This window comes from Solea solea, chromosome 11 (assembly GCF_958295425.1).
Source record: "Solea solea chromosome 11, fSolSol10.1, whole genome shotgun sequence".
In the NCBI taxonomy this organism is placed as follows: Eukaryota; Metazoa; Chordata; class Actinopteri; order Pleuronectiformes; family Soleidae; genus Solea; species Solea solea.
In genome coordinates this window covers 1,852,442-1,996,620 of record NC_081144.1, presented here as the reverse complement: position 1 = coordinate 1,996,620, position 144,179 = coordinate 1,852,442, and the positions used below count along the sequence as shown (strand labels likewise).

The 144,179-nt window shown below is 41.3% G+C and overlaps 2 protein-coding genes across 2 annotated transcripts; both read left to right on the top strand.

Annotated features, from left to right (window-relative positions):
• Positions 1 to 40,061: 40,061 nt before the first annotated feature.
• Positions 40,062 to 88,032, top strand: plch2a (phospholipase C, eta 2a). The gene is made up of 22 exons (XM_058642302.1): positions 40,062 to 40,687; positions 49,260 to 49,406; positions 53,248 to 53,491; positions 53,707 to 53,836; positions 57,908 to 58,078; positions 59,626 to 59,719; positions 60,699 to 60,902; positions 63,101 to 63,221; positions 65,846 to 66,017; positions 68,853 to 68,960; positions 71,705 to 71,860; positions 72,086 to 72,184; positions 73,255 to 73,355; positions 73,482 to 73,570; positions 74,241 to 74,423; positions 74,662 to 74,769; positions 75,320 to 75,444; positions 75,668 to 75,752; positions 76,620 to 76,766; positions 77,255 to 77,334; positions 80,857 to 81,238; positions 84,510 to 88,032. The coding sequence occupies exons 1-22, from the start codon at positions 40,441 to 40,443 to the stop codon at positions 86,174 to 86,176; spliced, it is 4,860 nt and encodes a 1,619-aa protein (XP_058498285.1). The 5' UTR covers positions 40,062 to 40,440; the 3' UTR covers positions 86,177 to 88,032.
• si:ch211-251b21.1 (uncharacterized protein LOC571720 homolog) lies at positions 52,983 to 97,935 on the top strand. Its single transcript, XM_058642301.1, has 10 exons — positions 52,983 to 52,987; positions 90,527 to 90,596; positions 93,017 to 93,048; positions 93,788 to 93,970; positions 94,546 to 94,769; positions 94,851 to 94,948; positions 95,829 to 96,046; positions 96,788 to 97,007; positions 97,092 to 97,342; positions 97,524 to 97,935. Exons 2-10 carry the CDS (start codon positions 90,533 to 90,535, stop codon positions 97,620 to 97,622), a joined length of 1,389 nt encoding a protein of 462 aa, XP_058498284.1. The 5' UTR covers positions 52,983 to 52,987; positions 90,527 to 90,532; the 3' UTR covers positions 97,623 to 97,935.
• The last annotated feature ends 46,244 nt before the right edge of the window (positions 97,936 to 144,179 follow it).

Below are 144,179 nucleotides of genomic sequence, written 5' to 3'. Positions count from 1 at the left end.
GCCCACAGTGTGTAGAGTAGCTTGATGTCGCAGCAGCACTTTAACTTTCTCACAGACAAATGAGAGCTGAAGATCAACTGTGAAACTCACGCATAAAATAAGGGCAGGAGAAAATAGAACTACTTTTACAGACACTCGCTGTCTGCAGTGAACAGACCCAGATTCAGCTCCGTCACGTGGCAGAAATGGTGACTTTCTTCCTTGGAAAGAAGCAACGGTTTGACCAGAAAGTCACTAGAAAGGTCTGTTGCCAAGTTGGCAACGCTGCACACCCAGAGGAAAATCTTATATAGTTAACATTGTTGATCATATAAGGTATAATTGCATCCATTGTCTCTTTAAAAAGTTAATTGTGCAGCAGATGGAGTAAAACAGTTCAATAGTTCTAGGTAAGTGGATCAATCTCTATGTAATATGGGCAGTTACCACAGCAGGACAGACAGACAGGCAGTTTCAGAACGCTACCTTACACTTCTCAATACATGACTTGATTTTTCTGCAGGAGGAGTCGCAACCAGTTGATGTTTACTCTCCAAAACATGTTTGGTCACAAAACAGATGCAAGAAATGTCACAGGGAATAAGAAAGATTGCTTGTTTTCTTGTCTAAAGGTCAACAGCTGAACTTTACTTTTACGTACAGGCCGACAGTCTGTTGACATCACAGTTTGGTACCGGCTCAGCTCGCCGTGAACCTCGACAGAGCAGGTACCAAATAAGCTGGGACTATCAGGGAGTCGGGTCGAGCCGATTAGTGCTAGAACTGTCGATGTGAAAGCACCAGTCTCCATGAATCCACCAGTAGATTCAGAAAACTGGATATATTTTAATTTAATATTAATCACATATGCAACTGAGGGCCACACGGTGGTTTAGTGGTTAGCACTCTCGCCTTGCAGCGAGAAGACCCGGGTTCGAGGTTGGAACAAGGGCCTTTCTGCATGGAGTTTGCATGTTCTCCCCGTGTGTGCGTGGGTTCAAACATGCAATGTGGGGATTAGGTAAATTGGACACTCTAAATTGACCATAGGAGTGAGTGTGAGAGTGAATGGTTGTTTGTCTCTATCTGTGTGTGGCCCTGCGATGGACTGGCGAACTGTCCAGGGTGTACCTCGCCTATCGCCCGATGTAGCTGAGATTGGCACAGCACCCCCGCGACCCTCTGCTAGAGGATAAAGCGGTAGATGATGACTGACTGACATCTCTTGTCTTCTGTCTGTCTGTCTGTTGCAGAACGTGAAATATCGTTCATAGAGACAAATGTGAGGATTTGTTTGGGAAAGTTGTTTTAGCTAAAACTAGCTGTGAGTAGCATCATCGTCATGACTACCATCAGCCAGTTTGACATTTAAATGACCTTTGACCATGTCATGGCTCTAGAGGGTCTGATGTCATGTCCAAAACACTGTGAGATGAAATATTATTATTATTTTTGAGTGTTTACAATATTTGAGGTGTGATTGTGTTTTGGTGTGTCATGATTTACCCTCGACAATTGTTTGGGAAAGTGTCAGTGAAACAACAGCAGTTGTGTTTCCATTACAGTTTTTCGCCAAATGAAAACAATAATTCTAAAATTTCGATAAAGTACAATTGCTACTTGCAGGTGTTTAAACTGAAGGTTGTTTTGCGTATGTAATTCCCATTTTTCTTGTCAAATGACATCCTCCACTTTACGTATGATAGCCAGAGAGCATTGTGCGTATCCATGGTTTCGGAACAGGAAACCATGGAGTAACAAGAGTAAACGCAGCGACAGCCAGGAAATTCCCCAAAGTACGAGACTAACTGTTAAATTAGCTGTGTTGTGTTTAATGTACGTACATTTATAGACAGAGAAATCAAGCAACAACACAACCCCATGAGATGTACGACACATTCATTAATCCAGTAAACACATTCATAAAGAAATAACCACAGTAACTGCAACAGTAAATTAAGTCACAATGCTGTTAGCAACACATTAGCCTCGGGCTAACGAGTGAGCTAATGAGCAGTGTGGTTAATAGTAAACTGATAGCACATAAGCTAATTTAACAAACAGCAGCATGAAAGAGCATTTCTGGTCCATAGTGGAATAAAGTCTGTACTTATAGTTTGACTGATAACCAAATCAAATCTTTTGTTCCTCGCAGTCAAATGTTGTTTCTATTCATCTGCCGACACTGAGACGTACATGGAACGATATATAAAAGGCGAGTGACACAATTTAAAATGCGTTTAGTCATTTAAAAGGAAAATAACGGTGTACACGCTGTTTAAATCAGTGTGACACTCCCATTGACAAAATAAGACAACATACACAAGCTCAAGTGGGAGATGTTATTTGACATGTTTGACTCGTTGTTATGGAGACAGCTGGAACTCTGCCAAGCCTCCGATGGATGGAAAACTGTGTGTATTTATGTTTATGGTTGTGTTTGTTGATAGGAACTGTGGATATAAAATGTAAGGAGAGGAAATGAACCATAAATCTCAAGGTTCCAGAGCTTAAAAAAATCGACTCTACAGCGTGAGACAGAGTTTAACATAATACTATTGACACTTTGCTGTGAATTGTTTTATAAAGCGAAACTGCAGTTAAAATCTTTTCATTTGTTCAGATTTACCTACTTATGGGTAAAAGAAATCCAAGCAAATACTTTCTCTATTTATACAATAAATGCAGTCTTGTGGGTGTGAATGATGCCAATGTGGACGTGCCTGTAACCTGTAATCTCATGGGTGTTCATCAGGGTTTAGATTTAAGTCAATGACATTATGACATTTTCCTGCTTTATTGTCTCAATCACGACTTTCAGATCTTCTTTTTGTCCATTTTGTTAATGATTGTCCCATTTGAAGTCAGAAGGTTCAGTCATTCCCAGAGACCGAGTCATGATAGATCACAGTCTCTGCCAGATTAATCCACAATTCAGTAGCCAGAAAGTCATTAAAATAAAAAATCCAGCTAAAGAAAAGAAAAGACTATAATTTTCAGTTTGAAAACATGAATATATTATAAAAAAAAAGTGTTAAAAATAGAGTGAGAACAGGGCGTTCTCACCAAGGGTAATCTACAATCTGTGGGAAAAACACTGCACCTTAATCCCACTTGAATAAATACTATTTCAATTTTAAATTTAGATCTTGCTCTTGGTGTTTAATAGGTCTTGTCCCGATATGCATCAGTTTTTTCTGTTTAACATTGTTATGTACGTTTTGGATTATATTCCAGAGTTTTCTCAGAGTATTTTAAACCCCTTATAAACATGTACAACGTTTTTTAAAAAATAGGTTCCTCTCACTGTGTCCTTTTGGCTCCTTGGTTTCCTTTATATAGTGTAATCCCAGGATACGCCTGCCTCATTTTTCATTTAAACAAACACACACATCAGCATAGTTTTAGAAAGCGTTACGTAACCACAGTGACCTGAGAAGAAAACCCTTGAAATCACCTCTTTGGGCTCAGTATATGTAAACCTTTTTGGGACAGACGGACGGACGAAGAGAACACATTCGTTATTTCCTCTAGAGTTACCTTTAGATTAAATCACATGCATGACCGGGGTTCAACACCACGCTCGGTTTGCGAGTGTGTGTTTGTGTGTGTTTGTCCGTAGACTCACACTGATGTAGTGCAACATCGTCGCACATGATCACAGCGAGACAAAACATAAGGTCACCGGAGAATAGGCGGATCCGTTTCACACATCTGTGTCCTTATTAACAAGATATGTACATTTTTTTTTTCCACTTTCAGTCAAATGGTTAACTTGATTGTAAGTCGGCTGGCAGTTACAGTACAATTTCATCAGATTCTTCCCCCCTTCATCTTATTATAGCAGATCTCTGACAGCCTCCAGTCGAGCTGCAGAATTAATGGAGGCAAACTGTCTGTACAGAAGATGGATAACACACTGCTGTAGCAGCAGCAGCAGCAGCAGCAGCGATATGAAGTGAAACACAAGCTGCTTTATGACAGAGTCTGTCAGCCGCTGCACTCTGCCTCCACACCAGACTTTTCCGCATGGAGAACTATTGGATCTAAGAACAGCGGTTCAGGCAGGTCGCCTCCGGAGAAAATGGGTTAGAGGAAGAAGGCAAGGCTGCGCGGCTGCTCTCTATGGTTACGCCCAGTGCATGATGGGAGATAAAGAATTGTGCTCGAGATAAAGACTGAGGGTGAGAGTTTGCAGGAGCGATTGTATCATCTCACAAAGTGTGCATTCATTTTACGGCCCACGGGCCAGTGGGTCCCCAGGATGAATTTGTGAAAATTTCACATTATGATTATAGAATCTAATCATAATGTGAAATATTATATTTTTACCTGTGGCTAAATGTTTTGAGCCTTTGTAAATGGCAAACGCACGCGCACGGGGAGGACATGCAAACTCCATGCAAAAAGATTCTTGTTCCAACCCTGGGCTTTTAGCTGCAAAGGCAACAGCGCTGTATCACTTAAATTATAGCACTCATCCTCAAAAGCCTGAAGCATCATCATTTTAGTACCTACAAATTCAGATTTAGTTCTATTTCTTCAAGATACATCCATGTCTAAAACACTGAGAGATTTTCCTCAGAAAAGCAGCAACAAAATGATAAAAAGACATTTATTTTACAAATAATTGTGGAAAAGCAGCTCAGACTGTTCTGGACTTTTATGTCAAATACAAATATAAGGAATAAGTAATGTGTTTCCACAGCAAGCGTTTATCACACTCACAGTCAGTCATTTTATGATGACAACTGACAGATGGAAGTAAAATAGCAACAAAATGTACTTTTCTGTAAAGATTACAATAATATTGTGACATGAAATGATTTATATTCTTCAGAAGAACCTGATTTCACCATATTATAAAAATATATGGTGACTATTCTCAGTTTCATGTTTGGTCGGCATGAGAGGAAACGTTTGCTTTCTTTAGTTTTCATTGATTTTTTACTGAAGCACATTATTAACACTCATCAGCAGCAGGAAACGAGGCATACAGTCTGGACCGAGCGCAGCAAACCTATGTTGTTGTTGTTGTTGTTGTTGTTGTTGTGCAGCAGAGAGTTAATCACAGACCTGTGACATTATGTTACTCTATATAAACACAAATATGAAGGCAGCACACTGCGTTTATGACGTTAGGTGAAGGAATGAATGTTAATGTCTCTACTGTATGTGATGAGTGATGTCATCAAAGGTCACATGACAAAACAAGTGGTTGCTACTTTCATCACTCAGCTTCAGTCTGTTTGACATTTAATCCATAAACATAAACTTCTTGGAGATAAAGCGGTCACATGATTGATCTGATGTTTACTGCCCTCCAGTGGCTGCAGCAGTCTATTATTTTTGGGGGAATCAGCTGCTGGATGATTTTTTATGGATTGTCCTTTATTTTGACAAAGCAGCTTTTAGGGGAGACGCAGTGTGTGAATGAAGCTGCAGCGCTCCGACAGCTGACACGATACTTTCTTTCCCGAGCATTTAGACGATGATGATTGATCACCTCATCTCAAACCAGCACATGTCTCATTAATCTTCCAGACAGTGTTGCATGACATCTATTCCTTTATGATAATCAGCATGTGTTTGTCCTCTGTACAGAGAGTCTGGGACAGGGTTTGAGTCAGGAGATAGAGACATAGAGAGGTCTGGGGTCAAGTTTGAGGTCAGATTGTTCAGTTTTGTCCAGTTCCCAGCCTTCAAATGGAGGTCTGACGAGAATGTTTGGAGCTGTAAAGAAGACTATACTATAGTTGACCTGGAGAGCACATCCACTGTGTGATAAATCATTTAGTCAAATATGATGATTTTGCACCTGTAAAACAAATAAAAGATGATGCAGTTGTTGTGTCTGCAAAAAACAACTGTGTATTATTCATGTGCAAACCAAGCGATGTACATAACACGTGATGTGAAGTCTCAATAACAACTTACATTTGTAGAAGCAATCCAAAAACAAAGAAAGCATTTTTACTCTCAAGCAGAGTTACATGAGCGTAGAATAGAACTCGCATTACTTTAAAAAAACCATTAAGAGAAAAAATGGGATTCAATTTACGAGTTTCTTAATCTCTAATGTATATCCTACAATCTTGTGTTAAGGGGCAGGCACATTCAAATAACACAAGGCAGTAAAAATGACTGTGTTCATTATTCATGAACACATTGTTTATTTCATGTAAAAAAATTAATGCAAACTGTGCAAATATATAAGACGTGATGAGAAGTCGCAATAACAACTTACATTTGTCTGTAATCCAAAAACAAATCAAGCATTTTCACTTGTAAAAGCAGAGTTATGTGAGTACAGTTGTGAGTAGAATAGAACAATTCCACTATTTAAAAAAAAAACAAAAAACATTAACCCACAATTTACGAGTTCATGTCCTACAATCGTTTGTTAAGTCTGACTATAAAGACATTATTAAAATAGTAAAGATAAAAACACTTGTGGTTCATGACGACAGCGTGTGTTGATTTGTGATTTTTAGAATTACACATGGAGCTCATTTACACCAGCAGCCTCTGTTACTGTAAAACAACAGAGACATCATCAGCTTACAGTCCACATTGTCTTCACGCTTCATATTAACTGTGTACATTGATTAATAAGCCCGGCTTCACCCTGCGGACCGGCTTAACCAGTCGGCAGTCGGCCTAATGACTGATGCTACTCCAGCACCAACCAGTCCAATTAGCTGTTGTGAGTCAGGCAGTAGCTCACCCTGCTGATGGTGCACACTCGTTCCTCTCACTGAGAGGAAAATAATGAGATGTCTCTCAGCAGAGGGTAAAACAAGATAATGGTCGCTCTCCAAAACGGCCAATCACTGGCTGCTTTATTTGCAAAGCACTGCGGTCGGGGTGTGTTATCCTCTTCAGACCGGCTATTTACAGAAGGAGCCATTAGTCAAAGTGTCAGCGTTCAGTGGGCAGAGGATGCATACAGCTGTAAATCACCGCTCCGCTACACCACTACACCACTACACCACTTAACACGGTTTGGACATGTTTAATTTTGCTGCTCTGGCACTCGGCGAGTGAAACAGTCAGTGGGTTAGTTACTGTGGGAGCAGAGGAGCAGAGGAGCAGCCTGGCAACAGCTGAACACAGGCAGGTCTGCACTCCACAGCACATTCTGCAAACTCTCTTCTACTCACAGCTATCGTAGGTTTTAGAAAGACGTGGAATCACAGGTGTTTCTATCAAAAACTAATGATGAAGATGAGCTGGAAAAACCTGTCCAGTGTCCGTCTCCTCAGTGGGTCTGGATGTAGGTCAGTCAGAGGTTTGTGGCTCAGGAGGTTGAGCTGGTCGTGTTCTAACAAGGAGGTCAGAGACCTGCTCCTCTCGTCCAGTGGCCTGTAACCTCTCGTATGAGAGGAGACATTTTTCACCCCTCTCCACCCAAATGTAATTAATCTGGAGCCGCAAAGCCTACATCATGTTTATATATAAATAGAATCACTAAAGTTTGAAGCCCAGCCTGGTTCTGTCTGTGCAGCATGTGTACAGATGCTTCATGGCTGTGACTCATAAAGAAACCATAGAAAACCATAGTTTAAAGTCTGGGTCACATGTTCAGCTCAAACTCTACGGTCCACATATGGTGATGGTACGTTACCATGAACAAAGCCTCAGTTCTCTGCTCACTTCTAACATGTGCCTGTAAAGCACCTGACGCTGAGTGTAAATGCATCCCTCGTGTGTGTTAAGGCAGAATCCCAGCATGAAAGAATGAAATGACGTTAAAAAACAAAGTTAAAATAACATTCATTCCCTGTTCCCTGACAGCTGGGCTTTCACTTCCCTGCATTTATCTGCTTTTTCATTCCGTTTTTCTATTTGATTTTTTTAAATGAGCTTTCTTTGTTGTTGCTGCTCCAATATTACAATTATGGAAAACATTATACTATATGATGACCACAGCATTCATAGAAGTTAATCTAAACTAACACAAAAAACAAGGTCAGAGACGTATTTCTCCTGATGAGGACGTGGAGAGAGTTTCCAATTTGCTCCAAATTCAAACGCAGACATGAAGACAGACACTTCAAAGATTTGAATGGACATGATTATTGTGGTATGGGATTTGAATTATTCTTTTTTTATATGTATTCAATTCAATGAACACATCATGGAGAGCAGAGAAACACAACAGTTCACACGAGAGGCAACAGTGGAGAGGAATTCTCTAACAGAACCAGACTCTAAGATGTGCAGCATCTGCCTCGACCGGTTGGGGTGGAAGGGAAAAAATGGTGGACAGAGGAGAGGTCGGGGACAGAAAAGGGGCGGAGAGAAAGGACACGAGGGAGGTGAGGTAGAGACAGGAGAGCGAGACCAAGAGCAGATATGTATAAATATACAAATACAGTCCATTTGCAGAGAATGGTGCAAAGGTGTTCTCATGCAGAGTTAGAAATATGAGCTGATTAACATTCAACATTGCAAATATAAATACGAAGAAAATGCACCGCAGGCATCATGTCTTTGAGATATTAAGTATGCTACCTGCTGCTGCTGATTCAGCAAAGTGTTGGGATTTTATTTTATTATATATTATTTTATTGCCTAGTTCATGAAAAAGCTGGTACACAGTGCAGTAACATATCTTTTTAGGTCTGTTGGCCGCAGGGTTTGGAGTCTTGGAGCCTGGAGATGCTCCGTCTATCTGAGAAACAGCAAAGCTACTGACACAGATCAACTGAAACTCTATCACATACACAACAAATACAGCGGGGATGAACTCATAACATAACAAAAATGATACAGTCACCGATGCGTCATCGTGAAGCCATCTGCTCCGGCCCAGCTGCCAGTCACTGCAGCTGTCATGTGCACAGACACTTCACTCCCGACAAGAGTCATCCATACATAACGGTGCGAGCCGATGTGAGCGGCTCACGTGTGCTTTACACACTCAACGATGTTAGAGGCCACAGTTACTGTTTAAGATGCTGTCCAAACATGTTAGAGACCGTCAGGTTTGAGGCTCGGCGCTCGTGACATGAATTCACACACACACACACACACTGGTTTCCATGAATTCAGAGGACATTGCATTAACTTACCTTCATTTCCTGGAGACGTTACCGTAATTACTACTGACCTAAATCTCATCCTGACCTCAGGCAAACCTTAAAACATCATTTACATTTATGAGGACTTGCTTTTTCATCATTACAAGGAAGTCAAGTCGCCCATAATCTGATAATCTGTGTAATCCACAGGTGTCAAACTCAAGGCCTGTATTCAACTGTATTATAGATGATATATTTTGTCTTTCTGCTCCTCAATTGACACACTTATCAAGTTACCTCGCCCGTTAAAGACATAAACAAAGAGCCGTTTTGTATTGTGTGTTTAGCCTTTCTGAGGATATTCCATGTGTAAATCGGTTTTGATTTGCTTCTTTATTGAATGTATAAGCTTGGTTTGCTCTGAAATGTCTTATTGTTTGACCTCGACTTGGACAGTTTTTAATTCTAAAACTAGATCACCACTGGGATTGAGTTTGACGCCACAGGTGTAAACAGGTTTAGGTCCCCACAACATAAGGAACACCAGGTGTACACACACACACACACACACACACAAACCAAAGCCCTGAGGTCGTTTTCTATCAAGACTGGTGACTGATTTTCGAGGACATGAGCGCACACCCACAAACATGCAAACATGCAAACACGACCATGATGATGATGATGATGGACTGAAGCATAGGAGAGAGTTACAATGAATAAGAGATCAGTGATAAACAAGGATAAAGAATGGATAACAAATGAATGCCTTAATCATAGTGACTTCCTCCAAATATGATCATTACACTAAAAGTGTAATAATATACATTTTTATTAGACCAGCACCCAAAGCCACAGCTGCCCGAAATGAACAGTGTGTATGTATGTATATATGTGTATATATATATATATATATATATATATATATATATATATATGTACAGTATGTGTGGTATCTTTAAACCCTGTTCACAAACCTGCTATATTGTTGCACACTATCCTGTGATTAATATGGAGGCCTATTGTGCAGCTGCACACTCAGAGTGACCTCATGAGTGACCGGATGAGTTCCCGCTCACCACTGACAACCAAACAACAACAACAACAACAACAACACCGTCATGATCCAAGTTTGAACAGAGGCTGTGAAATATTGAACTCAGGCTGCAGGGGCCACATCTTGCATCATTATTTACACTGAATAATGCATTCACTCAGTCACTTTAACATGTTTTTTTTACACAAAGAATAATAGTGTGCAAGGGTTCCCACTGGTCCTTGAAATCCTTGAAATGTTGTGAATTTGAAAAAAATGGGTCATTGAAAGTGCTTGAATTTTGTGCAGTAAAGAAGTGAAGTAAGGAAATGAAAAGTCCAAGATCTCTGTTTAACCAAAGAAAATGACAAAGACTGACTCTGTCCAAGATCCCACTTGGATGTCAACCATGGTGTGATTTTTTTTTTACACCATAATCTAAACATTTTATTAAGTCAAGTCAAAGAAGCAGAAAAAAAAGAAAGAAAGACAGAAAAGAAAAAATATGAAATACTGTGCGGAAAATGCACATTTTCACCTGTTTATTAAAGTTGTAAGATCCGTTTGTGTTTTGGTAATTTGTTTGGAACACGATGCCACTCTTCCTCCCACTGAGGTAAATCTTATTGTGGTTGCTTATATCTCTTACACCTGAAATTCAATCCCCTGATGTTATTTCCTCAGTGAAATCATTCGTACTTGAACCTGTGACCCTCATTCCAACTCAGTATAAACTGGAAATGCAGGTTTTTTTTCTTTTTGTCCTTTTTCCCCTTTGTTTCAAGCCACCTGGGCACACACACACACACACACACACACACACACGTTAACACACTCACATCTAATAAGAAATCCAAGGATGGTGCAGCTGACCTCTTCATTCATGCAGCTGATGTTATTAACTTCCATTCTCGTCTCTGTCCACACACCAGCAGTGAGCTAAACACGTCAAAAGAGACGTTTCCAGTGCATCTCGTTTTTTTAAACATATTTAAATGTAGAAAAAATGTTTTATTATTAAAAACCAGGTGACTGTGACATTATGCTACATTAGTGTCATGAAACCTCAAATTCAGTGTTTGGACAAGTGCAAATTTAAGTTCAAATTTTGTGTCAGTCGGATGATTTTTTTTACATTTCCATTTCCATTTTCCGATATATAATAGCAAGTATTGAAGTGGAAAATGAAAGGGAGTTTGGAGAGAGTAACAATAACAGTCGTGTGAGGAAATGTCACGTGATGTTGCCGATGTTGCCGGGACATCACGTGACATTTCATTACGCTAACTCCTGTCCTTTAACCCTTAGTGCCGCAGGTGCCCCCGTGGTAATAACACACAACTCCTTATATGGACATCCTGGGAGGGTTTGTGTGTATAGGTCACATATTCAGGCTTTAAAATATGTGTTGTGTTTTTTTTGTCTTCTTATGTGTTTTTAAAGTTATTATTCAATTTATGTCGCATTTTTATTAGTGATATAAAGTAGCAATAATTGTGCAGAAGTCACAACATAGAGCATTTTTCTTTTATGTTTGTCCATAAAAACGGTGAACTATTGAACTATTTACAAATTTCAGAAATTCAATCCGAATTGAATCATTTTGAGTACTTTTTGCTGACGTGTGTTTATATAGTTGGTAGAAATATTTTTTTTTTCATTAAATTGCCTAAGTTGTGCTGAGAAAAGGATATAAGACACTATATTGCACATTCTTATAACCTCTGTATACACTGTACGTTTTAATGGGGTGAAGTGTGTCCACCATCGTCATCATCATCATCATCAGTCCTTGTGGGTTTTCTTTCCTTCCCTCCGGTGAAGCGTGTCTTCACTCGAGAGTCAATCAATCGATCGATATTGTGCTCGGATTCACTTTGTTTCTCTCGTGACCTCGACACCGTGTTTGTGGTTTTCTGAGACGTTGTCACTCAGCTCTCCCACTTTACTGGAGGCCACAGGGGCTGGTCAGTGCGCTATCGATCGCTGCTGTTTCCACAGCCACAGCTCCACGCCGACTTTTACCCAATCCCCTGCTTTTATACCTGCTTCCCTTCCAGATAATGGACAAGGTGGCACAGGCGACCTCGAGGTAACACAAAGCGCCACCGTGAAGCGACGGCGGCTCACATTGATTGTATGTAACCTTTCTGGCTTCCTTCCTTCCTTTCTGCACTTTTTTATCTTCAGTCTTTAAATAATAAAAGTGGCCTCCTGCTGCTGAAACATGAGCCGAACTGAAAGGTCAGAATAAACCATCGCCTTAACATTTGTACAAAATGTTATTGTCAGAAACTAAACTGTCACCGACTTTGGGTGTGTCAAACACATGTGGGTGTGTCAAACACGTGTGGGTGTGTCAAACACGCAGATCACGACCTGTAATCTCACTTTATTACCGAACATAAAATATATATATATAGCAGGTATAGAGATTACATGAGTACGGAAGCCTACGCATGTAAAAAAACAAAAAAACTAACCAGCAAGGATTCTGAGACTAAAGTCAGAATTCTGACTTTAGTCTCAGAATTTAATCTCAGAATTCTCACTCTATTACGGTAAAAAATAAATATATAGTAGATATAGAGATTAAGTGAGTATGAATATTAGCGCCACATGTAAAAAGATTAAAGTCAGAATTCTGATTTTTTTTCTCAGAATTCATGCTGTTTTATATTTTTTACTTTTCATTTTTTATGAAATGTGGCCCTAATACTACTTTTTTGTGATTTGTAGTTGCTTTGAAATCACTGTGGTTGCTTTACTTAGCTTCTTAGCAGTTTTTTTTTTTCTTTTTACTCGGGTCTTGCTTTGCTTCCTGTTTTACTTTGTAGCTTTTGTGTTTTACTTCCTGTCCTTGTGTTTCCCGTGATCGCCTCATTACCCCTCAGTATGGACCAATCCAACAACCAGTTAGTGTGTTCTGACATCTGGCAGAGCCATCACCATGTCTATTACCTGTATTATAAATAGCAATCATGTCATTTTTCAAATTTTAAATGATTATTGATTGTTGATTGTTGAAGATTCAGTATCACCCTATTCTTCTCTGGACACTTCTAGATTATGGTATTGTCCTCATGCATCCATGAAGACCTCAGTCATTCATAGAGTTTGAAGTCACACCTTCAAATTCTTACTTGATCTGGAGAAACAGCTAAAGACTTTCCTCATGAGATAAGGGCTTGAGATATACCAAATTCAAAAGTGTTGAAATATTGCATTAAACGCTTGAGGGAGGTGGGACAGTTGAGGACAGTTGAGGACAGTTGAGGACATGAAGCGATCACATTTTGTGATGCTTCTTGACTTTGTACAAGCAACAGCAACAAATCACCACCATACTGTATAAGATATTGGAGCTCTTTACAGATATCACCAAGTCTTTTTATCCCTCCTTATCTCAGTCAACAAACTCCCACTGCTCGCTTTACAGCTTAAAAATGTGCCTTTAAAATTTGCATTACATTTTCGTGTTTGGCACCTTTAACACAAAAAAATGTGATGTAATAAAACACATGATTTATAGTTGGTGCCATCCTCATGTTAGCCTGTCAACATGCAAATAAATAACATTGTTTCTGCTTCAGACATGTGAGCTGAAGTTGCTGGATACAGGGTTGGACATGTTTTGCTTTTATTCCTCAGCATAATTTTACATAATCCATGTGAGCTACTTATACTGTATGATAGTAAAAAAGTAAAAAGAAGAAAAAAAAAAAAAGCTCCATCCCCCAGCTATACTGTAAAGCCCTTTAACATCCCTGAGGGCCCTAATGCTCAACCCCCCACAGCAACCTGAATACATGCATCCACACTAAAAAAGACCATTACACTGGTCCTGGTGGATTGCTCCCATGCTCTTAGCCGTAGCTCCTCGCTGTGTCAGAGATGGCCTAAAGCCCCCTGTAAGACAGGCGCTCCTGCTACACTATACACTGTGACTGTAGCGCGGCCCAAAGCTCGCTCAGGCAGCAGGAGGTGTCGCACGCTATAATGTATACAGAAGACACCGACAGATAAATGAAGCTTGACTTTTGGCTGAGGCGCAGGTGCAGGTGAAGCTCCTGCAGCGACGCTGGATTATGATTTTGTGTGTGTGTGTGTGTGTGTGTGTGTGTGGAGGCTGAGTGCAGAGCAGTGCTCAGGGCCTTTGAAAATCTATGTACAAAAGAGCGGAGGTTTGTCGTCCCTGCCTCATGAAACATGCATGAGAAGAGACAACGCGCGCCGTGTATTATTCATGCAATCGCTGAAAGTTGCTGAAAATATTATAAATTGTGTTTTTCCGTATTTGATGATGATGTACCACGACTTTAAATATCTCCAGAGCCCCCCCCCCCCCCCCCCCCCCCACACACACACACACACACAGACTAGAAGGCACAGTCAAGCTGCCATTACATTAACACCTACTGTACCCACTGCTGTATGGTTCAGTCAGTGTGGGTCACACTGAACACCAAAGCCAGGAGATCTAAACTGATGCTCCTCCCTCACAAAAGATATTCTGTTCAGTCTTTTCGCGAGGTTTTAAATTATGGAGACTCTCTATATAAATTATTAGCACTCCTGCCTTTGCAGCAAGAAGTCCCGGGTTCACGACCCGGTCGGAACGAGGGTCTATCGTCATGGTATGTCCATGTTCTCCCTGTGTGTGTGTGGGGGGGTTTTCTCCGGGTTCTCTAGTTTCCTTCAGCTGAGGTTGGCACCAGCACCCGCCGCGACCCTCATGTTGTGTGTGTTTGTGTTTGCAGTGATAAACAGGCGATGGTGAAGTTGTTAACAATACAGAAAATGAAAGGAATATCTCTGACAGTTCTTTTCCAAACACCACCAAAGTCTGCAGTGGACACACCGGTGTCCTCAGAGAGTCACCTGCCAAGTTTGTTATGCTGTGCAAGAGAGAAGAAGCTAAAAAAGAAAGGTTTTTGGTCTCTGCATAAAAATATATCACCAGATATGAGATATGAACTTTAGAAAATGTCTGAAAATTGGGTCTGGATATTTTCTGGGGTTTGGCAGGGGGACATGCTGGAGGATACCTCCAACATACTTTAACATTTTCACTCACACAGCTCTTTTTCAACATTTTCAGTGCAGGTCTGGAAGCAGCTTATGTTTTTAAAAGGGTTTATGTGAATTATTTTCTTAAAATCTACATTAGAATTGTATGAAATCATTAAGAAAAAAAATCCCCTGAAACCCACAAACAGCTTTGACGTCTCTGTTTGTGTTTTCCTGGCATTCAGAGAGTTTCTACATTAAGAAAACACATTTCCCAAAATGTTGCTTCAACATAAATAGTAATTCAATCCTAATCCACAACGTGGTCCTCGGCCAGACTTTCCTACGAGTTGGTTGAAGGCAGCTTTCTCTCCCTCCATCCTTGGACCCGTTAAGTTAATTTCCTCTTCCTCCTGTTTTACTCATATATGTGTCTGTCTCTCCCTCTCTCCTCGCCTGCATGGCTGCTCCTCTCCTCCAGAAGCTCCATGCTGAATAAAACATGTGTGCCACATGCTGTGGCTCTTTGCTAGACTCGCAAATCATAGACACCTTGCCTCTTTCGCGCCTTTCACATCCCTCTCTTCCCCTCGCTCTCTTCACACTATATACCTCGGCAGATGCAGCTCAGTCCACATCCTCCTCCTGCTCCTCCTCCTCCTCCTCCTCCTCCCTTTCATTTTCCCCTCCCTCCCTCCTTCATCTCTCTTCTTTTCCACTTCTCCCTCCCTCTTCCATCTAATTGCGCTTGTGCTCCCAGGTGATCGGCATTGAGCTGAGCGCTTCCCCCTCTCCTTCTAGAGCCGTGAGTGGTTGACTGCGCTGAGCGCACTCCCAAAGCTCTCCAGGCAACACCCCCCTCTCCCTCCAGTTTGTACAGTAGAGGCAGAAGAAGAAGAAGGAGAAGTAGTGTGCAAGACCTCACTATTGTCTTTGCTGCCTCCTGCCACATTAGCACACTCAGAGACAGACACAGAGAGGATGGGAGGACAGGAGGACAGAAAAAGACAAGAGAGGAAGCACTGTGCCACGAGGGTAGATTAAAAAGTGGAGAGGATAGGTGAGTTCTCCCAAAAGAGTCGTCTGCCACACCTTGGATGATGAAACCTGAGGGGCGAGGCGTGCCCGTGACCACAGAGAGTCTTCCAGATGGCAGTTAGGGTGAAGCCAGCATCTCCACCCGTGTTTTAGCAGCACATGGAGCTGCCTCTTTTGGGAATACACCAATGGACATATCCAGAAATATTCGCAGCCTGAGTCCAGAGAAAGGTAAGACGATCAAGTGGTGAACATGTATTCTCTCACTTTTGCTTGCATGCGGCTTTGGAGAAGTAGGCCAGCTCAGGATGAGGAGCTCCCCGTGCTCGTCAGAGGAGGAGTGACAGCAGAGCAGCTCCTACCCAACTCATCTTTTCCCTCATTCCTGGTGTAAACAAATCCCACCTGTCAGTGTGTTGTGTTTCTGTTCACTTCATCTGAGTTTTTGTCAGGCCTGCACTGCTGCCTCCACGGGTTTGTCCCTCCCTACACATGTGAATATTCACTGCTCACCATGGTGCCGGCAGATAAATCTTTCAAAGGAGGCTCCTGCTGAAATGTACAGGTGGGGTTGGAATCCAAACGTCCACGTGAAATCAAATGTCCCGGTTTGTTTTTTTTTATACGTTTTAAGGCTCAAGCTGTTCATTTCGAGCACTTTCAAAGACAATAGCAGCCCAACCTGTTGTAAAAGAGAACCCCAGGGAGGCAGCGTGCTAACAAGCTCCTGATAAAGTACCAAGCCAAACTCCCACTTTGGGTCCATCAGCATGGGCGAGAGATGGGGAGCAGTCTGGAGGGGGAAATAAAAAAAGGAAAAGCAGGCAAAATGAAGTCATCTATCTTTGACAACTCCCCATCAGAGCTCACCAGCTCCTCCTCCTCCTCCCCTCCCGCTCTTTCCAGCATTCCCCCAAGCCCCAGTAACCATAGAGCGAGTCATTAGTGTTGGATCACCTCAGCGCAGAGGAGCAGAGCAGTAGGAGACGCAGTGCAGAGCGCTGCCACTATCAGACTTTCATAAAGACTGCACTGCTGTGTGCTGGTGTCAGCTGTTACCCATGGTTCCCCTCAACTCACACGTTTAATGCTGGCATCAGTCTGACCTGCTCCTCCACTCATGAGTGACAAGAATGGATGAACTACTGAGCAAGGAGGAGCATTTATCATTACTCACAACTTTTTAAAAGATAAAACACTGTGAGCTGCTGTCAGTGATGGTGGCTAACTTCCTCAGCAGTCCCCTCCCTCCTCTACACTCTACACGCCAACAAACATCCTCACCTTTGTGGAGTTCTGGCTCCTGATTGTATAAAATGCTTTGAGATACTAGAAAGGTTTCTGTTCGATTTACCGTGAGAGACCCATGCCACAGATTTTGACTTCAGTGTTTCACTGACCACTGACCCATCTCTCAATCAAATGTTTGTTTCTCAAGTATTTGACGCAAAGTTCTCAGCTGTAGGAGAAGGAAGAGTTTCATTGGCAATCGTTGCTTCCTTTTTTGTGCTTAAACCTAACCACATTCATAACCTAGAAATGAAAATGGAAATCACCACGCTAATATTTGCCAAAGGCGTCCACAAACAGTTAAAGTCGGCCTGTGAGAAATCTGTAAAAAATGGAAATGAGAAACTAAAAACACAAGCTCACGCGTGTCTGTCGCTCAGAGGATGGGTTGAGACGTGGAATCTGGAATTTTTACGTGCACATAACTCAGCGTGATGCAAATGTTGGTGCACACGTGCATTTCACTAAAATGCTCTTCTATGGCAGCGCTGTGATGATCCGGGTTTGTAGCTGCAGCATTTCTGGAAACAGCGGGAGGTCAAAATAAACTACACTGTGTGTTTGTGTGTGTTAAACACTGACATTGTCAGGACCACATGTCCTCACAGACCAACACTTGGTCCTTATGAGGCAGAAACTAACTTCTGAGGATGTGGTTAAGTTTAGGGCTATTGTAGTTAGGTTAAGCTTAGGGATAAGGCTTTGTTTAGGAAGTCTAAATTCACTGAAATCAATGCATGTCCTTGAAAGGATAGCTGTGTGAACCTGTGTGTTTCTTTCCGGTTGGTTTAAATGCTTAATGAGTAGAACACATTTGAGGGCAGTATAATCCCCCCACTCCCACTCTGATTTTATGACTAACCCACTCCACAGGTCAGCGTCCCTACAGGAATATTGATCAGTTATATGGCCATCGATCAGCTGCAGGCCACCACCTTTCCTCACTATCATAACCATTGCATTTATTGCTAACTCCCCATAACAGAGAATATAATGCAAACTGAAAAGCGTGTTACACATCACATGGAGGATATTAAGTGTTATATTGTACTGACAGACCACATGGGACGCTGCTGCTGTTTGATGATTGTGCTTTCATGCTGTATGTCAGTGACGAGCTGCCCCACTGTTGGCATGAATATAATTCTCCATTCTCTTTCATAAGGTTCAGGTTTGAAAGATAAAGCCTCTTTTTTTTGACATGAATGATAAAGACTTTTGGACACATCAGAGATATTCTTGCCCAAAGGCCCACGGGCAGAAGTTGAATCACCTGTCACTCTCCAGGAAATCTGTTGCCATTTGATAACAAGAAGTACACTGGGCAGGTTTGGCAGGGAAAGGTGAGAGAAATGTCTCAAACTGATATGACAGGAAACTAACGGCGGGATATTCTCATTCAAATGTAAATATATTCTCAGTTTTCCTGGTCAGTGTATTTGACATTAATGATTTTGGTCAAGCCAATTAACCCTTAGTGCTCACGTGCACCCATGGTAAATTGTCGTGGGAATAACACACAACTCCTTATATTTTGTTGCTTCTTCTTATGTTGTTGAGTCAAAGTTATGATTCATTTTTTATCGCATTTTTAGTCGTGATATAAAGTAGCGATAATTGTGCAGAAGTGACAAACTAGAGTGTTTTTCTCGTTTTTGTTTATAAAAATGAGTCAAGTGAACTTTGAACTGTGACGTTTTTGCAAATTTCACAAAGTTCAATCTGATTTTAAACATTTGTGGTACTTTTTGCTCTGGTGGGTTTACATAGTTGGTGAAAATCCCCTGTATATACTGTACATTTAAACATAGTAATGGAGAAAAAAGCAGCTGAAATGCTCTGTGTTCTAAAGGTTGAACAATAAGACCCTAGACAAGTGAAGGTTTCAAGTGAGCGAGGGAGCATCACTGCTGAGTCCCGGCAAACTAATCAAGTGAAATTATTCTGTATGTTGCTGAAAATGGTTCGAAGCTGTCACTTGGGTCAATTTATTCCCTTTTAACAAAATTCTATCTGAGTCCCTGGTGTGTAACTTGTGTCTCCTCCCCGAGGAATTCAGAGCAATTATCAAAACACCGCTGGCTTCACTACATGACATATGCCTGAGATGGTCTCACACCAGCCTCACCGTCCTGCACTTTAACAAGGACAGAAGGACAGAGGTGACAGAGCTACTCTGTGTTTTTTCTTCTCCTTCTGAAACATTTCCGTGGGCTTTTCTTTACATTTTTAGTTGCTGGCATCTCACTTTATTAGCACAGTGTTGCCCTGATGCTTTCTCCTCTCCACAAATGACTTCCTGCATGTGTGCAGTGCAGGAATGTTGCTGGGTGAGCTCATAGCTCAAATGATAGGGACTTAAGGGAAACTGTCACAAACAAATGCAAACATTTTGTTTTGTCATAAAGCAGACGTGCATGCAAAATGACACATCTATCTATAGATAGGTAGATGTATATACTATATACACAACTATAAGTTCCCAACCTTTAATGATGAGTTAACCCTCTTATGACCATCAAGATAATGAGGCTGCCGATCTTTTTATCTGTGCAGTCAAACTCACCTTTAACAAAGAGAGTAAGAATGAGCCCAATCATCTCTCGCCCCAGAGCATCTCCATTAGCTCATGTTTTTATTGTGAGAGTAAAAGAACGTTGTCTCCCTCTCCGAGTAGATGAGATGAGGCTTTTAGTTTGGCTCACTAACATTAAGGAGCCTGTCTTAATGTGAAGTCCAAATTGCTGAAAGGAACACTGTGCAGAGTGAAGACACACACACACACACACACACACACACACACACTTTGATTGTAGGACAGTCACAGTTTTGCTCACAGCTGTATGAGATTAAAGAGTTGACACTAAACTTGAACGTGTAATGATGGTGTTTATCTAAGCTAGGTAGCTAACTAGTATCTATCTATCTATGTAGCTAACTAGCTTCTATCTATCTATGTAGCTAACTAGCTTCTATCTATCTAAGCTAGGTAGCTAACAAGCATCTAAATATCTATCTATCTAAGCTAGGTAGCTAACTAGTATCTATCTATCTAAGTAGCTAACTAGCTTCTATCTATCTATCTAAGTTAGGTAGCTAACTAGTATCTATCTATATAAGTAGCTAATTAGCTTCTATCTATTTAAGCTAGGAAGGTAACGAGCATCTAAATATCTATCTCTCTAAGCTAGGTAGCTAACAAGCATCTAAATATCTATCTATCTAAGCTAGGTAGCTAACTATTATCTATCTCTCTAAGTAGCTAACTAGCTTCTATCTATCTTAGCTAGGTAGCTAACTAGTATCTGTCTATCTAAGTAGCTAACTAGCTTCTATCTAGCTATCTAAGCTTGGTAGCTAACTAGTATCTATCTATCTAAGTAGCTAACTAGCTTCTATCTATCTAAGCTAGGTAGGTAACAAGCATCTAAATATCTATATATCTAAGCTAGTTAGCTAACAAGCATCTAAATATTTATCTATCTAAGCTAGGTAGCTAACTAGTATCTATCTATCTAAGTAGCTAACTAGTATCTATCTATCTAAGTAGCTAACTAGCTTCTATCTATCTAAGCTAGGTAGCTAACAAGCATCTAAATATTTATCTATCTATCTAAAATCTAACTCTCTCCTGAAACTCCCACACATTTACGCTGCATTAACAATTTTCTAAACCCAGTGTCAGTGTTGGAAAATACGTTTTTGTAAACACATCATATTTCACTGGCATGAGAGGTGATGATAGTCATTCCCTGGTTCACATTAAACCAACAAATGTTACTTTTGCAAGTTTTGTGTATGTACTCAGAGTACGATGTCAATAATACTGTATATATTCCCAAGTAAATGTACTTTCACAATCACACCTGACAATATTTATGGAAATCAGTTTGGGATACGATGAGTTTTCATAAATACATGTTTATCGCTGCATGTGTTAATATTACATTGGTCGTCTATGAGAAACCTTTAAGATCAGCTGTATGATTCATTCATGATGCTCTAATATAGTAAACACACTGCGTAAAAAAATGATAAAGATAATGAATTGTGACAGAGTCTCAGCCATCAGCGCTTTCTGTTCAGAAGTCTTGACACTGACATTCACAAGCCTCTATTGGTTGAACTGTAATTTGACCCGTTTGTGTGTGCAATCACGCATATGTCTCTGTCTGTGTGAGTGTGTGTGTGTGTGTCTACTGCAAATTGCCATTGTGAAAATGTCACATTAGATCTCGGGTCAGAAGGCAAAAGTGCCGGCAGGCAGCTCCCGCAGAGAAGCAGCGGAGCATTTTATTGACAAACTTGTCGTTCGCTGCTCGGTCTTGTTTTCCTCAATGTTGCACATTGATATTCAAGGACAGCTGATGTTTGAGACGTTCTTTTTAAACGCACACAATCAATACCGACTGTTTTTATGGTCCAAAAATAATCCACGAAAAGTGAGAAAAAAAGTGTATCTGTGCGCTGGTCATTTATCAAAGACAAAAACATTTTCTGCAAACCTTGAGAAATGATATTATTTTGTGTACATTGTATTCAGAATAACATTTTTGAATGGCATATACGTGTCATATTAACATTTCTAAAGCAGCTTAGCTCAAAATTAACTATCCATATTTTATGGCTGTTGGTAAATGCAATTCTATCAGTACCTGACAGAACCTACTGGGTCAGGCTGAGTCTGTCTGAGTACATGTGATATTTTTAACGACAGAAGAAGATCTCAGCACCGGTGATGGTGTCTCTCTGTTAGTTTACTTACTTACCTGCATGTGTGAAAAGGTGACGTTTCATCCTGATTACGATTAACACATCTTCTCATAGTAAACCAGATGTTTAACACTTGAGTGCCATTCCCATCCTTGTGAACATTATATTTCATGAACACCATGAGGGAATTCTTTCAAACAAACCACTAACATTGACTTTAATTAAAGGATGAATTACTAACGTTTTGGTGTAAAGGGGTCAAATATTATGGTCATGGTGTAAAGACAGAGAGAGGTAAAATGAAAGCCGTCTGCTCCAGCTTTAATCATCTGCAGATTGTTTTTAGATCTCAGCTCATGGACAAACTTGTCTGTATTTCAAACTTGACGGATGATCTCTCCGTCTCTGAAACCACCGATATTGTCGCGTGTTTTGTTGTTGTTATTCTCTTTTAGACTCTTTCCCTGCCGTTGCTTAAGTAGTGAACCTTTAACTGAAGTTGTAGAGTATTTGTAGTAGAACAGCCAATAGGTGGTGCTCTCTCTCGTTCTGAACTGCCCTGTGATTGGCCAAAGTCCTGTTGAGTGGGGAGGAGTTCTTCAAAGAGCTCAAAAAAGAGATTTTTCATTCAATTCTTTAGTAATTGGATCCTTATTACCTGCCGTTAAGGCTCTTCCACACATATCAATCATAGAGTAAAAAACCCTAAAATTCTTTCTTTCACAGACCACTGTGTCCTCCCTGTCACTCAAGCTTCTCAGGAAACATTGACTTGTCTCCTCCCTCCTGCTCTGGCTCTGCTAATCTGTCGTCTGTTGTGTGTGTGTGTGTGTTTGTGCCCACACCTTTAAAGTCGTAACATCGTATCCATTATTGTGCCAATCCCACAGGTAACGTGTGCGTAAGCATACAGCGCGCCTTCCTCTGTTCAGGCATCTTCACCTAAATCTCTGATCCAGAAAAGAGTATTGAATATCACATTTGAGGCTGCATTCAGGGATTGCTGCAGACAGAATGAGAAGGAAAATTAATCCAGGTGGCAGCAGATGGGTCTCACCTCAGTGAGCAGGCATAGCTGACTTGAATCCTGTGTGGAATGGCTCCGCGAGCCTCTACACACAGTGGCGTTTCATTAGCAGCTGTGTGAGAAGAATGCCCCAGCAGAATATGAGATGTCTTTTGTGGCCTCGTGCGCGGCCCCACTGAAAGGATTATAACCAAGCAACAGCATGAGTTATTAATAAAAGTGGCTCTTTGAGCAGGCCTGGATGAACACCAGGGCAGTGTCCAGAGGTTTTTCTGCTCCGTCTTTTGACCGCAGATGTTGACTAAGAGGAGAATAATCTGAAGAAGCGAGGAGAGCTGAGGATTTGAAAGGTAGCTGCTGTGAAGGTGTGGAAAAACAAGTGTCAATATTGGAAGGATTATGGCAACCAGCCCTCGTTCAGGTAACAGTCAAGTCTTTATTTGAGCGTCTGGGAACAGAATGTCCGCTTGAGTGTCTGTCTCTCTCTGTCTTCTCTCGTTCTTCCTCTTTTCTCAGCTGTTTTCTTTGTGCTGTGAATGTGTGAGGACAAAATCATGCAGTAACAAATGAAATTCATGGATAAAACTGGATGTTTGGCCCCCCGCGTGTCAAAATGAGTGGCGTTTAATGGTGAGAGTGCAGATTAAAACAAACAGAGGACTCCTCAAAGAGCGTTCAAAGCACCAAACAAACTCTCTCGCTGATCTTTAGGTGTCACAAGATGGGGGCCTCTGTAAAGCAAGGCCATGTTAAATGTGTAAATATGTGTACTACACTTTCCTTAATGTGACACACTGGACCTTTAAATCAGTGAGTAACAAATACATTCAAACTGTACCTGAAAAATGGATCTATTGTTATCATGAACAGACAATAACGTGTGTGTGTAGCTGCAAACAGCTCGAGTAAGTGACATCTGATCCCAAGTCTTTCATAGGTGACACCCAGGGCACATCATGCCAGGTGTGAACACATTTTCTTAAAACTGTGCACTTGTCTCTTTTAGAACAGACGTTAAAACCTGGTCTGAGTGGAGCCGTAAAGACACAAAAACCTTTTAGAAGGAGGAGGATATGCTCAGTCTGTGAATCAATACATGGTTCTCCTGACCGTACCCGGGTTGTTATCCTTAAGGCATCAGTTTTCTGGAAACAAAGTGTCTGGATTGTCAAACGTCATCTGTTCAAAGGGAGGTTTCAGCTGCATCTGAAACGCCCTCAGAACCTGAGTGACTGGTCATGTGTGCACAGCTGAAGAAGTCTGCAGGTGAAAACCCTTGATTGTGACGCCTCACACAGCCTCATTCACCTTGTCTCTGTGCTTCTCTCGTATGCCCTTGTAGCCAAATAGCATATACAGTATATACTTGACGCTTTTGAATCACACCAAATTCCCTTCTGTCTGCTTTATTTGACTTTGAATTATAATTATTATAATTTACAGAATAGACCTCATGTTGTATTAAAGAAAACCTGAAACTGAAATTGAGACCATAAACAAGGAACCTTTAGATCCTTGTTTATGGTTTTTATTAAAAAGAGACCCTTTAAAATGTTTGGAAACTATTATAATCTTCATTCATTCATCTTCTATCGCTTTATCCTCCATATGAGGGTTGTGGGGTCGCTGGTGCCAATCCTGGATGACCCTGGACAGGTCGCCAGTCCATCGCATGGACCACACAAATACAAACAACCCATTGTAACTTTGTTAAAACCTTTAGAACATTTCAAAACATTTGTATCAGGTTTCTAATTCCAACTATAAACGATCACCTTCTCCTGAGTCTAGCAGCTACTGCATGAAGCTAAGTTCACACTCATGTCTCAGAGGTGTAGGGTCTCACCGTGTGGGCTTGTATATTTAAACAAAAGTTCCTCAAACTACACCCACCTGACCAACAGTCACCAACATCAGCCGAACATGACATAAAACTAGAAGAAGTGGTTCTCTTAATGGAAAAACTCCTCCAGGAGTTCCTTCAACATCACAGGCTTCTATCATTTCTACTTAACCCTGTAGCTTTGCCTGAGTGTACAGCTGCTGCGCTGCAGGAGGCCTGTAAACGCTGCTCAGTCACCCAGCATGCACCAAAAGGAATGATTAGGGAGTCAGTTTTGAAAAAGGCAGCCTATGGATTATATATTATGATAAGGAACTCTTTTGGTGTGGAACACCGTTCTCCGAGCAGCCCGAGCACACTTCAGCTCCGATTATGTTCCCTGTGTTCAAATTGAGTTCACGTGTACACGGCTGCAAAGTCATTTCGTGCTCATCCAGAAGAAATGTGTTTCTCCGTGTCAAAGCCTTGATGAAGCGACGCCTAACAGCTGTGGTCATGTGATCGGCCTCCGTTCGCGCTGCTGCCGCTTGTGTGGAGTTTTTAACCGCTGGCTGTTGGTTGTTATGCTAATAGATGTAATGAGCGTTACAATGATGATGTGGGGGAGTTGTCTTCTATAGAGCACCGTATTTCCCTAATAACGAGGCTCAGCGAGTGCTGCTGCCCACACTCTCTTAATCTGCTCCAACAAGACACGAATGAGAGATTCTAGAGCCGTGTGGGGGGTGGAAAGCCCCTTTTCCACCTATGGTTCCGCCTATGGTTCCGCCTCGGCACGGAACAGTTTAGGTTGGTTTTCCACTACAAAATAATACCTAGTCAATGTGGGCGGCGTCATCACTATACGGCTGCGTGAAAGTGCCGTGACTTCGTTTTACACACAAACGAGTGACTAGTGACTTGTAAAGCAGTCGTTTTCAGTGTAGCTGAATCATTTAACCTAACCGTGCCATGCTGAGGCGAGACGAGGCGTGGCGTGGCGTGGCGAGGCGAGGCGAGGCGAGGCGAGGCGAGGCGTGGCGAGGCATGGTGAGTCGAGGCGAGGCGAGGCGTGGTGAGTCGAGGCGAGGCGAGGCGTGGTGAGTCGAGCCGGTGGAAGCCATTATGGGTGACGTAGGGAGGAGGGAGGGGAAAGATAGTGGCAACATCAAAGTAACACTTGAGTTTTTGTCGACTTCTCGACTTTATTTTTGTAGAGAAACAGAAGTCAAATACCTGATTTCTTCAGATAAAAAGTCTTTCCAGTCTCCTCTATAAAAATATAATGAGGCCCCACCCCCCGCGAGCCAATGCCACAGCATTTATTTTGCCATTAGGAAAATGCCTTAAGGCAGCATAAAGCAATACTTGCGGGTGAAGAGCTGCAAATTGATTCATGCAGCAGTGAAATGAAATTGTCGAGGCACATCATTAGCCCTGCGAGTGCATGAAAGCTATGATACCACAGGGACACTCCTCACAGATGACTGACTGCTCCTGGCCAGCGTCTGTCCTCCCAGACCAGTCAGCTCTGCAGCAGCCGTCGTTCTAACGTTCTTCTTGTTTATCTTTCTTCACAGTTTACTCATTACTCAGTTTACAATATACCTTGTTTAGGTGCAGGTGAAATGAGCCTGTCTGGCTGCTGAAGATCTCTGGATAGTTCTAGATTTATGTTTGTTGAATTGAATGAAGTCAAACTCTGGTCAGTACCTGTAGACTCTAATATCATATGTTCAATCAATGACACACTTAACCCCAATTTGCTCCTAATGGCTGTGCCATGAGTATCTGAGCGGGTGTGATGGAAAACATGCGGCACTTCGATGTGAGTGAGTGAGTGAGTGCATCTTTAGAACCCTTTAGAACTTTAAGAACCAGCTAAAAACAGAAATACAGGCTCGTGTTCTCTTTACATACAGCTCCCTGCTGTGCCCTCACAAGAATACAGGTTTCAGACACGTTGGTTTCACTTTGTGACCCCAGTGACTACGTCCATTGTCGTGTCCAGAGAGCGGGTGCACTGACCTGGATTAATCTCTTGTGCGGTGATGTTTCCTGGTCCTGGTTCTTGACTCACAAAGTTTGCCTGTAACTTTGCATTCAAATATGTTCACAATGCTTCACACAACAAAAGACACTATTGCAGAGGCAATAAACACAAATGTCCTAACATATCACAGTGTCTCTGATTCAGTTGATTGATTTTAATTTAGAAGTTAGTTTTTGCTCTGACCTGTTTAAGTATTGAAGATGTTTTTGCTTCCTGTTTCTCTCAATGTTTGGCTAATTTGTGCTTTTTGACAGTGATGGATGCTGCTTCATTAGGCAACAACAGAAGATTGTATTGCTCTTTTTTCTTTTGTTTTTTTACAGAAAACGTCAGACTAGATACTTTTGTGTGCTTTCTTTCAGCAAAAAAAAAACAAATAATCGTCACGGGTGAAATGCATCACAGAAAATAATGATAACGTCCAAACTTAGCCGGCCACTTTTCTGGCTCTTACTGAGTTACCATTAGATTCCGTACTGAAAGGCTGAGGCTGGCTGAGCCACCGCAGTTGCTGTTTTTAGATAGATAGATAGATAGACAGACAGACAGACAGACAGACAGACAGACAGATAGATAGACACACAGACAGACAGACAGACAGATAGACAGATTAAAACTAGCTATTAGAAAACACGTGTTTTACACATGCACACCTTAATAGATCAGTGTTTTCAAGTGTTGATGTTTTAAGCACTTCAGAAATGTCTCCCAGAGGACATATGTCCATGTTGGACCAGTCTTTAGGAGTATTCTGCTCTCTCTCTCTCTCTCTCTCTCTCTCCTGAGCCAGTGTTTGGTAAATGCCCTCCCGGGAGGAGAGAGGGCAGTAGATGATTTTTGTTTGGGGGGGTGGGGGTGGGGGGGGTAGCTGTGAAAACAACCCTCTCGAGTGCTTTTTGTGTGTGCTGAGCAGCAGCTGGCAAACCACTCTCGAGTTGCAATAACTCAGCACGCTTTGGATGGCGCAGCGATAAAAAGGACACAAACAGCTCCTTAGTCAAGGTATTGCTCCTGAGGATTGTTCAGTGGTATCTGTGTTTCATCCGTATGCACGTGCAGGAACCTGAAGGCCGAGGCCGTTTCTACACAGTCTCCACTGACGAGGGATAAAATGGGATTATATTGAATCTGAGTGTAGATGGTTGTTTGTCTCTGAATGTCCCGGGTATTTCATGCTTCTCACCATAATATGTCAGCTGGGATTTGCTCAAGCTGCTGCCCTCACAACCAACAAGAGTGAAGCAGTATATAATGAATGAATGAATGAATGAATGAATATACTCTTTAAAAACAAAGAACTCAAAGTAGAGTTGTATAATGCTGCAGAGTGAGATGATTGGCTACTTTCTGTGATGTTTTGAATGTGAATGTGGTCTCAAACTTTTTGGACTCCTATTAAAATATAATCGAAATCCCACTAGGAAAGCCGCTCAACGGCTATTTTTAGTAACTTCCAGCAGCTATTTCAGACCAACAAGCCCATACACACTCCTATCTAAATGAGTGGGAAGGGAGCCATAACTTCACATTTAATGGAAAACATCAGTCAGATCTAATAAAATACTTTCTTCCAAAGTAAAGTTTACTTTGTTTCCACTGGGTTTTCTTCTACTATACTATACTATATATATGTGTGTTGCACACTATGCCAACCACATCTCAATCGACAGTTGTCTTTGGCTCCTCCCACTCCAGCACCTGAACATTACCTTGATGTTAGCATGTCTGTACGCTATGCTTCTCCTGGTTCAGCTGTTGTTGATTGGCTTCTTCGTGGAAAAGATCATTGGTCATTGGCGTTTCAGTCGTCTGTTTCTTCTCTATAATCTTCTTCTGATATAAACTTATATCTGTTTGAAGCTTTCCTTCTAACAGTCATGTAAACTATAAATGGCCTCCATGAGAGCATTTCTCCCTCATCATCGTGTTCTCATTGAGTTGTGTAGTAGTGTGCAGTGATGCCAGCATGGCTGCAATATGCAGTCACAGTGGGTTGTGTGAAATTTGCAGGCATTTAAAATCTCACTGCTGTGATACACCCTGTAGCCAAGTCAGCGTTTGTGAATGGAACTGTTTTTCAGTCTATTTCTCCTTTTAGTGCTTCAACAGTAGGTCTGAAGTGCCTCTGGGCATTTGTTGGGCTTTTTGTTTGCGTTAAAAAAAAACAAAAGAAAAAAGAGTGAATCGAGGCTGCGAACGCTCGTGGAGCAGTTTAATGATGTGTTCAGTGTTTCTGGACCACAGACAGCGTATAATTGGCCTCTGCAACCAGCACGACTTGTGCTCTATCGTTTCATGTCTGGCAGTAGAAAAAAAGCCCATTTGAATACAGCGGTGGTGACAGGTGTCAGACAGAAGCCACAGCTCCAAGAATGAAAGTCAGCGGGAGTAAAGGCAGTCGATTGAAACAGACCCACTTCAAAGGAAAGTCTGTGGCACCGTTAGACTCTTTTGTGCCGTTCCTGGTTCCTTCGCCTGCTTCCTCCTCCTCCCCCTCCTCCCCCTCCTCCTCTCTCTGCTCTGTCGTCAATCGTCTCCTCCTGAGAAAGTGATCTCTGGCTCTAAACAATGTCTCCCCTGACGAATCTCTGGTAAATCTTTTAAATCCTCGTCTCTTTGATGACCTGCTGCTCTCAGGTTTACCACCCACTGGACGCTTCTCTCTCTGCTCCCTCTCTCTCTCCCTTACTTTATGTTTCCTTTCACCTTTCACCTGTACATACACACAATGCTCTTTTTTGGAGTATTGTCATTATTCAACAATGACTTCCTCTATAAATATTGCAAACAAGGAGATAATTGATCTCAATAAAAATTACAATTTCATTGTTTTACTTCACTCAGAAAGTAAAGATTTTGATTTCAATTATATTTTCTGTGCTTGTTTTGGCCAATAAATAACCTACAGCTGTAAGATATTCAATATAAGTGATATAGAACAGATACAAGTGAATATTTTTTACATACTGAATGTAAAACACCTTGTATTTTTTGTTTTTTGCTACTTACTGTTGTTTGTTGTTTATTATGTTGTTTAGACTGTATTACTTATACTTATATAAATATATATATACATATGTCTATATATAAAAATAAATATATTTATATAAATATATATATAAATAAATAAATATATATTTACTGTATATACATACATATATACATAGTATATATGATAAATATAGAGGATTAATAGATGAATGTAATGCATATCAAATAAAGAAGATAGATTTTTGTTTCTAATGAGGTCCAGGTCATGGTGGTTCTGCTGTGAGAAACCGTTTTGGCACATTTCTTCCACACATGGTGGCATGTGGAGATTCTCTACGTGAACATTTCTCTAACTTTGATCTGTGTCACTTCAGTCTAGCAGAACCTTTGTCCCAGATATCCCAGTTTAGATGCCCTGCTTTGGTTTGCTCAAGCTGCATAAATCCATAAATCTCTCAAGTGTGACTTTTTTTTTTTCATAGACACCAAATAGTAGCACTCACAGCTGAGAAATAGTCACATGGTCGTCCATCGCCCAATCATAACGACACTAACGACAGTGCCTAAGTCTTTTGGCACTGTCACTGTTAGTGTGACTTCATGAATGCGAAGGTTGTGTTGTACTCTGTGTGTGTGTGTGTGTGTGTGTGTGTGTGTGTGTGTGTTTTGCATTCAGCAGCACAAGCATTTCCCCAGATTGAGGCGTGAGCTCCTCCGACCTCGTGTGTGTGTGTTTGCATGCACACACACACACACACACACATAAGAAGGTATCACAGGGATTGTGCTGCAGCTAATCTTGTGTATTCACTCCTCGCTCACACACACCAACACACCATCACACAGCACGCTGTGACGGTTGTTGTGTCCCTGCAGAGATTAACGGTGGGACTCGGCTCCCCCCGTGCCACTCTGCCATCTGGCACCTTCAGATGGTTCGGTCGCTCCACACCGGGGTCCTGCTCTTTCATCCATTTCAACCGTTTATGTTTCCCCAGTAGAATAAATATTATTTGCTTCTATTTGAAAAATAGAACCAATATGTCTGTTCTATTTTTGTTAAAGCTGTAAAATAATAGCAAGGATATTGTTTTGTGTGTGTGTGTGTTTGTGTTTGGCCGTGTCTTTTCCCACTCTTCCTCCTTAATGTTCTCGTTCTTTGTTTGGATTTGGCAGAGAAGATGAGAAGTGAAGGAGGAGGGAGGGCGGAGCTTCTTTTTTCTCTTGCTGTTAAAGTGTGGGCAGCAGTAGCACAAGTGTCCCCTCTGGTTTTCTGTATGTTACAAATTTGCTTGTGGAAATCCTGCTTGTGGAGATCCACACTGCAGGACTGTGGGTGGAGCGTGAGCACACACACACACACACACACACATGCACATGAACGTGTGAGAGTGCAACCCTCTGGAGGGTGAATGTGTATGATTTTAATTAACATGTCACATGTCACTCCGGGTCGTTCTGAGTGTACAAAAACGATGCCCACCATCGCTCCCCTCTGTGTAATGAAACAATGCAGCCATTAAAACTGCAATATGTCTCAAAATGAAAGTAATACCCAGCATGCATTGTGTCAATATGTTTGCCGTTCCACTTCAACAACTCCGCTGGAGGGATGAAGCGCATTCTGCTAGAAACACATTCCTCGTTTGATAAAAACCGCGGAGCAGCTGTTTCACGGACGAGCACGAGTGCAGCAGCAGCAACAGCAGCAGCAGCAGGAGCGCAGACGTTTTTCAGAAGAAGTTGGTGAATTTGAAATTAAACTGTGGAGTTATTTGTAGGGAAGTTGCTTTCAAAACAGACACCATCTGTGTGATTTACTGTAATAGGCCAGGGATGCATCAACGGCTTGTCTCCAAAATACATATAGTAGCTGATTTTACAACCTTATACGCGCATCAGTGCAACCTAAGATTCTCCGACTCTGAAGCTCTACTGACCCCAAAACTACCCACCTTAAATCAGGGCCACACGTTTGACGTTGTGGTTAGCACTCTTGCCTTTGCGGCAAGAAGACCCGGGTTCGGGACCCAGTATAAATAAGGGCCTTTCTGCAGGGAGTATTTTTTGGGGGATTGAGGTAAATTGGACACTGTAAATTGACAGTGAGTGTGAGAGTGAATAGTGGTTTGTCTCAACATCTGTCCAGGGTGTGACCCTCGCCTATCGCCCTATGTCAGCTGACAGCGCCCCCTGTGACCCTCATGTAGAGGATAAAGCAGTAAAAGATGGATGGATGGGTTTAAATCATGTCAAATTTCAGCAATATTCTTTGCTCTGAAGGAGGAGTCAAACACACACACACACACACACTGTTTTCTAACATTGTGTGAAGAGGAGAAACTCTGCTTACTTCTCAATATTGGCTCCACAGTTGTGGATTGGTCACAACTCATTCAGGGAAGCAAACACACTTTCTTCTTTTAGCTTTCTTTAAAGAAAAACTCATCTATTTAGACCAGGCTTTTTATTGTTTCTCTTTATTGATTGGTGTATTGTTTTCCAACCGTCCGTTCATCCATCTTCTACCGCTTTAACCTCCACATGAGGGTTGCAGGGGCCACTCTCAGCTGACATAGGTTTGCCAGTCCATTAAAGGGCCACATAAAGACAAACAACCATTCACGCTCACACTCACACCTACGTTAGATTAAGATTGTCCAGATTACTTAATCCCCATATTGCATGTTTTTGGATGTGGGAGGAAACCGGAGAAAACCCACGCACACACGGAAAGAACATGCAAACCCAGGTGTTCTTGCTGCAAAGGCAACTGTGCAGCTCAGTGTTGTATTGTTTTATTTGATTGGATTATCACTTTAATCTTGGTTTATCCTTGTTGTTGTTTTTATTCTTTGTCAAGTGCTTTATTGCTTTATATTTATTTTTTTGAAAGAAGGTAGTATCATTACTAAGGGTGAGTGGCCTGGTTAGACTGAATGAATCATGATTGATTGACCCCTCCCCTGTTGATCTTTGTGTCGACTGCATTACTTTTTCAACACTAACAAATTCCAGATTTGTGTTGAATTTGGGTGCAATTGCAATATGAAATCACATTATGACATGGGTGAACGGTCCACGGTGTGCAGTGTGCATGCACTTTGAATCAGATCCACCGCCTGTGTGATGATGATGATGATGATGATGATGATGACGCCTTTCAGGCAATAAGCGGTAATAATGCTAAGTGCACAGGAGCATTATAAACTGTGCACAGGCCCTAATATGTCCTGTGCCCATGTAGAGGTTGATGTAATATCCTGTCCGTGTTATTTATAGCTACCAAGAGGGAGTTGATTTCTCTCTGTCTCTGTCTTTCCCACTCGCTCTCTCTCTCTCTCTCTCTCTCTCGTGTGCACAAACACACACATACTTGTTCTTGGTGAGAACTCTCGTAGACCAAATGCATCCCTAGACACTTATCATAACCATCACAACTCAATACTTTACCCTAATCCTGAAAAAACACAGTTAAAGTTGCTAGAACTGACCAAAACATCCTCACTTTCTTTATTTTGGTCCTCACAAAGCAAAATACACACACTACATCTTTCTTTTACTGCTTCAGGAATTTGTTTTTTGGTCAAAATTTCCTCAGACTATTGGTGCATGTGTCTCTGGGCAGGCTTCCACTTTGAATCGAATCGGAGTTTGAAGTGAAGTTCCACCCTCATTATATCCAGGACAGTGCTTTCTGGAGTATTCCCTCACAGCAACTGTCGAAAAAGCAAAGCAAAGCAAAGAAAAAGCAGATCTCAGCCCATGTGCTGTATCAAAGGCAGGATTCCCTGCCTGCTTCCATTATTATGTTCCATTATTTCCTCACCCTGCTGACTCTGATATGCAACTCTCCATTATACCAGGTGGGACATCATTAGTTATTTAGCCGCAGGGATCACAAAATCAGACCACATGACAGAACAAGGCAGATAAGTGCAGAGGTAAACAGGGAGGTATCATTAAGTATATAATATATTGTATAATGCACCCGGTATTATTATTATTATATTACCTTATCTTCTTGTCTCTGAGGTTGGTCCATGAAGGCAGGAGCTCTGTCATTTGTAGGAAACAAAGAGCATATACTCTTCCCATCACTGAGTAAATTATTCTCCTGGTGCCCATTAGTCTGAACCTTTGTTCACACATTCAAATACAGATTCTTTTTAGGAGGAGAAGACAAGTGAAAATGACCAGAAATATTTCTTTGCTGGACTCTGATTTCATCCTTTCATACTGAAATGTTGTGTTTTTTTCACAATATTAGAGAAAGTGTGGACAAATAAATACTTTTACAGAAAATTGGGCGGTGACATGACATCACCCACTGTACATGTTTGTAAAGTGCTGTTTTTAAAGCTTCAAATTTACAGTTTGGTCAGCACCATCTTTTTCTTTTTACATAGAAGAGACCTTTCTTTGTCTCTGTAAATAACTCCAAATGCCCCTCGGTAGACTTGTTCCTGGTTTTCCATGGCTGGGCACATATTTGGATAAGAGGGATGGAGTGTGAGGATCGGGTCATACCATCTCACGTCCCTTAAATTTGATTAGTTCAACTATAACCCAGGTCACCTGCTTGGAGGGCAGGGATATAATATTCTCTATACACAACACACATCTTAGTAAAGCTGAATGATTTGGAGAAAATATCTAATTTGACTTGATATATTTTTTAACGCATGATTCAACATAGAATAGATTGCAATTTGCTAATTGCATCTTCTCAAATTGTGAATTTGGAAAATAATTGCTTAGTCCTATACTTATTATCTACATGCAATCATTTCTGACTTAATTTAATATTGTTCATTATGCTCTGTTAATGTTAATGATTCTTCTGTCAGCGAAAGTGACTGTAACTGACTAACTGAAGATATTGTTTGGTCCCGTGAGCGTTAGAGTTTTAACTCTTTATTATCACAGAGGCAATGACAGGCAATGCTGACTACTCACCTATGATTTTGGAGACTTGTAAAAGACACGGCCACACGGTTTAGAAATGGCTGCTTTCTTTTCATGGATGAGAGTTGTCATTATTACTCTGCAAGAGGTCAGGCTCTTCCTTTTGCAGACATACTTCTTTTTTTGTAAATGTCATTCAAATGACAGGCAGCTGACATAGACCTTTTTTCTTTGAGTGATTCCCCCCCCCCCCATTAATATACAGTAGTCTCATAGACTCACAGCAGTGCAGAGCAGAGCAGCAGCGCGGAAACGGCTGAGGAAGTGACATCTGGCACACGTTTCAGTCACTGTTTCATACTTGTTCTGTTGTCTGACAACAGAAAAGGGGAAAACATGGCAATAAGCTTTTGCAGAAAGGGAAGATTAATTGGGAATTGTGCAAATGTGAGCACAGTAAGTATAAGAGAGAGAGCATGTGTATATGTATATATGTGTGTGTGTATATACATATATATATATATAATCATATATATACTTTAGTCTCACATCTACTGTCTCATTGTAGTATTTCAGCACCATGGACAGCGCAGTGCCATCTAAAGCAGCTTTCTATCCCCGAAAGGAAATAACTAAGTAATTAAATGACAAAAAATGCTTGAAACCCCCGGGGAACATATCCACTACATGTCAACAGCAATCAGTCTTAAAGGTCACCTGCGTGTACACTTTAATGGTCAAGTGGCTGCGGCTGACTCCAGATGCTATCACGACTCAACAAAGACAACGCCACGCAATAAAACATTTCTCTGAGGTAAATTAACCATCTGAGCTTTGACCTACTTTCCTCTGGCCCACTTTCACTTAATGGTCATGCACTAACTTTGCTCTGTGGCCTTAGGAATTGATTTATTGTCTTCATTTGCATCAGTGTTTTTACACATTGTATAATTTAAGAGTGTATATGGCAACTAGGGTTGTTTTTATGTAAAAAAAACAACAACACATGCCCCCAAAAGACTATTCTTTTACATTGGTAACATAGTATGTGTGTGCATCTATATTTTGATATTCTATTTCTATTCTGTTGAATGAACGCATGAGTGAATGTATGGAAATTGTATGCCTGCGTATAGGGACAATAAAGGAATCTTTAATCAAACAAACAACAAACCGAACCCATCTGATGTTATTTGACATAAGTTTGACACACATATTACACCAAAAATGTGTTTATTTATAATGGATTTATGGATTTCTATATTGATTAATGTATGCAGTTTGGTTTGTAGAAGTTGGGTGGTTGGGGCCTTTTGGCGTCAGTGTGTTTTTATGAAGTTTTGACTGTGATACTGGGACATAATTGACTTTTGCATAATCAACAGCTGCAGATTATAAAGTATATAAATCATTTATCTTTTGTTTATATATTAACATGCTACTGTTTTAATACATTTTGGACATGCGCCTCGTACTTTGTATATTTTTCCAAAGAATGGTGAAAGAATCGTAGCATGAAAAAATTCATTGTTTTTACAAACTCATGTTCATGCGACAGTATGTGCAGTAGGGCTGGAACGATTAATCATCAACTATTTTGATAATCAATTATTCGGTTTGATGGTTTTCTAAATAATTAAAATTTTATGATAACATTTTCTGAATTCTTTGCTCCATATCACAAAGATTAAAACTGAATGATTTTGGTTTGTGGGCAAAAAGAAGACATTTGAGAGCATGGTCATTTCCAGGTTTGACAAACACTGATCAATATTTTTCAGCATTTTCTGACATTTTACGGACCAAACGATGACTCGTTTAATCGAGAAAATAATCGACAGATTAATCGATTATGAAAATAATCGTTAGTTACAGCCGTAATGAGCAGTAAGATAGCTGATCTCAACAGTATATTTTATTATGTAATACAACACTTCTACGCCCAGTCAGCACATTTCCCACTTTCCAGAAAGTTCGCGAACGCAGCACAGGTGTGTGCACGTGCGATAGCTACCTAAATGATGAGATCCGACAAAATGTCCTCCCGTCGAGTGTGTTTTCCCCCCGGTGCGGATTCTCATGAAAGAAACGGGCCGTTTTCACCGTGTTTTCTTAGTTTCCCAGTGTTTTTAATGAGACGCCGCGTTGCTGAGTTGTTATGCCACAGATTGCGACTTTACACGACTCCGCTCATCTTTGGTATCTCAATGACAAGTCGTCGAAAGTACACATTTACGCCACTTGGACGAAGGTTCGCAAACGGCACAGTAAAGTAAACTTGTTTGAGAGCGGAATATCAAAATGTCTGCCTTGCAAGAAAGTGGGAAAGGCTAAACCCCAGGGCCACGGTGAGTTAGATAACACTCTTATTTTACTCTTCGTTTTTATCTGCTTTCCTTTCTCTTGACTCAGATACGTATCTGCTGCCAAACTCCCTTTAGATTTCGATCCTTTTTCCTCCTTTATGTGTGTGTGACTGAATATGAAGTGACTATTAAAATCATCTGAAATACCAACAATGAGGTCTTCAGATAAATTCGGCTGTAAAAAAATTAGCAAAAGGAAGATTTTTATTGGATTATAAATTCAGATTTTCCGCTACTTGTTTTTCAGTTGGCTTGTGCAGGGGCGTTTCAGGGGGTTTTGAGGGCTCCTTAGGGAAAAAGGGGACCTGGGAGAACCAACGTTGTTAAAATCAAAATCACTCAGAGAATCAATCAGAGTTAAGCTAAAAGAAGAAAAAAGCAAACCAACTTAATGTAATTTAGTTTGTGAAAGTAAGTTACATTAGAAAAAGAAATAACATTTTGATGGAGTCTTGTTGTGGACTGTTTTGTCTTTTATCGAAGCAGAATATTTATTGCAAATTTGGAGTGTTAGGTGTGCCCGTTATGGCTCAAGGATGAATGCATCAACATAAGTATGCTTTAACAGCTCAGTTGTTTAAAAGGGTGAAATGTGGGCTTGAAGTTGATTCAATCCATCCTCGTCTTGAGAATTGGGGAAAAAAAAAATGTTTAGCAGCAAGGCAGGGGGGTCTCACTTGGGAGTTTCTGACCCTGGTTTCCTGGTACTTCTTGTAACCAGAGTTTCAAGGGGCTCTCAGAAAGAAGTAATTTAATCAGCTGTTCTCAGGGGCCCCGACTCAGCTCGGGGGCCTCAGGTAATTGCCTGCTCAGCCTTCGCTGTTTAACTGACCCAGATTCTGGGCTAAGTCTGTGAAGGTCTTAAGCGTATTGGCACACTCCAGACTGCAGTGGTGGGCCATACAGTACTGTGGTTTGCTGACACATGCATGGCCCACGCTGCTCTGCTCTGGATCACTCCTCTTCATTTTTGCTCAGGCAATAATTATAGATAACAAAGTGGGCAGGTGAAGCCAGACTTAACAACATACTAAATAGAAGGTGCTTTACGCCTCAGCAGTGAGCTGAGCACATTTGTGTTTGTAGAGATTCAAGAAAACGGCAGAGTTAAAGGCATCTTTGACAGCAGGGTGAAATAAATTGTAAGTTGAATGATTTGCTGACTCCTCTATGTAGTATAACACAGGTGTATTACTGTATTTGCTGACTCATCATGTACCTAAAATGTGGTTTATGGAGTTTGTGCACCATGTATCACTGCATGGTGCACAAACTGCAGATTATATTCAGATTATATTAAATACGAATATATCTGTTATCGGTTTCGGCCATGAGAAGCAGGAAATAATTGGTTATCGGTTGAAATTTTTCCTATCGTGCATCACTAGTAGGAGCCCTGTTAATTGACTTGTGTTGTAGGGCTGAATTTCCATTCATGTGCACTTCTTCATTATAGACTCCAGGTGACTGGATTTCATACACAGCAGGCTGTGGTGCAGTCACCTCTGTGGTGCTCGGCCTTTGTTCTGGCTTGTCGTCAGATTTTGTCAACTTCTGGATGTGAAACTCTTTCATATTCAGTACCTGGCACCGGTTTGTCACGCTGTCTGGGTGGTGGGTGAGGGGTCTGTTGACACTGCTAGGTGCTCGCACTGCTGCATCTCGCTGTCAGAAGTCAGCCTGAAGCTTGACCCAGTTCAGTCCACAGTTTCACATTGTTTTGTAGGTGGTGTTTGAAGTATGGAGTTTTTTAGCAGCCAGAGCAAAAACGGGGTGAAAGTTTTTCAGGCTTGTGCAAACCAGTATTGTTTAAGGTCACGGTGCTGCAATTGTAATGGCTGAATTATACAAGGTTTCAGGAGTTGCATTAAAGCTGCTTCCAGTGAAATTCAATGAACTTTAATTAAAATCTGGTATTTGCTATCACTAGGGCTGGGTCAATTTGATTCTGTTCTCAAGGTCCCGATTGGATTCATTTCGATCTATTTATTCAACGATATTACAGTTTCCATTGATTATGAATCAGATTTTTGTACAGAAAATGCTGCAAATTGTTCATAATTTGTATCAATCTTACCTGGTGCGTCATTGAATGATTAATATTTAACTAAAAAAAATGACAGACGCCAACACACCTGAAAAGTGTGAAAGTATTTCTGGTTCTACAAACAAATCTGGGGGTTCAGCTGTTAACTGTTATCTACAGTGACTGTGATAGTCTAGTGTGACCTTGATATTCCTGAGATTTGTGAAATTCTCAAGTCAAAATCTGGTATCTGCTGTCATTATCTCAGGAGTAAATCTAGGAGAAACATTTCCAGTATGCTGCAACATTTTCGGAGGCCAGAACTCCACAAACGTCCTCGCTGCTCATGAGGTGTAAAGAAAGTTGGCAAAAAGATGACTGACAGCAGCTTGAAATATGAAAACAAAAGAAGAAAAATGTCATTTTCTAATGTGAGGGAGAGCCTCAGTCAGACGGACAGAGTGCACGGTAATTGATAAAAGGCTTGTTTCATGTGGAGATACGTGATGTCAGTCGACAGGTATGGGGAATGTCAGAGCTCCGTCCATTCATGTCCCCAGAGGCAACACCTTCTGACATGAAACAGACTCGTTAATTGGTCCTGGAGCACAATTTTCTCTGGGTCGTTGCCTCTCACTCCACACATTTAGCAAATCTCCTCTGCCGGGATTAATGCTTCCTAGGGATTTAGGAGATCCGCCCACCCGACCACACGTTGCACACTTCACTTACCATTTGTGCGTTGTGCTTGCATGTCCTTTCTGCTTTCTATCAATGCACCTCCAGTCTGTCTTTCATTAGGAGGCAGCAGTTTTCAGCACTTCCGATAGATGCTAGCTGAGGGGGGAAATGAAGAAATGATGGCACAGCATGAAGACAAATCGTAGCTTTCGGAAACACACTGCAGCTTTTCAGATGGAAGAATATTGAAGAGGCGACGGTGCAATAAGCCGGTTTGCTGGTGAAATAACATCACAAGTTTATTGACCAACTGTTGATACCATTTAGAGACGGAGGTTTTTTTTCTCGTCTGAATCTGCTTTTTCTTCTTGGAAAGAAACCACCAGGAGTAACAAAGATACAGGAGTAAATTACTCACACTAATATTCGCTCTCAAATTAAATTATTCTCCTTGAGGCTTTTTAATGATTCAAAATGAGCACGTATAAAAAGAACAGCTTTTTCCCCATTGGCCCAGTGTCTTCAGCCCTGATGTGTACCAGTGCCACGGCCACCACAGGAGACAAGCCGGGACCTACGGCTAAAGGGGCTTTCTACTCTGAGGGTGACAAGCACAAAGAGAAGAGCCAGCAGCAGGCCTCTTTGGCCCATGTGGTGGAGGAGTTCTTCTGGATAGGCAACAGCATCGTGGCATTCTCCAAATGGAGGCTCGGTTACATGGGTAAGCTCAGTTGGACTCAGTGTTTGTGCGGCAGGTCAACCCTGGTGACCCACAACTTCAGCCCTGATATTGAGACTTGTATGGCTTTGAGGAAAAGACAACGATCATTTTGGGTTAATTCAACTTTAGATAGAAGCTGGGAGGACAGTGAATTTAGCAGGCTGGACGTGTGTTGAAGGTTAGATCATTGATTCACTGGAACAATGCAAGTAAATGAGTAAATCTCAGCCTCTGCTGATGACTTATGAAATTTGATTGCAGTCTTGATTATTAATCATTTAATTGACTTTTGGTTTCTTCAGAATTAATTGATCTTTTATTGATACTTGTCAATGAAGGCTTAAATCTGCAGCTGTTTGTTTTACATTTAAGTCAAGCAATTTAGGTTCTGCCTGATCTGAGAACGCATTATTTCCCACCAGTTCCCTTTTTGTTTTTATTCTCAACCAATTCAACACTGTACATCCCAGAGGAAATTCACATATTCTGTCTCTAAAATTAGCTTTGAGTTTAGTCTTAGAGTACATCTTTACTTTTGACTGAGTCATATAGCAGACATTCTACTTGATCCTTTTGTCAGTTGCCATCAGATAGATGTACTGTATACTTGTCATGATGGTTAGAAGGACTGGGCCAGTACAGACTTTAAATGTATAGTTTGATGGTCCACTGGCCTACTGAATCAGTAAAACTGTTGATGTGTTTGTGAGCGAGAGCCAGCAAAGAGAATATCCTTTAATGCCCTGCATACAGCTCTGCTATGTACTGGAATAAACCCATTTGAAATAGCAAATGTGATGATTAGTGTTAATATTGTGGTGAGCTGCCACAGAGAAAATCAATGTAAGGGAAACAAAGAAAGATTTTCTAATATCATTATGAAAAGAATGTAATGGAAGCAGTCTAACAATTATTGGCAATCACTGTTTATTGTTTTTCTCATGAGCATCTTGGGATGTTTAGATAGTAGTGTTCTCATCCCACACTTCTCTAAGACACTCTGTGTGTTTAACCTTTACCCGTGACCTTGTCACGTTTGATCAGATTTGCCTCTTGAACGTTCTCAGAATGACCATCTGCCTCATAGATTCACCAACATATGGCCGCCAGACAATCCCCCCTGGGCTTAACCTGCTGTCCTGACAGTGGACGTTAGCAAACGGTTCCGACTTGGCCCGCATTGCAAATGTGGCAGCAGGACAGCAGCCAATCAGGTCACTGTGCCATGTCACTGAGGTGACACCCACTGATCTTACCTGGCCTCAGCCTTTACGTTTGTGTTTTAGTGGACATTTGCCCTAGCAAAAATGTCACAACCACGATTTAAAACAGTGTTTCCCAAAATCTTCATTCATCTTTATTCTATGTGACCTATACATGTTTAAAATTAGACAAAATACTGTAAATGCATTTATTCGTCACCTCATGGGCTAACTTTAGCTGCAATATAGTCTTAAACTGTGTGCGTGTGTTTCATTAATAAAGCAGGGGTCTGTTCATGTCCAACCTTTTATTAGTGTTTTTAATCTGATGATATGGTTTCTCTCACATGAAATTTTGCTCAAAGATGCAACTAATAGTGTTGGCACAATGTTGTACATAAACCACTTCAGTTTTTCACATGTACAGTTTCATTAGTGTTACAGTAAATCCCCATGAATAACATTTCAGCTGTGGAGTAGGATTAATCCCTGAGATGTCATGGATGCTCTACAGTCTGTGCAAGGAGGAGCAAATACTGTAGGTGAGCGTTTACACAGAAACATGTTCTTGTTTAGTTGTTGTCACCTAGATAATGCTCCCCGTGTGCTCTCATAAATCAATTGCGCAGATAAGATCTCGGCTTATGTTCAGCCTTTCTTAACATCCAGTTTTCCTCCAAAATGCGACTTCTCCCCGTCAACACACTTTAAATCTGATGTAACCATGGCAACAGCCCCAGACCCCGACTAGTAGAGAGTGTGCTGCCTCTCTGTGCATCGTAATGCTCTTCTTTTGCCTCTTGTCTCTAGAAGGTGTTGTACATGTGTACGCTACTGTTGGGTCTTTGATCTCTGCTTGTATTTTTACCTGTTCAATTCAGCAATGGTTAATCCCCCTGTCTTTGTCCTGGTGTCGTTTGCACCGATTCAACTGCTTAGCTTCCGTAGAGCATCTTTCGAAAAAGCATTGTCTCTTTTCACTTGATTTTTGTTTCCCTCCCTTGCATGTTGCCCAAGTTGATTTGCATTTAAAAACTCAATTAGCAGGGAAGGTAATTGAAACTTTAATTTTGTGGTCTTGTCAAGCTCATGAAAAGTGATTTGTTTGTTTTTGCTCGTGGTTGCACTGTCCGCTGCCTGACGTGCGGCTGTATTGGCGCTGTGCTTCTTTACTTGCCACCGCTTCATCTTGCCTTCACTTTAAATTCTTCCATTAACTACGCAAGCACTTTTGTTGAGGTTCACCCTCTGCTAATCTAAAACTTAAGTGCTGGTTAATGAAGACCAAACTAAATGCAACGTTATCGCAACGTTGCATTTAGTTTTCAATTAACCTGTATCAATACAGTTTAATTGATTAAACCTTTAATGGCAATTAAGCAACTAATGGTTAATCGATAACATCCCTACGAATAAGATATATGGCTTCCCGTGGGGTTTCCTAATCAGTCGGCTACATCACATGAGTAAACACATTCTTGTCTTTGTCGACTGGGGGGGGGGAGTGTACGCAGAGCGTGGCCTCCTTCTTTGCCTCTTCAGCCTTGAGCTTATTGTGTTTAACACACTTACAAACGAGAAAGTGTTCCATGCCTCTGCTCTGCTGAAATCTAAAATGCATGCAAAATGACAAAGAAGGACGACAGCTTACTAATTGTAGACAATCACTTACTTTTCAAATATCAGTAACACAAGCACATGTTAGTTTGAGGGCGAGGCTCTCTGTCTCGGTAGTCAGTTGTGGATGTGGAGAGCAATAGCAGCAGATGTAAATATTGACCAGGTGACTGTAATGGCTGGTTGTGTGTGCACTGCAGCTCATCTTTGACAGGAGGAGGAGGATGAGCCACTTAGATTGCTGTCAGGAGATAGTTTTACAGCTGTGTGCCATCCTGAAACGAGAGGCCTGCTGAGGTCTGCACGGTCCCATTCCTACCCAACTTTGACAGCAGCTCATTTCATGGATTACTGCCCCCTCTTTGGCTGAAGGAGAGCAGATGCTTGGATCTGTTACAGCCAGTGGCATCAGGCTCTGAAATCAGCCAGCAGCGACAGAAATAACCAGTCACTTGAAATCAATAAATGGCTGCTCTGCAGCCGCGTTGCAGTTGTGCCACCGAGTCCGAGCTGTGAAGTCATTAAGGGTCAATTGGTTTTGGATAATCATGTTCTTTTGTTCTCCGAGTTAATTTAAAATAGCGGTGAGAGCCTGGTTTTGTCCACTCTTTTGTGTATGGATTCCTGTGCAAATGCACAGATTGTGATACAATGGAATTTAAAATTTTTGAACCATTGTTACAAAATTGTTGCATTAATACTGACATCAAGACTTTGCATCTGATCAATGCTGATTATAGCTGAGCTGTAAATTACAGGATAGCACTCGATGTACATACATGACCCTATAACAGTTTATTGCCATTGTAACCATACATCAGGTTATTATTTTCTCGTCACGGCTGCCCACCATTATCCCGCTGTCGACTTCTTCTGCAGCTACTTAACTTCCATTCATATCACCCACATAACTGAAATAAGTGCCACCAGGAAGAGACACAGGGGAGACCAAGATATCAGCAGCACAGTTACAGTTAAACATTAAAACTCCTAGGTGTTAGAAGTTGAAGATCAGACTATAATCTGAAGATCAGATTATTCCAGAATTGTTAACGCAGTCTAATTTATATGTTGATTTTGTTGTATAAACCCAGAGAATAGAGCATTAATTTCTGTCACCATTGGTCTATTATCAGAATATCAATTGTAATACTATGTCATTAAAAGACGGGCTTCTTGTAATATTTATGCTTAAATTCATGTTATAATGGGTAAAAAATAAAGCTGTAGTATTGTGACGGTTTTGTTTTAGGGGTGTGTGTCAGAGCACAACATTCATGCATGCATAGTTCTTGATGTCATTGCTGCCAGATAAAGTCAGATGTGATTCACTTTTAATGGTTTCTTTATTATCCAGAGCAAAGAAATTAAGAAAATATTCAGAAGAAGCTTAAACAATCGGACATCTTGTTTTAATCATGAAATCACTTCAAACGGATTAATCGATTATCAAGAATAGTTGTCGATTAATTTTGTAATCGATTAATAATCGATTAATCGTTTCAGTGCACATAAAGGAACAATACATCTCAGATGGCGTAGCATGTTTGTTCTAAATGATGGCATCTTTTATTTTTTCATTTATCTCCTTTATAAAAAAGCATCTGCTTTATAAGCAAAGCCCAACTGACTAACATGCTTTACCGTCACAGAAGCACACACATGGTCGGTACTTCCTCAATGACAACAACACACATTATCCTGAGCATCTGTTAAAACAGTATATAGTGATGAATGTTTTTCCTCTGCCAACCATTTGCCCCTCTCTTTTTCTCTCCTTTCGCTTGAGCACAGTGTGTTTAGCAGGCACTGTACTCTAGTTAGGCTGATGCATTAAGACCTTGTGACAACTTAGGATTTCAGTGTGTAGTGAAACTTCTTTAAAGTATGAGCAGGAAAAAGCGCAGCCATGGAGAGACGAATGGTTTTTGACACTTGAGTTGTTGATGGCGTGCACTTTCTATTTGTCATGGGAATTGGTATGTAATGTCTCTACACTTCATCTTCACAGGTGCAGGTTTGTCACATGCAATTTGATGTCAGTTTATATCCGACCTGTCTGTTCACAGTGTGATCCTGTGCTGGCTGCAAAAGGATAATTGTATTCTCTGTGTGTGTTTTTGTGCTGGATGAGGTAGCAGGAGAGTCGAGGGCCACATCTGTTCTACCGCTTTACCAGACAGCACTGTTCATTGGTTCAGCCATGCTGCATTGGCTGCTTATTCACTGCATTTACTACATGTAACAAGCCTGTAAGCTCAGTGTCAGTGTTTGTCATCACAGTACCTCTGCTTTTTTATGGCCACTATTCAAACACATTTCAGCGCCATAAATGTGAATATGCTGTGGTTTTGGATTATGGGGGAACAAAAAAAAAAATCACAATTATTTGGGTCTAAATAGAAGTTGACTCCTTGACATGAACTTGAAACAAAAACAATTTATTGCACGTTAAAAAGTGGCTTTTGCCTTTTGAATTTACCTTAAAATAACTATAAACCATTGTATATATTTTTACACACACTTAACCCAGGGATTCTACATGCATAATTTTTAGAATAGAAGCCCGTCTTATTTTGTTTTTGTAATCGTTTATTGCCATAATCGTTTATTGAAACACAATATTTGATTAATTGCACATATCTTTGGTTTGTGCATGAAAATGTTGTCATTGTAAGATTTGGGAAACAATGATTTCCCTTTACCTGACATCTCTGTCATTCATGGTGGAAAATAATCAACAGATTAATCAGTAACAAAAGTAATTGTTTGTGGAATCCACCAAATCATGATGTCCCATTCACATCATCTGACTGCCAGACCATTTCAATTCAAACGTTTGCTTCATTTTCATGTCCACATTAGTGTGTGGTCTTCAGTGAATTCCATAATAGAAATGATAATCTCTCAGACAGAATCATGCAACGTACACTTACCCAACTACTGTATCTAGTGTCATTGCCTGCGTCCTGGTACCCATCAGCAAGTGAACTTTGCATAATGTGTGTGTCTTAAACACTGTTTATCTTCTTTCTTTGTAAAGCACATTGAATTCTGAAAGTTCATTGAAAGTTTTGCCTTGCATTGTAAAGCCTTCACCGTTCACCACATTTGAACAATGCTTGCTTTCACCAACGATGCAGAGAACAAATGTTATTGTGTTTTTTGTGGTGTTGTATAATGTTGGCCTAACATTACACTGGTAGCAGTGGGTTTTTGTTTTGTTTTAGAGTTGTGCACTTTGCTGATATGGGTGGGAATTCAATAGCAGAGGTTAGAAGAACAGGAGTGAACTGCATTAACAATGCCCTGGAGGTGCACTGTTTACACTGGGACCACAGCCACATTGAATCAATGCCCACGTAGAGCAATCCATCACCGCTGCTTTACATCGCTTACTTTGAGGTTTTGGTTGTGCTGTATGTTGCGGTCAAAAAGGACAAAATGTGATTCAGGTTATAACTCCCCTCTCTTTTTTTTTTTTTTGCTTGTTATAAATCGGTCTTGCTGAGTTACCACATTCTACTCTACTAACACATACTTGGACTGTCAGTTTTGCTGAAAAGAAGTTTGAATGAATATTACATGACCTGCTTCTTCTTTGAAGACATTTAGATATTTTGCCCCACCCCACGCACAAACGGGATGATCAGATTTGACTACAAATCATAACAAACATTCAAGGCACTTCACATAATGAGGCAGCAATAATAACAATCCTATGATATTATAGAAATAAGAGAGGAGAAGCCCAGCTGTTCACACACTCAGCAAGCGCTTGGCATCAGTGGAGAGAAAATAACTTCCTTTTATTTATATATGCATTTTTGTTTTTGGAAAGTGCCTTTGAGTAACTTTTCAAAGTGCTATAAATAAAATGTTTTTTTTTGTATTATTTATCACTACTCTTACTTTCAGACACACAGGGTTGAACACTTGTTCACAAATGTGAACCTTTTTCCGGCACAAGCTCGGGTGGTTGTGTGATTCTCGTCACTACCACCTGGGTTTTCATCACCACCCATGTTGTATTCATTTCTCCTCAGCACATCCTTTCTCTTATGTTCTGTGCCTAGAGATGGGATTTATGGCTCTTTGAAGGGAGCTGGATCTTTAAGGGGGGCTGTTCAAAAGACTGGTTCACTATTTTGGATCTTTGCATAAAATGTGTCTTAGTGTAAATAAAGGTCTTTTGACTTTTTAATCATGCAACACCTTTTTATTTGTGACACAGCAGGCTACAATGAGCTTCCATGCAATAAACTATACAAAACTAAAAATAAATGAATATAGTAAAACTTGCGATTCCTTATTTTGCATCATTTTGATGTCTTTGTGGCCTGTGGTGGCACACAGCTGGAGACTGCATTAAATTTAAGCAAAAATAATGATTAACATATAGGGTTTAGAATGTGTACACATAGTGACATCCTCTGTTTGTAGACCTTCAGTTCAGGTGAAGAACACAGAGGAGGCATCCTTCTTCCAGGACAGACAGATGCCCTATAGGTTCCCAGAGTTAGACCATAGACCGCGAGTGTATGCACAGGATGTAGCGGCCGCACCCCCACGGTCTCAAAGCAGGGAAGGAAGCTGCATTTTACATGATTTAAAACCAAATTTTTAAACACTTTGTGACTTTTTTAATCACTAAAATCTGGTAATGTGGTTACTAACACATTTTTCCTGTGGGGGTGACAAAGTCATCAGTGATATTTTTATCACTTTACAGGGACTTTAAATGCAGCACGATCACTCAAACAGCAGGCATGTCGAATGTCATTGTGAACCACTGAACTGGCAACCCTATTTAGAAACGTGTGCATGCTGACGTTCTAATTTCCTGCGTGCTGAGGATGTGACAGGCAGCTGATAATTGATAGTATGGCCACATGGGGTGCAGCTGCATGATCCTCGGGGTTTGTCCCTGTTCCTACCAGACCTGACCTGACTGATTGGCAGCACACCATTAGGTTTGTGTGGAGGAAATATTTGATTCTCCACCAGTATATTGCAATACTTTGCAATGTCACTGTTCAGGCCAGCAAGACTAATAAATGGCAAAAAAAGATAATTTTAACAACCTCACAAAAAATCTATCGCTTCACGCATGCAAGCTGTTAATGTTTTTCACATGCATATTTTCATTGTCAGCACACTTTCTAATTGGTTACATATGGGCTGTGGGGATTGTAGATACATATTATTTGCATCATCAATTGATAATTATCTCCATGTTTGGACAGAAATCTGTTAAAAAATTATCATCTTTTTATGTTTTGGAAATCTGAACTTGTTTTCACCCCCAATAGATTAATCAATTTTCACTTGCAGCAGCCTTAACACATTACTCAGTGGAATTCAGGACAATTTGCATCGACTGCAACTGGGTAGAAAAAAACAAATCACTCAAAAACATCAGACTAATCTGTGCAAGTGCCTGTAGTCTCTGGGTGCCCTTTATCACTAAATCGCCACAGTATAATCTCATCTAAAAAGGAGCTCCTGGTTTTGTTGATTTTCCGTGTTGTGCTGTCATAGTTTACAGTGTAGAGTATTTCATTAAAGGGGAATTTGCTCCTCGCTGTCGTCCTCCTCCATCTCACTGTTCTTCTCCTTGAGACAAAGAAAGGCAAAGCCCTGTCGGCAGTGACAGGCATATCCACTGTGTTTGGTCCACTGGTTTCCTTCTTGACAACTTTCCCCGTATTTAATTATTCCTCTCTCTGTTCTTTTTTTTTTTCTGCCTCCAGTGGAGAAATGTATGAGCTCCATGCAGATGGGAACCCAGATGGTGAAGCTACGCGGTGGCTCCAAGGGACTGGTGAGGTTCTTCTTTCTGGACGAACACAAGTCCTGCATTCGCTGGAGACCCTCGCGCAAGAATGAGAAGGCCAAGAGTGAGTGTCCATTTTCTTTCTCATAGTCTCAAGAGAACAGAAATTCAAATCTGTTTGCTTCTGTGGTTCAAAATTCAGACTCATGAAAAGCCTCCATATCATACTTTGTCATGTGACAGGTAAGGGCTCACTGAACGTTCCAGGCACCTGACAAGCATATTTCACCCTGAATCTCCATATGTCATTCGTCCAAAAGGCTCACCTTGTCAGAAAGACAACAGCTGCATCTGTTTTTGTAGTTTATTTCACCATTTCAGATTTTCAGATTTCAGACAAATATTTCATTGTTTAATGCAATTAAAATGGAAAAGGAATATAAATAGTATAATTCACAAAATGATCCTACTATACAGTAGGTTGCCTTCAAAAGCAAAACAAAGAAGTTTAATAAATGTTGTAATGTTGGAGGTACGACACACAGAATCTTTTAATGTCGTATAAATTTTTTTTGTTCAGTTTAAATCCACAATCAATTGGTTTCTTCATCTTCCACTTAGGAGCAAACAATCAATCTTTAATTATCTCACATTTATTACAGCAATCATCAATATGGTGTGATTGAATAGTTTCATTATGATAACCTTTTTGGTCCATCACCAAAATAATAGGCTCTTAAATTATTAAAAGGTAGAGTGTTGATGGAAAGAAGACCAGATGAGTTTATTCCTTATTTACACTGTCTGAACCTGCAGAAACACTATTGTAACATTAGAAGTAAATAACATTTAGAATATCCTGTATTTTTGTTCATATTATTGACAGGATACAACAACAGGAGACTGTTTTGCCACCATCATTCCCTCGTGACCGTCTCTAAGTCGTCCCTGTTTATCTGATAAGTGTTTTTTTTAGTTTAGAAGGATTTCTTTCTTGCCTCCAAACATCCCCTCAGGGCTGAGGTGTTTTGTTATTGAGACAGGGACATTTACTTTCTTCGCGCACCAGCTCCACCAGGCAAACAAAACTGTTTCCCGCAGTGTTTTAGAATAAAAGGATGCTAAGCTACTTATTAGCAGCAGCTCCCAGGATGACTGGTTGTCTCATGGGGGAGCTTAGGGGCTCAGTTTCCTGTTTCTCTCCCTCTCTGCTGTAGCCCTGGATTTAATAAGCTCCTTAAGTCAACTTAATTATTCATCAGATTTAATCTGCGCAAACTGTCTGACACACACACACACACACACACACGCATGCAGTCAAGTGAAAGTGATACACACACTTATCCAGCTGTTCAGAATATTCATCCATCACTTCATTCATCTTCTGTCACTTTTTCCGGGGTTGGGTTGTGGGGGAAGTTGTTTTAAAAGTTTTTTTTTTTGTTTTTTTAATACTGCACATAGAGCTGCCAAACGACAGGCAGTAATTTGCTCAATGCAAACAAGCAGATTTTAGCCACTTAAGAAAAGGCTCACTGAATAAAGTCAATGCCAGACTTATCTTTCCATTAAACATCCTGTTTCAACAGGATAATAAAGCTCACAGAGCAGCGAACAACAATCCATTGAGGAAAATCAGTGATTGTACATCATGGTCCACAGGAATTGATGATCCATTACTGTCTCCATTATTAACTTCAAATGTGCTGTTCTGTGACTTTGGTGTTTGAAATTCCATCCATCTATTATCTACCGCTTTATCCTCCACTGGAGGGAGGCGAACAATTCTTTGTTCTTTATTTACCTTAAGTAGCAGAAGCCTCCTGTCCACAGACAGATTCAGGTTTTATTCTTTGTACCTGTTACACAGCAACAAACTGTGACTCTGCTTTTTTATAGCCTCTGGAAATAGATTAATGTTGTTTCTCATAAGTGTTTCTCATCTAAATAGATGTATTTTATATATATATCCTCCATATATTCTTTCATTTAGTATATCAAATTTAACAGTGTGTTTTAAAAGTATATTTAATTGTATTGTTGAAACTGAATCAGATCATTTAGTTTTAAAAGGCCTGGTAGAAACTAGGCCAGTAAGAGTAACTAGACCACCAAGTAGAGCTGGAACAATTATTCGATTAATCGATTACTAAATTAATTGTCAACTATTTTGATAATCGGTTAACTGGTTTAAATATTTTTTCATGATTTAAACAATATTTCTGATTGTTTCAGCCTCTTAAATGTGAATATTTTCTTTGTTTCTTTGCTCCATATAACAAAGCAATCATTTGAGAACATCATTACTTCCAGGTTTGACAAACACTGATCAACATTTTTTAACATTTCTGACATTTTATGGACCAAACGATTATTTGATTAATTGAGAAAATAATCGTTAGTTGCAGCCCAATCCACAAGCTTCCACTGTAAGCACTCTTGCCTTTGCAACAAGAAGACCCGGATTTGAACCCCAGTCGGAACAAGGGCCTTTCTGCATGTAGTTTGCATGTCCCCTTGTTTGTGTGAGTTTTCTCCAGGTTTTCCAGCTTTTTCCCACAGCCCAAAAACATGCAATATGGGGTTTAGGTAAATTGATCACTCTAAATTGACCATAGGTGTGAATGGTTGTTTGTCCCTATATGTGGCCCTGTGATGGACTGGTGAATTGTCCAGTTTATGACCCCGCCTATCGCTCTATGTCAGCCGAGATTGGCACAGTGACCCTCATGTGGAGGATAAAGTGGTAGAAGATGGATGGATGGAAGCTTCCACTGTATGTCAGGTCCATTGGAGGTTTGAACTTCCTGCATAACAGCTTTCTCTCTTGATTGCTCATATTGTTTGTGATTATGAGTGAACACACGGTGTCAGAGGGGTCAGCAGTATCCTTGATGAAAGATTAAATATTCTGTCAGGACTTGCCTACAGTGGGTTACCAGCCTTGAGCTCTACTGCTACAGCAGCAGCTCATCAAATATTCCAAACAGTTGTAGTAAGGCTTATGTGGCAGATACCTGGTGTACACTCCTGAATGATTTATAGAAGTGCAATCAGGGAAAATGTAGTATCTCGAGCTGTGGGATTTGTATGAGATCACTGGCGGTCACGTGGGAACACACACACAACACAGCACCGGCACGTCAACTCTCATATCAGATGCATCTTTGACATCCAGGAGTGTATAGACACACTACATATAAATTCCACACTACCACCCTGAGGGAGTGTGGTCATGTTTTATGAATGTATATGTAAATACTGTTTTGTCCATGTAGAATATTGTATGACTAAAAGAGAACGACGCGGACTGAGCAATGTCTTGTGAATGTTGATCGGTAGTTGTAATGAAGCCGCTCTGCAGAAATATCCAAACTAGCACACAAGTTGAAGAAGAAGCTGAAGCAGCAGCAGCAGAACAACTCCCCATCACAGTGCTGTCATGGAGGAAAACTAATGAATGCCTCAAGGCATTGTCTTCCAGTAAAATGTGATTACCATCTCATAAATGTTGTATCTTCATAAACAGAGCTCTCTGGGCACTGCTCATTGAGTCGAGTATTTTTAATCCTCTGTATCGAGAAGCCCGAAATCAGATGAAAAAAAATCCTCATTAAATGATCCACAACCATTTATTCAATCTTACATAACAGTTTCTCAAAACCACAGGAATACCGAAGAGTGCAGAAAGATTCGGGTTTGTTTGTTCTCACTCAACTGGTATCAGAATTATTAATAAAAAAACTGTATTAATGTTTAAAGATACTCCCAAATTTCACCAAGTACAAAAGTATAAGCAGCAAAACACGTTTGTTTAAGTACTCAGTATGTGATAGATTAGGTGCTCGTGTCAGGGAGTTGTATTATTAGGTTATTGTGTAGCATTGGAGTATTATCTAAGAAATTAAACCGATGGTAGTGTATCATATCTGCTGTATTGATTGATTTCCCGTTTGCTCCAATAGTCTCCATCGACTCCATCCGTGAGGTGTGTGAGGGGAAACAGTCTGAGATCTTCCAGCGCTACTCGGACGGCAGCTTCGACCCCAACTGCTGTTTCAGCCTCTACTATGGAGAGCATGTGGAGTCTCTGGACCTGGTTTCTAGCACTGGAGAGGAGGCACGGACCTGGATCACCGGCCTCAAGTATCTCATGGCGGGCATCAGTGATGAGGACAGCCTGGCCAAGAGACAGCGCACCCGTGACCAATATCCTTCACATGCACTTTTACTGCAGGCACCATACATACTCATTTATCTTTTATTTTGTAGGTGCAACTGCATTATTACATAAAAATATAAAAGCATTATCAGACTTCTGAGAGTTAAATTTTTTTTCAAGAGCAGCACCAGCAGCAGGAAAGACATCGATTAAATGTCCAGAATCTTCACACTTGACTTTCCTTAACCCGCCGTGTCATCACATGGCTGAAGCAGACCTTCACGGAGGCTGATAAGAACGGTGACGGCAGCTTAAGCATCAGCGAGGTCCTGCAGCTCCTGCACAAACTCAACGTCAACCTGCCCCGACAGAAAGTCAAGCAGATGTTTAAGGTACTGGGAAAAAAAAGTATATATAAAGTTGTGTCAATCACTGACTGGCCTGTCTTATGTGCCACTGATTATGATAAAGTTCAGTGTTTTCTAGTCGGTGATTCAGATACAGTGTAGCCAGAATCACTGAAGTTGTGTTCAACTGTATAATTGATTCCATGAGATGATATCCACCAGATCAGCTGGAGCCGGTTGTACATGCTGATACAGATTCCAGTTTCTAGAACTCCACAGAACTTAACTAAACATGACTTTTACCTCACAGTGGTGAAGACCATCTTCAAGTATACAACTCCTCAAATGAATAAGAAATGATGGATTGTAATAACCGGGCTTAAACTTGTCCAGATTATGGTCAATAGACAGTACAATCCATCTCATTAACGCAGTAAACGGGTTTATCATGGCACTTGAGACTGCAGTATTTACTTCCTGGCAGATTGTAAATGAGCAGTAAAGACTGTCTGATTGCAATTGCTGCAGATGTTGGCTAACTAACATATACACACACACACACACACACCAACACACGGACTGTCACAGTAGAGGGGTGAACACACTGGTGAGTTAAGTGTGTTGCCGTAGCTTTACTCCCGTTTGCTATCACTAAGTCCAGTGGCATGTTGATGCGCACCCATATGGTGCTGCTGGGTCACAGATGGCCTCTGGTGTAATGCAGGATAAATATACAAGGGAGCGTGTGCGTGTGTGTGTGTGTGTGTGTGTGTGTGTGTGTGTGTGTGTGTGTGTGTGCGTGTGTGTGTGTGAAGTGGAAAAACCTACAGACTTGATTGCTCTCATAGTTTGAAGACATTAACTGCTGAGACATCTTTACTGTCGGCAACAACTGTCGGAATCAGGCAAAGCTTTTTAACACACAGTAATTAGCACTTCATTAAAACGTCATAATTTAATTTTAGACTGTTAGTTTTTTACCTGGTCAACATGATTAACCAGCAACTGATTTTTTTTTTTAAGGTGACGGTAAATAAATTACTAATTAACTAATTAAATTATACAATTACAGTACAATAAGCTTTTCTACTAATTTACGAATACAATAATTTACATTTGTCTACTGTGCTAAAGCTGCTTTTCATTAAAATATCATTAAAAACAGACTTTCATTTTTATGATCAGGAAGACACTAAACAGCAGCTCATGGACTGAATAATCCTGTGGAAATTTAAAAAAAATAGATCTTACCTGGCATGCTGTAGATGATAAATCAGCTACAATTGGTTTAGTAACGAGTGATCTCCTTAGATGCTGTAAAAAGAGAAACAAAAAGTTAATGAGCAATAATTAGCACTGAGCAAAACAAAGGATTATATACAAAAATGAGTACACCTGAAGAGAAAAAATAAGTGTTAAGATGGAGTCGTTTATCAATCCCAAAGGGAAATTGCAGTGTCACAGCCAAGTCACATAAATCACAAACTAATGAGATAGGAAGCAAGGTAAGGACTGTGTGCATTTTCTATTATTTTCATTTTCATTTTTTTAAAACCAAAACAAAAAACTGAGCGGAGATTAAAAGTAAGATCCTAACCTTTGAATCTTAAATGCTATTCAAACACGGACAGTGGTGATGATTGCTCTTTCATCTTTTAAATTAATGTTCAAGCCAAACAGGAGGCATAATTCTAGTAATTGTAAGGCAGCAAAAATGGACAGGCGAACTGAAGTTTATTTATGCCGCAAGTCAAGTGCACCCAGTATCTCTGAAGAAATCCAGAAGAACGGTGGAAAAACTTGAGTTTTGTCTTCTCAACGTGTGACAGAACATAAACATATTTTAAACCACTCAAAGGAAATATCCCAGCTCGCAGTGCCCAGTGTGTTCTGTGCTTATTGATGTAAATTTGCTCTTTCTCCTCCAAATCCATGTCTGCATTTTCCACATTAAACAAGCTTGGCTCCTCTTGCTCCTCCAGGCATTTATTTTGATGGGAAGCCATGGAGACACATTTCAGGCTCTATATGCCCGTCTGATGTGATTTACCAAAGGCTAAGCCCAAAAAAAGAGATGCTATGTTTTTTTTGGTCAGACTGGTGTAAAAGATGAGCAAAGAAGGTTGAAATAATGTATATTTATTCTGCAGAAAAAAACAGATAATCACGTGTAGAACACAAATCTTTATTCATTCAATCGCTGCCTTTTTTAATTGAAAACTGAAAGAGTCTATTTTCAGAGAGACACAGCTGTTCAGGTAGACAAAAGAAAGAACCTAATTTCTGAGGAACTGGTGAGGTTTAGGGCTAATATTTGAAATGTGGTTATGTTAACGCTCTTACGACCATCAAGATAATGAGGCTGTCTGGATTGATATTGATTTTATGGCTGTGTATTGTCAAAAAATGTTCAATGAGGGGGTGCTTCTGCACCGGACAGATCTGGACATATCGCCAGTCCATAGTTTTAGAATTTGAAATCACAAACGGTCTAGGGGTTACGGTAATGAGATGTACACATGACAAATTCTGTCGGTGATGGCAGAATGGTCACAGAAGGGTTGAGTTTAGGTTTTGTCATTAACTGGTTGTGGTTAAAGTAAGGGATAAGTTTTTTTTTTTTAGGCTGTCCAAATGAGTGGAGGTCAATGCAGTGTCCTTAGAAGGATAGCTGGGATAACCCTTACCCCAACACCATGTGTTTCATTATAGTTTCAGATTATGATTTGGATTAATATTAGTTCTGATGATTTAATCACATTTAGAAGTGTTAGGTTAGGTCCTGATTATTATTTATTATTAGCATTTGCACTATATTTGTTTTTAACATTGGTCTTTCATTTGAAATGTCACGATTTGTGTCTTATGGGATAGAAGAAATGAGCACCTGTTGCTTTAAGGGGATCTTTAAGGAAGTTCACTAAAGGTGTGGGATGGCTCGAGAGCAACAGGAGGTTTTCTGACAGCGTTCAGATGTGATAAGAGTCGATCAATGCATGTATGTACACCTATCCTTTTGTGATTTCTATCAACTAAATCTAAAAACATGAGCTATTGTGGAGGACACACTTTTTGGGAACATGCATCCGCCATAAACGCCGTACTCAGATGGGTTTTATTGGAAACCCTACACTTTCCCTCATGAGTAATGAGTCTGTATGCATCTGTGACCGTCACTCGCGTGTCACTTGGTCACAACTTAAGTGGCGACCAAGTGACAAGTACGCAAAACCAACTGCTGAGTCTGACTCGTCTGAGTCAATAATAATCAACTTTACTGTCACTCAGCCAGAGATGGTGCTGGTAGTGACAGCTGGGAGGCTGAATATGTAAAAAGTGTTGATGATTCTTTTTGAATTGGAGTTGTATGAGGTGTTTGTGACGTTTCTGTCACTTGGTGAACCGCTTATTTTCTCGCAACAGATTCCATTGACACTAGTACTAAAAGTTACTAATGGAAGCAGCAGTCGACCAACAACAAGAGCTCATATGTATATATGTGGTTTGCACAAATGTACAATGGCAGCATGTGACCTTTATTTATATTGTCTTCATTAAAATGAAATGATTTGAACAGACACCATGTACAGTCAAACGCTTGTATAGTCATGCTCACCTGCTGTGAAAGGAGTAATTTTAGATGTAGGTGTTAATATGACGCTGATCTAAACCCAGCGTGGACTGAAGCGCTCCGAAGCCAAGCCCCAACCAGCACAGACGTCATTGCCCCACAGGGCACGAGCAGACTCGAGTGCTGCTTGGCACACGGAGCCGGTCACAGACGGCCTCAGTAAACCAAGGCAAGGATTACATGGTTCATGGTGTCACCTACCACAGTGCTCCTGTTAACCTTGTCGTGTGGCAGCCATGTTGCTCTGTTATATAGATTCACTCATAGTCTTTCCAGGTTATTAGAACATCAACCGAACTATAGATTGATTCATTCTCCTTTTTTTAAATGAGATCTCTGTGGTTTTAAAATGTCTAGATATATTTTTAGGCTCCACTTTTCGATGGCTGCGATTCACAACTGAGACTTTGTTTTGTCTGAATAATGCATTCTTGTTCTCGTTCAGAACATCTCTTAAAAGTATTTTTGTTGTACCCGGTGTGCAGGAGGCTGACACGGATGACAACCAGGGCACGCTGGACTTCGAGGAGTTCTGCTCCTTCTACAAGATGATGTCGACCCGCAGGGACCTGTACCTCCTCATGCTCACCTACAGCAATCACAAAGATCACCTCAACACAGATGACCTGGCCCGTTTTATGGAGACCGAGCAGAAGGTACACGCCGCGTTTGCATTTTTTTATTCACTGTCTTCTAAGGCCTACAGTCAAAGGTTACCTCATTCATTTAAGGCTCCTACAGCACTGGAGCAGAAACATAGGTTAACCATATTACACATGATGCAATTCAACTACCAGCAGCTTCCCTCACAGAGTCACATACTTTGAAGTGTGTTCACGTCACAGTCAAGTTTGCGAGGGCCTGCTCTCGAAGCCATTTAAAGCATGTCATGGCCACTTTCTCAAAGTCAAGATTTCTGCAGACTTTGCCAGAGGGAATTACCCACGGCTCAAACCAATCGGCAACCTATGAAAGAAAAAAATGGCATAGAAGCAGAAACCAACCCTGTCATGACAAGAAACAGGTTTGTATATTTCTAGCTTAAGCTGAGTGGCCATAAACTGGGCTTCTCCTGATAAAGTGAAATTTACAGAGTGAGGGCCCTACAGGGATATTTGCACCAGCTCCACAATACCTGAGAAGCAGTTTTTTAAAGTCTTTAGATGAAAAAAGAAACTTGAGAACGGTGGCTTAGCTCTTAGCTCTGTTTCATCTATATTTTACTCCTAAACTTTGGACATTTTTGTGTTTTAAGAGCTATATCTCGCTTTTTATTCATGCAACTGAAAGCTGAGACTTTAATGTAGTATGCATTATTTTATTTAAAATGGAATGTGCTGCATATCAGAGCCCGAAGAACTACATTTACATGTTACTTTCCATAGACCTACAGTCTGCACTGCATAATTGCAGCTAGAAATAAAGCAGGAAAGGGATTTACTTTAGTGTCATTCCTGTGTTTCTGACGTTCCAGTGTTCTGTGACATCAGATTACAAGAAACGTAGAACTCCTGTCTGTCACACCAGATAATGATGGTGGCTTCCGTAAACCAGAAAATATGTAAACACACTCACAACTCATCCATTCTCCCACTCTCTCTCCGCCTTTTCCTCTGTCTTGTCTGTTGGTTTATGCATCGGGTTCATGAGGTTGGAGCCATTCTTTAATTCTTCTGGTCAATGCGGAGTGTATTGGGCCTGCTGTTGAAACATGGCAACGCAAGATGGTGGAGTACATATAAAAGGCTCATTCAAAATGATTTTTATTTTAAAGCAATCATCCTCTCGACTAATGTTTAGTTTGAAATTAGAGGTGAGAGTATGAGTGTGCCAGTGTCAGCTCTCACTGCAGCGTGTGAGCTCTGCTGCTGCTCAGCCAGCTCACAGCCAGTGACAACACTGATGGACTCACCACTGCAAAGAGAGTAAACTCTTCACACAGGACTGTCATGCTCAAGTGTACCCAATTTAACACAGTGTTTGGCACTCACCCTGCTTAGTGCTTCACAAGTGGAGACTAAAATGGATGAAACCTCTTTGACAGCATACCTCACTGGGTCAACTAAGCCAAAGCCCCATTTTCCTCACATGGGTTAAACTGTCTACTCACCTTCTTATAACTACTCCTGATGCTCCTGAGTTCTCCACAAAGAATATTCGTACACACATAATATGAGCATTGCACAATTTGTGTGTTTTTTAGATGACCAAGGTGACTAAAGACCACTGTCTGGAGATTATCAACAAATTTGAGCCGTGCTCTGAGAACCAGAAGGAAGAAGTTTTGGGAATCGATGGTGAGTTCAGTTTGATTTTGGTTCTTCATCTTTTAAGTAACTCAGTATTGTTAATGTGATGTAATGTTAATAATTAATGAAATATTTTTTTTTCTGTATAAATACCAGACAGTGTTCGTAATGTGCTGCTCTAAAGACGGCCCTGTTATTTGAAAGGATGTGTGTGTTTGAGTCACTAACCCCTGATTCTCTGTGTATCTGTTTGAGTGAGTTGGCCTTGACTGGGCAGACAACTTCTCCTTTGAATAGTCAGATTTAAAATAAATAAATCATTCAAATGGCGGATGATTTTTGTCCAGAGAGGGTCACATGAGTGAAGGGCGGTGCAGTGGCAGTTTATATTTTATATGATGACTGTAAAATATAGGTACAGTTGAATGTTTTTGGGTTAAGTACAATGTGTTTGTGTTCTGCATGGATGTACAGTACAGACACTGTATAAATGAAATGAAGCGGGGTTCACAGTCTTGACATTTAACACTCGTACAGCTTTCTCCCTGCTTTCTTTGTTCCGAGAGAGACTTTATTTAAAAAGCCTTAAACCAACAGATTGAGAGAGGAACTGTCTGCTTGTTTTGTTGAAAGTTTTTATCGTTCACCTTTGACAGAACATGTCCTGTATGTCATCTTGAGAGGAGGAAAAAGAGAAAAAAACTGACTGCACTGTCCCTCAATCTTTGACGTCAATAAAGCATCTTTTGTTTAGTCTCATAATCTTTCACAGATAAACAGTTAAAATCCAGCTGAACACATGATTCCACGTTTCAGGCATTGCCTGTGCAGAGAAAACGTTGGGACTGTAAATACTAGGGTTGTAAATGCTGTGCGTTTTCTGTAATTGATCGTTGCACAGGTTAATAATCAATAGTAGGGTGAATAATTAAGGACATGAGACTTCCTAATTCCTGGTGGACAATCTGTGCCACTGTAATCCACACTGGACAAAATAAAATATTAAAACTTTAAATCTTTCTTTCAGGTTTCACAAATTACATGCGCAGCCCAGCGGGCGACATCTTCAACCCGGAACACTACAGCGTGAACCACGACATGAACCAGCCACTGTGCAACTACTTCATCGCTTCTTCACACAACACGTATCTGATGGGCGACCAGCTGATGTCACAGTCCAGGGTGGACATGTACGCCTGGGTGCTGCAGGCCGGCTGTCGCTGTGTGGAAGGTCAGTACAGACGCTGGTGTAGACATGCTGTAAACATGCTGTAAACATGCTGAACGTACACTTTTACAGCAGGACTAACAAGTGATGTTGTGTTATTTGTTGTCTTACATACGCATGATGCTCCCACTGCATAAGGGCTTTATCTGCCTGATGGAATAAAATCTATACTTCAGTAGTTTTAGTAATTTAGTAGCAATTAAACAAAACATCAGTTTCTAATGTTTATCCATTGTGCAAATACACAATTGCTTTAAATGTTTAACCTCAGATGTGTGAAGTTTATCTTCATAGTTTTTTTTCTCTCCTTCATGTTTTAAAACCACTATTAACTGGTTTATCCAGCTTATACCTAGGATTTTAATGATTTGATAGTTATCCGACATATATCAGGTCAATTCTTGATATTCACCGAATTGCACATTTTTTATTTTATTTGACCATCTGGCGTTACCTTGTCAGGTTTATCTAATGGCAAACAAGAATAATGTGGAACAAAACGACGGTCAGAAACGTTTGATTAGTCAGTGTATTATGTATAAATGTGTCATACTTTTGTGTACATTACTTTTGAACCTTTTGTGTAAAATATGTTGCAGCAAGACTGGGAAACTGAGTTAGTTTCAAATCCAAACTGAGAATTCTTGAGGCTGCACTTGTTTTTTATAATGTGCGTGTAATAAATTTGCTGTCTAGTGTGTTTTGTATTTGCTGCTGCCTCTCTTGGCCAGAAAAAGAGGTTCTTAATCTCAATGGGATTTTCCTGGTTAAATAAAGGTTAATATAATATATAAATAAAAAAATACATTACCACAAAGAAGGTGTCATTGCCTATGAAGACAATGGAGTGATTTAATCTGATGACCAGATTATTGTGACCTACAGTGTAGTGTATGTGCTGCCACATTATTTCAGAACAGGGAAGACTTTGTGTAGTTGTGCTGTTCATTACAAATAAATATTGGACACATGCCACCCGATCAGAATTGATAGTATCAGTGGCCATGGTATGTGGCATGTTGCAGTGGCTTTTACTTGTCAGCTTGAGTTATCATGTGTATGTTGTTGTTGTTTTTTCCCTCCGTGACACCTCCCGGGCTCTCAGGAGACAGAAGAATTGAACTGCATGGCGCCATATTTTTCTGAAAAGTTGTCACCCAGGCTGTGTGCCCCCCCGACATACTGTGTTCCTGTAGAGATGCTTGTGTGTCTTTGCTCATGAATTCTTCATGCATCAGAGAGAACGTGGCTATAGTATGTGTCCTTATTGTATAATCTTCAACTTTTATGATTAACGATCACATAAGAAAATAGTGTTCCAACATCTTGTAACAGAAGAAGAAGAAGAAATAAGAAGGCATTATCTTGAGTACAAAGGTCAACACCCACTTCACTGCTAACTCGCCTGAGGACTTGGGGCAGAAGAAGTTCACGTGGACCGAGGTCCATGCAAATGTCTCGTCAGGCTCCAAAGAAGGTCATCTGCACTCGGCTCAAAGTTTATCCAACCTTGCTGCACGAATTAACATAATAATGACTTTTTATCAAAGCTGAAATTATAATTTGAGTCCCTGAAATAGACAGACAACAGTGACAGAGCCACAAAATGTGCTCACACAGTCATGTGCTCTGAACTGGGTGTCGGAACAGTCTTGTGTTTGTACACATGGACTGTCAATGCAGTCATATTTATTTTTATTTTTTTTACAGTGCATGAATGTCTACACAGACCTGAGATGGCTGGCATTCTATATTTGTTTTCTGCCCAACAGATAAATAAAGATTAAATACTGTGAGCCACAGACACTGTAGGAAAGAAAGTATTAACTGTCTACTTTAGTTTCCGTCAATTCTCACTCACTTTATTAAGCTTCTGCAGGTTACAGTGTCAAGTGTTCACCGTCACACTTGACCAATAGCACAACCCTGGCTCTCTTAAAGATGCAGTGAAACCCTGATTAATGTTTTTCTAGCATTTCTTGCCAGTAGCTGTGAAAAAGGTCAATTTCACCACTCAAGACTTGCTTGAGCGTTGCATACACATGTATGTGTATGAGTTCAACTCGTTGACAGTTTGCTATAAGACCAACTTTCAGTCACATCATTCCAATCCAATTGCCAATGATCACAGACATAAAAACAGCACCGTTTTGAATGGCGTGTCCTAATTGCACCTTTTCTTTTTCCCCTCTTGTCCACAGTGGACTGCTGGGACGGTCAGGACAACGAGCCCATCGTCCATCACGGCTACACCCTCACGTCCAAGATTCTCTTCAAAGACGTTATTGAGACCATCAACAAATATGCCTTTGTCAAGAACGAGTATGTATACATGCACACATACACACATTCACTTTACCATTTGTTTCTTTTATTCTCCAAATAAACGTTCTGTATAAATGCTGCAGTCCACACTGTAGAGCTGCTTTACACAGACTGTTGCATTGTAGAGGAAAAGGGATGCTAGTAATTCAACTCTCTGGTCAGTTGTGTTTGCACATTTAATTTAACATATATTGTGAGTCTGATAATGAAAGCTTGATGTGCTTGATGATAAACTGAACATATTTGAGGTTATTCCAATCATTTAACCATAAACCACAATGTAGAATAAAGGCACATTGAGAGAAAGACCAGATCTACACAGTGAGAGTGACACACTTTGGAGAGCGATGTTTTTGGTTATATCATTGGCTTGTATCATTTACCTAAAGTCTTTGAATATTTTAAATTCTCCAGATTATTTCCAAAAAGTGCCGTAGGAGCACGTCCCAGTCAAAATCAAAAGCTGCCTATGGCTTTCCCAACTTTCTCTGTATGTGTGAACAGTCTTCAACACATCACTCAACAAGTTCTGGTAGCTGGGTTGAGATTGAGTAAGTGCGAAGGCCACATCATGTGAAACACAACACTTTTCCCCCAAAGTTGAAACATTCACTGAGGCTTTGGTCCTGCTGACCAGCACTGGTCATGGCTTTTTGACTCATTTGTTTTTTTTTTAATCTATGGACAATACATTCCCTGCCAGAATGTGGACAAATAAAAGAAACCTTGCACACAGACACCATCCTCCTCCTCCTCCTCCTCCTCACAACATCAGAGGGTGATAATCCCATCGACACACACACACACAGTCTAGAGGATGCAAAGGAAATCTCTATTTTTAGATCCTGTCTCTTCACGTAAAAATGAAGGAGAAACACTCCCTTTGTGTGCATGTTCCCCCGCCCCAGTGTTTGATTTTGAAAGCAGACTCCTGGTCAGCGTGTTCCACAGATAGTTGGTTAAAAAGGGAGCAGGGGTGAAAGGCTGCATTCAACATCAAAGAGCAATCACGTTTTCCAGGATTTTTGAATAAAGACGGGCTGTGCTGAGCGGCTGTCGTGGACAAAATTTGGATGAAAGGCTTCCATCTGATGGAGACTGGGAGTCAACACACTTGCTGTGTTGTTGAATGAAGCTGGTTTTTACACACTGGACCACAGGTGCTGTGGAAAATGTTGAATAAAATGCTAAGTAGTCATGTTAATTACATTTCCATCCACGGATAAAAGAACATTTTCATGTCGGGAGTCCTTTTACAAATGATAACTATAATCAGGGTCTGTCAGACAGAGCACTGATGGCTCATTCTTGCAGAGGACATTTTAAGGGCGTGCATTTGTACAAGTTGTTTGCTTAAACCTAATGTTTCCACATTTATAATCCTAATAATTCTCTTGACTGTGGCAGTCCACCATATCATCATTTTGTCCTGCCACGGTTTCATAATGAACACATTTTTTTTTACCCCTCTCTCCTTCAGTGCCTCTGTGAGGCACTAAAGAAATAGTCAAAGTCATTAGAAGAGAGCCACAGGGGCCTTGAATGTTTGTTGATTTCATAGCAGTCTCTGAAAGTTAAGAACTTTGACTCTGAGCCTCAAAAATTAGCCTCATTGTGGCACAAGAGGAACATTGAGTGGATCCTCAGTGTACTGTGATTCATCCTGTGGGAAACATAAGTGTCTGCACATAGATTTTATGGCATTTCATTCCAGAAATGTGTTCGTCAGATATTTCAATCTGCACCACACTGGTCAATGAGGGACCAATGGACCAATGTTGCAGAGTGCTGTTTGAGCTTATTTTCTCATAATTCTCTTAAATGGTTTGCAATAGATTTACAATAGATCATTTATTGGCATGGGAATCCTTTGATGGATTAACACTTGAACAATTTTCACACACACTTTACTCCCTGTAGATCAGCCAACTCTTCTAAAACTTGCCATTTCATTGTTTCCATGGTCCAGACAGCATAAATGCATTGGTGTGTGTGTAGTGCTCGCCACTGGAACAGCCTGACACGAAAGCTGAGATAATTAAGTCTCTAAATACTTACTTCATTAATCTATCCGTTATGTTTCAATTAACTGAACTAATCAGTGGTTCAGTCCTTAATGTCAGAAAATGATGAAAAACCTTCATCAGTGTCAAACAACGTCCTCAAACTGGTCTTGTTTTGTCTACAAACCAAAGAGATTGAATTCACTTTCAGAGATGAGTGAAGGAACCAGAACATGTTTGCATTTAAAAAGCTGAAATAAGAGAACTTAAGAGAAATAAGAGCAACCAAACAAGTAAACAAATAACCACTCAGGCATCTAATCAATTATCAAAATGGATGAAAATGAAGTTCATTAATGTACTAATGCACAGTTAATGGCGTGATTGCTTGTTTTTATTCCTGCAATATGCAGTTGGTGCCATTTCATTGTTGGACTGAACAGTCTGTACTGAAGAAATAAACTGACAATGAATCATGAATTTGATTCACTATAACCCACTGAAGAGATTTTCTGAGAGGTGGAACTGTCTCCTTGACCCTTCAGTCCTGTAATGCTATTCTGCTGTGTGTGTGTGTGTGTGTGTGTGTGTGTGTGTGTGTGTGTGATTATTTCTCAGCTACCCAGTCATCCTTTCCATCGAGAACCACTGCAGCGTCCCCCAGCAAAAGAAAATGGCCCTGTACCTGATTGAGATCCTGGGGGACAAACTGGACCTGTCCAACATCAAGGCAGACGAGTCTGGACGGCTGCCGTCGCCAGAAGCTCTCAAGTGCAAGATCCTTGTTAAGGTAATGTCAAGAGCGTGGGCGCAGTGTGAAGCATCGATAACGGTCTGAGATGAGAGGAGTCGCTCCTCGGGCGATTATCTTGGCTCACCGTTTTATTAGCTGCCGTTTGCCTTCTCACAGAGCAGACTTCAAAGGCAGCAAATCGTCAGCAGGGTGAAGCCATTTGATTTGAGTGTTTGAATATGACAAGTTTCCAAGAAGAAAGGAGAGCCATGAGCTGACTGTTGGGATGGATAAGAACTTTGTGTAGTAACGGCAGACTGCCGGCTGGCTCATGATTTGGCCACGCTTTTGTGTTCATATCGTAACACAATAGTCCAGCTGACCGCAGATTAACTGGACGTGTTGATTCTCTCTACATGTCATCCTTGAATGATGAAGTACATTTACAGCAAGCTTCTTTTTTTTAGATTTTGTATTTATGCTAGGTTTTATCTCTCAAGCCATGTAACCTTTAACCTGTGACGTCTAATAGTGTGAACATTTAAGGATTTTAGCACTGCTGCCTCACAGCAGGAAGGTTGCATGTTCTCCCTGTGTGTGTGCGTGGGTTTTCACGGTTACCTCTCCAGGGTGTACCCTGCCTTTCACCCGATGTCAGCTGGGATTGGCACCAGCAGCCCCACAACCCTCATGTGGAGGACGAATGACTGCTGCTTTTGATCTCTTCTTCCTAGTAAACTGGGCTTCAATGTCACACCCTTTGAGACCAACTAAACAAATGACTTTAGTTTGTGGTGCAGCATTCAAAAAAACTGTTGTATCTCTGAATAGTCCTCATCCACAGAAGTGTCTGCACTGACTACAAATGAAAATAATCTGCGTTTCAGTTTTGTATCAGAAGTAATCTGTGTCCATGTTACTACCATTCTAAAAATGCATGTCTTTTACTCAAACCTGCATTATAACATACAGTAGTTGAGATTTTGATGGTATTATTTGGTAATGTTTAATCACAATTGCGATTAGGGCTGGGTGATAATACGATAACAATATATCACGATAGACACTTAGATATCAATAGAAAAAAATGTTGTGATAAAGTCACTCAACTTTGTTAAACAATAGAAAGTAGACTAAGCAGGTTTGGTTGCATGAACAAACTCAGTCCCATGGTCCTTCCCTCGTAACCAAGAGTGGCCGGAGCCTCTGGAGTGGCAGCCAAACAGCCAATCACTGAACAGTCAGTTTGGTTCCACGTGTCTCACTCACAACACCAGCATGTTAGTGTGAGTGAAAAAAGGACACACTGTCTCACCAGTATGGCCGTTGTTTTGGTTACTTTAAGTCCGACCACAGTCACACCAATGTCGTCTGCAAATTATGCAAGACGACCGTACCCACAAAGACCTTATTCTACGCGTTGTACGCCACGCCCGTCAGCATCATCTGCAGACTGCCCTGTTGAGGTCTGCAACAGAGTCTGCCGTATGATGGACTTGTCATAAGCAAAGCAGCATCTAATAATAATGTATCAAAAGTGTTGCAGTGCAGTTGGCTTTACACCTGACTTTAACCAACAGCAGCAAGGAGCTTGTTGAGCAGCAGCAGCAGCAGCAGCAGCAGCAGCCGCCGCCCTCTGTTAGCAGGGAGGGAGCAGTTTTCAGGTTAATGAGGCTGTATTGACACCAGATGCTCTGACTAAAGACGGGGCACTTTGCCAATACCTGCCTCACTGAGGGCCTCTCTGCCAGCTGTTACGCTGGCACTGCTATCAGCACACACTGTTCGTGGCGGCACCTCTGTGTGAGCAGAGCGCCGAACACTGAAATGCAACACTTTGGCCTCCAGCGCTCGCACTGTGAAGCCTCACTGTGGGTTTAGACTGCTCTCACCCACAAAGTGCTGCTGCAGGCTTCCACATCTTTGACACCGTGATGGAGAGTGATTGCAAACCACAGGAAAAGCTGCCTCACTTGTTAATGAAAATGTGTGGATCGGGCTGCGAGAGTGGAGCCATCTGTTACCCTGTGAACCTGTACATTCTTCACTGTTCTTCCTGAAATCCTTCCCCTCGGGGCATGTCAGTGAGTACATGGACATGGTTCACCCACAACTTTATCAACCACTCAATCCTCTGGAGGCCTTTGTCACATTTGTTTTGAGGGAGATCGTGAGATGATGTAACGACAAACGGTAAAAGGAAGAGGCTTATAGACACTTTGACATAAATGGTGTGACAATGTACAAAGTAGAGCACTGCATGTCTTTGTTGGAACCCAAACCTGAGTGCACTAACTGAACCTGACACAAAGTTAAAGCGCTGCATTTTATTGCCTGAACTCATTTCGAGGCCGGTGCAGTTAAAACTACATTAGGCAGGAGGATCATTTAGAAATGATGAATTGTTGAGTTTCAGCCACAGGTTATTAAAATACACACATTTTGGGATCGCACCTCTCTGTCCTGAACTCCTCATCAGCTGAGCACTTAGAAATGCACTCGTTTCATACGCGACAGATGACCCGAGGCAATTCATCTCTGCCTGTGTGTTTTGCTGCGTTTATTGTCCCACTCTTTTTTTTAATGTTTCTCTGCAGTGTAGCCAGTTGGTTGCTGCTGGAAGTGACTTGTATGCAGAATAGGTGTAGAATAGCAGCCAACAGTGTGTCTAGATAGTGTTGTGTCATTTCAAACAGGTGTTTCAGTTTTCAGTTTCAGGTTTTATCACCAAAGAAAGGTGAATTGTCAGCTTGTGTTTTTGTTTGTTTTTTCAGTACCCATTCACTTAGTTACACACAGAGCTGGGAAGATGATCTCTGTCTGGTCACAACGCTTAAATAACTTCTGTTTGTAATTATCAGATGAAGCTCGACTTATTTTGCTCTCTTCCAGGGGAAGAAACTGCCTCCGAACATAGACGAGAATGCAGAGGAAGGAGACGTCTCCGATGAGGACAGTGCTGATGAGATGGAGGACGACTGCAAGCTGATGAATGGAGACGTATGTTAACTTTTCCTCCATTCGACCACATTTATTTCCTGTATTGGTTATATGTGGTAATGTGCTCTTGTGTCCAGCTGAGGAAATGTGAACTGTGTATTTCCTGTACTTGATGGTTGTTGTTTAAACTGAGCAGTGTTGATGGAGGGCTCTCCTCTCCTGCCTTGTCTTTGTTCCTGTTTCCTGTGCTGTTTGCTCTTGTCTTTCTTTCTTTGTGGCTAGTTGTTCTCATCTCCTGCTCTTCTTCTGTCTCTTCTTCTTTTTCTTCTTCTCTTCAACTGTTGCTTGCTTCTTTCAAAGTGGAAGGTACTGTATGAAAAGCTCATCCTCCACCATCTCAGTGATCTCACTCAGTCATGTGCCATATTTACTCACCCTGCCTGTGTTTCTGCCTGGATTTATTTTTGTTTAATCAAAAACCAAACATGCACATGGAGTTATTTGATGCCTTAAGCTGGTGAGGTTTAGATGTCATGGGCATTAGCAGCCAGAAACAAAGAAAATTAAATACAATTTACAGTAATGACTAACACAGCTAGTGTGTAGCAGGTCGGCACCAAAACTCTTGTAGTTCTTTAAATGATGTCACTGTCAGTTTTTTTTATGAATACTACGTGACCACACCAACAAACATAACAACGTTATTTATTGTTACATCTACTGTTGAATGCATGAGGTTGCATGAGGTTGTGTTACCCCTTTGTTCCTTAAATTATCAGCGATGGTATAGAATCTGAAATGCCTCCACACATTGTTTGCAGGTGGTCTGGTGTCATGATTGTCCACTAGAAGAACAGTTTAATTTTCTTATCTCCTACATTTCACAGCAAATCTTTAGGTTAAGAAGTTAACCACAGTTCTGAGATATACAATATAACATCCCTATTATATATTTTTTGATGGATTCAGAGTGGATGTAAAGCCAAGCTGCACTCATTGTACCATCTGATGGACTATGCAGTAACTACTTAAGACTCTATGATGGTCTTCTAGGCTGCATATTTTGACATATTTGACCAGTTTTTAAGGTTGGATAAAAACTGAAAGCCCTATTACCTCATACAACTTTGACAAATCATTTCCAAAAGAAGTAAAACAAAATGATTTATCGGTTCCCAATAAATATCCTTTTTTCAAACTTTGACAGGTTGTTTTCGAATTCTGTCCCTGACCCTGCAGATAATGAAGTGTTCCATTAAATACGGTCCCTCACAGAACCATTATTCTCAAAGTACAGAAGCCTCTGAAACAAATTAAATTGTTATTTCAGAGTTTTTTATAATTATAAATTATTTGAGAGAATTCTTATAATTAACAGTCTTATCAGAATATGAAGCGTGGGACTTTTCTCAGGTGAAAGGGTTTTGTATACTGTTTTAACAACTCTACCGGAGAGACAGTGGACAGTAGACACTGTACCTTATACTTATAGTACTGATCGCAGCACATTTAATATTGTGCTGTTGTTTTCAGCTCTGACATCACTGCACTGTGATGCTGATGCTCCCTGTGGTCTGATTAGACACTAAGGAGGTTTTTTTTAGATGCATTCTGCCACCATGTGGCTGAATTGAGCATGTGCATAAAGGATGTCTCACTGTCATTCCCATCCATACTGTCACATGCTTTCATTCATTCATTCATCCATCATCCACCCTGGGAGGCTCTGCTTCATGTTACATCATGTATTGCTTCATCTTTGCAGATATGTAGATGTGGAATTATGCATGTTGTGTTTTCTTATTGTACAGTACAAACAGAATGTACTATTATGTATGTGTCCTTCTGTTTTTCCTTTTTCCTACACCAGTGCATTTCTCACTGTTCCTCTGAATAACCTCAAAGTAAATGCAGGGAACAGATATTATCGGAGATCCTTTTAGAACTGTTGATGCCATCTAATTATATGCCAAAAAACATAGTAATATTATCATACAGGTATCATACATTACACCATATTAAAACATCATTTACTATCATACACTGTCATAATCCATGTGGAATTGGCAGAGTTGTGCATGAATATGCGTGTTCTGTTTGTTGAATGTCGCTCATGTTTTTTGCTGAACGGTGATCTGAGTAGATCAGATCACAAATGCTGAACATGAGCGGTGTTTACTTTTGCCAGACTGAACAATGCTGACATATTACACACAGACTGGCAGACAGGTGTTGTGCCAGACATGGATTGACGGGAGCGTGTGCAGCCTCTTAAAGCTGTCATCAGTTTATGTGTAGTGAAAGCGTACAGCTGAGTTTATCTGGAACAAAATCTTTTGAATTTTATTTTGTCCTCACAAAACTGCTCCTTCAAGCTGAGGCTCTAGTTCTGCTCCCTCTGTATCACAGATTTACTAAAGTCACTGTCAGTTTTTACACTTTCAGGCATTCCTTTTTTGAAAATGCTTTTGAGCACTTATTTACACAAATCACAGAATTCATCAGTTAAAGTGGTAATCATCTTTCTCTAGTAATTTTTTTGCTCAACATAAAAGAGGTCAGACAATTTATTAATTCTACTTTTCCAAAGTGGCGCCTGAGATATCTACAGAAACAAAAGCTTTTAGACAGGAAAAGAGAAATATTCACAAAGCTGAAATCAAATGCTTCCTTCCGCCCTCATTTCAGATGCATTTTAAGATCATATTAAAATCAGAAGTGCCTACATTTACAGATAATGGTCAATAATGTAACTGTTGAAAGTTGCTCACCATCATTCTCTGTGTAACTTGTCCTTCCTTCAGACGTCTGCCAACAGAAAGCAGGTGGAGAACATGGCCAAGAAGAAGCTGGACAACCTGATGAAGGAGTCTAAGATCCGAGACAGAGAGGACCCAGACAACTTCACCATCACAGCCCTGCCTCCGTCCGGGAAGCCCACGGCCAAAACTCGCTCCAAGGTAAAAGCAAGCGCAGTAATAAGGAGTGCTAAGCACAATAATTGAATCTGACCTAAATGGTTTAATGGAACTGAGCCACACTTGTATAAAGCAGCAGTAGAGTAGTCGGAATCATTCCGGTTTCTTTCTGTTGCATCGGTCTCTTTTTGATGTCATGCACAAGTATTTTCTTACTGTTGAGGAAAATGTTTCCTTATAAAACGTAAGCTTCTTCTCTGCTGTCAGGGTAAAATTGAGGATGGCACGGACACAGCGGATGAAGCTAATCCCAGCAGCAACAAGCATACAGCACGCTCCTTCATCGGGACCTTCTCAAAACGCAAGGTCAGCCTCTTCATTCCTCTCTTCTTTCTCGCTCTTCGTACAGTCAGTTTTCTGCATTTTCTTTTTGGTGCAAATGTTGACTTAGCTCTAAAGAAATGTGGTGTAGAACCTTTCATGTAAGTTGACAGGTAAAATAAAATAATTGAAACAGATGTCTGTTTTATAATACAATGCAACACAATGATACACAAATAATTTTATACGCACAGCAATTAGTTGGTGAATTTGCACGTTATCTCAGCACTTTGCACCTTAACAGTATTTGTAATCGTTTTATTTGCACATCAGTCTTGTTTTTACAGATTTACCTATTGTGATTGCGATGTATTATGACATTCAGCTGGTGTTATCTAAACATTTTAAAATGTGCTTGTGTTATTTCCCTGGCTGGGTCATCATTTAAAGTGAGCCCGCATTTGCATGCGTAGTATTGTCTTTTTTTTTTATCATGTTGTATCATGTACTTCTCTTTTATGATGATATTTTTTTTATGTCCACTGCCTGGCTGCAATCAAATTGCCCCTAGTGGAATAGTTAAGTGTGATGTTGGTGATGTTGACCTGTAAAAACACAAAGCTATGGAGGAATATTTTATGGATATTGATCGGTATTTACAACAGCCAATAACATTGAATGTGCATCCAGTCTCACCTTCTCTTTGTATGTTATTGATTATTGGACAATACATAAACAAAGTATTGCTCTATCGTAATAAAATGTATCCCGTATGTGCCACGTCTCTCTCTCGACCTCTCTGTATGTTCATGCACAACGTCACTCATAAACACACTCAATCTTTCACAGTTTGTGCAACAAATGCAACCTTTTCTTTACTCAAATAGTGCACTCGAGAATGAGGCACAAATAATACGCCCTACAAGTGCGTTGTGAAGGTTCCCTCTATTAGTATCACAGGCAAATGTTGTCTGTTAATGCAGGGACTTTAAAAAACAGACACTATTTGAAAGGTGGTGTCTATGTTGAAATTGTGAACCATTTACACGTGAAAAAGACACTTATTAATATTCTTTGGTCCCTCACTTTTTTAAAATGTCTCTTTTGCTCTGCAGAAAAAGACGACCAAGCTGAAGAAGACATCAAGCTTTGAAGACACGGACACAGACCCAGAGAGCTCAAGTAGTGCCTCCCGTGCCCCTTTACACCACAGCAAGTATGTTACACACCATGTGTAAAAACCATGTTTAACTACAAATAACTTATTTAATGTTGGGGTTTTTTGTGAATATAAGCACTGTGTGTGCAATGCTGTGATCTTTGTCCTTTGTTGCCCTCACAGAAAGAAGAAGACCATGAAGTTGTCCAGAGCTCTATCTGATCTGGTCAAATACACGCGGTCTGTGGGTCTTTATGACATCGAGGCTCAAGGTAAGCAGCTCCCTTCTCTGTGTGCCATTGTGGGCTTTACTCAGTAAAACCACAACTGAACCTGGCAGTGAAATACCTGGGCTTACTGGTTACTTTGCAGTGAGAGTGATTCTTTAATGAAGGTGTCGACTGTCCTTTAATAATGCAGGCGAAATGTGAGCACTTAACATCTCTTAAGACCCTGTTTAGACTGGGTATTAACATGCGTCAAGTCCAGTGTCAGGAGCAGTGAGTGTACTCAAATGCATCTTCAGATGAGATCTCTCTGACCACTTTCAGAGATGGTCAGGCACATGAGGCCACATTCTTTTTAGTCCTCAGGAAGCATTAAAGATCTCAGCTGATGTCCTGAAGAGTGAGTGATGCTCAAAGGTAAAAAAGAGCAGAAATGACCAACGTGTATATTAGTATACAGTGCAGAGGAAGCAGAATCTGACCACTTGGGTTAGGGATCAGGATTGATGTTAATGTCTGAACAGGGCCTAAAGTATCTGTCAAATTTCATATAACATAAAATCTACACATAATACAAATGGTGTACACATAATGTTTGTTCCACTGCTGTTTATAAATCCCCGTCTGTGGGTTCTGATGTGACTTTTAAAGTTAATGGAAATGTTGGAGCTTGGCGAGTTAAACAAAGATGCCTTTGTGTTTGTGGGCCTGGCAGCAAACTGCAGCTGGCAGGTGTCGTCGCTCAGTGAGACCAAAGCTCACCAATTGATGCAGCAAAAAGCTATATCCTTCATCCAGTTCAACCAGCGGCAGCTCTCCCGCATCTACCCTTCCTCCTACCGTGTGGACTCCTCCAACTTCAACCCACAGCCCTTCTGGAACGCTGGCTGCCAACTCGGTATGAGCTCAACCCTTTCACACCATGTATTCAGAGTGGTCCTTCAAGGACAGTCAGGAGGTTCGCTGAATCCACCCTGTTTTGATTAATTCATGCTGTTTTTCAAGACGTTGGTGAACTGTCATTTTCTGTGGAGCGGCTGCGGCCTTTTCTCTTCCCACAGCGACCTGTTTGTCTGCACATTAAAGTAAAATATTCAGCCTGCTAACAATGAACACGTGAACCGCTTTGCTTTCAGTTGCACTCAACTACCAGTCAGAGGGCCGCGTCCTGCAGCTCAACAGAGCCAAGTTCTACAGCAACGCCAACTGTGGCTACATCCTGAAGCCGACCTGCATGTGTGAAGGTCAGCACAACAAATCGACTCGTTTGACCAGAAAGTAGTATTTTCATTTTGTGATTTGTATTCTTTTTGCCAGGCTGGACATTCAGTTTGGTTAGTGGTCCTACTTATTCTGGTTGTATGTGAGCAGAGAGGGCAGTTATGTGCTAATGTCCTGATTTATCATTAAGTCTGGAAACATACAATATACTGTGGGCATCAGCTCGTGTATAATATGTGGTTTTTTTAAGGAGGCAACTGCCAAATTCTGTGTCCCGAGCTGTTCCAAGTGTGTAATTGTTTGGTCACAGCTGTAAATGCACAGTAATACTTACTTTTCCTCAGAGCAGATGGTGTGTTTGGACAAAACAAGAACCCCTGCATAGTAATATTGCATTGTGATTAAGTTTTAACACAAATGTTGTCTGTTTCAGTTTTAATTGAAACCGATGTGATGAAGAGCTGTCTAAATGTCTTTTAAACGGGTTTATGCTTTAAATGTTGTTGTTTATTATAACAACATCGATTTGGGTAACGCTAAAAATAGCTTTTTTAATTTTTTTATTTACTGCAGGTGCTTTTAACCCAAACCTGGAGGACCCGCTGCCAAGTCAGATGAAGAAACAGCTGGTGTTGAAGATCATCAGTGGACAGCAACTGCCTAAACCCAAAGACTCGATGTTAGGAGACAGGGGAGAGGTAAAACCCCACCACCACTGCAGATTAGTTCAATTAAAATGTATCCGTGTGTATTGTGATGTTTCCTGTTTTTCTTCAGTGACATAAAGCATAACGTACCATGTTGGGATTTGCAGAACACCCTGCATTAGTACAGATAATCCCAAAAGCTTGCCTGCCAAAACCATGAAGTCATGAAATGTTGAACTTGATCAGATTCCTGAATGCTGTGTCCGTCTGTCAGATCATTGATCCCTTCGTAGAGGTGGAGATCATTGGCATCCCAGTGGACTGCTGCAAGGAGCAGACCAGAGTAGTGGATGATAATGGTGAGTCGACAAAAAAGTTAAATTGTTCCGTTTCGTCCGTCTGTTTTAGTTTTTTTTTTTATATTGTAAATTGTCTTTCAAACTGCTGTGGTCTACGAACTATCCATTCACGATGTCCACTGTTTGCTTGAGACGACCTGCGGTTTTGTCAAAAACACTTTTGACAAGCATTTAGTGTTGGTGTGTATGCTAATTGAAGCAATGCATTGTTTGACTGTGACATTTGTGTGTGTCTCAGCTGTCTGTGTCTGAGTTGTCTGTGTGGTTTCTGATATATAATTGATGACCTCAGCTTAAGTGTGCACAGCCAGCATCTCTGTACTCACACACACACACACACACAGGTTTGTGCAGCTATCCTTTTTAGGACTCTGCATTCACTTTCATTCATTTCGGCAACCTAAATGTGTTATCCCTTACTTTAACCATTACCAGATAATGCCTAATCCCAATCTTCACCTAACCCACAATTCAAATCAAACTTCACCAGTTCCTCAGAGATGAGATTCTGCCTCATTAGGACCAAGTTCTAGTCTCAATGAGGACTACTGGTCCTGACAAGGTCAGTGTTTATGCCAGAGAAGGTTCTACAGGGGTTATAAATACAAGGACACACACACACGCACTCTGAATAATTGATGAATGCTGAGTTGGCCTCCTAACGTTTGTCCTTCCCTTTCTCTCTGTCCTGCTATTCTATTACACTCTCTTATTTCTTATGATTTGCACACACTCACCTCACTTTTTTTCTTGTCTTTTCCCGTTCTCCACTCCTCCCTACGGATTCTCTACACTTAACCTCCTTCCTCTGCGTCCTCTTCATCCACCCCTCTTTTTGACGTCTTTCTGGGGTGGTTTTTCCTGAAGGGTTCAACCCAATGTGGGAGGAGACTCTGGTGTTTATGGTCCACATGCCGGAGCTGGCTCTAGTGCGTTTCCTGGTGTGGGACCATGACCCCATCGGCCAGGACTTTATCGGCCAGCGCAGCATTGCCTTCAACAGCATGATGCCAGGTAAGACATGATGAAACACCTGGTTTTAGATAGACTGTGTTTCTATGGTGATTTCTAAAATCCTTTGTTTTTCTTGATCACAGACCTTGGGTTGAAATTCTTTATTTAAATCCACCATAGAGCATTGTTGCTTTTTTCTAATGTGATTATTTTTTCTATTGTAAAATTGAACCTATCACTCTAGAAGCTACAATTTGAGTATCCAAACAGAATACTAAAGGGCTAAGTATTGAGCCTTGAGGTGCACCCTACCTTAAAGTATTGGGGATACCTTTTATCCTATCTGTTTCATAGGATCTGTACTGCTAAGGTGGTATGTTATGGGTTCCATAAATACTTTCAATGTATTCTTGCTTTGTTTTTAACGTTAGTTTGAGTCTGGTCTGTGGCTGGAAGTAAATCATCACCCACAGAAAACGGTGTGATATGGACTGGCCTTTCCCCCCCTTCTGATTAATTAAACACATTTATCATTCGTTTGTGTGCAGGTTATCGTCATGTGTACTTGGAAGGTATGGAGGAGGCGTCAATCTTTGTGCATGTAGCTGTGCATGACATCACTGGTAAGGTAGGTACTATAGTGAAAACCGGCTGATAACAATGGGAACCCTATTATTATCTTGTTATCCTCCAAAATTGAAAAACACTGACACACCTCCCACTTGTGAGCTTAGTGTACCGACAACAGTTTGTCATCATATTCACATTACAGCCATATTACCATTTTTTCTGTTACAGAAGTAGAGTATTTAAGTCTATACACATTTGAACCTGTTTTTAAATTAAAGACTCTAGTTTGTGCTTTGTACAAAGTGCTCACTCTAAAAGTGTAAAACCTAGACATCTACTCATTGAAACAATGGTACTGTGGCATTTTGATGATTTTTTGTTTTGTTTTTTGTATTATAGCTAAGATATTTTTGTTTCCAAACAAGTTTCTTTGTCATAAATAATGCAGTTGTCTCTGTCTCTCTTTGACTTTGTTTTCACTGCACTCAGCTGTTCTCAGACATGTTTTAAATGACCACTCTGTTCTTCATTGTCCTTGCTTTGAACTTCCTCTTTCTCAGCTGTTGCTCTGTTGCCTCCTGTTGTGATTTCTCTCTTCTTCCCCCCACCCTGCCCATTATTTTATTCTGTCTTTCATCCTCCTCCTCTCTCTGATCTTCACTCTCTTCCTGTGTCTGTTTATGATTCCAGTGGACCCCTATTTTTCCAAACGCTCCATTTAGACGCAGGAAATTTTTAGGAGCCCTGAAGCTGCCGCTCAGAACTAAGGTGTAGTGAGACCCAGTCGGCATCTTGCATGAGCCACACACTCCACCCACTTTGCCACCTTAGTGACACCCTCCCCCCTGCACAAAGCCTTCTTACCAGCCAACTGTAAACATTAAAAAAAGACACAACTCATGTCTCACATGAGTTATGATGGCTTGACCTGCTTGCATCTTCATTGACCCCCAAGTAGATCCAATGTCATCAACCTGGCCAGTGAAAGAGCTGGATAGAGAAGAGAGAGGGATGAGAGTCTGAGAATCTGCCAGGCTGCAGTGAGAGAGCTTTTTTTTTCCTTTTTACTCAGGAGTTTTTCATTGTGCTGCACTGCAGTGGTATACAGTTCCACTGCCTTTGTGGATACTTTTTTTCTTGTTTGTCATCGTATGCATCTCGTTTTTGCTGTAGAATTTTGTTCTTGTTCTCAAAACTTAATGTTGCTATTTTTACAGCCACACTAATGGCAAATGCCTGGCAACAAATACTTAAGTATTTTGTGGACGATGGATATTTGCTGTGAAATTGCTGGAAAACCTGAAGGAATCAGTGGACCGCCGCGTAAATTCAAAATTAAAACAGACGTAACACGTTTTGGGTGGATTGCTATATACCTTAGTAAAGGCAGTAAGTGGAACTGTTTTGACCCTGCTTTGGAAAACCTAAAAATGCCTACACATGGCTCTGTACAAACTGACAGGTTATTGTATCGGAGTACTCAGTAGGAGTGGAGGGCAATGGATTCTTAGCAGAAAAATCATTAATTGGGAAATCAAAATACATCCATACTGTCTGTATCTATTTGCCTTGTGCTCAGTCACGCTGATGCTCTGGAAAATTAGAAACATCCATTTTTTTCAAAGAACAATTCTACATCAAGATGCATTGACAATTCTTTTTTTCTTTTTTGTCTGGCCGAAGGCGCTTGAAGCAGCATAGAGGGATTTCATCTGATCAATTAAGATAATACCTGTGTGTGGTTCAGCCAACATTGTGTTATGTTCCGTCACTCAGCCAAAGCTTCTTTTCTTTATCGTCCTGTCTCTTTGTCTGTACTGTCACTTTATTTTTGTTGACAGATGCTCACTATGCCATTCATCACAGTGGTCAGATTATTTGGATCTACTTCTTTCACATTATTCACATTTTGTTTAAGACCGTTGTAGCTTACAGTGATGGAGATGATTTAATATGATGCTCTGTCCCACTGTTGCTCCGTTTGGTTTTGTACTGTCAATTGTAGTTCACCATTGTCTGAATGTCCTTATCGTTGTTCCTACCATTCAATCCCCAATCATTGTGACTTCTGACCGTTGCCATGCAGCATTTCATTTCCAAATCTTTTTTAACCAGAATATTACAAATCATATTCAGTTCAGTTATACAAAATATGTATTTGGTTTGTACATGAACATTAACACAGAATAAGTACAGCTGCTCTAGCTTGTTACTGCAGTGTTGAAGGTTTCACATTAGGGATGCTCCAGATGATCAGTCACTGACCAGTAACATTTGATCTGAAGGATCTGATCAATTCATTGTGTTCGTTTTTGGCCATGAAATCCCAAAGGACACAGCTTCCAGGTTTAAAACTGACATGCATGTGGCTGAGAGTGAGCTGTGTGCACAGCTCCCCCTGCCTTCACTGCAGAAGCTGTGCAAAAACACACTGCTGGTGTGAAACTGTGTAATGCATGTATAACTCGTATCAGAATAAAACATCTCATGGAGGAAGCCACATGACAAATTTGATCAAAGCCAGATCACCTGGCTGGAGAATGGTTGACAGCACAGAGTGAAGGGTGTAAAAAGGCAGAGAAAAGAACAGAATTAGAAACCAGACGCAGACTTCTTGTACGACCATGGAAGTCTAGATCAGTGGTAGCAGGTTGGATGGAAAATGCATCTTCTGTCTGATCAGCAGCTTCTTAGAAGCTGAGATGTCAACTTCATAGTCTGCCACATCATAATTATTAACATTCTCTAATATAAAGTAGATGTGTCAGGGAGAGGGAAACAAATTTAGTGCAGCTGATAACGGTACCAACAATTTAATGTGAAATTCCCATTCTAAAACATGCAATTTTATATTAAATTCATTTTGAAAATTTTGCATAATTTTACTATCACCACAACCATGTCACATCTCTCTGAAATTAGACCCACAGTTTTAAGAATCACTGGCTTAGGTTACACGGCCATGCAAACCCACTAGCAACATTATCTACCAGTCACACTAGCTGATGTACACATAATACTAAAACAAAAAGATTGTTATTGCCAGGATAATGACAGATATTGCTCTTGAAAAATCGGTTTTAGTGGCAAAAAACAAACAAATCGAAGCATCCCTAATTCACATTTGTAGTGTCTTTTTGTAGCCCTGCACACAGAAGACTGATGCCACTGTATTTATTTGTAAAGACGAACACAACGTGAGATAAAAATGTGCATTTAAATTGAGGCATGCGTTTGTGGAACTAATGTTTCACCGCTGGAACAACGGCTGCGTACTAAGATGTAGCTGTGCTTAAACCATCTAACAGACTAACACTTTGAATCCATGAGGAATTCAAAGCTAGTCAGCATGGATTACAGCAGAATGATCATAATAAAGACTACAAGTGATCATTCATATGTGGTCTGGCAGGGTGTATTGATAACGTTAGTTTGTGACTTTTAAAGCATGTTCACTCTACATTATTGCAGTAATGCCACCTGCATTATAATAAATATTGTTCTTGTACAAGTTCTTTGTGATTTGTTTTGTTACAATTCTTTGTGTGTTTGACGATGCCGTTTCTTGTGTCTTTGGCAGGCCAGAGCAGCCAGCGGCATAAAAGGGTTGTTTCACAGAAACCCAAAGCAGGCTTCCCTGGACAGCCATGCTGCTGCACAGCACGGCCGTAAGCACCCATTTGGTGCTCACCTCCTGCGCCGCACTGCCAGCGCGCCCACCAAAGGCCAGCCCAAAGTCAAAAAGGGCTTCCCAGAGATCACCATTGACACCAAAGACTACAGCTCAGAAGGGCCTAGTGAGGAGCGAGAGTCTGACGACCGGGACAAGGCCTCAGCTACCGCCTCTCACCAGGCTACACCACCACAACACCGCCCCGGGGATTCATTGGCTTCTCATCAAGCCAAGGGGCCCAGGGACCATCCTGACACTAATGGGGCTTTTCATCCTGAGGAGGGTAAAGGTAAGAGCCCTCTGTTTGCCAAGCGACGACCCATGAGTGAGCCTCTGAAGCGGGCCAGTCGGCTCCGCTCACATGACCCACTGGACATGAAGCCAGGGGTGTTTGCCCGTGTCGCGCTTAACAGCTCAGGTAGGGTGGGGGTGTCCTCCAACTGTATCGCATGTGTGATCGGCTCTAAAGAGAGTCCAGAGACTGAAAGAAAGGGTCCAGTTGAAGAAAGGCAGGAATCCAAGTCCAAAATAGCTACTAAGGAGAGACGGGAGAAATGTAATCGCACATCCTCAACCAAGAGACAAGTTCAGCCAGAGACATTAACCAAGCCTCAGGCACTAGATGCCCAGCCAGAGTTAAAGCAGTCTCTTGAGTCCTGCACAGAGGCTGAGTTTCAATGCTTGCCCCAGGCTCTCCTCCAACCTATCCCCTTTTCCAGGTCCAAAACTAGGCAAACTCTGGGTACCCAGCACATCCGACCTCAGCCTCGCACATCACTAAGAAACACCAGGTCCTGCAGTGTTCCCCGCAGATACCCCAACAACTCTGTAACACCAGCACCAAGACTCACACCAGACTGCAAGACTAACCTCCACTGGCAGCAAACGGCACCCCCCAACTATGGTGCTATGGTTTGTGGCTCAGTGTTCACGTCACTTCCAAAGAGTATTGCTGATAACGCTCTCTTGCTCAGTGACAGTAGCAGCTGTGACAGCTTGCACAGTCTAAGCAGCTTGGAGTTGCCTCCTATGCTTCCTCCACACTCTGTCCTTGACAGTCGCAAGAGGGCGGTAGGCACCCTACAGCGTGAGATGAACGCCCTGTTTGCTCTGAAAATGGAAGAGTTGCGCCATAAGTCCCCGATGTTCTTTGCTGGTAAGACATTATCTGAGCCAGTCTCAGCCATGACCCCTAGTAGCTGCCGTGTAGTGGCTGTAGTGCAACCTATATGTACTGTAGATTCCCAATTAGTCTCCGTACATAAACAGACCCCAAGTCTTTGTCAATGTGATGGTAGAAACTTGTGCTGTGTAACTCTAAGACACACTAGCTACTTTCAGTGTGCTGAAGTTCTCAGAAGATTGATCTGAGCACTCCAGATGTTCACAAACGTTACTCCAAACATTCTCTCTCCTGCCAGCGCCGCCAACAAATCTCCAAATAATGTCTCTTGAATTTGATTCTCTACAGATTCTCCTGTTGTTTTGAAACACATCTGACCAACACAGTCTCTGCCTTATGTAAACAGCAAACTCCAGAGTATGTCCTGACCCAATCTTCCAGGCACTGTCTTTAGTTCATGTGTATCCCTGATAGTATGAGGTCTAACTATAAATCCTGTTGCATTGTTAGAGTTCCATTTTAGCTTTTGTATTTTCACCATAGCCTAGTCACGGATTGTTATTTCTGCTTTTAAATTATAATTTTGCCCTTTTTTTGCCTTAAAATACCCAACTTGATACTAACCACCTGCATGGCAGATGAAAAAAATGGTAAGTTTTAGTCCAAACATTAACCACAAATGTATTAAATTTAGTAAATGAGTAAAGTACAGTAGTTTTCACTTATTGTAGCTTAAACTACACTATACATTAATTAATTTGTGTCCTATGCACAGGATAAATTTATGCTTAAGACTATATTATCATTACATTTCAAAAGTAATTAAACGCAACCCACCTTCACAAGTCAGTTATATCCACAGGTGCAGTGGTTGACATTCAGTTTCAGTCTTAAAAACTACAGTTTACTGTGAAGTCACAATACAGTGACGTAAACGCTGGGTCCAGGTGGAAACCTCCTCCTCCTCCTCCTCCTCCCCTTTTTCCCTCTTCACATGACATATTTCATTGGAATCCAGTTCCTGCTCAAATCCAGCTGCTCTATACAAACCTTGTTCTCTTCAGGGAGTTGAATTCATGTTTTTCTGGCTTCTTAACAATAACTGATGTGTGCAGACATCTGTTGGTCATACAATGCTGGGAGATACTCTATCGTTATGAACTCATGTGATGAATCTCTATTTCAACAGCTCTTCCTCTCGTCTGTGAGTTTAGACTAATGTTGTTTGTTGAGCTGTTGAAGAATCTGCATTAACGTCTCTTACGACGATGCTTCCTCTGTCCTTTAAGCCTTGCCTTGACTCTCCCTCCTCTTTACGGTTTTGCTAAACTCCTTTTTCCTCTCTGTCCCTTTTGCACGCTCTCTCTGTTCCTAGTGCAGAATTGAGGGGATGACCAGAGCCAGGTAAACTGCTGAACGCATGCAGCTTTTAAGTACATCCTCCACACCTTCACTTCACCCATCAGTCTCTGTCTCATTTCATCTCTCTTGTGGTGGTTGCTTGGGGTTTGAAATCCATTTTCATCATTTTCACACTCTTGAAATGCACTAACTCACCATGACATCACTGGTAGTAACAGAAGCACAATGTTTGTTCACACCATGGAATTGGGGTGCGGGACCAGACAGAGACACTCACCTGAAAACACAATTAATGAAAGTGAATTATGCACAGAGGGGTTTACATATAAATGAATATCTGTTAAAGTTAAACAAATGGACAAATGAGTTAATACAACTCTGACTTAAGCCAATCGGCTCCATGTGACTGCATTTCTCACTATAGCAGTGTAGTGTTCTCATGTTCAGGCGATGGACACAGGAAATGACGTGATTTTCATCACAGCTGATAAAGGCGAGACGCGAACACAGCGCTGAGTTAGTGTTGCAGAGTTGGAGTAACGGTAAAAACACGAAGAAGCGCCCACAAAAGTTTCAGATGTGGATTCTTATGCTAAGAATCACATGGATGTTAAGCAATTTAGAGGAATTGTGTAGTGAGTGACTTCCTGTACGTCACATAGACATCGGCAGTGTTGGAAATGACTCGGAGGTTCCAGAGTGGAGCTTTGAGGTGTTGCCTTTAACTTTGTATGTCTTAAAGTCCACTAGTAAGTATTTTAACTGTTGTACTCTGAATGTGGTTGTATGAGATACAGACTGAGCTGTGTATACGTCTGCACCTAGACCCCGCAGTAGACGGGCAGACAGGACACATGAAAACCACATTGTAGCCACTTAATTAAAGGCTCACCTAATAAAGTAGCTTAGGTGTCTATCACGTCATGATCAATGCACATAACCTTCAGAATGTGGCTTTCTAGGGACGATATTTGCCCCAAGCAGATGCAGTTGGCACTCTGTAGTAAAACAATTTCAGTGAGAACAGAGAACCTTGAAAACATTCTGAATTTCTTCCCTGTTTTTCTCTCTACAGTCTGTTCATCAGTGCAGAGGTCAGCTCACCATCATCATCTTGTGCTGAACACTGAAGATCCCAAGAACACACATTTCATCCGCTCTGTCTCCACTCCAAAAGAGAGCCCGATTTCCCATCTTGCTTCAGCTACACCACGAAAGGCGCCATCCATAGCAATAACTGCAGATGCCCCATTAACTGTTACTTCAAATGGGGAAGTGGTGGACAGTCCTATCAGGATGAGTGGTGACCCTATGAAACCGCCTCCCCTCTCCAGGGCCCTGTCTCTCCCAACAAACCCTGCTGAGAAAATTGTCACATCCCAGTTTAGTCAAGACATGCAGACCCAGAGAAGTACCCATTCATTCATGGAGAACTCAACAAAGCAGTTGGAGAAACAGGAAACTGTGCCAGAAAAAAAAAGTGATACATCACAGTTGAAGTTGGACCACAGAGCGGAGGCTCTCGCTGTAGCAGCGTCCACTAGAACCCCCGCAGGCTCTGCAGCTCAGACAGTCCAGGCCAGGAGAGCACTTTTCACCAACCTAGCATCACACACACCGGTAAGAAGAACAAAGAGTGAAGGTCAAGTTCTGGTGGCTGTAGCCTCAGCTGACCACGCCCAGTCAGCTGTACCAGAGGTCAGCACAGATGCTACCATGAACGACCGCCTTTGGAGAAAGCTGGAACCAAGTAGCCACAGAGACAGCATGTCCTCCTCCTCTAGCATCTCTTCCAGTGACACAGTCATTGACTTGTCCCTGCCCAACCTGGCCAGGAAAAGCCTCACTAGCCTGCCCACAGCCAGCAGCACCTGCGCCTCTCCCTGGGTCAACTGCCGTCACTCAGCATTACTCCCCTACGATACTCTGCTCATTAGCAAGAGCAAGTCAAACCCCAATCTTCAGCAAAGTCAGACCCCCAGAGATGAGCTTAACCCCCGGCCCCTTCAGCAGTCACAGGAGGCTTCTCTGGACTCGTCAAACAGACTGACTCAAAGGAGGCACACCTGGAGCCGCCTCTACATGGAAGGACTCAAGCAGTCATCAGCCAAGAGGCCTTCCTCTGCAGCTACAACCCCAACAGCTACAACATCCATGTCCAAAAGTCTCGGGGATCTGACCTCTGATGACATCTCCTGCAACTTTGACAGCAAGTACCGCAGCATCAGCCGCAGCTTCATCGTTAGGCCAGCCAGGGACCAGCTCCGAAGAGGCAGCCCGCACAAGTCTCGTCCACAAAGCGACCTGACGGAACAACTACGGAAGCTGACTGATGTGGAGCCTCTGAGTGCTAGTGACTTTGCCCAAGAAAACAAGCAGAGCGCTTCCCAGGAGGAGCCTGTGGATGAGACCTTGGTGCGCAGGACCTCCTCGAGGAGCCAAAGCAGGGTGCGTTACATTGCAAACAGGGCCAAGAAGGCCCAGGAACGGCAGAGGCTCCAGAGCCTGGCTCAGGGCAGAAGTGCAAGCTTTAGCCGCACTGGTAGCATTGGCAGTGGAGGTTATGCTAGTCCCATTGAAGAGCGAGGGAACCCCGAAGGGGCATGTTGCGTGGCCCGCAGCCCCTGCACCAGCCTGGACCTGCTGAGTCAGCTCGCCCCCCCAGAATGCCCCTCCCCCAGACATTCCCAATCCTCCCCAGACCCTGAAAACAGTGAAGTCTTTTTTATGTTCAAACTCTAAGAACAGGCTGAGTTGGAACTGAGCGTGAGAGACACAGCTAGAAACTTGTTTGGGAAACTCTCCAGTTTTTTCCTCATTTTATTATCTTTTTTTTTTTTTTTTTATTTGCATATCTTACAGAATGTCTCACAGGAGACTGGTTCATAATGGAGATCATCTAAACATCTCATTTATTTCCTGAATTAGTAACCCTTCAGTCTGTCGTCTTGAGTTTGTTCGAGATCTATTTTATAACCGTGCATTCAGAAAACACTGTCTCGAACATAATGGAGGGTTCATTTTAAAAGCAACTACTGCAGCTCTGTCATTTGTTTGCACCAAATGTTAGAAAAACTGTCTGAATGTATTTAGTGAAAATCTACCAGGAATTTTATATGGCTGTTGATGTTGACTGTGATCTTTTCTCATGTTTGAGAATTTTTTTTAACTTACATGAGCATACAGAACCAATAGATCACAATTATTAGGAAAACATGATTTTAAATGACACATTCTTTTTTTATTTACTCAATCACTCGCAATATTTTGAAAACAATGGCATGGTGTCATGTTTAAGATAATGTACAGTTTGATGCTAAAAGCTGAGCCTCGTCTCACGTCTTTGAAAAAAGAAAAGAAAAAGGAAAGCAATTTTTCCTACACTGCAGGACAATGGTCTTCATTTTTCGTATTCTCTGTGTAGTGGTTACATTGTAATTTGACTCAGCTGCCAATATTTTTGCTAACCTTTCTGACCTGCAGCATGTCACAGCACTGAGCTCCCGTACTTTAAAGCAGTAGAAGACACTGATTTTAGCCCTTTTAGTTGACTGCATGTCTTTTATGCACTGTAATGTTTATCCTGAGGCTGTGCTTTGTTTTACAAAGTCCTTTTTCTTTTTCTAAATTTGTTAATATTCCAAACTTTATTGGATCAAGAGCATCACGTCCAAACACCCACATGTTCGTTCCCATCCGTCTGTAGCACTAAAACACGATGGCAATGATCTGTATCGAGAGCACGTTTACTTGTCGACCTGCTGTATTGTTTGCACTGCCATGCCAGTTCTTTGTGCAAAAACCCTAGGGAATAATATTTAATTCAAACGGTGTACAAATATGACCTGAATAAATCTCAAATGAATATTAATGCCGGTTTCACAGCTCGTTACTCTCATTCACTGTTAATGTATCGGCAGCTCATGTCTCGGCTCGGAGACAAAAGACGAGGCGTTAACAGAGCAGTGAGCCTAACACAGGCTGACATGGACAAGCTTCTGGCCTTGGTTTTGGCAGCGTCTGCTTTCTCCACTAATTATGGACTCTGCTTGGGTCTGTGTTTACCAGCCGTCACCTCTCCCAATCTCCCTGGAGGAAAAAAAAAAGAAACGAAAAACAGACCCCCCTGTGGGAAGGGAGAATGTTCCTGAACACAGACTTGAGGTTGCACAAGCTACGACAAGCTGAAGCAGTCATTAAAGGAGAGAAAAACAACTTTTCAGTGTCACTCGCCCCCCCAAGATCACTTTTTTTTAGCCTGCTATTTACTCACACTTTAAGACCTAATCTGTGGCGGTGACAGTAGAATATAATTCAGATAGACCGTGACAAAATGCTGGATTATGCAAAACTTTTGAAGAGGCAAACTTAATGTTCAACTCCTCACCTTTCTCCTTTAAGTGTGTTGAAGAACATATGGAGCCTCCAGTTAGTTCAAAGATGTTTAGTTTGTCCAATGTGGGAGATTGACATGATGTTCCAAAATGACACACCTCCCGGAAAAAAGGCTCATTTTGGAGTAATGGAAAAACAAGTCATAAAAAAATAATAAAGTAAATTGTATCTTCATTTCTGCCAAATAAACGTTTTAGACACTGGCCCTTTAATGATGCATGAGCATAGCTTTAGCGCCACTGTCAGCTAAACCTGCACTTTTGTTTACTTTGAGACTTTTAATAAAACTAAAAACCAGGATTCTACACATCTACTGGTCAAACAAATATTTCAAATTAAAAGTCTTGTTGAATGAATTTGGGGACACAAATGTGTGTGGTTTTATTTTGAAATAAATACAAAACCTGTGTTTGTGACATACTTGACAGATATACATGTATATAAACTGTAGTCCAGTCCAATAGTTTGGGCAGTGTGGCTGCTCTAATCTGGTAACGCGTGTTCCTGAATTAAAAGCAAGATGATTCACTCGTGTTTATTTTGATGTCATTTCATTATCAGTGACATTTACCTAAACTGTAAAGCCCTTTATTCTTTCAACCCCAAAAACCATCAGATCTGCTCAATGGACAATGATCTGTCACTCACAGGGTTGTCTGTCATGTCCGTGTTTTCCAAAGCTTGACAGCCACCTCTGGCGAGCTGTCAGACACCGGCAGGCCTCTTCCTCAGCTCTGTAGGACTTTGTGAAGCACAACATGCTCATTTTAACGGCACAGACTCCGCCGCAGCCAGCACACAAACACAAAAGACGGCTTCATTAGGATTCCAAGAACACAGCAGTGTCCCCCTTTTAAAGCTCTATTTATCGAGACAATTTAGCACGGCTTGGCCTCTCAACTGAAACCCCTGAGCCCCGTCTAGCACTTGGGGCATGAGAGAATGTTGTTGTCTCAGAATGATTCAGTCCCTCCTTTCACCATGAAATCACTGCCTGTTTTCAGGAAGGCTTTGTGCAGATAAATCAGTTTAGTTTGTTTTTAACTACCTCTAAAATATCTGTAAATGTCCAAGTAACGTATGTACAGTAAGGGGTTGGAGGAGTCACACAATGGTGACACACTGGTTGTTCATCTCCATCTGCCCCAGTTTTAACACAGTATCTCAACAGTGTCTTTTCCCAGGGAATATTTACATTTACACAAACTTTTCTGTTGGTAATTGGTAACAGTTATTTAAAAAATAAGAATTTATCAAACAGCGGAACCAATGAAACAGTTTTCTGGCCAGGACATCACAATGCCAACACCCCAGGAAGAAGACTTGACCCAAAAGTCATGTTTTATGTTGAAATAAACATATGGGCAAAGTTGTCCCTAACTAATGTGTTTTTGGGCAGCTTTGTTGTTTTTGTTTACTGTAAAACTGGTAAAAGTGGCATTTAAAGAGTCTTAAATGACAGAGTTTCAGGTTGTGTTGTTTGCAGGTACGTCTGTTAGGGAAATTTGACGGCAGCATGAGGACACACTGGTGAGTGAGCTGTTACCAGGTAAGCTAAGCTTGTCGTGTTACTGCCTATATTAAATGAAATGTGCTTGCGTTTGACTGTTGTTTGGAAGGAACTTAAATCTAAATACACTTTGAATCATTTGAAATAATCCAGTTCAGTGTTAGTATTTTTTACTCTCTGGGAGTTGGTTAAATATCATATATAGTATATATTGTCACATATTTCCACATTTGCAGTGACAGGTGTGTCTGGATTGAGCCTTGGATTCAGGATGGTCGCTCTGACCTTGTTAACCTGTTCTTCTTTAATACCAATGTGATGTGGGAGTTTAAAGGTCAAGGCTTCACAGAACATCTTCTGGGCGCTTCTTGAACATTAAATTCATCTTGAGTCAACATGTATGATTTATTCTAGGGGAAATAAATGTTGGTGAGCAAAGTCAAAACAACTACTCTGGCAATTTGTGGTAACTCACGTGTTCTTAGATCCCAGTGGACAAAGGAGCTTATATTGAGGAGAGCCTCAGGGTTGGTCAGAGGTTTGAGTCTGCATGAGAGACTGGCTCTTTGGGGACCTCCCATCCATCTGTATGGTTACCCACTCCCACTCTGGAGGGAATCCTTCACCCCCACCCCCCTCCTTTTCCACACCCACCTCCCTTTCTCCAACATCCTGTTAAGTAACCTTCCAAAAGTACGTTACATCATACATTATTAGAATGACATTAATTAATTGACAAAAAACATGCATGTTTGTTGGGTACAGTAGTGGGACCCTGAACGCCTCACCACACACACACACACACACAGTGCTCACGCACTCATGTTACATGTAATGTTGGACTTGTTCTGTTGCGTCACAGACTTTATTCTGCCAAACACTTTCAGCCCAACAGTCATTGTGTTATTCTTCCTCTGAGCTTGTGTCCCCTCCCACCTCTCCCTCTGCTCCCCCCATATAAACCCCCCCCACTACACTCCCTCTGCACAAAACCCTGCCCACTGCCTCTGTGTAAAACTTCTTAAACATTTTCCTGGAATCAAAGTCGAGGTTTAATCCCCACACTGTGACTCGTCTAACCGGGGTAAGGAGACGCAATCTTTTATTTATTTATTATAATAATTTGTATTATTATAAACTATTGAAAACTTTGCATGAATCTCTATTGTGTTTGTTTTTCAGTTTGTTTCAACATGAAAGGCTGCATGACTTTGGTCGTCTGTGCGGCAGCCGTCACTGCGTGGACGGTCTCTGCAGGTGAGACTGATGACACTGATGACACACAACACTGCACAGTGGAGTGACCTTCCTCCTGATTTATTTACTTTTAAATGTCTGCTGCTCTGAAACAAAGGGATGAATGAAGCTCTGAGCTTTTTACTGACTGTCTTTTACAAAGAAATGCTGTGGAGTCTTCTAAGAGACATACAGTACGAGTTTTTCTTTTCTTTACTTCTGCAAACTTTTCTTTAGAAAGAAATCTGACGCTGCATGTTAAAAAAAACAAAACTAAAACTCCCAGTGTAGCATATTTGCAGTTGCTAAATGTTTATTTATATGTATATATATATATATATATATATATGTGTATATATATATATATATATATATATATATATATATATATATATGTGTGTGTATATATATATATATATATATATATATATATATATATATATTTGGGCGAAACTCTGGCATCTGACATTCAGTGAATTCATGTGTTCCTTTAAATTGGAAAATAGTTTTTTTTTCTCAGTGGATAAAATAGTTAATTCTTCCAGTTTTCAGTGTAATTACTTGTTGCTAAAGTGTCCACATTTGTTATCATGCTGTGATCTGCAGATCACTCCATCAATTCACTGCAGCACCGCCTTGTTTTCCTCTGCTCTGATTGGTCCGGTCAGAGCATCTTTTGAAAATGTCCCGCCCCTTTACCAAGAGGCTTTCTGATCAACTGTAACCATGGTAACAGCAGTATTGGTTCTATAGGTGTGTGTGTGTGTGTGTGTGTAAAAGAATGATTTTTCTTTTAGTGCTCACTCCTTCTAAAGGCAGGGGCGTGACAACAGTGTAGGCAATGCAGGCAATTTGCCTGGGGGCCCCCAAGAATGGTGCTTCAGTCCATAGCAGTGACAAATGTGTGAGAACCTCTTTAAAATGTGAGAAGCTTTGACTGCAACGACATCATGGCATGAAACATGGAGCATTTGTTATTGAGTGGTGACAAGAACAGTATCAGTAAACATTAGAATGAATGTAAACTACCTAGAAATAGAAGAATGAAAATGAGAGCGGCAGAAATTTTCTAAGCTTTTACTTAAAGTGTGTGCAATGCAGAGTTTCTCTTATATGTTAGAAAACAGTGGCTGAGAACATGAGAAAAAAGCAAAGACTGGAAACAGTTTCTCTCCAGTCTGATGACACCATAACCATAGTTCTCATCACTTGAGGTGGATTTTCACCTACATGGGGGAGCCAGGTGACCGAAGCCATATTTATCATAATTATGATATCATTCATCATCATATCATCATTTAATATCTAATTCTTTAACATCTTCTTTAAATATGTTCAGATTTCCACGTGTTAGACGTTGTTGGAAAGCACATTTATCATAATCCCTCCTCAATTGCTGTATCTTTAAATCTTTAAAAAAGTGCATTATAAACAGTTTGGGTAGCACTGCTTTGACCCTGTACAATGATGGATAAAGATATAAAGAGACGCGCTAATATTCCACAGTTGCTGTGTTCAGTTGTAAATGTGAAAAGTGAAAAAAGAAAACAGTTCAGTCTGAACGAATGCTCGTGTACTGTGGTGCGGTTGTGGGTCGTGATCTCAGCTCAGTGACCGTGACCCCTGCAGTCCAGAGGTCACGCTCCCACATCGTCCTACACACTTGACTCTTTCTCCTCTGAGACTCCACTTCACTGCTGGAGTTCTATCACAACACAGAGAGACGGAGAGCACCATGATGAATCAATTAACTCTGTATGTTTGTTTGTTTTGGGGCAGGGTGGGGTTGTGTGTGTGTGTGTGTGGGGGGGTGACTCTGCAGGCAGACCATGAACTGACAGGCATCTCCGCACATCTTCTCTGGAGGAAGCTGAATGAGTGTCATTGGCTTTATGTGACCAGATTAGTGTCTGCATTTTGTTGTTTCATGTAATGATGACCAACTAGCAACCCTGGCACCTCTGCTTGACCCCCCCCTCCCCGCCCGCCCCCCTCTTGACTCTGGCAGGACATGTTTGGGCCTGATGGACACGCTGCAAATGGCTTTAGTCACAGTGACAGAGCTGTGTGTCAGATACGAGGGCTCAGACTCCAGAGCAACAGCAAAAAACAACCCCCCCTCCCCCCACACACACACACACACACCCCACCCTGGGTGCACCTTACAACTCTGCCCTCAGCACTGAGGCCTTTTTTCTCAGATCTCCCAGAAAAACAGCGGACAACAAGCCGGCCATTGTGCCGTAATCACTGCTGCGACTCTGCGAGGAAAACGCATGAAGGAGACTTCACAGCAACTAAATGTCTGGACACGGAACAAGCAGAGCTCTGATCAGCCAAACAAGTGTCCCACAGCAAAGCCTCTCATCTGTGTGCGCGTCGCCTCGCTTCATTACAAACCCACAATTGATTGTGTTTGTTTGTCTGCTTTTCCGTTCCAGATGCCAAGGACTTATCCATCACCACTATAAAGGTATTGTGTCTTTGTCTTCACAGGGTGGCGGGGGCCATGTGGACCTCGTCAAACAATCACTCTGCTTCAGTAGCTCAAGCTTTTGTTGTTTCACCATCATTTTCACCGCTTCAAAGGACGAGAAACCAATCCCAGGGTTTTCCACCATAAAGCATGAGCACCATTTAAGCCTCTGCTCTGCGTGTTTTAACAAACGTTTGTCAGCGAGCGTAAATCAAGTGATCCAAGAGAGGAGCACACGTGTCGCCAGTGATCGGACACCTTTGTCCGTCTCAGAGGACAAATTCAATTCCAACATTTACAGTAAGACTGTAACAGAACAACAACAGGAGAAATGTTAAAGTCTTAATTGCTAATGAACTCAGTGGTGCCCTCGTGTGGCCGTCACTCTCACGAAGCCTAAACAAAGCAAATTGACAAGGAAATAAATAAAACTCTAAGTCTGACGACGGCTGGACTTAAATTAGCGGTGAGTTTTTTTGAAGCCATTATTTTAAATTTGGTCGTCACGACGTTGGTCAATCATTCTTTTTACTTCTTCAACCACACGTTCGTCCAAGAGAGAGCGCACGACTCGATTGTACCTCAGACTTTTAAAGTTTTACAGTAGACTTAGTAGTAGCGCCTCCTATTGGCTGTTCTGCTAAACTGCTCCTCCTTGTGTTGGAAGGGCCATGATTTTAGAAAGAAAGATAAGCTGGTGACAAAGACTCTTCACACTGTCCCTGTGTGTCTTTAGGAGGATCCGTACATCATGAGCAGAGGCTCTGAGCTGGAGGGTTACTGCATCGACCTGCTCTCTGAACTCTCCAAGCAGCTCGACAGCTTTAAATACAACGTGCACCTGGTCAAGGACGGTCGCTATGGCGCCGTGGACCCCAGCGGCACCTGGAACGGCATGATCGGGGAGATCGTCAGAGGGGTGAGTTAAAGACTTTTAAAGACTTTTCCACTCCACGGGCTCTGTTTTCAAATGGGATAAAAGTTCATCTGTGATGTATCGTTTAAAAAAAAGGTGATCTTCTTCATTTAAGAAGTAAGGGAGGAAGGAAGGGAGGGAGGGATGGAGGGAGAAAGCATTATCGTAAAGGAGGGAGGGATAAAGAACTGTCTGTTCATAACAGTTTAACCATAACAAAATATCATTTCATAAATAATGAGTTGGTAATAATGTTATAATAATGAATACATGAATATCAACACTTTAATTTATTTCACCTTTTGTAATATGTATATGACATATTATTATTATGATTATTGTTGTTATTATTATTGTTATAATAATACTAATAATAATAATAATAATAACGATCATGATGATGATAATAATAATAATAATAATAATAAATATGTCATTTACTAATTTACACTTTGTTTCTCCTGTTTCTGCTCATATGTTTCACAATAATGCAAATGTTGTTATTGTTTGTTTATTTATTTATCATGGGATGACCTCAGTGTCCTGCAGCTCATCACTGTGTGTGTGTGTGTGTGTAGGAGGCAGACCTGGCCGTGGCTCCGCTGACCCTCACTGCGGTCAGAGAGCGAGCTGTGGACATGACCACGCCCTTCATACAGACAGGACTGAGCTTCATTCTGCGTCGGGACCTGGTTTGTGAGGAGAGCAGCTTCAGTCTGCTGTCGCCTTTCTCCACCGACATGTGGGTCGGGATCCTGGTGGCGTTCCTGCTCACCGGACTCTGCATTTTCCTGGTGGGCAGGTGAGCGGTGAAGCTGAGACCTCGTCAGTCCGTCAGTGAGACATGTTGGAGGTTTTTATTTGTTTTCTTATTGTTCCACAGGATCAGTCCCACTGAATGGGCTGAGCCTGGTGCAGAGGAGCACAGCTTCACTCTGCTGCACAGCTTCTGGTACGTCGCAGGAGCGCTCACCCTGCAAGGTAACACAGCAGGCGGAGAACTACACGCTCACAGGAAACACACACACAAGACACACGACAACCAAGAAATACCTGGTTCTTTACTGTGAGCCGTGACATCACCAGTGGGCGTGTCTTATGAGACTGACAGACGAACATGGTGCAATGGTCTGCAGAGGAAACGTGGTTTTATATCACTGTGCATTTATAACGTATCATATATCACATACGTCCTCCCACTTTGGTTCCTCCCACTAAATTAAACTGGTGTGAACGTGGGCTGGTTCACCAAGGTTCTCAGACTCCAGAACGGAACCAGAGCCAGAACCAGAACCGTGTCCGCTTCAAAGCCCTAACTGTCTCTGTCAGTTTTAATTTTTTTATGGCTGACTTCCTGTGGTTACGTTCGTCTCGGTCGATAACATCTTCACACCAAGTTTCGGGAAATTGGGTGAAAGTCAATGTTTCATTGTTTCAAGAGTTGTTATGCACGTTAACACGTTTGTATGTAAAACGCTGCGTATTTATCTGTGACATGTGTTTAAGATGTTAAAACAGATTACTGCTTATAATTTGCCATTATGATCAAATACAAATAGTTTTATTTACCGTGTTTTAAATACCTGTGAATTGTTTACAGTGTTTTATGTTATATAATAGAATTTTTAACAATACTGTCTGATAAAAATGTGTGAATAATTGAACATCATTTAAACATAAACACGATTTCTTTGTGTTTTACCTCCTTGGTGCCATTTTTATTTAGTTTATATGGATAAAAGGACATTGTGTGCAATCACAGACTAATATTATACTAATGACATCATTTGATAAATGATTAAAAGTATTGTTTCCAGTCCGTGTCCATGTGTCTTGACTGCAGCTGCTTGTGTCCTCTCAGGTGCTGGACCTCACCCGAAAGGCCTGTCTGGACGTGTCGTCAGCGCCATCTGGTGGCTGTTTGCTGTGATGCTGCTCGCCTGCTACTTTGCCAACTTCAACTCAGCGATGCACTCCACCAGCAAACACAACTCCATCAACAGCTTCGAGGATCTCGCCAACCAGGACGTGGTTGAATATGGAACCATCGATGGAGGATCCTCCAAACTCTTTTTTAAGGTATTAAGATGGTTTATTGTGATGTTTGTGATGTTTGGGCAAAATGTTACAGGCGTCACGTCAGTGCTTCTAAAGTGACATCGTTGAAATGTGTGGACAGACGAGTTGCTGGTCCACTGCTGCTGGACGGGTCAATCCAAACAAAACAAGAAAAAGACTTTTTCAGTCTAATAATGTTGTTCATCTGGAATCTTATTACACAATATGTATTATGACATCGTTTAATCTTGATACAATTATATTACACAAACACAACAACAAACTAAAATAAATGAAGCTTTTACAAGAAATAAAACAGATGAAAAAAATGATATAATGAATAATAATGTGGACAACTGTAATTAAAACACCAAACAAGCTATTGTGTATATATATATATATATATATGTGTATATATATATACACATATATATATACACATATATGTGTATATATATATATATATATATATATACACATATATGTGTATATATATATATATATATATATATATACACACACATATACATATAGTTTGACACCTCTGCTCTAAAACGAACTCATTTTAAAAACAAGTCAAACATAAATAAAAAATAAAAAAATAAAACTAACGAGAAAAACCAACTGCTGCTCTGGTGAAATCAGTCTGGTCAGAGAGAGTGAAGAACACTGAAGATAATTGTTTTAAATGAGTCAAAAATAACTACACAGTTCAGATAATAGAAAGACTTTAGAACTCTTTGCTGTTTCTTTCTTCTCCAGAACTCTAAGAACTCTTTGTATCAGCGGATTTATGACCAAATGGAGCGAAAGAAGAGCTTCGTGTCCAGCACGACAGAAGGCGTTCGTCGGGCCCAGGAGGGAAACTTCGCCTTCATCGGTGAAGAAGTGTCCTTGGACATGATCGTCGCTCGCTACTGCGATCTGGTCCGAGCGCAGAGCGTCATCGGTATGAGAGGCTACTCCATCGCAGCACCTCAGGGTGAGTCCTCTGGCCCGACCACACTCATGAAAACCTTCAGTTTTAGGTTAGAAAGTGACATCATCGCCGTCTTTGCTTCAACAGGTTCTCCTCTGGTGAAGAACCTCACCATAGCCATCCTCAAACTGAGCGAGTTGGGCGTCCTCACACACCTGCGACACAAGTGGTGGGCCAGCAGCTGTGAGGGGGGCGACAGAGCCCAGACCTCCGAGGCCCTGAAGCCCCACGACCTCAGGGGCCTCTTCCTCCTCCTCGGCCTGGGACTGGGTGTTGGTCTGCTGCTGGCTCTGCTCGAGCTCATGTCCAGGGCCCGCAGCCAAGCAAAGGACAGCAAGGTAAGACAGACAGACAGACAGACAGACACAGAGAGAGAGAGAGAGAGACAGACGTGCTGCGTAAACTAAAGTTTGTTTTTATCACATGTGTATGTTTATTGTGCAAATCTATGAAATCAGTGGTGATTAATCAGAATCATCAGTAAGAGAAGAAATACTTGATGTTTTCTTTGTCGCACAGAAATCGTGCTGCTCGGTGCTGACGGCAGAGCTGAGCCAGAGGTTTGGCCGCAGAGGAGCGAGCGCGGAGCAGGACGACGCAGACAAGAGCAAAGCCTGAAGGGAAACGTTTACACGTTAGCTTTTGATGAGGTAGCTTCTGTCCTCCTTCAAACACCTGCTGTGTTTCTGTAGTTACAGCCACATCTCTCTCTCTCTCTCTCTCTCTCTCTCTCTCTGAGTGTTTGTCTTTTTTAATAGAACGCATTTTCAGTTTCCACAGATCAGCAAAACCAAGAGACATAGAGCTTGTTGTCAGACGTCCACGTCCCCCTCCTCACTACTAATGTATGGGTTTTTAAGGAATGATAGACTCGCTGTAAAACCCTTTTTGTATTTGCTTTCATTTTCCAAATAAATGGTCCAGTATTGAAGCTGCTGTCTTGTTTCAAATGTCGTGTTTCCACCGCCTCGCCTCGCCTCGGCACGGCACGGCACGGCACGGCACGGCACGGTTTAGGTTGCATCTCCACTACAAAAAAAGTACCAATGTGGGCGGAGTCATCACTGCAGTGACTTCATTTTACACACACACACACAAACGAGTGACTAGTGACTTGTAAAGCAGTTGTTTTCAGTGTAACAGAATCAGTTCATTAAAAAGATTTGTTCAGTTATTCCTCCATGAGCGGAGCACAGACTCCGACTGACACAGTCACTGGACTGAAGCACAGCGGCAGGGTTTGTGATCAGCAGTGCTGTCGCTGAACACACCAGACTCCTGTTAAATGAGTGAGGCGAGGCGAGCCGGTGGAAACGCGGTGTTTTTGACCTCAAAGCTACGGTGGCTGGTGAAGTGCAAAAGAGTTTACACAGTGTTTTAAAACAAAGTTCACGACAGATAAAGAAAAAAAAATGCATTTTACAACAAATTTACAAACAGGAGTCACAGTCCTGAGGACTGCAGGACAGTCTTGTTGTCCTCCGTGAAAATGGTTCTCAAACTTTTTCTACGTATTTCTGATTTTCCAGAGGAAGCTCGCGTACCGCTGGTTGTGTGACTGGTAAATTCCCTCTCTCCGTCAGGACTGTGGCTTTATAAATGTATGTACATTTGACTCAGTGTTTATAAATGTTTGAATTTGGTTATTCATATTACTTTACACTCCAAGAGCCAAAAAGCTGGTCATATAAACATGCTTTTTTGGCCTCTTTAGCACATTGTTTTACTTGTTTTGATTTACTGAACCTGGTATATGTTGTTCAGAATTCACTATTTAGTGACATATGCCTTGTTTAAGACACTAAGTCAAAAACAAGGCATTTATTATTATTATTATTATTGTTATAATAATAATAATAATAATAATAATAATAATAATAGAAAAAATACATTCATGGATATTTTAGAAGATAAACACCAGTGTGTAACATGTGTGGCACCCTCCAGGAAACACAGCTTGTTATACATACATGTGGCCACTTGGAGGTGCTGTTGACTTTCTGTTGATGTGACGCTCGGCTCGTCTGTCATGGTTGATTTGGTGGTTCATTTAAATTTCATGTTGAGCATGTTTCTCTGCTCAATATGCAGTCGTGTAGGATATTTAACACAATACGTACGTTACAGGATTGTTATGAGTCAAAATCAGTCCATCAAATAAACTTAACTTTGAAACTGCATAAAAACTATTTCACTTTCCTGAAAACAAAACCTGCAAAGCCGACATTAGAACGTGATTAAAAACTAAAATACCTCAAAAATCCTGTAAATCAAAGTGAAAAAAAACTGTGCAAGATGTCAATTGATGGATGTTTTGGAGAAATGAACACATGAGACCGTTCACTTGCTCACTCTCTAATGTCTAACGCCTGAAAGTAACGGATCAGTTGTAAATCTGCTGGTGAAAAAGGTTCTTAAGTGAAGAAGCAGCGCAGCAGGAGAGAGTCAGAGAGTCTCACCCTCACAAGCTTTGAAGATCCCACACTGATAACTCCTGTTTGTTCTGAGTCATTCAGAACAGCCCATAATATCTCAGGAAGTAATGATGATAATTATAATCATTATTATTCTTCTTATTATTTTTCCCTTTTCTGTAAACCATAAGAAAACATTTGTTGACATTTCCGTGTGTAGGATGTGATATTGTCCTCGTCCTAATCAGCTGCTTTTTGATCTTTAAACTTCATTTAACACACACTCATTTCCCCATTTAAGCCACAAAAAGCCACAAGTGATTAAAAAAGATTAAAAGTGACATTATTTTCAGTACACACTCAACAACATGTGATCTCAAATACTAATGATGATGATTACCTTGTTATGAACGTGCAGAAACACACACCACCTTTCAAACTGTTAATTATTAATGATCTGTATTTCTATCCTTGATATAAACACTCAAAGTGATTAACACCACAGTCGGGACCATTCGCACCCTTTCACTGTGTCTCACATCCATCACAGTCGCTCACACGTGGCCGGTGCAGCCGTCTCCAGCTATTTGGGGTCGTGAGGATGAAGAAAGTCAGGAGGTAGGAGGGAAAGACTGTGCAGAGATTTGAAGGGGAGAAGCAGGATCTTCTATTGTATTGGGTATGTGACAGGGAGCTGGGGCAGTTGTTGGAGGACGGGGTTGATGATGATGATGATGATGATGATGCGGGCTGCTGAGTTTTGGACCAGATGGAGCTTTCGGAGGGATTTGTGCGGGAGGCTAAAGAGAGAGGAGAGAGCTACGAAAAAGCATTCATATATATGTATATATGTATATATATATATATATATATATATGTGTATATATATATATATATATATATATATATATATACATACATACATATACTGTATATATATATACATATATATGTATATATGAATGCTTTTTCGTACATATACATATATATATTTAGATGTCTATATGTATATTGTCCCCCTGCGATGGATGGTGACCCCGCCTTTGTATATGCAAAGTGGGATTGGCACCAGCAGCTCTGTGACCCTCATGTGGAAGATAAAGTGGGAAACGATGGACGGATGTTTTTGCAGGTTCACACCATATCATTGAAACCTCCAGATTAACTGTTACTTTACAGTTACTGTGTTAATATGTTAATTTGACTGAAGGAGGGAAAGGATTGTGTGAAACGACCTGTATTTGAACCTGCTAATCAGCTTCAGGAGTCATTGATTTAGCCGTGGCAGGTGAAGCTGACGGCTGAGGCTGAGGCGGCGGGGGGGTGGGGGGGTGGGGTGTTGTGAGTAAAGAGAGACACACAGGGGTAGAGAAGAGAAAGACCAGTATTGATTGGGTGGCAGGCAGCTCCTGACAGCTGCACTAAGCCAGCACGTTCTCCTCTCCGCCACAGTCTGCAGCTCGGCCGACAGGGAAGTGCCTAAGCAGATTAGACTTTATATCCCACAGATTTCCTGCCTCTCAAACCCCCCCCCCCCCACCACCGTCCTCTGTGCCCCCACCATCCATCTGCACACCAGCAACAACAATTAAAAGCCTATTAATGTAACTGAGTGCAGACATGAGGATGTGGATGAAATTAATCAAGTCAGTATTTAAGTCTCATGTTAAAGCATGAAAAGGTTTTTTTTTTTTTTTACTTCCTGTGGCCGATTGTTTTTAATCCATAGGTTGTTTCCATGTCGGCTGCAAATTCAATATCTGCCCTGAAATGAGTCACAGCATGTGACTGTTCAAATGAGCCAAATTTGATTTCAATTTATTGGATTTGAGAAAATATACTTTTCACATTTCACTTAGTTCCTCTGGTTCCTCTCGCAGCAGACAGACTGACTGCTATTTAAAGTTAAAGTGTGTGACATTCAGGGATAATTGCTAAACACAGCTGAATACTACACATTATTGTGTTGGTATAATCACTTATAACACACTTAAACATAATTCATCATTTTTTTCATGTATTTTAAGCGAGGCTCATAGTTTTCAGAGGCTGCCGTGTTGCTCTACACTTACTATGTATACATGCACCGTTTAATCTGGCTAAGGCCGTAGTCTGACTAAGACAGGCAATCGGACGACGTGCAGAGTATCATTGGCCGTGTACGCCTGACTCCGCCTCCGTAGGTGGCGCTGTATCTCTCTATAAGCCGGGGAGGACATTTTGGGGCGACTCCAGTCCGACTAAGCGTGCACATGCAGGAGTAATCGGACTTTGAATCACACTATCCACGTACGTTATTATTATTTATTTTGTTAATGCAATGTAAACACATTAGTCCGACTAAAATCGAGCTAGTCTTAATCAGACTAACGTGTTTACATTAGTCTGACTGAAACCGACTTTAACCCTTCTGTGGCCGACAGGATTTGGCATGCGTACTTCTCATTACTCCTTTGTCAGCGGAGATTGTCACAGCACGCCGCACGACCCTCATGTGGAGGATAAAGCGGTAGAAGACGGACGATTGAACCAGCGCGTCAGACGTTAGTGACGTCAATATTAATCCAAGAAGCCTCATTATCTTGACGGTATGAGGGTTAAACATGCATGTAAATGATCAAAATAGCCAGAGTTTAGCGTTTTGAGGATTTCACTAATTCATACGTACTAAACCTTTGAAGCAGTGCATGAAGGAAAGAGAGTAAACTTGTGTGGAACTGATGTTTGATGATGAAGGAGATGCAGAAAAAGAAGAGAAATTGGTCACAAAGTGTGACGACATACAGAAATCATTGTTAAGAACAGGAAGCCTTAGTGAACACTGGGTGCTCGATGGTTCAGGGCCTAAAACCTCATCTTTCCCTGGGAGCGTGGACCTGTTTTGATCTTCGTCGATCATTATTGAACATTTGTAACATTCAGTTTGTGTTATTTTAAAACTGTTGAATATCTAAAGTGCATAAATGTAACTACTGTTTCGGGCGTGAACGGTGTTTGAGGAAAACGTGTGAGTGAATAAATAATTGATGAAGAGTTAAGGGGGAAGCGTTTCTTCCTCTCACAACATTTCCGTGAACTTTTTAGGATTCTATTGTGATCCAGCGTGCAGACCTTTAATAAATAAGGGAATTATCTCTCCCCCTCACTCTCGCTCTGTAAGCAGTGGCCTAGATTCCTTTCAGCCCGTCTTGTGGCTGCGCTGTAGCCGTAGGCCTGTCGATGCGATCAGAATTAGAAATTCTAATGGACGTGTCACCACTTTGAACTGCTGGCTTGAAGAGCTTTGAGTCTGGCGCTCCCTTGGATTTGCCAGGCGTAGTCTGCACATTGATCCCTCTGAATTTGTTTGACTTTGACAGTCTCTTTCTTTTTATTCACCCTCACCCCAGTATACCCCCCATCCCCCCTCCGTCTCCACCCACCCAACCAACCCTCCCCTCCCCTCTCTCTCCCCCCCGGCCCCATTCATTTTCTTGTGTGCTGGCTCGTTTTCTTTCTTCTCTTCTTTCTGCAGCACTCGTTTTTAGTCTCTGCTTAACACGGGAGCAGTCAAAGACACACACACACACACACACACACACACACACACACACTTACAGTATAAATGATGTGCAGACTGCAGCAGTTTTGCTTAAATGCACAACTGAGTCATTTAGGAGAGGAGCTTCCTTCTTTTGACTGGACTTCACACTTGGACATAAATACGGTTATAATTAAGGTTTGTATGGTACACACCTGTCACTGTCACATGGGACAGGTGAAGGGGGCGGGTTTGACAAAACCTTTTGGAACTGAAGTTGTGGTCAACATCGTTTTTACATCAGACATTTTGTTGGAATACTCTGTGAAGTTAAAACTCTAATTCTGATTAAGGTCGTTTTCCCCACTAGACGATTGGGGACTCGGTTCAACTGGGGGTTGCAACATTCATAGGATAAGGACACAATGGCATAAGGAGGATAAGAAACCTCGCTCATCTGTTGGTTAATGCAGGACAACTTCTGTTTTCTCCACAGAAGAGCAAACATTCAAGTTTATCTTTTGTTTTATGTGAACATACGACACATAAACGCTGCAACAATGGGCTCAGCCATTTATGTCAGACTACGCTGAACGATACCCGATCAGAGTTCAGTTGCACATTCACACTCGTCCCGGTTTGTTTGGGGAGGTGTTTCAGCTGCAAATGACTCGCTCTGTGTTTCTCAGTGTAGCGACGTTCAGATCTTGTGCACACAGGAAGTGATTGGTTTGTTTCGGGGTCGTAAAGTGAGTACAACTATACAGAGTACAACTATACAGAGTACAACTATACAGAGTACAACTATAAACACAAAGAAGAGCACATGAAGAGATTCTACTGCTCAAAAACACCCCGCTTGTTTTGACTATAAATCCTGCTGGTGTATACACCCAAAGCTCCCTCAGTCAGGTCTGATAGTTTTGCTTGACGGAGTCCATTTTCAGATGAAGGATGCAATAATGCAGAGCATTAAAGCTGCATTGGAAAATGTTTGAGTTGAATCAATAAATGAAATAAATCTGAAGTGTTTTTGAACGTGAACGTGAGTTTCAGCGTCCACAGCCTTTAATGTGGACACGGCTTGTTAGAAAATCCCCAGAATATCATTTGATATTAAAATGATCCGTGTTGGTCTTCCTCCTGATAGAGATTGCTCTTTAGGGAGGTCAGAGGGCAGCGGTTCTAACGCTTGCAGGGACATTTCAACAGAGCGTCTGCTTATTCAACACAAGGGGCTAAAAAAAAACAACAACCCAAAGACTGGATACTGTGGGGCATATTTGAAACAAACTAGTCTGACATGTTTCCCACAACCACATCTGACAGAGAGAGAGAGAGAGAGAGAGAGAGAGAGAGAGAGAGAGAGAGAGAGAGAGAGAGAGCGAGAGAGAGAGAGCATGTGACGAATCACACAGATTTGAATAAAGAAAATTCCCTGGAAAACATTCAAGGAGGAGGATTTTTTTCTCCCAATAAAAAGCAGAAGAACAAGTCATTTGATAGTCAACGCTCCCTCACCCTGTGAAACAGATCTGTTGGCACCTTGACTAAACTTTGGAGTGAAAGTCAGAACCAGTTGCTGAACAGTTAATTCCTCACTAACGCTGCCCTTGGACAGAGTTTGAACTGATAATCCCACTTGAGCCGACCGACTCTTCATGTGTCTTTTTGACCGACTCTCTACTTTACTTTTTAAGGTTCTTTAGCCAAAAGCAGCTCCTTCTCTCTCTCTGGACTCTTCTGTTTGTGGTCATTCTCCTGATTTACGTCATTGACATTATGATGAGAAATGATTGTGCAATTATTGATCAATTACACCAACAAATGTTGCCTACCACAGCATTAAACTTCTCTAACGCATATATCGTAACTTAAAGGTCCAGTATGTGACACCAAGGGGCAGGAAATGAACAAACTACTCATAGGTATGTTTTTACAAACATATAATTACTTTAAAATATAAATTGTTTAGAGTTTAAAGCCGTATAATAAGTATTTTTATATGTAATATAATCAAGGGTGTTGCCTCAGGGAGGCTGCCATCGTGTCAAGTAAAGTCAAGTCAACTTTATTTCTAGAGCACATTTAAAAAACACCCAAGGTTGACCCAATATGTGTGGAAAAAGAAAACGTGATAAAGAAATCTAGAAATTCAGTCTGTGTTGTTACATTTTTATCAATAACAGTCAAGCTACAGCTACTCAAGGTTCCCCAAATCAAATTCAATTCAGGCCCCATAAAAGCTTGGGCCGGCCCTGATACAGTCTCACCATTAGATGGCACTAATTCTTACACACTGACCAATTAAACTTGATTTCCCCGCCTGTATGACACGGTCTTCCCCAGCTGATCATAACATGCTTCTTTAAGCTCGTGCTTATAAAGACTCCACCGAGCGACGGTCAGTGAATCTAAAGTTGAGATTGTTTTTTTAAGTTTAGGATCAGACTCACTTTCAGTTACCGTGAAACCTGTGTTTTTTCCCCCTGCTTTTCTCTTCAGTCGGGGTCAGAGGTGTAATACTGCAGTAATACTGCAATCATATGGCGGCAAACAGACCGCCGCTCGGACGTAGCCTCTGTGCGTGTGTCTCGCTGCTCTTTGGCCTCTCTCCTGTTAAAACACATGTCGTACAGAGGCCCCTTGCTCCTTCTGAGTGACAGGCGCGGTGGAACAACGGCGACGAGGCGCTGTTTGTTGTTGAAGCCCCTCGTGAAAAGGCTGTGACAGTGTAAAGAGGATCCTGCTGGCACCAGGGGCACCCAGCGGGGTTGACCCTGGGAACCCCTCGACCCCCCACTTTACTTATTGATGTCTGCAGATGTGCCTGCCTGCATGATAATAGGGACGCCTCTTACAGTGCCCGTCTATAAATCACACAGAGGACAGGGCCAACAGGACCTTTCTACATATGTGTGTGTGTGTGTGTGTGTTTTCAAGACTGTGTTTGGGCCCGTTTGTGCGTCTTCATATGCTTTGTGTGTGTGTGTGTGTGTGTGTGTGTGTGTGTGCTGCTGTAGGAGCTCCACGCTGCATTATTGATGACCCCGAGGGACGGATGAAAGTGTGAAGAGTGGAGGAGGAGGTGGAGGAGGTAGGAGTGGCTGGAGACAGATATCAGAGTGCCTGAATGCATTTAGAAGCCCTGCCATACACGGACGTCCACATCCAGGGACATCTATAGGTCGGGATAGAATCTCCTGCTGATAGGTAAGATCCCCGGAGACACACCGAGGCAGGTGAGTAAACAGGAGGAAGAGGAGGCTGAGCTCTGACACGTCAACCGACGTGACATCTGCATGCTAAGCTGTGCGTGAGCTGATGGTGATAGAGTGTAGGTTAGAATATGGGACACAATACAATACTCATATCTACCTGAAATCAACATTGCAAAGACATTTGTCCACAGATTTATTGACGTGTAAGGAAATTGAAACATTCTGAAGCTTAATCACTCTGATGGTTTTTAACATGTACAGAGACTATAATGTAAATATATTAAAATTATGAATTTACCCCAGTTTATCTACTATTTGCATTCTTTTAGCTTCAAATATGACATATGAAATCACATTCTGAACAATCCTTATGAAAACTGTCATGAACTGTCTGTCCCTTCAATTTATTTGTAACTGTCCTTTAAATGTGTGGTTGATAGCAAACGTCAAAATAACAAAGTGACATTTTTGATCTGCAATGTCACTTACAACTTTTTTAAGATAATCAAAAAATATATAACACTTTTACATCTTTTTAAACAATGTAAGAATAACTTGAGTTTTAATTTGACATTAAAGTATAGACAACAGAACAATAACAAATGTAAGACATAAATATAAATGCTTATTCTTCTAACATGCACGCACCAAGACTGGATTTAAAAAGCAGACATAGTCTTCTTGCAAACTCGACTTATGAATCCTGAAGATTTTTGTCAGTTCTTGAAACCGGAAATTCACCTGTAACTATTGGACCAATGTAGCTGTCAATCACACTCGTGTCAACACATATGTCCTTTGCTTTATTAACTATTTTCCCCTAAAATTAGAACATCATTTACAAAATTGACATCATGTTCTAATATAACCTCAATTTTCCCATAGAATTTTTGCAACCAGTGGAGTCGCCCCCTGGTGGCAAACTGCTACTTCCATCCTAATTCCTAAAGGCTTTAATTTTCTACACCTGAAGCTTATACGTCCTTTTTTCATCTACAGTCTATGTGCATGAGTGGTTTGATGAGGTTTGTTCCATTGACCTCATGTGTTGTGTCTTTCCACAGTCATGAGATCTTAGCCGATGGTCTAAGGGAGGTTCTCCATTGGGCCCCCCCCCCCCCTTCTTTGTAATTAAATTTTTATCAGGGGTTGTTTAATTTTTTTTTATACCATTCTTCATGCGCCATACAAAACCATTAAACCCATATATCACAGTAACCTCTTGAATTTAATGGCCGGAAATGATTCTTTTTTGACGAGGCATCTGATGGTAGTTTTGATGATTATGACCCTCGACCACATGCTAACCCAGGATGCAAATGCTGCTGCTGACAGATTCAGTAAAAAGATGCAAATAGAAACAAATACAACCTGAGTGAGAGACAATTGTGTATGAAACATATGAAATCATTCGCTGAGAGAGTCAAAGACAAAATATATGAAGGAAAATGTGTTCAGAAAACACGTTTTTCTACAAAATTTGAAGAGGAAACAATTCCGTATAATGTATAGTTCCTGAAAGTCGTCAGCTCTGTGAAGATTAAAGCTTGTGTTTCAAAGTTAAAACTGAGTTCCAACTTTTTCGTCCGGCTTCTGGGGACAGGCCTCGTCCACAGCCTCAGATGAATGCATGAGCGAGTGAATGTTTTCATTCCCTGCTGAGGATTCATGCTGTCAGGGGAATGGATACTGTTTGCATTTTGGCTATATATGCATGTGTACGTATGCCCATAGGGCTGATGCTTTATTGTTGTGAGTTTGAATGAACGAGCGAGCGCCTGCTGGCAGTATGTTAATATAGCATCTCCATTTCTCCCTGTGTGTGTGTGTGTGTGTGTGTTACAGTGTGCAGTTATAGCCACATGTGTGCGCGTGGAAGGTGTCAGGTTGGAAGTGCTGCACAGCCTGATTTGTTGGAACCTGCACAGACCTGACAAGGGTGTAAATTGCCCAGATTAAGCTCCTGGCAGCCGGTGACACTTGGTTCTGCTGCGGCGTCATGGTAATGACTGCTGTCAGGGAGCGGAGCCCCCTTCCTCTGCCCTAGTTATCGATCGTACCTGTCTTTGCTCGTGTCGCCATTGTTTCCTCCAAGTCTTTGCCACCTCCTCGCCGCCGATTATCATTGTTTACCGCAAGTGCTTATGTCTGCTGCGCGCTCGCTCGTTTGGATTCATGTGCTGACATTTGCTCTCGGTCAGACTTGGGAAAAATAGGTCAGCTGATGGTTTAACTGCCTGTTAGTGACCTTTTATAGACACGAGCTGCACATAATGTCCAGAGAATTGGCTTTGAAAATTGTCTGGAGTTTGCTTCAAGGGTGGAAAAAAAAAAAATAAGCATCCAAAAGAGAATTTTATTGAATTTATCAACGCATCAAAACTCCCAAGGCTACGGTGGCCGACAGGGGCAAACATACTGCAACGACCCAAAACACATGCAGGAGGAGAAATGAGCTGCAGATTCCCCCAAACTGACAGTAACCTATACGGTTTATCTTTACAGTAACCAGATACAATCTGTCGAATTTTCTTCTTCTTCTTCTTCTTCTTGTTGGCAGAGTGACACTCTGTCGACTGTGATTCTCGCTGACAGCTACACAGTGTATCGTGACGTGATAACTTGATACAGCTGCATGACACGACATGACATTACACGACCCACTTTGTCAGGCAGATAAGTGGCGTGCATTCTAATGGCACCTGTACGCCGAGTGTATGCATGAGCTGGGACCCGGGCAGGTTCCTGGACGCCTCTCAATACCCACATCTTGATGTTGTATGCTAATCTGCTAACCTCGGGGGCGCCTGACTGAAAGAAAGAGAGAGAGAGTGTGTGTGGGAGAGCGAGCTGCCTTCTCTCCTCCAAACTCTTTGACCTGATCCGCTGAGTTTCCAGCTTACACTCAAGGGTTGTTAATGAGTGTGTGGACTTTCATGAAAATTCACCGTCGGTCGGGTTTTCAGAGACTTTTTCCTTTTTTTTTCTCCAGCATGAGTCATCGGGGGGGAAAGAGAATGGTCTTGATTAGACATTGAAATGTGCTTGTATGAACCAGGTGGCACATCACAAGTGGTGAAGGGAAGCGACATCTTGGAGGTCATCCAGGACTCGGATCTCCATTTTTGTGTGTGTGTGTGTGTGTGTGTGTGTGCCACAGACAGGAAGACACGAAGACGACGACAAGTGACGGACAAAAGCGACGCCCCACCGGCGGGGTGAGGAGTGGAAGTGGAAGCTGATGAAGAAACACACACGATGACTTCTGCTTTCTTGTTCCCGTGAGTGAATTTGTTAATGAATAAAAAAAAAAAAGCACATTTGCAATAGCTCTCATTTCACTATTGTAAAATCAACAGCCTGCAGAGCTTTAAGACAAACAATAATGTAATGAGACAAAGAGAATTCTGTTCCGTCATTTGAAGTTTTTCTATTCGAAAGAAAACCAGCTGGAATTGTTTCAATGAACTCAACATTCGTTTGACTTGTTTTTAATATCGCTGCGTTCTCTCTCTCTCTCTCTCTCTCTCTCTCTCTCTCTCTCTCCGCCATCTTCCCTTGACATTCTTCTCACAATGGATTTCCCACCAAATCGTTCCTGCTCTGTCCCAAAATTCAAAACAATAGCTGAGATGCATTTTATTTCGTGTGGATTATTAAATGACACGGCTTAAGTTTTAGATATTTCAACAGCACGTTATAGCTCGCAGAGTCTTGAAGTCTGGCATTTTAGTGAACAGTAACTGCCGCCCTCAATCTAAGCGCTTTAAACCAGGCCCCGTTTTTCCAATTGATCCGAATAATCAAATAAAAACATATTGAGCAGCGTCTTAAAGTTATAAAAAGTAAGGTTCACCACAGACATTCATGGCTAATGGTTGTGTGCCAGTAGATGAATGCATGAATGCCCTGGGATTAGTGTCACTGTGGTAAATGAGGAAGATGAAGAAGGAATGAATGTGTCCACTTGGGTGAAGGCCACATGCTGAGTCAGTGTGAGGAGTGAACGCAGATAAAACATTAGCCCATTTTAACCTGGGTTGGAACTTTTTTTGAGGAGAGGGTTTGGAATATCAGGAACTAACTGGATACATCTCCAATATAGACATAGTCCACAACTATCAGAGGCAAAATTATCACTGAAACTATGTTTCCTTCGAGTGGAACAGTTCAGTTTGACACCAAAATAACCAGCCCCTAGGGTTCAATTTTTGGCCATACCGGTACTCCAAAGGGAAGGGTCCCTTTGGAGTACCAGAGTAAAATGGTACAGTACGGTCAGGATGGATCCTAGACAGTTATCTGATTGGTTGAAAAAATGGTTCAGCTTAACATCTTGTTTAGAAAAACAGCTTAAAAAACCCGAGCAGGACAAAAAGAGCTGCTGGCTGTCTGTGGCGTCACGTCGATGCTGTCGGACTTTGTCGTCACACCGGTACGGTACTGTTCTCAGTGGAAATGCAAGCCTGACCCTGGGCTTAACCATTCCAAACCATCCATTCATCCATTTTCTGCCGCTTTATCCTCCACATGAGGGTCGCGGGGGCACTGCGCCAATCCCAGCCGACATGGGGCGATAGGCGGGGTCACACCCTGGACAGTACCATTCCAAACCATGCCTTACTACACCAAACTGAACTGTACCATGGTGGAAACATACCACAAGAGGAGGATGGGTGTTTGTGTGGGAAAGCAAGACATCCCACGATCAGCAGACCATAGTTAGAGACTAAATATTGGAAGATTTTCCTTCATGTCATTCAAGGAAGTTGACGCTAGACCTAACCATATACTTTCTGTGCATCATAGGTTTATGCACAGAAACAATATTCATAATCAGGAAAGAGTTATCCTCACAATAACTAACAGGAGGATGTGAATATCTGTCACATGTCATCTTAGTTCAGATAACACGCTCCCCCCGACGATGCAATTCAGAAGTGCAGGAATGCAACATAAGGACAAGGTTGCGTGAGCAGCACTTGTGTGCAGACTCTAAATTTGTTTGGATTTCTTCAGGTGAAAAGGAGCCGAGTCCTGCTGATATCAGCTCACGTCCAAATGTCTCATGTTTCCCTAACGTGGCGTGTCAGCACGCTGAAGAAAGCCAAGGACATCAAAGAAAGCGTTATCCAGACACTCTCGTAGGTGATGCCAGCTGTGGATTTGACACGCCAAAGCGACACAACCATCGGAATTGGACACCTGACACAATCCCTTCAGTCCGTTCATTATGGATTAAGAGAAGATCAGTGGAGTGGTGCATTGTTCTGAGCCCACACTTGGGACTGATTCAGTGCTTCTAAATCCATGAGAGGTGGAGAACAAATGTACATGTCAGGAGAGAAAGGACCCTGGTTTGATTGTCTGCCAACCTGTTCGCTCCTACGCTCTTGTCATGTTTGTTGGAAACTAAAAGGCAGTGACAACATCCCTTCAGGAAATACGGCTCGTGCCAATGTGTCTGTACCATCTCCTTTTTCTGCTTTTCAGACCCGCGCGGCTCCTGTGATGCTGCTGTGACTTTAATCCTGTTTTTGGCCTCATTCTGTTCTGAGGACTTCTCACAGAGCAGGATGTTCTCAGGTTTTTCAGAGGTATTTCAACAAAACCTAGACAAAAATGTTGACGGTGTACAGATTTAGTCTAGTTTGGACTTCCAAGAACTTATGAGGGCGTGAAAATGACGGTAATGTCGTCATCTTTATTCACAGCTATTGCAGTTGCTTCATTAAACTCCAACGTTGACCTCTCTCTGATCTTTTTAATAGAAATCATGCTAGTATTTATTAGCATCAGTCTGCTATAAAAAAACATTTCATTCATCTTTACAAGGAGAGGATCTTTACTGTCATTATACAAGCGAAATCACAGAATGAACATTACAAGGTCAGATGGAGGGTTGCGACTGTGTGTCGCCACAATGGACCAACCTGACTGGATGTGTCTAAAGGCCCTGGTATACCTTCGCACACAGATCCAACGCATGCAGCCCAGATTTTGGAACCGCGCACAAAGAACGTGTTGGGAGCGTATTAAGCCCCGCTCACTAAGCTTCTACAAAGTGGTCGTCAAGGACGGTCATCTGAGCCTCGACCTGGTGACCCTCGGACCCGCTGACACGCCGACTCCCCTCCCTGACGGACCTTTCAGCGGATGAGCCGCCAGAACCAGACGTGTCCACGGGAGCTGTAGCATTGTTCTCTTCTTATGGTAGGAATGCGTCCAGACTTGTACCGCCACCTGATGGTGAAGTCAGATACTACAGGACCCTGAAGCGTGACTGTACCAGGTCCTGCGATATGCGACGTGCACTTCGGCGTGCGAGGCATGTGTGTGGAAGTATACCAGGTTCTGTTTTTTGATAGTGGAAGGAAACTTCACACAGACTCGGGGACAACATGCAAACTCCACGCAGAACGGTGGAAACCGAACCCAAGCACCTTCTTGCTGTGAGATACCATCTAATCCACCGTGGTGCCCTGACTTGGGTCAAGTGTGCTACATCTGCTCGTGGTGGGTCTCTCTTTTGTCTCGACACAATCCCTTTGTATAACTTCACAGCAAACATTTGTAAAATGCCTTCTTGAATGTGCCACGCTAAAAAAGATCACTCTGTAAATATGGGGGAAGTTTTAACTTGTCTTGTCTGCCTTTAAAAAACCTTGTATTAGTTCAATTTCTCCTCATGGCTCAGACCAACCTCTATTTCTGTCTCTTGGCTAAACATTCCTCTCTTCCACCCATACATACATTACTCCTCTCACACTCTTGCACACACACACACACACACACATATGCTCTTCATTGGCTTTCAGGTTATCATCCAGGCTTTGATGGAGAGAGCTCCAGAGGGCCGACTGCTCTCCCCCACCACACTGTAGTGTTATAGCTGTGGCTAAATCAGGCTCGGTGGCGGAGGCTGACTCGTCGCTCCTGGGGGGGCGTGTGGGAGTCTGGAAGTGGATCAGAGGGACCTAGTGCTCGGGGGCGGAGGAGCTGCCACCTCCAGCTACCTGGACGCTGAAGGGAGATAGTGGTGCATATCATATGGCAGCAAGCACTTTAGTCACACTCATACTGACTCATACCCGGAGCTGGATTCTATCACTGCCGTTCTTTCACATAAATAAAGCCCAGTCTGGATTGAACTTACATCATCTTCATTATTAATTAAAGATAAAGTGAATTATCATTTTTTATATTTTCAAGGTTTATTTTTTACCACTCCGTCCTAAACAAACAGATTTGATGGATTATTCCTCCTAGCCTGCCTGAAAAGTATTAGGAGATTGGATCGTGATACATTTTATGCAATTAAATGCTATTGACCGACTCCCTTTTTACGGTAAATAAAAACCACATGAAAAAGCCACAGAGGCTCGGGTAACATTTCAATCTGCACAGCAAACTCTTTCCACACGACTTTACTAACCTCACTTTTACACACAAGTGCAGCTGGAGTTTTTACAGTACTTTAAATGTTCCCAATTCTTTAAATACATAGAAATCTGTATTTTTAGGTCAAGGTAACAAATCACATCATCCACTTTGTGGAGCTGCTGCTATCTTTTATATTGTGGTTGTCTTTGAAAAATGGCATAAAGTTTTAAACTGTTAACTGTTGATGGGTTAGACCAGTGCTTCTCAGAGTTATTATATCAAGTATCACCTAAGAAAATATTGAGCTCTTGAAGTAACACGATTATCACCGAAGTTAAAATACTGTGGTGTAAATAGACCGAGCACGGTCAGCTACAGACTCTCATCATCATCCTCCTCCTCTTCCTCACATATACTTCACACACTGGTATAGTGACATTAGATTAAGATGGAGCGAGAGATAAGGTGACTCTTATTATTGTTATTATTTTATTTAATATATATATTTGTTTCTACACACACAGAGTTATCACATACCCTAGTTTATACAATAGAACAATACGTCTGATGCTTTTCTTCCAAGTCACCAGAGGAAGCACAGGTACCACTGCTGCTACACGTACCACAGTTTGAGAACCACAGGGTTTAGATAATAGCTTGCTAATATTTGCTGTCATGCTCTCTTCTGTTTAGGTGCAACATAAATGCTCACCTGCAACTCTATAAATATGCAGTAATGTGAGATTAAAGGTCTACTATGCAACTCCTGGCACTCACGTGTTGCATAGTAGACCTTTAAACTAACATTTAATGCATATTTTTCAGTGTAGAGTACAGAGTAGAGTATGAATACTCTATACAAGATGAATTACAGGCAAAATAAATAAACAAATAATATAATAATACGCAGGTTAACATATTGACTAGATCTGAAATGTGAACAAAACATTATTTTTCATCAGGCAGAAATTAGTTGACCTAGACCAGTACTTCTCAAATAGTAGGGCGGACAATTTGAGGGAGAGGTGAGGTCAAATAATGAAATTATAACCGCCCTCTGCTTCCGGTTCTGTGTTTTCATCGTCCACCCTGTTTAATTTGTTTATTTACTGGCGAGGATACTTGATAAGTGTGTTACTAACCAGTAAATCTGTGGGGACGTTATCTCGCGGGTCAAATACAATAGAATGGCGGGCTGGGATCCGGCCCGCGAGCCTCGAGTTCGACGCCTGTGGTGCAGAGTATGTGTTGCAGCAGAAGGTAAAAATCCTGCAAAGTGAATTGTGTTGAGTGGCACATACTATTTTGAGTTAGTGCACAGTATGTGTCTTGTTAGCGAAGTCACTTTAAATTCTCTTTTTTTGTCAACAATGCTCTCTGTCTCTCTCTGTCTCTCTCTCTCTCTCTGTCTCTGTCTCTTCCCTCTCTCCCGCTCTTTCTCTCTTCCCTCTCTCTCTCTCTCTGTCTCTTCCCTCTCTCTCTCTCTCTCTCTGTCTCTTCCCTCTCTCCCGCTCTCTCTCTCTCTCTCTCTGTGTCTCTTCCCTCTCTCCTGCTCTCTCTCTCTCTCTCTGTGTCTCTTCCCTCTCTCTCCCTCTCTCCCTGAGGGGCTTATTTTAGGAAAAACCAGAGAACAGTTCAGGGCTAACTGCCATGAGAGCCTGCGGCGGGGCTGCTATGAAAATCAAAAAATGCTTAGAGAGCCACCGGCTCTGTTCGTCTTAACTTAAAAGGCTGCTTGGTTGCAGTGATACATTTATAGGATTTCACTTAGGCATCCCAGGAGTTTTGAGGGAGGGATGCGACTCTATCAGGATTTGCAGACGTCTCAATTAGTTGAGGAGGGGAAGGCCTCGCAGCGCAGGGATATATACACCGCAGCTCTGTGTGGTTCTTAACAGCCAGTGGGCTGGTTTAAGAACAGGAAATGGAAGATGGAGACGTTCAAAGATCATACAACAGTTTAAGGGAAACAGTCGTGAACTGAGAACTGGGTAAAAGGGTGTTTATTAGTCCCTTTGTGTGTGTGTGTGTGCTACATTATTTCTTCTCTCACTATTTATTTCTTTAGTTTTCCAACATATTTCTCATGTCTCCTGAAAGTGCTCTCAGCCTGTCTTTCACTAAGACAAGAGATGTGTGGACAGTTGACTGCGTCCTGCGTCTTAATAACAATGAAATTTAAGGGATTTATTTTGCCAACCTTTAACCTTAGTCGTTGAATAATCCAAAACAAAGGAAATAAAGTGTTGAGGGCAGCCCACAAAATAAGACACTCAACTGTTAAATAAATACATGTATATAACTGTATAACATTCAAAGGGACTGCTATTCTGTAAAATGACAAATTGCATGAACACGTCATTGCGCTTAAAAGAAAAATATAAAGTAATCCACACATAACAACAGCTGAGACTGTACAGTAGTCGTCATGGTGATCGCAATGTACTTTTGGGGGCAGCTTAAGTTCCCTGGCCGAAGAAAAGTGACTTTACAGCGGGATAACGGTGGAGAAAGCTACGTTAAGAGATGCTCAACACACAGACTTCATGAGCTTTGTTCTCTCACTTTTAACTTTTCACGCTAACGTTTTATTGTGATATTATTGCTATTGTGTATCGTGGGCCCTACTATATATATATATAGAGTTCATTTAGCTTCAGTTAACAGTTCGTGTAGCAGCAGCAGCAGTGTGTGTGTGTGTGTGTGTGTGTGCTGGGGGCTGACACCGTGTTTGATCCATGCATATCATTAATGTTTTTTAAATGATACTGCACATACCTGCTGGCAGGTTAATGACATTTTAACCTCAACACTCTCCCCTCCTCCTCCTCCTCCTCCTCCTCTTCAGCCTCCTCATCCTCGCCGTCAACACGTCCCAGACAATTACTGTGCTCAGGACTGCAGCCTGTTCAATAAATTATTAAAGCCAAGGGAGCTTCACGAGGAACTTCAAAAAAGACCGACTGCCCACTCCTGTGAATATTAATTATTTCACTGTATATAACTGTGCATATATCAGAGGGATAAACCAGTGTAGTTCCATCATAGTATTATGTGATATCAATTCCTTTCACAACAGTATTGCCAATAGATTTTTATAATATTATAATAAAAATCTGTCACAATTTGACACAATTTAGAGGCCTGCGATTTATTTAAAATTATATTATTTTCCCATTTTAAAATAAAGTTGTTATTATATCATTATACCATTTTGTCAGAGAATAGATATGCATAATTAAAATCACATTTTTTTAATTTACAGTTTAAATTTGAGTTGAAATAAAAACACATTTTTCCATAAGTTCTGAACAAGACCAGCAGGGTTGTGTTCAGGACATCTGGAAATTAGACATTTTTACTTTACAGTTTTTGAGAAATTTCAAATTAAAAGTGAAACATTGATGTTTTTTATCAAAAGACCAAATTTGACTTGCTATAAAAACAAGATTTTCCATAAGACTGACTGGGCTGTGTTCAGTACATTTATGACTACTAGCATAGTAGAAATCCTATGTATAGTAAATATAGTTTTCCTAATAAAGTTTTTGAGAAAATTCTAATTAAATGTATTTTTTTTATTGAAAAAACAAAAAAAAACAAAAAACAAATCTGATTTACAATAACAACTAAATTTTCCATGAGTTCTGAACAAGAGTTCAAGCTGAGTTGTATTCAGGACACTTATGACTACTAGGATACTTAAAATCAGATATTTTTACTGTACGGTTTTTGAGACTGTTGTCTTCCTCCTCTAACTCTGACATCACCCTATTTTCAGCTCAGCCCATTATGTCTGTCTGAGCCTCATAAGCAGCCGGATAGTGAGAAGGGGCTTCAGTCAGTCAAAGTTCAAAAACTGCCCACTCTCTGTCAAGCGGAAGTCCACTGCAGGGATAATATTATTCATCTGTAAGTTTTCATATTTTAGATTCAACCATATAGGCTGACATTTGTACAATAGTTTGCAAAGACATTATAGAAAAAGTTTGGGTCATTCTAAAAATGGTTACATCTGTCAATTTAAGGGGCATAAGATAAACTAAGGATACAACAAAATAGCCTGAAAAATATTAGATTTTAGTGATGGCTTTCAAAATGAATATGTGGCAGTCAACTAAATACAGAAAGAGAAAAAGTGTTCCTGGTGTTCAGCAAGGCTCCATTGTCGGCCCTATTTTATTTCCATACATTAGTTCTCTGTTCTCTATTTTCAGAAAATTTGATAGCTTGATTCTTGGAAGCATTTCAAAAGCACCATGCAGTGCACTTAGTCTTCCCTCCTGAGGGCAACCAATAATGTATTCATGTTTAAAGACCATGTAAAGTTAATGCAGAGATTTTACTCTTCACGTGTTGTAAAAAATGTTAATTAAAGGTCCAAGGCTCCTCCAAATGGTTTTAATCATGCCAGGTAGTTTATATATACTATATCAATATTGTTATATCATGATGTGAAGTTTCTTCAACCCACAGATGCATTTCACTTTTGAATATTTTAGCCTAACCTTGCGTTGGAATGTAAAGGTGTAAAGACTTCACCTGCTTCAGCCAGATGTGTCTCACAGACTTAAACAGCTGTAAAACATGTTTTCTTCATAGTACATACAGTATGAACCCCACAAGACCAATTTGTTTAATTCAACAGTGTCTTCTGTGGGAAGCCCTGGAGCAGCAGGACACGTAGCTTTAGATGTTCACGCTTACGCCTTAAAACCATGAAATGTGAACACAAAACCCTAGACAGTCAACAGAGACTTGGATATGTTTGTTTTTGCATGCACTTGTTTCTTGTTCCTCCACACACACACACACACACACAGCACATTGATGTCCTCCATTTCCTCCATTGTGTGTGTGTGTGTGTGTGTGTGTGTTTCACAGCCAGGGCCCTGTCCCACAGGAGTGCTGCTTCATCAAGTCTGGTAGTGGGAAGCAAAGGGCATCATCATTAGATTAGTCTCTGATCACTCTCCCAGAGTAATTATCCTGCTGCCCGGGCTCCTGCAGCATGCAGACTTAATTGATTTAATAGAGTGACTTCTCTCTGCATGTCTCTGCCTCACTTTTTTTTTCTCCCCGTGTTTTCAAAAACACATTTCCTCCCATCAGAGTTGAAGATTGAATTTCAAAGTCATTGAGGCAAAAGAGCCCTACAGTATTTATCACCTTTTTCATTTTTGGTGATACAGTAATACATATGTATATATATATATATATATATATATATATATATATATATATATATATATATATATATATAGTATGTTGAGTAGTCACACGACAACATCTGAAAAGTATTATGCTAATGGTTAATTTAGATATTTTTGATAGATTATTTTTTAAGATAAGATAAACTTTATTTTTCCCTCATCCAGAAAATTCAATCATAACAGCTGCAAAAAACAGTTAAGACGGACAGCAAAAATTAGACAACGCAAGACAAGCAAGGGTTAACCCTTAGTGCCCACGCAGCACAGATCTGTGTCGCAGGTGCACCCATGGTAATTCACCATGGGAATAATACACAACTCCTTCTTATATGGACATCCTGGGGGTGTGTGGTTATAGATCACATATTAGAGCTCTAAAAAAAAGTATTACAGACATAATTACAGAAATAATTGTGCAGAAGTCACAAAATGAGACTGTTTTTCTTTTCTTTTTGTTCATAAAAGTGAACTTTGAGCTGCGACGTGTCTCCATTATTCACAAATTCATTCCGATTTTAAACATTTTGAGTAGTTTTTGCTCAGGTGTGTTTATATAGTTGGTGAAAATTGTTTCATAAGGTTTCCTACGTTGTGCTGAAAAAAAGGATATAAGAAACTCTATATCACACATTCTTATAGCCTCTGTATATTCTGTCTGTTTTAACATATAATAGTAATGAATTCTAAGGGTTAAAGAAAAGGTGAAACAGAAAAAGAACTATAGGCATGTGCATTATATACAAAAAAAAGCTATGGACATTATATACATGGAATGAAGGCTAGAAAATATTACACGTTGGAGGTAGATGCATAAATAAATACAGTGTGTTGTCAATGAGCAGGCTAAGTAAAGAATATTAATACATATAAAGGTTATAATCTAAATGCACTGGTGGAGGTAAAGTAGTGGTGGTAGTAGAGTGCAACAGTGTGACAGTTGTTGGGATGAATGAATGATATATATTTTATATCATTATATTTTATATATATATACATTTGATGTGGTAAATGGTTTATATTTGATGACCATTGTAAATCTGCTTTTCCATTCACATGCTGCTGGCACAGTGTCTTTGCCTCGGGACACATTGTTTTAAGATCACATTGAAGGCTTAGTCTAAGGCCATCCATCCATCTTTCACCCACTGGTCCCAGCTGACATAGGACGAAAGTCGGGGTCCAGGTCACCGGTCCATCACAGGGCCACATAGAGACAAACAATCATCCACTCACACAACTACACATATGGTCAACTTATAGTGTCTAATTTACCTTGGACTTTAAAGACAATGTACACTTATACAAACATACTAATGTGTATTCAATTAAATTAAGAAAGCCTCCTAATTGACTATAACTATGAAACATTAACAGTTTTCTTTGTATAAATCTAGATAAATATGATGGTTTATTGAATGTAACACGCTAACCTAATTATTAAGATTAAGATACAGTATATAAACAGTACATATTGTAGCATTACGATGAACTTTTGCTCCTCTTTTCGTTCAGCTATCCTCTTCCTCTTTTTGTTATGTCTTAATGATGATGAGTGTTCTGATCCTGCTCTGACTTTCTCTATAGACCGGGCAGTGTTTTTAATATATTAAGTACATGTGAATACAGTAAACATGTACTGACAGTAACCGTTGGATTGGCTTCTGCGTGTGTGTGTGTTGTGTGTGTGTGTGTGTGTGTGTGTGTGCGCGTGTATTCTCACTCTCTGCCTGCTGTCAGATGATGATTCCACTGCTATGTGATTATCTTTGGCATATTGATTTGGCTTGTTTAAAGATTGACTCTGACATGAGCAGCAGAAGCAGATGCCGGGGCTAAGTGGTATCAGCAGCCATGAATATCACATGGCTCGGGGCAAATGCTCAACCTTATTGCTGCTTAATGAACCACTAAGAGACAATCAGTGCCATTTGCCCACCTCTCCGCATCTCGGATGAATCATGAGCGCGCTGCTGCCAGCCGGGTTTGCACTCAGCACTGCAGTCTAACTCACTTTTTACTGGACGGAGGGTCAGAGTACTTCTCTGGAAACTGCGCTCCCTGCAGAGCAGCAGCAGCAGCAGCAGCAGCAGTGACTTCACCAGCCGGTGTAATTAAATGTACGGCATAAGCAAAAACAAGCATGAACAGCAGCATTCGCACTGACTCTCACAAACACGCACACACACACACACACACACACACACACAAACACGGCCTTATACACAAGCACTTGCTTAGCTGGAGGAGATAATGAGGCCACAGTGCAATTAACAAAATCAAAGAGGCAGGTTTGGGCATATTCAGTCCTGCTTGGTGCATGCGTGCTAATGTGGCATGCTAATTGGAAAGCAGCCAGAGGGAGGGGACTGAGACAAGCCTTGAGGAGCTGGACACATAAAGACAGACAGCAGTCACCTCCATGTCAATCCCTTTATGACTAAGGACAAAATGGGTGCTGGCAGGCAGTGCTTAATTTGAAAATTAATGGGCCGCGGGATTTTCTCTAGCATTTAAGACACTTTGGCGGCTCCGGCGCTGTTACCTGTGCGCTGCCCTCTCCCCTGCCTGAGTTTATGACTCTTCAGATGGCCGAGGATGATGAGACCTTGCATACGCTGCAGTAAATGCACGGCTAATTTGATGCAGTGCTGCCGCTGCGCCCTTGTTACAGCTCAGACTACAGAGTAAAGATGCTCAGGCACATCCTGGACGAGCTGTGCAGGCTGAACGCTGGCGTCCATTACATCATATGCTGTAGTGAACCAAGTCAGGCTGGAGGAAGGACCTGCGACGCAAATGTGAACAATAGATTACATTTGTTGTTCTCTAGCTTTGGAATAAGCCCTATGCATGTACTTTAGGCAGGGGCCTTGCTTTAGAGCAGGGGTCTCAAACTCGCGGCCCGTGGGCCACATGAGGCCCCCCAGTTGATGTCCTGTGGCCCTTCAACTTGTTTTAAAATTTCAATGAAAATTGGCCAAAACAGTGAAAAATATCTCTATACATCCAACATTTAACTTGTATATAAGCATGTCTAGTGTTCTGACCTCCTGACCAGACTAGAAGTTCACCAGCTCATTTTGAGTTTGAGTCACCTGCTTTCCAGACATCGCCATCCTGTGCTTCCATGTTTCTATTGTGTGTTTTGCATTTTGCAAGTTGAAGCCTGCAAAGGACACAAAGAACACCACAGCCCACGTAAACCTGATGCACAAGACAACACAGAATAAAGAGGAAATGGAAGTTCTTACATCATTTTAATTATGCAAAGGCCAATCGTAGTTCTTGGAGAAGGGAGGAAGGTGTGAGTGTATTTGTTGCAATCTGACGTCTCACCGTTAGTTGTCACTCATTCTTACGCCGCAGTCCTTTAATTAATTTATTACTTAATTCATTTAACACTGTAAACCTGACATCAGAGTTTTCACAGTAATTCACACTAATACATTCTTCACAGATCTTGAAAGTTAACATTCATTTGAAAAGGTTAAGGTCAATTCTAAATCAGGGTTGTGGCGTATCCGTGTGTGTGTGTGTTGGAGGTAGTTCAGCAAAAACAATAATCTTATTGCAAAACCTGCTCTGGCACCTTCTGTTGGAGGTGTTCTGGGCAGGTTAAACTGGTCGACCAAGTGTTCAATTCCACGCCTGAGTGTTTTGCCTTTACGTTTGATTTTGTAACTTTATTTGTTAAACACTTTAAACAAACCACAGTGGACCAAAGTGCTGTACAGAATAAATAAAAGACATAATAAGTAAAAGGTTCAACATGAGATAAAACAGCTTAAAATAAATTAAAGATCATAAAAAACACAAGAAGAAATAGCAGCCATACAATAAAAAACAATAAAATCAATTCAAGTCCTGAAAAACCTGCGATTTTCAACACACACATGGAAAAGTCCTCCAATCCTTGTGTTCCTGCTGCAGGGACACATCGTTTTAAAAACACTGTTTCTTCACAAAACCTAAGACATCAAAGAAATGCAAGCATGACACCCAGAAATTAGTGGTGGGTGGGTGTTTTTTTTTTTTACCCCCTTCAGCTTAACGCGCCGTCTTGGCTGCTTTTTTATTGCGAGTGGGAGACATTGCAGACGTGACTAATATTGGATTGTAACGTCTTTTTTTTTCTTCTTCTAATTCTTCAGTTCCACTTTCTGGGTCACTAAAGTCAATCAGTTTTTTGTCACAAGTGCACCCCCCCGTTAGATAATGAGTCGCTCGGGAAATGGTGCATAATCAAAGGTAATATTCTGCAATTTGAGCTCAGAATGAGGCTCTGTATTACAGAGGCTAATGTGTGCGCTTCATCTTTGCACAAACACAATGTTCCCCGGTGGGTCTGATTCTACCTGATCATTTGACTCCACTTCTGACTTTCCCTCTACTCTCATTATCTTCCTCCTCCTCTTTTGTTCATTTCTTTGTGTCTTCTCTCTTTTCTGTCTTCCTCCGCATTGTTATTTCTTCTCCCTGCAAAAAGACATTTGTAAAACGTTCAGGTTCCCAAAAGATTTTTGGAAAATTCTTGAGAAACATTGACATTTTGTTGATTTGTGCAGTAGTAACAGCTGATCACAGGTGTGTAAGGTCACCGTGATGTTTAGTAGGGCTGCATGTTAATGGAAAAACCTCTCTGTCTGCAATAAACAGGGTTTAATGGATTATTGTGCAGACACAGATGTCATGAATATCTCACTAGGATGATTGGGGTGCAACTGAATCAAATTGGCATAAAAAAATACTCATTTCAGAGAGAGCCAAGCAGAGACAGAGAGACTACTGCTAATTAGCTTCTTCTTAACCCAAGCTGAGAGGTCAAACGATCGGAGCGACGTCTCAGGGAGATGTAGAGCTTCACTCCTGCTGTCCTGTGGTCCCAAAAGTACGATCTCTAACCTTTCTCCATCCGCACACCACCAATTACTCCTCCTTCGCTCCGTCTGCTCATCATACTGAGTAGTAATGGACCCCCCTAAAGGATCAGGAGATGTTCCTTCCTGTCTCCACAGCTTGATGATGCCTTCCAGTTTGTCCTGACAGGCAGGCAGACAGACAGGCAGGCAGGCAGGCAGACAGACAGACAGGCAGGCAGGCAGCTTCATCGTGAGCATCAAAGCTGCACACACTGCTCGCTCACTTCAGGTGTCAAGTGTTACTGGACTGATTTGTGGGTCTGCTGCTTTGCTGCCAGAAATTGAGACATGTCCAACTTTCCAAGTGGCAATGTGAGCACCGGCCAATCAAATCAACTCATGCAAAATTATTATTATTATTCTAGCGCAAATCAAATCACATTTTTCATTCAGCAACATTAGCAAACCTGCCTATTACGACTTTAAACGTACGTGAAAGTTTGTGCCACTCATTCTTTTCCCATTATTTAGGTTGCTTTGCAGTGTAGGCAGGTGTTATTAGTGCTTGAATAGTGACCTTATTACTGGAGAGACGTGTGCAGAGCTGCATAGTGGACCAGAGTGGACCTCTCTGAACTGTTTGGTGATGGGTCATCTTTTCCTCATCGCTTTTGCAGAAAGGTTATAATGCAATTATTAATCCATAATGCAAAAAATAATTATTTTAACCATATTTTAACCACAAAAGGGCCAGAAAATGTCATGTGAGTAAGTGCTTTTGCCCATTTTTTCATATTAACTGTCAATATCTGTCAATTTACAATACTGCATGTTAAAATAGTGTCTATCTTACAATCAAAACATTTTTATTGAGGAAAAACACTGTACATACGGATTTTAAATTGTGTGTTAAATTTTAAATTTGAACAGTATAAAACATTTAAAATAACGTTTGTTTGAGTTTGAGCTCCAAGAAACTGTTGGATTTTTTCCGTTAGCACGATAGTTCTGTGCCTGCGATACGCTCGGTGTTACAGCGTTAAGAAGCTTTAAGAAGTTTAAGACGTACACCAAACTAACTACATATTTACACGTTATCCATCTTTTGCTGACCACACAAACCTAATTACTGTAACATCAAGGCCTCAATGTGTGAAGTAATCCTTTTTTGAAGTTCTTGTCGACGTCTCTCCTCGTTAATGGAGCTGCATGAAATATTGAACAGGCTGCAGTCCTGAGCGGAGTAACGGTCTGAGACGTGCTGATGGTGAGATGGAGGAGGCTGACGATGAAGAAGGATGGGGAAGGAGTGTTGAGGTTAAATGTCACTGACCTGTTCTCAGGTACGAGCAGCAGCGTTTAAAAAAAGCAAAATACATCGATGACGCGGGTCTAACACGTGGCAAGGCCTCGGCTTTGGAGAGTAGATTTGCAGCTGAAGATGATTCAGGTGATTTATCTTCATTTGTGTGAATTAGATGAAGTCCTTTTTGTGTTGAGTGTCATTTCATCTTTAAAACTACACTGATGGTAGAAAAATATATCATTATGAGTCTGGAGTGTAATTATCTGTGTGCGTTGTTGTCATCATTATCATCTTTATCATCAAAATGTGTTTTTCTTACATTTCCTCTTCACCAGTGAAAACCTTTGCAGTTTTAAACATGGCATCACCTGCTGAGTTCCCATCAGACATTTTGAAAAGGTCTGAATAATCTTTGGCAAAATGAATCTCTTTTTTTTTCACTGTCACCAAGACCCGAGTAAAGGTGAGAGAGTACTCTGCAGATGACATCCTCATCTGCTGTCAGGTCAAAAGACATCACAGAGTGTGAGTGTGATCCGTGTCAAAGGTTTTTAATGTGTTGTTATTAAATCTGCCTGAGAAAACATAGGTTTTACTTTTAATGATCAGCTTTTGTGTTTGTTTTATATATGATGCTTTTATGTTATACCTTTTAGTTAGCTAGTAGTTCATATTAGGATAATTATTAATCCATTACTAAATTATTTGTCAACTATTTCGTCAACTCCTTTTTTTTTCTCTGATTTCGCAGCTTCTTAAATGTGAATATTATCTGGTTTCTTCGCTTCATAAAACAAAGAAATCATTAAAAATTAAATTTTTCAACATTTTACCGCTAAAACAAGTACTCGAGTATACGAGGACATCCGAAATGTGACAAAAAGTCATGGTATAGTAATGACCCTCTCCACTATGGTCCCAGCTCACCTCACCATGGCACGGCGTGGTTTACGTTGTTTTTTCCACTACAAAGTAACTGAATCATTAGAATCAGTTCATTAAAAACTATTCGTTCAGTACTTCCTCCATGACCCTCTGTGGTTAGGGTTAGGGTCAAGGTCACTGGACTGAAGTACAGCGGCAGGGTTTGTGATGCACCAGAAACCCCTCTGTGAAATATTGAGACTTTAGACATTTCCCTGGTAATTGTTGGAGATGAACCCACGTTTTAGGATTGTTAAGTAGTTTTAACTGGTCTACGTCTCTTCCTGTGACGACACTCTGACCAATCAGTGGCCGGCAGTCTGACGATGTCACGCAAAGCATCACCTCATCTCGCTTGAAACCTGGTAGCAGGTACTAGTGGCTAGTGGAAACGCAACTTATCCGTGCCGAGGCGAGGTTAGGCGAGGTGAGTGGGTGGAAACACGCCATAAGGCATGGGTCACAAAGGTCATAGTATACAAAGACGTCCAAAATGTTCTATATCGAGAAAATAAATACATGAATGCATTATCGAAATAATGGTTAGTTAGTTTAGTTGCTGCTCTGGTTAGTTTTATTTTACTATGATAGTAAAAATCATAGTTCTTCATCTTCTAACCAATGTGAAGAGTTATGCTTCTATATAAGAGTAATATTTATATATATATTTATAATTATAATAATAATTTTCTTAATATGACCCTTCTTTCATGGCACTGAGAAGCTTCCATTAAAGGACAGCATTTCCAAATGACTGTCAGGAGTGGATTCTTGCTATTTTCTGTCTTGTTGCAGAGGGCACTCTCTCTCTCACACACACACACACACACACACACAGAGCACAGCACAGCACAGTGCTTGCCACACTAATGTGATCACATTTTCCAAGGGTGTGCATTAAGTAAATGAGGTGCTAGAGCAGTTGAGAGAGACCTGTGTGCCCGGGCTCTGCCACCTTCTTTAACAGTCTCACACAGTGTCACTGCAGGAGACTCAGTGCTCAGTGGGGAAAGAGAGGGGAGATAAGTGCATGATGTGCAGGATACATTTAGATTCACCGAGAATGCCTCGCGCCTCTTCATTTCACTGACAATACACCATTGTAACTTCTGCGGCTAATCACAGGAATGGGACTGAAGGTCTCCGGGTAATAACAGGGCGCGGGGGAAAGGAGAGACAAGTTGTAGGATTTGTTGTTTTCAGGCCCACTCGAGTGGATGAAGCTCAAAGTGAACATGTGGCACACGCAGGTGAAAGCAGCTGCGCTCTGTCGTCACGGCCGCAAAACAATAGAGTTAAACAGTAATGACGCTGATAATGGTCATTTAAAACCAACCGTATAAACAAATACTCACAAATAGAAGTGATGATTAATTCACCATTGAAGCATTTTGATATGAAACTAACAAACAAAACGGTGAAAGCTACTAAATTACAACTGCAGTCCAACAATACTGTACACAAAGACTTGGGCTAATGAGAAAGATCGTGGCTGTTTTGTTCTTTAAATCTTCCACCAGACGGAAAAGACTGGAATTCTCCAAATAATAACGTGTTCATCATTATCAGAACTTGTAACTTGCTGGCTGCTGTAGCCGACATGATACTCAGTATCCGATACTGGTTTAAAATCAGTGGATTTGTCACTGATACAATCCAAATGTCCTACGACTCTAATACAGGGGTGTCCAAACTACGGCCTGCGGGCCAATCATGCCCTCAGTGAGATGTTGTACAGCCAGCAGCTTTAGTTTTATAAAGTATTATTTATGGCCAGGCACAGATGCAGCTTAGATTTAGTTACATTTCCATTTAAAAAGGATAATTGTGACAATCACAATATTTTTTTTATTTAACAGTGCATTTGTATGTAAATGTTACTGTTAAAAAAAGAAGAAAAAAGGACCATTGGCCCCCGGGGGTTGGACACCCCTGCCCTTATATGTAACTAAAAACGCTGCTTATTTAGTTTTCTCAATGGGAGAAGAATGTTTGTGACACAGTTTGAGAACAATAGTTTAAAAGGTCTAAAAAGAGTGAATTGGACTGATATTGATATCGGTATCAGACTCAAAAAAGTAATATCATGCATCCCTAGTATCAGTTTGGTTTAGAGCAACTCTAGACGAAAAAATCATTAAGTTTAAATAACAATAGAATGTAAAAGTAGGGGGAAAAATGCCATACATGACGCAATGACCTTTAGGTCTTCATCCAGATCACTGTGTCCACTTTACTAAATGTGATTATTAATTATTAAAGCAAAGACATGTGTTATTCTTGTAATGTTCCTTTCACTTTATTTGTGTTTATCTTGTATATTCTAATATCTACTCTTCTTTACCATAGAGGGGCAAGGAACCATATCGATATCTCCACTAATCTCCTGGTAAAAGGTTCATATGTCACATGGAGATTTGGTTCTTCACACCAAACTGTTGGTTAACAAAGTTAACTCTATAGATTTAGCACCAGGTGAGTTCTGTAAACAAAAGTGCTTCAGTGTGTGAGCGTGTGGTCACTCTGAGTTCAATGTGAAAGCCTTTGTGTACAGAAATGACATCTAATTATATAATAAGGCTTCACATCAGGTATAAAGTGACAAGGATTTTCATGCTGCTAAAATCTTCTTACAACCGAGTATTATTTGTGTATATATACAGTTTTTCTGTCCTTACCCACCAAACTGGACCATATGGGCATTTTATAGACACTGATAGGTCCCACAGACAGTTAACCCCCGCAGTACAGTTAAATAATAACATGCTTGGTTGCTGTTATCATCTGGCACAAATGTCATCGTGTGTTTTTCCTCTTCCTCCCAGAGAGAGGCTGCAGATGGACGGTCGGTGCGGGGCGGCGTCAGACTCTCGCTCATCCAAACTGAAAACATCATCAGGCAGAACAGAGACATTTCTGTGGCACGTTATTTGCAACAAAGCCGCTTGATTACGCCTCCTGCACTCTCCTTCCCATGTAATGGAACAATTAGTTGCGCTGTGCGCTGCTTGTTTATCCGCCCACTCACCCCAAAATGGCAAAAATGGGAGTAATTGTGCACACTCACCTGCAGCCACTTAGAGAGAAGCCACAAGGACACATGGCTGAAAGGGGGAGAGGGAGAGAGAGAGGGAGAGAGAGAGGGAGAGAGAGAGGCTGCCGTCATTATCTGATAAATCCTCTGTTTTTTCCCTCTGCTGTGTTTCACAACTGCAGGTCTCACACGAACATACTTGCAATCATGCTTTCCGACTCCACTGTATGATAATATATGCAAATTTACCATATGGGCTTGTGTTGTAATACAGCAGTGCAACAGGGGAGAGTCAAAATGAAATGTTTGGTGACTCACGGCGAGATGCTCCTCAGATTTAATCTGAGAAATTCACCAAACGCAGCCTCCGGGATCGTAGGTCGTAGGTTTTATTAACATCTCGACTCTGTGGAGGTTTTTCTGGCAGAAATGAAGAGCTGAACTTTGGATATCAGTTTTGAAACATGAGGAGAGTTTAGGATGTCCCCAAACACAGCTGTGGTCTGCTGTTACTGCTCAAATACTTTTTTATCGTCTGACAGGACATGTATGAAACAGTTTTGTCCAAGATGTTTTCTTGTACAGATTATTCAGTTCATTGTCAGATTGAATTCCCCAAACTGACATAAAAAAAGCATATTTTGAGCATATGAATGCTAATAAGATTCCACATTGTTTGGAGAAAAGTAAAAACATGGATACTCTTCAGGGAGACGAGGCTGAGTTCACCCTGTGTCTGTGGAGTGTGTGAATTCTCCGTCTTCCTCCCACTCCACAAAGACATGCAGATTAGACTTTAGGTTCATCACAGACACAGAAATGAATGCACATGACGCTGAAGAGTTTTCACCCCGTGTATTTTTACACACAAGATAAAACAAATGGGAAGAAACCAACTCTCAACAACAACCTCGACGACCTTCACTCAGCCGAGGGGGCACTTGTTGTCAAAATGGAGACCAATAAATGAAAAAAATGCCCATTAATTCACTAATTCAAATTAACTCAAGACGCCCGCGGCTTGAGCACAAAGGCGGTGTCATGAACGTCGGCGTGAGAGGCTTCATTCACTGATGACACTGTCACAGTCGCCTCTCGACCCCTGAGCCGACGATGAAAAATGAACTCCCCCATTCAGGGGGGAGGACGGTGGTCCTGTCTGTTAGAGACTCTGGATGTTATTTATTTACACGTGAATCAATTCATAATCTTTCACATGAATATAAAAATTCCATGGTGGAAAGAGCTTTGACTATTCACATATTTTTGAAACTACATTTAAAAGCTTTTCTTTCACAGTTGATTTGAGGCAGTTCTTAACCCTTTAACACCCAAGCCTCAAAATTTCCTTTTTTTGTGCTTATTTTAACCGTAAAAGGGCCAGAAAATGTCCTGTAACTAAGTGCTTTTCTTTCAATATCTGGCAGTTATTTACTGCATGTTGAAATGGTGTATTAACAATTTAAATGGTTTTATTAAAAAAAACAAAAACACAAAAAAACCATTGCAGTTGTACATGAACACCAGATTTTGTGTGTTCCATTTGAAATTTGAACAGTACAAAACATATCTAAAATAACGTGACTGTAGCGCTACAGTTGCACAGCACTTACATAGAACCAAGGTGAAAGAAAACAGAAGCAAGTCATTTTTCAACAGCCTGACCCTGAATCTACAACATGTTAGTCTGACACTAACTTACTGCCACTGGAACCTTGGTAACAGATATTACTGTAACAGCGTAGACTTTTGTGTATTGAATACATTTTTCAACACAGCAGCAGATGATGCACTCAATGTCTAAATGAATTGCCACTTAAGAAAAGGCTGCACCTTATAAAACGTCTTCAGAGGGCAGGATGTTACGTCCCTGGCCGAGGGAAACCAGGGGTAACGTGTGTGTGTGTGTGTGTGTGTGTGTGTGTGTTCCACCTCGTCTTCCCAAGGAAAGCCAAAATAAATCCAAAGTCTGTACAAACAAGTGTAGCAGTTTTATACATTTTCGGGTTTTCCTTTAACAGCAATTTGACTTTTAACAAATACACACAGGTTTTTATCATATGCGTAATTCTGGCGAAAGCAAAGCCATTTTTAACTCGCCACAACCTCGAGGGAACCAGTCACGCATTCGTCAGTTCTAGCCTGGACTGCTGTAATGTGCTTTATGTTGGTGTCACTCTCTGAGCTCCAGTTATTACAAAATGCGACTGCTCGCCTTTAAACAGACTCAACTTGACAGAAACACATCAGCCGAATACTTTATTGTCTCCACTGGCTACCTGTGCATTTTAGAATTGATTTGAAACTTTTAATGTTTCTTTGTAAAGCCCTTAATGGCCTCGGCCCGGTCTACTTAACAGACATTTGAACTGTTCGCAAGCACAGCAGAGATTTATGTTTATCCAACCAGCTCCTGCGTGATGTGCCCACGTCAAGATATAAACAGTCGAGTGTCGGTGACCGAGCTTTTTCAGTTGCCGCGCCCAGACTCAAGAACAAACTCCCATTTTATTCCTGTGTGTTTTTATATGGTATTTTTTATGCTTTGATTTATGTTTTCATGAATTTGTTTTTACTGTCTGCTTTTAATGCTCAGGCTCTGTAATGTTTCTATTTTGTAAAGCACTGTGGGTTGTTATAAAGCGCTAAAGAAATAATTACATTACATTACATTACATTACATAAGTCCTCAGATAGTTTATTGTCAGTTGTCTCAGTACAAACTTGAAAGTAAGGGGTTAACATAATAAGATACACGTTTCTCCCTGAGTTCCAGATGTTTTAGAGTGTTGGTTATGAGGTTCACCGAAGAGCTTTATATATACAGTGCATCACAACTGCTCTCCCAGAGAAAAGTGACACACTTATAAACTACTTTATAGCCACTTGTCAGGCATTTGACTACATTGATAGCGAGGATGTGTTTATCAGTCGTTCATCTCTGCTTCATTCACTCAGCGTTAAACATTCATAAAGAAGAACGTGTTGCTACTTTCAGCAAATATGTGAAACCTGTGGATTATTCTGTGGACTTTTTGCTGCTCTGTTCCGTGTTCTTTTGATTCTGTGTCTGGTCATGGTTTTTCCTCATGTGACACACGGCTAAAATACATGCTGCTGTCCGTGGTGCTGAAGTAGTACATCGACTCTTCCTTCTTTTCTTTTCTTTCTTTCTTTCCTTCACTTTGATAATCAGCCATATTATTGTAACCATCCAAGCTTGACTCCACATTCTCAAAAAAAACATAATATATCAACTGTGTTAAAAGAAAACATGCTGTAAACATTATATACACATAATATAGAAGACAAATATATACATAACCATATCAACAGCAAGGTAAATAGTGGAAGTCACTAGAAACAGATCATTTTCAATAATTTATGGGATGCATCACTCTTAGAATATTTATTATTAATAATAATAATCCTGTATTTGTACATTTTCTAAAATGATTTTCTCTTTATTCAGTGTTTAATGTTCATTTGCATTTTCTGAAATGTCACTGGCAGTGCATGAAGTACCGAGCAGCGCTTTCACTCATCTTTAGTTATATTCACTGACCTCCTGCCACATGTGTGTCCTGGAGGACGAGCATAACCATAACAGGACACTAAATAAAATGGACATTAATGTGTGCCTTGAAGTTCGAATCATTGATGGAAATATTATATTATATATAATATGGTGTAACACAAGTCCAGTTTAAAAAAACACAAAAAAAACTTAATAAATGAAAAAGTTGGTGCTGTGAACATCACTTGCATCTTCAGGTATCTTTGATTTACTGAATAAATGCATAATTCACATACCTCCACATAGGAGTACTGGCAATAACTGTTTTTGGTGAAGCTTTACCATTTCCCTTCACACACACACACACACACACACTGGTTTCCATGACTTCAGAGGACATTGAGGACAACTTAAATCAATTTCCTGGAGACTTACTTTAACCTTAACCATAATTACTACTGGCCTAATCCTAATCCTGACCTCAGGCTAACTTTAAAATATGTCTTCACCTAAAAATGTCGTCGTTTACGCTATGAGGACGTGATTTTTGTCCCCCTAATGTGACTGTGTGGTCCCCACAACATAAGGAATACCAGGTTCACACACATGCTGTATATGTTAGTGAATGACACATTCCAGTGTGTTGTGATCTCACGTCCACCACGCTGGACATTTTATTTGTGAGTGAATGAATAAGAAAGATTAACGACATGAAATCAGATTTCCACCATCACTCAATGTGCTGCACACATTCCTCTCCTCTCACTGGCACCACCTGCATCCATGTCATCTGAGCGCTGATTCCCCCCTGACTGATTTGAAGGCGTCTCCACCCCCCCGGAGGCCGAACGAACGCCTGATGCTTTATTCATGTCCAGACACATGATTTATTAAAACGCACACAATTTGTTAATCCCTCAGAAGAAGTGAGCTGAGAGACGGAGGCGGCGCCTCCAACGACTCCGTCTCGTCTGCTCACATGTGCGAGGAATCCAGTGTCGCCGCCCAATTAGTGCGCTTCGATCAAATAATGAAGCCGGGAATTACAGAGAGAATGCTCCGTGTGTGATTCTCCACTGTGTGTGTACAGCTGTGCAACTTTTACACGCAGCTAATGATGGTCTTAACCTAATTATTAAAGACTATTTCTTGTCTTTTGTCGCACACAGCGTGCACACTTTATGCAACTATTGGGAACATGACCAATTAGGCAAAAGGGTTCAGTCAACCCGAGATTAACAACCGACTGTGTTGCATTCTGACAGCGGCTGGAATACCTTTTTATGACCTCCCTCCGACAGTGTGAAAACCTACTGTATCACAGCCCAAAAGAAAAATGGTGCATAGAGATGCCAGGTGTGTTCTGCAAGGAAAAGAAAGATATAATGACATCAGTTTTAATAAGCTCCTGCTGTTTAAAATGCCCTACCAGGAGGCAAAACCATAAAAAGCTGTGGGGTGTTTGAGTCACTTTTGTGGAGCTGGAAACTTTTATTTGACACAAGTTAATTAGACATGTTCCCCTCTTTCAGCGAGGCCACCGTTCGCCGCTCAGGTTCTGCCATAATGGCCGACACACAGGACGTTTTTTGGCACCGGTGTCAATCAGTGGCACGGCTCAGTGTTAACTTTGTTGCACGTTTTTTGTTTTTTTTTTATTCAGAGGACTTCAAGTCTTGTAAAAGGTTTTCCCAAATTAATTGGATCAACCATTAAGTCGGAGGCATCCCACACCCTGCTGAGCAGAAACAACGGCAGGAGAAAGGGTCAGCGCGGGCTCCGGCGGGAAATTGACACTTGAATTAGATAATGAAGAATAGAGGGCAGGAGAAAGGGAGACAGGCGTATCGGTGTGAGGTCTTCTAGGAGCTCCAGGCTTAAACTCTCCTGCTGTGGCCAGTGAATTTGTTGCTTTGCAATATTGATTTTCAGAGAGAGAGAGTGAGCGTGAATTGTTTCATTCATCCTTGGAATTAGGCTGTGGAAGCCAGTGAGGTAACTGCAGCTTTACACCAAACTAGTCGCAAGGACGAGCCAAACTGAAGCATGAACGCGTCAATGTCCTTGTGACACTGAAATGTAAAGACATGGAAAAACAAAAACTGTTGCTCCTTTGTGTAATAAAGATAATTAATTGTCCTCTGGGGGCAAGTAGAGGTGAAATACCTGAGCGTATACAGAATATGAGAGGTCATTTTATCGTTCTGTGAATGAATGATGTCAACTTGCACAGAAACCGCTGTAATTCTCCTCTTCACAACTGTACAAAGCATCATAATGATTCATTAGATTATGACTTATTAGGTACTCAGTTCTAATTCTGCAACACTGACCTTTGTTGTTATATTTATTTGTCATATTCTTCTCCTCTTCTTCATCTCAATTCCTATTAATTAACTCATTATGTATAAAACTCATCTTGTTTTACTTAATTTCCTTGTTTTCCGCCCAATTAAATTCACTCATAATTATGTTTTTTTTTTGTTTTTTTTTTGTTTTTTTAGTCTTTGTTAAGACTTGACAACAGTTTGTGTTACATAATAATCATCTCTGTTATGTGCTGTTGTCATGACGACCCACCGAACCTCTAAGGTCACTGCAGAAAGAGCAGTCTTATCTAATCTCTAATCTCTGCAACCATGACAGGTTCCCAAAGTGCAGGCTGCGGCCGCCTGGTGGGCAGTGGAGGTACTGCAGTTGGGCCGTGACACAGTAGATATTTAAATAAATAAAAATAAGTCAAATAAATGTTTTAAAAATAAATAAATAAAAGTGCCAGCACATAGAGAGATCTGTATGTCCATGCCAGGTTCACTCCTCTGTATTATTATTATCCTCTGCAGAACATCTACCGTACATTTGGTGCCTAAACAAAACATTCCCGCTCTTTCTCGGCTGTTTTCTGTCACCTGTGTCCAACATTCCGTCCATAACGGTTGCAGGTTTTGTGACCATTTTCATTTTCAAGGATCCAAATATAGAGGAGAAAGAAAGAAATAGTTAGAAAAAGCAGAGAATGGGTGTGAAAAAGTGTAAGAAAAGTCTTCCATTTCTACAAAAAGAAAATAGTGAGATTACAACACTGCCGCCGCAGCACAGCCACAGGTGGATTAACTTCCATTCAGAGTTGTTTGCTTTGGATTCTCGGTAGTTTAGTGGAAGTCTTTGCTCCTCGAGGTGGTCTCAGAGACGCAAAGGCAGCTTCTCACCGTGAGGTGATATATCTGAGGCCATTAGGTAAAACCAACAAGCAAAGCCTCCACCGTCTCTTTCACTCTCACCCCGCACGGCCAGAGTCAAAACATGAAAGCACACAATGACATGAGCGAGGCGGCTCTCAGCCTCGTATCGCTGGTAGAAAGGTGGAAAGCAGTTTTATTTTTTTCCCCCGTGTTCGTCCTGCTGAATAACAAGTATGAAAGGCTCAGGCTCTGCTTCCCAGTATAGTTCAGAAAAGAGGTGGGGGGGCGTGTGGGTGGTGGTGGTGGTGGTAATAACTGGAAGCAGGTGCAGGGATGAGGAGGGGGAAGTGAAAGTAGCTGGAGTCAAAGTGCTGAAATTTTTCTGGAGAAGTTTCACTTCTCTCCACTTCCTAAATCCCCAACGGTCCAAATGGAATTCTTCTCCTGTGACGTAATGGGGGAATTGCATGTGTGTGTACTGTATGTGTGTGTGTGTGTGTGTGTGTGTGTGTGTGTGTGTGTGTGTGTGTGCGTGTGTGTAAACATGTGGAGGAGATTGTCCAGCTCTGCACGGGACTTTTACCATTCACACAAAAAAGTTGGGGTAGACTGTTGCACTGTGCACGAGGGCCCTCCAGCAAGGCTAAGTCCACTTGAAGTGTATGAGAACATGCAAACTAATACACACACACACACACACACACACAGGTTTGTGCAGCTATTCTTCTCAGGACACCCTAAAACAGGGCATCTTATAACAGCGTTATCCACTGTTAATCACAATTCAAATCCTATCCCTAAATGTAACCACTCGTTTTCAACCGTGACTCAGATCCAGTCCCAGGTCAGATCCATCAGACCCTGTACAGGTCACCAGTCCATCACAGTCCAACACACAGAGACAAAAACACATTCGCTCTCACAGAGGAAAACTGCAGAACCTGGAGAAAAACCCACGGGTACACAGGGAGAAAAATGCAAACTCCACACTGAAAGGCCCTTGGTCAAAACCAGGATTCAAACCATGGCTTTCTTGCTGTGAGGCAACAATGTTAGCCACTGCACCACCACCATGTGGCCCCGCTAACCTATCCAGTACCTCATCAAACATGCTGGTTTTGCATTCTTTGTGTGGACACTCCCCTTTCCCCTAACCCTAACCCTTAAACCAGGTCTTCATGTCCTCACAAAGACAGGTTTGCTTCACAATTGGTCCACACAGCCTATATAAGACATGTACTCACACACACACACACACACCGAGGCAGTTCTTCTTTTGTGTGTTACTTCAGTGTTCAGAGGTTGCCTGAGAAAATCAAGTCTTTTTTTCAACACTCGTGTAAAACTTTGATGATTATTGTGTGAACCTTACATTCCCACACTAACAAAGCAGTGCACAGACTGCAAAGACCACGCACACATAAGTCTATTTTGAACTCATACAACTTTGTTTTTCCTTTTAAAAATAGCATTTTTTTTTTTAATATAAACAATCTGTGACCAAATGCGTGTTTCAGTTCAATATTGAAGGTAAATCTGTCTTGACCCTGGACTGTGGTGTTGAATTAGTCAGTTTGGGCTTTTTGTTGTGGGGAATTTGGTTTTGTGTTTATTACATTTATGGTTTTCTGACTGTTTTCCACTTGTTCTGTAGGGTTAGTTATTTTCATGTCTTACTCTCGTGTTTAACTTTAAAATGTCTTCTTTGTGAGTCTGCTCCAACAAATGCTCCTATCAGGAAGTAAGAATATACAGAATAGCCACCAGGAGGCGTCTTCTCTGGAAGTCTATGGGCAAATGAATGTTCTTACTACTTGATTTATAACGTCAGTAAACAGTTTCCTGAGGAGTTTCAGATCTAGTTTGGTAAAACATTGTGGTTTTTTTGACGTATGTTTCCATTTAGAGGAAAATAGATTCTTACATCACGACTGGTTCCCACCTGGTCTGATTTACTTCCTGTCATTGCCCTGCTTTCTGCAATCTGTTTTCCACAGATCACAAGTGTTTTGGCTCCACTAACACTTTTTTAAATTGAAAACGCTGATAGTCGATGAATTTCTCGTAATGATTTCCATCTGCTTTGCTCTCCACACAGAGGATTCCTGCATATTTAAACGCAGAATCTGATTCTAAGAGATTCTTCAGGAGGTAATATCTTTTTTTTCTTCTCATCCAGGCTGAAACACAGGAAAACTTCTCTGTTTAGCGTGAGGAGGAGACTCAGCTAATGTGATGCACTGTAAAATGAAAACATAGTGTGGAGTGGACGCAGCAGCAGCAGCAGCAGCAGCAGCAGCAGCAGCAGCAGCCAAGTTCATTGTTGTTTCAGTCTTTGCATGGAATTTACTTACAATAGAGAAAATATACACACCCACTCACCACAGGATTTCAAAGAGGAGGCGAGCATTGTGAGAAGAAACACATGCGATGCTTTTCTTTACCATAAAAACATGCAGTATTTATACTTTTATTCCGCTACATTAGCTTCCCCGTTATGCAGCACAGACAGTCATTGATGACCTCCTCAGTGCTGAACTCTCCGCAGAGGTCAGTGTTTGCTGAGTGCAGTAAAGTGTGCGGCGGGTCGAGCCGTTTGACCACGCTCTTTTGTAAGTGCACGCTTTATTGTGTGTTTGTGTGACACGGCCGGCGAAGACAAAGGTCAGGCCCATATGATGAGTGACACTTACCCCCCCACCCCCCCCGCTCACCCTCATCTCATCTGAAAAGCCTCCGTCATCCTTTATCCCGCTCGTATGCAGCCTCTCGTTTTCTTTCTCCCTCTCTGGTTTCAGTCGGAGCATTTTTGTGTCTGCGGAGCCGCCCGCGCGCTCTCCTCGGGGCCCGTATATCCAATAGAAACCTGTGAAGACGAGAGCAGAGCTCCTCCACGGCCCTCCGGGGGCTGCTTCAGATGGAGAGGCCATCCCTGTCGTCTTGTGTGTTCAGTGAAAAGAGCAGAGCCAGCGGGGGATTGACTGTATCTCCTGGGCCTCATGCTTTATACAAACCTCCCTTTCTCTCCCACCCTCCTCTCTTTTTAATCGTAATCATGAACCTTGGAATGCACTCAGAAGCTGCAGAGACTCCAGGTGGCTGACGGGGGGCGCTCGTAACACCTCCTTTTCTCTTTCTTTCTCCACTTCATCTTTCTTCCAAAGTCTTCCTTTTCCCCCCCTTTTTCACCAAGACAGTTGCAAGGGGTGAGTTTCTTCAGAAAGCAGCCCAGGCTGTGCTGTATTTATTCATGCTCGGGCCTTGCCCCCCCCCCCCCCCCCTTATGTTTGGAAAGACCATGCAGGTTGAAATCCTCGGCCCACCCCCCACATCGCTCTGGCTTCTTAAAAGACTCTCCAGGAGAGCCACAGCTCTTTGAAAGGATGCTGCTTCTAAGAGCGAGAGAAAGAGCGAGCGGTGCGGCTGCATTGAAAAGCTCAGCGTTGGGAGTATGGGCGGTAGCCCCGGAGAATGTTGTGGGAGAAGCAAATTAATGGCATCAGACAGCCTTGTGACAGGAAACCCCATTATGTGACAGTTACACAAAGCCTCTGAGACTGTGTTTCAAAGGCAAAAAAAAAAATACAAATGAAGAAAACACCTCCATGCTTACCAATCACATACCCTCATAGAAAGTAGGCCTCCAGCTCTCGAGCTCTTTGGGGAACCCACCTAATCCACGATTCTAAAACCAGCTCTTAGCCCCCGTCTTCTTTCTTCTTTCTTCACAAGGGCTGAGGTATGATGGCACTTTAAAAGGAGTGACATCCCTATGGAGGTCAATTCAAATACAGTTATACTTAAAGCTGCTGTCAGCCATGTAGTGTTTTGCCTAACTTTGGTTTTATTTCCTGTCCTGTTTCATTAGCATATTCCCCTCCCTGTGTCAGGACAGACGGGGGGGGGCGGGCTTTTGTTCACTGACAAACAGCTTCATCTCAGGAGCGCAGAGAGAACCACCTTTCTGGCTAAAGTGTTGTTTAAGACCAGAAAACTTTCTCCTACATTTACTGTCAAACTCCCGTAACAGAGTTGACATCCACACTAATGTGTTAAAAACAGATCATATGACCGTCCAGGCACCGTTGGGCATAAACAGTAAGCAGATTCTTCCCTCTGCCGTTGTTTGCTCAGTGTCAGCGAGCTCCGATAACTAGAAACAACAACGGCGAGTTGTAGGTGCAGGTATGTCTTTTATTTGACAAGACAAAAAAGTGTGAAACTCAACCTGAAAGGAATTGTGAAGCGCTTTCTGTTCACAGCTTACAGTCAACTGATAAGAACCAGGCGGGAAGTGGGTGCAGGTAACAGGTTCTGTGATTTCACACCAAAATGGAGCCAGAAGTGCTTTGAAACCTCTCAATCTTTGGGGGTGGACAGTGTGACATATGAATTTGTGCTTTTTAAATGAAAACAAAGTAGTATCAGTGACAGGTGTCCAAATGTAGAGCTATTTAACACAGATTTACACTGAGGATTTTACTAACAGCAACTTTAACACTATTACTATGTTTAAACGTGCATTATATACAGAGGTTATACGCATGTGCAATATTGAGTGTCTTATATCCTTTTTTAACGTAAACAATCTGGTGAAAAACTATCTAAACCAAGCTGAGCATAAAGTACTTAAAATGCTTAAAATGAAATTTGTAAATATGTCAGTTTCAGTTTTTATGAACAAAAAATAAAAGAAAAACGCTCTATTTTGTGACTTCTGCACAATTATTGCTACTTTATATTGCTAAAGTGAAAATGCGATATAAAATGAATCAGAACTTTGACTCAACAACACAGAAGAAGACAAAACAAAATTTAAAGCCTGGATATGTGACCTATAAAAACACACCCTCACGGGAACCATGGATGTACCTGCGGCACAGATCCGTGCCTCTCAGGGTTAAATCCTCGTTCCCAATGCCCATTCTTTGTAACTTTGATGACCCCAGCGACCCAAACCAATCAGAGACCAAGAGGAGGTCATTAACAGGTGCACAACACTGGTACATCAAAGGGAAAAGGATTAAAAAACTGAACTGGAATACAACATCAAAAGGTGACATCACTGTTACAAGAAAAGTTAAGTTGTCGACCTGTAGATAAGACACAACATTACATCTGCTTTGGGGTGTAATCATGTAAGTGGCTCCACCTGGTGAAACATCAAGTACTGTGTGACCTCCAGTCATACAAGCCTGGTCCACCAGCTCCATGTTTGAGACGATGACATCGGATCATGAGCTCCTTCCTTTTTTTCCTCCACACAGTCTCTCAGAAGGTCACAGACTTTTGTTTTTGAGGTTTACCAGACGTCTCGAGGTGGATCCCCTGTGGTTCTGCACATGATTTCCTCTCTTGATTGGTAACAAGAAAACATCCTGGAAACTGAATCCTCAGCATGCAGATGGTTTTCTGCTCACCCGCAAGTCGCCATGTCGTCGTTTTCCTGTGCACTCCTGCCTTACACACCTGTTGATTTTGGCAAAACTACAAGACGTATAAGACTGGAGATCATTTTTCTTTGTTGACTTTCGCTGTCACCTCTTCATTCTTCAACAGACAAAGTGACCTCAGTGTACATGCATCTTAAAGTCATCTGAGCAGCTGACAAATAACAATAACATATGGTCTGATTCAGTGTAATGTGATGGACATTTTAGTGAATATTAAAGTATTTATGCTGCTTTTGCACCTACACTGGGTAGAATTAGCTTTAAATCTTTCATCGGGATATTTTCCCTGTATCTTGATTACATAACATAACACTATAATTCACCTCTTTATGATGAATGTGTGACCTTTTCATGAAAGTAAGTATTTTTGGGCTTCTTCCCTATAACCTTCAGAGCTCCCATATTGTTTCCATTTCCCTTTCAAACATCCCCTGCATTCTCCTGCTGGCATGCAGAGATTTACTGTCAAGTTCAGGTTACAAAAAGTGGGAAAAAAAAATAGAAAATCGGGAGAATACATCATGGCCTCCCTCATCTCTGTATTTGGCAACCGCAGACCTTGGCTAACTTGTCTATCTCAACATTACTTCTTTAATTCTCGGTGAAAGGCAGAATATATAAAAACCTTGGATCCATCATACCTTTTTTCCCTCTGATCTCTACCCTGATGTACCATATACATCAACTCCAATACACTAAGCTCATTTTTCACGGGCGATCATGAAATTGTCATCATTCCTGAAACTCTTGCTCCATTTTAGTTCTCGGTGTTCTGCAACATTCGTCTCGTGTCAGTTGTGTGTGTTTTGTGAAAACCAGATGGTGCATTAACTCAAACACGGTCTGAAACCATATCCTCTCACTGATGCTATAGCTGTGGCTTCGAGCTGCGAATATTTCAACTTAACATTTCCATAAAAGGCTGTTAATCAGAAAGATTATGATTAGTGGTGAAAGAATAATGGAAACGACATATATAAATCTAAAAGTAGAAGTCTATGTTTAAAGCCACAGCCGGCCGGATCTCCAGGGAAACACGGCGTGGACAAGAGTACTGGTCCTCCCTCGCTAAATCATTGAATTCAGGTGTTTTCATTTGTACAACAAGCAGTCACTGGATGTGAGTGTGTTTCAGTCTGGAGCTGTGGCGTGATGGATCAGACTGCACATATCTAACAGTCTGATGGAAGAGTCAGAGTTTGGCAAATACCAGGAGACCACGCTCACCTGTTACTTAGCTAACTGCACTGTGCCGGCTGTTTATAGATAATGGAATGAGGCTGTTCTTCTGTGGTTAAGTCTACAGGACCCATGTTCCAATGAAGCGTACAATCACCCCAGGTCAGTTCTACAGAGGCCAACACAATTTGGTCCACATTGTTTTTACAAACGCCCACAATGGACAAACTACACCATGTCTTTTAGATTTGAGGCCAACTGAAGGCAATTGACAATTTGATGCCTCCAACTTTGGGGGAACAGTTTGAGGAAGGTCTATTTTTATGGTGCACAAAGCACGGTCCTTAAAGACATACATTAGTTTGGGCTGGAAGATCTCGACGAGCCCTGAATCTCAACCCCACTGAACACCACTGTGAACAAGAACCAGTCATTCAACATCAGTGTCTCACCTCACAAATGCTCTAATGGATGAACTGGGCAAACTAATGTCAGAGACACATTCTGACTGAATCTCGTAGAAAGACTTCACAGATGCTGCTATAGCTGTAGAGGGGAAACATTTAGACTGGGCTGTTGTGTGTCATGGACCATATAGATGGTCCATGCCCTTTGTCGAGATTTCGTGGCATGAAAATGTATAATAGTGACTGGTCTAGCTTTCTTCTAGTTTCTTGGTTGTACTTACTTTGGTAAGTTACGTGTTTAATATCTGTCTTTTAATGTAATGTCACTTCTCCATACATTATCCAGGAAACTTGGAGCTGTGTGGTGCAGGAACAGCAGCAGCTGTGATTTACTTAGCATTCTCTTGGTTTAATGCACTTTTTTGTGGGCAGCCATCTTACTCCACGTTGCCGCCATCAGAAATAAAATAACGCATCAAGCAGGAAAATCACAGGCGACACACAAACGAAACACGACTGCACCGAGGAAAAACAAAACAAGGTTCCACCGCCCGACATCATCAAAGGCTCGCTGGATGAACAACACGAGCCAAAGTAAACATGTCACAGTGTTGCTCTCCGCTCTCTCCTGGAAACCAAATCAACACCAAATATTTGGTCTCGTCCAGAGATGATTGCATGTTCTTTGCCATTTTCACCACTATGTTTTTTTGTTTTTCCGTCGTCCGCTTGTCTACAGCTTACACTGACACGTCCACTAATGACGCAGCGGTTCTTAAGGAAAAACCGAGTTTCACCGGCCAACATTTCAGGCTCTGAATCCATTTATTTTCGGCGTGAACATGCCAGCCGGTTCAAAATTGAGTGGAGCTGATAGGCTTAATCAGCATTGTGTGAACTCATTTAACAGCAGTTTGAATGAACCAGACATTTGTTTATATTTAAAACTTAGGCTCCACGGCTTTTAAGTCAATGATATCCCAGGAATGTGTTTGCTGCTTTATCTCACTGTGAGACAGGCCTTTTCGGGCTGGAAACTGGAGTTTGTGTGTTTTTCGATTTGTCCTTCTAAGCCAGTTAGTTTGAAAACAAAGACAGTTGAGGGGGCAGAACATTACAAGTGTGTGTCTCCACCAGTGTAATCAGAGTAAAAAATCAAAAAACGAGATGACATCACTGCAAGAGATGATTAATCCCTCGCCTGTCCTCAGTCCCTCCTTAGAAAATCCACCACCCTGTGCCAAACAGTGCTGGATCTTGGCTGCAGGCCTCCTTTATCCCCCACACATTTCATTCTGTGGGCTTGTTCTCCTCGTAAGAGCTCAATAAGATGACAGACTTGCAAATGGCCCAAACCCAATTATCATTTATTAGTATGACGGTATTAGCATTGATGCATTTCCTCCAAAGCAAAGTTGACATTTTGCGTCTGGTTTTGTGCAAATGGCCTGGACAAGGATAACAAAGTCAAACAATAACAGCATTTACCCCACCTGGAGAAAGCAGCATGTGTGAAATACATCATGGTCAGAGTTGGACAGCCTCTCCCTGTGATTGAGGCAC

Bases quoted from the DNA above. Each gene is read 5' to 3' on its own strand.
- si:ch211-251b21.1 (XM_058642301.1), top strand. From the start codon at position 90,533: ATGAAAGGCTGCATGACTTTGGTCGTCTGTGCGGCAGCCGTCACTGCG. The intron at 93,971-94,545 runs GTGAGTTAAAGA...GTGTGTGTGTAG, and splicing joins TCGGGGAGATCGTCAGAGGG to GAGGCAGACCTGGCCGTGGC. The intron at 94,770-94,850 runs GTGAGCGGTGAA...ATTGTTCCACAG, and splicing joins TGCATTTTCCTGGTGGGCAG to GATCAGTCCCACTGAATGGG.
- plch2a (XM_058642302.1), top strand. From the start codon at position 40,441: ATGAGCACGTATAAAAAGAACAGCTTTTTCCCCATTGGCCCAGTGTCT. The intron at 72,185-73,254 runs GTCAGCCTCTTC...TTTGCTCTGCAG, and splicing joins GGACCTTCTCAAAACGCAAG to AAAAAGACGACCAAGCTGAA. The intron at 73,356-73,481 runs GTATGTTACACA...TTGCCCTCACAG, and splicing joins GCCCCTTTACACCACAGCAA to AAAGAAGAAGACCATGAAGT.